A 117,695-nucleotide genomic window follows, 5' to 3' on the forward strand; every position below is an offset into this window, starting at 1 on the left:
TAAGAAGCGCCGCTCGCAGCGGGTCCCGGAACCCGCTCCAGCCCGACTAAGCTCGCCGGTTCGCCCGCCTGCTTCACCGGCTTCTCCTGAATCACTTCCTGATGCTCAGCGCCCGCAGTCTGCCGCCGCTTCATCAGAGGAAGTCGGTTCCGAGGCCGCGTCGGGGGAAAAGGATTCCTGCTCTCTGCTAGCTTCAGGCAGCGAGGACTGGGCGAGCTCTGAGGATCTCGCGCCTGCTGCCCGCAAGCCCACTACGAGAGCCAACATCGAGAGAGAGCTCATGCGAGTACTCGCGCTGGCCGCGGCGAGCCTCGGCCTCGAGTGGTCTGCACCGGAGCTCCCCTCTCGCACCCGGCTGGATGGTAGCTTCCTCCCTGGTGAGCGCACTTCTCCGGATTCAAAGCCCGCTCCTTTTCTTCCTGAGCTGCATGAAGAAGTTGCGAAGGCCTGGAACGCGCCCTTCTCTGCGCGAACGCGCTCGTCTGTGTCACCAGCATTTTCCTCCCTGGATAATGCGAAAGACCGAGGCTACCTTTCACTTCCGCCGGTGGAACAGGCGATAGCAACCCACCTTTGCCCGCCCTCTGCTGGACGGCGGACTAAACCGGTGTTGCCTTCAAAAGCCTGCCGCATGACGTCCACGCTGCTCGCGCGAATTTTCTCCGCCGCTGGGCAGGCCGCGTCAGCGCTGCACACCATGGCTACACTACAGATATTTCAGGGTGATCTCCTCCGTAAGTTGGACGAGATGGGACCTGAGGCTATCTGCATCGCGGATTTGAGGAGCGCTTCAGATCTAACACTCCGCGCTACCAAGTCTGCTGCACAAGCCATGGGAAAGTGTATGGCTTCCGCCACTGTTGCTGAGAGGCATCTATGGCTGACGCTCACGGAGATGGCTGATTCCGAGCGCAACGCGTTTCTCGACGCCCCGCTGTCTTCCGCTGGCCTTTTCGGTTCTTCTCTCTCCGAGTTCGTGGAGAGATTTACTGAAGCCCAGAAAGCGTCTCAAGCCTTCAAGCACTTCCTCCCGAAGCGCTCCGGTTCTGCAGCGAGTCGTGGAAAACAGACTCAGCGGAGCTCTCAGCCTCAGCCCCCGCCTTCGGCCGCATCCTCACAGCAGCGACAGCAGCGCAGCTCCAGGCCCCGCTCTCGCTCTAACAGCCAACGCCCCGCTCCGCGCGGGCCGCGATCGAGGATTGTGGTGAAGCCGGAAGCCCCGAAGAAGTCCTAGCACGCCTAGGAAAGCGCAGGTGTGTGAGTCCCGCTGCGGCCGGTCTCTCATCCAAGCGCGCCGCTGTTTCAGTCCCAAGACTTGCGACTGTTCCAGCGTTTTCTGCAAGATGCAAGCCCGCTCAGCCGCCCGCTTGCCTGCACACAAAAGCCGTTTTTACGGCTACCCAGATATATCCCGAAAAGAGTGTATTTTCTGGTGTCCCGGCCACGGCCGATGGTGCTATAAGTGTAGTGTCGATGCCCACTCCTCAGTGCCCATCTCTACACACAAGCACAGCCCTACACTTAGGGCTCGCGCACATAAAATCGACTCAGGTCGATTGCGCTTCCAACATAGTGAAAGTGCCCGCACAAACACTATGTCTCACACACCACAGGCTCTCTGTAAAAACGAGACCTGTGCGCGCTCGCTCTGCTCAGTCAGACAGCGCGCCCAAAGCAGTGAATGTGCCCGCTTCCCACCCACATTTACTCGCAAACATGAGTCCCACGGGACCCGCTCAGCCCTCCCTCACTCAGTCAAGCGCTGTAGTAAGGTCGAGGACGAGCGCTCTGCCCGCTGTAATAAGCGCGCCCCCCGCCTCGAATGCCACAGGCATAATGCCTACGTTAGTGCCCCCCGAAGCGCCTCTGTCACACGGCGAACAGAGCGCGCTTCGCATCCAGCCCTTAGCCAGCCATGCAGAAGCATGGGCAGTGCTTCCAGGGGTTTCGGACTGGGTGCTAGGCATTATAAAGAGAGGCTTCTCGCTACAGTTTTGTCGACGCCCTCCCCGCTTCACAGCGCGCGTCCAAACTACGGTGGTTTCAGAAGTAGCACACCTACTTCGCGCCGAAATATCAAAACTGATAAGCAAAGGGGCGATAGAGCGTGTTCCCCGAGCTCAAAGCGAAGGGGGACTATACAGCAGATACTTTCTAGTCCCCAAAAAGGACGGAGGTATCAGACCCATTCTGGATCTAAGACGGCTAAACAGAGTATTAGTGAAACGCAGTTTCAAAATGCTCACGACCAGCAAAATTCTCGCGCATGTTCGCCGAGAAGACTGGTTCATGTCGATAGATCTGAAGGACGCGTATTTTCAAATACAGATAGCGTCACATCACAGGCGATACTTGAGATTCGCCTTCGAGGGTCAGACATACCAGTATACAGTCCTGCCCTTCGGCTTGTCCCTGGCACCTCGTACATTTACGAAATGCATGGACGCAGCGCTCGCTCCCCTCAGACTCAGAGGCATGCGAGTGCTGAACTATTTGGACGACTGGTTGATCCTAGCTCAATCACGATCTCAGCTCGTGGAGCACAGAACCATTTTACTCGATCACCTCGAGAATCTTGGTATCACGGTCAATTGGGCGAAGAGTTCACTGAACCCCAGTCAAACGATTTCGTTTCTGGGTATTGTTCTGGACTCGCAGTCTATGACGGCGCGGCTGTCACCACAGCGCGTGCTGCACATTCAGCGCGCGGCGAAGTTTTTCCGCCGCGGCGTTTTCACCCCGCTCAGGAAGTTTCAAAGGATGCTGGGTCTCATGGCCTCAGCATCATCAGTTCTCCAGCTGGGCTTGCTCCGCATGCGCCCGCTGCAGTTCTGGTTGAAAGCGCGAGTGCCGCGCGGAGCGTGGGTGTCCGGCCGGTTACGCCTCAAGGTCAATCAAAGCTGTGTGACAGCACTGATACCTTGGTTGGCGGAAGGCTGGTACCAATCAGGTGTAAGCCTGGGGACTTCCTCGAGAGTGAGGATGGTGTCGACAGACGCATCCACCTCGGGATGGGGAGCGCTGCTCGAGGGCAGACCGTTCTTCGGCCTGTGGTCGGAACGAGAAAAGCTCCAACACATCAACTGCCTGGAAATGCTGGCAGTGCACAACGCGCTGACGCGTTTTTGTCCCCATATCAAGGACCAACACGTCGTAGTCCGTTCGGACAACACGGCCGTGGTGTCCTATATAAATCGCCAGGGCGGTCTGAAATCCACATCCCTGTACAGGCTGGCGAAACGCCTCCTAATATGGGCTCAGCACAATTTGCGCTCGCTGAGGGCAGTGCACGTGCCTGGGCTCCAGAATGTGGGCCCAGACAGACTGTCCAGGAACAACATTCCCCTGGGCGAATGGTCTCTACACCCACAAACAGTCCGGCTGCTGTGGGAGAGATTCGGCAGAGCGGAGGTCGACCTATTCGCGTCCCGCGAAAACGCTCATTGCCCCGTGTTCTTTTCCAAGAACGACAGCGCGCTGTCCCAGATGTGGCCGCGCTGCCCGCTATACGCTTTCCCCCCCGTCTCCCTCCTGCCACAGGTGTTAGAGCGGGTCAGGGAAACAGAATGCCCAGTGCTGCTTGTAGCACCGTTCTGGAAGAACCAAGCATGGTTTCCAGTCCTGATGCAGCTAGCAGACTTCGCTCCATGGCCAGTGCCATTGAGGAGAGATCTCCTCTCGCAGGCCGGGGGCTCGATTTGGCACCCACACCCGGAGCTGTGGTCCCTTCATGTGTGGGCGCTCAACGGATATCCGTTGACCTCGCAGAGGGAGTAATAAATACCATCACTCAGGCCAGAGCGCCGTCGACTCGGCGGCTTTATGCCTCAAAGTGGTCGGTTTTCTCCGGCTGGTGTACAGCTCGGAGCCTATCACCTCTCGATTGTGAGGTGACGGAGGTTCTCTCCTTCCTACAGGAGCTGTTGGGTAAGGGTAGATCCCCTTCCACGCTCAAAGTTTACGTGGCGGCTATTACAGCGTTCTCCGGATCGACGCTGGGTCAGTCACTAGGAAGGAACGATTTAGTCATCCGCTTCCTCAGGGGAGCTAGGAGGCTGAATCCACCCAGACCTCCTTCAGTTCCTATGTGGGACCTTTCTACAGTCTTGGCGGCCATGAAAGATGCCCCTTTCGAGCCTGTCCAATCTATTAGCCTCAAACATTTGTCTTTCAAAACAGTGTTTTTGATGGCTCTCGCTTCGGTGAAGCGCATAGGCGACCTGCACGCGCTCTCCGTGAGCCCAGCGTGCTTAGAGTTTGGACCTAATGACTCTAAAGTCATACTCAAACCTAAGCATGGCTATGTGCCAAAGTCCCTCAACACGCCGTTTCGGGCTCAGGTTATCTCCCTGTCTGCCCTGCCGGGGTCAAGTGAGGAAGGGGACTCAAGTTTTCTTTGCCCTGTTAGGGCTTTAAGAGCTTACGTTTCCCGCTCCGCTGTCTTCAGACAGACTGAGCAGCTCTTTGTCTCGTTCAGTGGACGTTCCAAGGGAATGGCTGTTTCGAAACAGAGCTTATCCAGATGGATAGTTGACGCCATAGCGCTGGCTTATACTGTCAAGGGCATTCAGTGCCCGTTGGGAGTCAGAGCGCACTCCACGAGGGGCGTTGCCTCCTCGTGGGCTTGGTCTAGCGGGATTTCCTTACAGGATATATGTACGGCGGCAGGCTGGGCCTCGCCGTCTACATTTATCAGGTTTTACAACCTAGAAGTTCCCGCCTTGCAGGCTAAGCTACTATCGGTGTAATAGATTCAGCTGTCTAACTAGAACACTGAAATCGCATGCGCAACGCGCTACCGACTGTCTTATGGGCAGAATTGTGTAAGACCCACATTTCCCACATTCAGTTCAGGTTCCCCACCCTGTCTATGTGATGTCATATTCGCGTCTGCTGGCGCGACCATATAAGGACGGAGGGAATCCCCCTCTTGTCTCTAGACTCTCTCTGTGAGGTCATGTTTACGTCTGCGGACGTTACAGTTTAGGGAATTAAGGTCCCCCATCCCTTATTCCCGGATTCTTTGTGAGTCTATCTGGTGATTATGCACTGTACATCTGGCTTAGCTTCCAGTGATCGGTGTTTTTATCCCAGCACGCACGGCGTTTTACAAGGGGTTCCCGTAGCGTTTTGATAAAAACGCAGTACGAGAGGACTCTCGTAAGAGAACGTACTCGGTTACTAACGTAACCTCGGTTCTCTCTAGAAGAGGGAACGAGTACTGCGTTCTCTGCCGTGCGTACGGTTCACTCTGGTTCGCTTCGGCTATGAAAATCAAGTGAATCAGCCTTTTCGAGCTCCTTTTATAGAGGTTAGCCACACCCGTCTCGGCGGGAAATGGCAAGGAGGGCGCGAAGCGCCCTCATTGGCCTGACGTCATCTCAGGCCTCGCTCGATAGGCTTATGCAGTTGCCGCAGAGCAGCCAATGAGCGAGCAAGCCGTCTCGCCACAGCTGACTACTGCTGCAACGCGCTTTACATGTATGAAAATTAAGGATAATTTTTTGCTTCAGTATTTCGTGAAAAGAGACTTTTCCCGTAGCGTTTTGATAAAAACGCAGTACTCGTTCCCTCTTCTAGAGAGAACCGAGGTTACGTTAGTAACCGAGTACGTTTTTTATGGAATGCTACCTCAGAGTTAAAAAAAAGGGGTAATTGGAAGGTTTGAATTTTAAAAGAAAAACATTTAGGAGATATAAAGTCAAGTTAGATGTGAAGTTGCAATTGGGAGAAAAAGCATCACAATTACAGTAAGACAGATGAAGACACAATTAGGAAAAATTGCATTGCAATTACGAGATGTGAAGTCGCAAATGGCAGAAAAGTCACAGTAATAAAAAAAATGAAGCCGTAGATAAAAAATGTGAAAAAATAGCCCATTCCATAGTTATTGATTGTTCAAGCAATGCAAAAATATCATTTACATTTTCTCGCTATATGTGCTTGATATACAATTTTTTCAATTATCACTGACTATTATAAATGATAAACTTGAGTATGAATATATGTCAACAGTAATGTTGAAGAAGTGTATTTGCCTTGGTATTTTAAGAATCATGTCTATTCCAAAGCACTTTTCACTTGCACAGTACAAACATCCTGGAAACAAATATAGTCACATCACATGGCATGTGAAGTGAGATGCCAAAAAGCTAATGAGTTATCTATTCACATTGTTTCTATCACTGCTGACTTCAGGATATGGAAATTAATCTGAGCATAACTTTGTGCAGCATTTGCTTGCAGATTCAAGCTACATTGAAGTGAAGCAGAATGGAAGTTTCACAGTTTCAACTCCTTCCTCTGGCCTATGACATGCTTCCTGCAGGGAAATTCTTCACCTTAACCTTTAAAAATTGAGAACAGTTGTAAAGTGCAAAGCATGTTTCACAGTATTACAAAAGGACAACTGTCATACATAGCCATAGAAGACTAATAGCATTAGATTATCTTTCAGGTATTCATTAAAATTATCTGATTTTATTATATTTAATATCTTATTTATTATAAAGGTCTCACATTTGAGTAACACCACAGAGCACAGCATGTGAAATAATGTTTCTTGTAATGCAGTGCCAGTATATGTGGTTTATTTTATACAATGACTGTTCAGCTGAAAAGTGCATCTACATCCGTATGATATTATGGCCTATATATTGATATTTTATTTAGAAATGGTACTGTTTTTTTGTGTGCTTTTTTTAATTCTGCAGATTGTCTCTAATGTGAAATACTTTGTATTGTATTGTAATTGCATGTGCCAAGTTTTGATGGCCAGACCTGTTTACATAGGAGGGATATATGAATGAATGAATTCAAATATAAAAGATTGTATGGATGCAAAATCATGGTAGATATACCAAACTCCAATTTCTCAGTGTCTGCAAATGCTTAAAATGCAATTATTTAAACACTATTTGGAAAGGTGCTAAAGCAGATTCAGTCTACTAATGTGCCTCATTTTGTAGCAAAATCATCTTGTAACTGTTGAATTCTGGGACAACATGCTAATTATAGAATAATTTAATCTTCCATAATGTCTTGTATTACATTATATTGTTTGTATTAGAAGATGTGTGCAAGTGCTTAGGTGTTGTTTTATAACTTCACTGCCAAAAGGTGTTTTATACCCAAATTCTTCTAATGCACATGATCCATGCACAAAAGAATATTATTGTGTATTGAACCAATAAATGTATAATTGAATGAAAATAACAGTTGAAGAGTTTTTTTTTACTCAATGCAATGGAAACCGATTTCACAATCATTGCTAAGGCTCCATGACATTTATCTTCTAGTTGAAATGCAGCAAAAGCAGAATAGAATGTAACAACAATAAATTTATTTTCTTTTGCATTATAACAATATCATACCATTCAATACAGCAGTCAGAATCAGGCCGATGATAAATTGTCTGAAAACATTTGCGTGATGTTCTTTATAATATCTGGGTGGGTGTCTACAAGCACATACAGTTTTAGAGATGGCACGATTATATTTAGATTATACTATCTGAAGTTACATCCATTTCCTCCTCAGTTGTTAACATAGGCATTACAATTAGTTCTGTTAACCATTGTCAACTCTGAAACCTCAACACTGCACAAACAAAAGATTAACAATGATGGCAATTCAGTATTAAGACTTTCAGTCGAAGTAAACCTGTAAACATCTTGAGTATTACAGGTTGTTTTGCAAAAACAATAAAAAACTAAATCCAAACTGATTTAGTATGAGACCTCAGATGTTACATGTTTACAAGTACAAAATAATAATGAGTTTGATTTTGAGAGATGTCGGTTCCGTCTTCCTTACATATTTTTCATCTGAGCCATCAGCTCCTCTAAACTCTGTTCTGTTTCCTCCACAGTCTCCCCTGATTCTCCATCCTGGCAAAGAGAAAGAACACATGGAAAATTGCATGTAAACAATAGTAAATAGAGACAAAGTCTGCATTTATTTGATCAAAAATAGAGTAAAAACAGTAATATTGTGAATAAGATTACAATTTAAAAGAACAATTCTCTATCTTAATATAACTTAAAATGTAATTTATTCCTGTGATGCAAAGCTGAATTTTCAGCATCATTACTCCAGTCATTAGTGTCACATGACCCTTCAGAAATCATTCTAATAAGCTGATTTGCTGCTCAAGAAACATTTCTTATTATTATCAATGATGAAAACAGTTGTGCTGCTTAATATTTTTGTGGAAACCATGAATACATAGATCAATTTAATGCATCTTTGCTGATTTTTTTAAATGTACTGACTCAGCTTTCAAACATTAGTATAATTGTTTGTTAGGTAATTGCATGTTATGTTTTCTTAGGATATTTGAGGCATTATTGATCTGGCCTAAAACATTATTTGCATTTATCTTAATTCATTTTTTAGTTGGTTTTTTTTTTTATGCAGGAAAAATCCTGAAAAACAAAAGAGTTATTATATTTCAGTGGGTCGTACTTTCTTAGGTATGGTGTAGGCTACATGAATGCCCTCTGGTAGATCTGGTACCGGTCCTGATGCGTCCTGAAGCTCCGCCTCTGACACCTCTGATGCCAACTCAATGCCTGTCAGAAAACATATTGGTTCAAGATTAATAACGTTAACGCATTCCTGTTTTATGATTGAGTAATCTTTTGTGTTTTGCGTGTTGTGTGTGATGCCAACCCCATTCATTGTCCTCATGCACCACTTCCTCTTCTTCCTCTACCACTTCCTGCTTTGGCCGTTCTGCTTCTTTTCTCTGGAAAATAAGCAATGAATAACCAATGATAGACTGCTGATATTGATATTTTACTGGTTTTTGCCCCAGTATGCATTTATTTACATTACTTGCATAGAAACAGTCACGTTAATATTTTGGAACTGTGTAACTACTCAGCAGTCAGAATCAGGCCAATGATAAGTTGTCAGAAATTTTTAAATAAAATTTTACATACAAATTAATGAACACCCTTGAAGTTCAAAAATAAAGAATTCAATGATGTTGTGGTTTAATAATATTTATTTATTAATCAATAAATCACACATTGACGACTATCAAGGTGCAAAAATAAGGTGAGAATACACTACATTACTTTTAAAATCTGAACAGATTTGACAACACTAGGCATCATACACTTGCCAACTTTGTAAATAGTTACAGAGGAAAAACTGGGCATCATACACTAAACGACTGAGGATCATACACTACTAGACTTTCACGTCGGTTCAGAACACAAACATGTGGCTTGTTGCTAGGGGATGCGTCACAAATGAAAACGTGTTCTAAAATCAGCTCTATCAAACATGTTTGATATCGTCCGACTGGATGGAATCATAGTCTGAAGTTAGAAAAAAAAAAAAATCAGGAGTATGTGGACATCATACACTACGCGATTTTCTATTAAATCTGTCAACTCAAATCTGCAGACTGGCTCTGACTTTCAGCAACTAGCGTCAACAAACATTTGTAGAAGTGTCACCTTGTACTCTTCCTGTTGTCGTCTGCAGTGCGCGTCATCACACTGTGGGTTGGCCTTCATTGCCATGCTTGGGAAGAAATCCTGCATGGCATTATAGCCCAGGTAATAACTCACTGTCCCAAACCCCAACAGATACCTACAATACAAACAATGTCATTCCAGGCCTTGTGTTTTAAAGTCCTTTGGAACCGTACTGACAGGACAGGACCTCTAAGGACTTGAAACGACCATGGGCTAAAGGGTTTGGCTGGGTAGTTTGCATGGTTCATTTAACCCCTGCTAGGACAAAAAATGGCTATATTTTGCCATCTAATGGCATTTATGTGATACTACAGCATTTACTACACATGAAGTAATGGCAATAACTAGTAACTAAACTGAAATAGGTTACACCAGTTAGGCCTGTGCTAATCAGTGTAATTAAGAATTTTTTTGTTTAAAATGGATGTTTATTGAACCTTTTTCGATAATGAAAATAGATTTTTTTTTTTGTACGTTTGCATGTTTATTCAGTATCATATTTGATACATCATGCATTTATGGCTCATTTAGTATGATATCAAAGAATATTGAGCTCACACAAACTGACCAAAAATAAGCAATTTAGTGGAGTTGCTGATATTTATATGGCCAAAAATTAAGATGAAATTCTGATTGAAATTCTCATTTAAATCAATGAGATCTTTATAACAGTACATCAGACTACTTAATATAAAATGTCACTATTATCTCCTAATAATCTTAGTAAGATGATATTTAAATGCTTAGTTATATATGATTAAAGCCTTGTAATTTTTATTGTGAGGGGCAAAATATATAATGTAATGCAATACAATGATGATTGAGAGATGCACAAATAAACATTCCTCAAAAGTCTAAGGTATCATATTTGATACATTTTTAAATGATTTATGGATAATCAAGTAAACCTAAGTTGCTTCAGTCCGGTAAATGTTCATCTTGAAATATTATCAATGTAAAAGTCCTTCTTTCTTTTTACTTTCACAGCAACAAGACATGTTACATTTACATGCTGAGAAGTATAAACTATTAATCAGACGACAGAGTGTGTAGCAGATTGTGTAAGTTTTGATCATGTTGATTAATTGAGAGACCTTAGAAACTTAAGGTCACACTTTAGATTAGGGTCCAATTGTCACTATTAACTACGAATTTTGCCTCAAACTCCTAATTACTGCTTTTTAATAGTTAGTAAGGTAGTTGTTAAGTTTAGGTATTGGGTAGGATCAAGGGATGTAGAATATGGTCATGCAGAATAAGGTATTAATATGTGTTTTTTTGAGTACTAATAAACAGCCAATATCCTAGTTTTATGCATGCTAATGAGCGACTAGTTATTAGTAAGAATTGAACCCTAAACTAAAGTGTTACCAAAATTGCATATCAAATTTAATACAGTAGGTTTTATAGGGTTCAAATCAGTGTGGTTAGGCCTGTACTGAATCTTAGGATTGTGATGGGGTCTTACTTCAAGACATTCTGCACAAGGAGCCCGGCGACCACTCCCATAGTGGTGGGCAGGCTGGCGGCACACACCCCGTCCTTCTTCAACGTCTTCTCATCGATATTTGCAGCCACGACGAGGGGAGGTGCACACTGACACACAGACAGAACTGCATCAGACCACTGTTAACTTTCCCACCCATTTGATTTGACAGAATTAACCAATGTTTAGAGGGTACAACCATACAGTATGAGATGGTTTTTAAGATCATTCACTCATGATTCAATTCATATTCAAGGCACATAGGGCCAGATTTATGAAACAGGGCAAATTAGCATGAGAGCGCAATCCCATAAAAGTGCAGATGGTAAGTTCTGCTGGTGATTTACTGACAATGAACACGTTAAAGAACAGACACAGGCAGATAATTTACATAATGACAATTCAGTCTATCAAGAGCAGCATAGGGTCGCAAACAAGCAGAGAAGATGATAATATGGAGTGTATGATCTACTCACAACACAGGAGCAAAGGGTTAGTTCATCCAGAAATGAAAATTCTGTCTTTATTACTCACCCTAATGTCGTTCCAAACCTGTGAGACTTTCATTCATCTTTGGAACACAAATGAATATCTTTTTAATGAAATCTGAGAGCTTTCTGTCCCTCTATTGACAGCTACGCAACTACCACTTTGAAGCTTCAAAAGTTCATAAAGAGATCGTAAAACTAATCCATATGAATTGAGCAGTTTAGTCCAAATTTTCAGAAGAGACTCAATCGCTTTATCTGATGAACAGATTTAATTTAGGATTTTATTCACATTTAAACATTGATCAGCGAACATAAACAGAAGCTCAACCGAACCTACATAATGTGCGAGAATGAACCTCATTGGATCTTGCAGAAGCTCAAACATGCTGCATAAGACATGCAAATGAACCTCATTGGGTCTTGAGGAAGCTTAAACGTGCTGCATAACACGAGAATGAACCTCATTGGTTCTTGCACAAGCTCAAACGTGCTGCGTAACACGAGAATGAACCTCATTGGTTCTTGCTGAAGCTCAAACGTGCTGCGTAACACGAGAATGAACCTCATTGGTTCTTGCACAAGCTCAAACGTGCTGCGTAACACGAGAATGAACCTCATTGGTTCTTGCTGAAGCTCAAACGTGCTGCAAAACACATGAGAATGAACCTCATTGGTTCTGGAGGAAGCTTAAACATGCTGCAATAACACATGAGAATGAACCTCACTGGTTCTGGAGGAAGCTTAAACGTGCTGCATAACACATGAGAATAAACCTTGTTGGTTCTTGCACAAGCTCAAACGTGCTGCGTAACACGAGAATGAACCTCATTGGTTCTTGCACAAGCTCAAACGTGCTGCGTAACACGAGAATGAACCTCATTGGTTCTTGCTGAAGCTCAAACGTGCTGCGTAACACGAGAATGAACCTCATTGGTTCTTGCAGAAGCTCAAACGTGCTGCGTAACACTAGAATGAACCTCATTGGTTCTTGCAGAAGCTCAAACGTGCTGCAATAACACATGAGAATGAACCTCACTGGTTCTTGAGGAAGCTCAAACGTGCTGCGTAACAGACGAGAATGAACCTAACTTGTTCTTGAGGAAGATCAAATGTGCTGCGTAACACATGAGAATGAGCCTCATTGGTTCTTGAGGAAGCTCAAACGTGCTGCGTAACACATGAGAATGAACCTCACTGGTTCTTGAGGAAGCTCAAACGTGCTGCGTAACACATGCGAATGAACCTCACTGGTTCTTGAGGAAGCTCAAACGTGCTGCGTAACACGAGAATGAACCTCATTGGTTCTTGCAGAAGCTCAAACGTGCTGCGTAACACATGCGAATGAACCTCACTGGTTCTTGAGGAAGCTCAAACGTGCTGTGTAACACGAGAATGAACCTCACTGGTTCTTGAGGAAGCTCAAACGTGCTGCGTAACACGAGAATGAACCTCACTGGTTCTTGAGGAAGCTCAAACGTGCTGCGTAACACGAGAATGAACCTCACTGGTTCTTGAGGAAGCTCAAACGTGCTGCGTAACACGAGAATGAACCTCATTGGTTCTTGCAGAAGCTCAAACGTGCTGCGTAACACATGCGAATGAACCTCATTGGTTCTTGAGGAAGCTCAAACGTGCTGTGTAACACGAGAATGAACCTCACTGGTTCTTGAGGAAGCTCAAACGTGCTGTGTAACACGAGAATGAACCTCACTGGTTCTTGAGGAAGCTCAGACGTGCTGCGTAACACGAGAATGAACCTCATTGGTTCTTGAGGAAGCTCAAACGTGCTGTGTAACACATGCGAATGAACCTCATTGGTTCTTGAGGAAGCTCAAACGTGCTGCATAACACATGCGAATGAACCTCACTGGTTCTTGAGGAAGCTCAAACGTGCTGTGTAACACGAGAATGAACCTCACTGGTTCTTGCAGAAGCTCAAACGTGCTGCGTAACACATGCGAATGAACCTCACTGGTTCTTGAGAAAGCTTAAACGTGCTGCATAACACATGAGAATGAACCTCACTGGTTCTTGAGGAAGCTCAAACGTGCTGCGTAACACATGCGAATGAACCTCACTGGTTCTTGAGGAAGCTCAAACGTGCTGTGTAACACGAGAATGAACCTCATTGGTTCTTGAGGAAGCTCAAACGTGCTGCATAACACATGCGAATGAACCTCATTGGTTCTTGAGGAAGCTCAAACGTGCTGTGTAACACGAGAATGAACCTCATTGGTTCTTGAGGAAGCTCAAACGTGCTGCATAACACATGAGATTGAGCCTCATTGGTTCTTGAGGAAGATCAAACGTGCTGCGTAACACAAGAATGAACCTCACTGGTTCTTGAGGAAGCTCAAACGTGCTGCAAAACACATGAGAATGAGCCTCATTGGTTCTTGCAGAAGCTCAAACGTGCTGCATAACACATGAGAATGAAACTCATTGGCTCTTGAGAAAGCTTAAACGTGCTGCATAACACATGAGAATGAACCTCATTGGTTCTTGCAGAAGCTCAAACGTGCTGCTTAACACGAGAATGAACCTCACTGGTTCTTGAGGAAGCTCAAACGTGCTGTGTAACACAAGAATGAACCTCACTGGTTCTTGCTGAAGCTCAAACGTGCTGCGTAACACGAGAATGAACCTCATTGGTTCTTGCTGAAGCTCAAACGTGCTGCGTAACACGAGAATGAACCTCACTGGTTCTTGAGAAAGCTTAAACGTGCTGCGCAACACAAGAATGAACCTCATTGGTTCTTGCAGAAGCTCAAACGTGCTGCTTAACACGAGAATGAACCTCACTGGTTCTCGCACGTCAAGCGAACCTGCTTGAGCTTTCATTTACCATATCTGATGTGTGAGTTGATGAATGTTTATATGTCAATAAAAACCTAAATTCAATCTGTTCATCATATAAATGATGATCATATAAAATCATGTCTTAATTTTACAGTACCTTTATGAACTTTTTGTAGCGTCAAAGTTTCAGTTGCGTAGCTGTTTATGGGGGGACAGAAACATCTTCATTTGTGTTTCAAAGATGAACAAAAGTCTTATGGGTTTGGAATGTAATTAACGGTGAGAGTAATTAATGACAGAATATTAATTTTTGGATGAACTATTCCTTTAAGACAAAAATAATGGTGCAAATAGTTTTTTAACACCAAGAGGGTTTGCGCTGATGCAAGCTGTTAGTAAATCTGGCCCATTATTTGTTATTTTGGGTGTGAGTGTTTGTCATACAGCAAAACAAGCCGTTTCTCCAGGGATAATGAGCTGGATGTGTCCAGAAACTGCGTTCTCACTGACGCCTGACTCCATCCAGGTCTGACCCAACTCATTACATGCCTATGAGAGAGAAGCAAACTTAATTGCTGATCATTTGTAGTGTAGTGTAATTGCTGATTTGTAGTGACTAAATGGCACAAAAAAGTATAAAAAAGATATAAACAACAAATAGCTTTCGATAGCTAAACGTAGTTTAATGCAAAGAACTCACTGTGTTAATGACCATCCGAGCCTCAAAGTTATCAACACAACTGAGGACCAAATCTACAGGCTTCCCCTCCTCAAGTCCTCCGTGACTGAAAACACAACACCAAGACTATTACAACCAAATCGAAATGAGGGAGAAAACTTTGAGGCAGTAAAAAAAAAATCACCTAATGCGTTCCATGAAATGCGTGAAGTTGTCCATTGTGGTGATGTTGTAATTGTGGGTCTCAAAAGCAACATCTGGATTAATGTTCCTGTACAGGAAAACACAGCATTATAATGAGAAATAAAATACATTAAAATGTTGGCAAATTCATCAATGAGCCCTCAAATCATAACTTCCAACTTCCAATTCATACAATAACTTTATAGTTGAGGTAGATTTTCATTAATAATAAAATAATACTGTGTGTGTGTGTGTGTGTGTGTGTGTGTGTGTGTGTGTGTGTGTGTGTGTTATTTTTTAGGGGATAAATTTAAACCTGACAAAACCTCCCAAAACCACATAATTAAATAAATAAAGTTTGTTTTTTTTCTATTAGGGTGTAGGATATAGTATTTGTAACTAACTGTAAATAAAAACAAATTTATTCCTGTGATGGTAAAGCTGAATTTATCATCATCATTACTCTAGTCTTCAGTGTCACATGATCCTTCAGAAATCTTTCTAATATCCTGATTTAGTATTCAAGAAACATGTCTTGTTATTATCAATGTTGAAAACAGTTATTTATTATTTATTAATATTTTTGTGGAAATAGTGATGCATTTTGAAATAGAAATGTATATATGAAAATGTATATATATAAGATGGGCAATATATATATTAAATGACATTCAATGCAGTGTACTGTGAATGTGTTTATGTGTAGCTTAAAGGGATAGTTCACCCAAAAATTAATTATTGAAGAAAATATTTTGAAGAATGTTGGTAAAGAAAGAAACTCAAACAGGTTTGGAACAAATTAAAGGAGTAGTTCACTTCAAATGAAAATTACCCCATGATTTACTCACCCTGAAGCCATCCTAGGTGTATATGACTTTCTTCTTTCAGACGAATACAATCTGAGTTATTAAAAAATATCCTGGCTCTTCCAGGTTTTATAATGGCAGTGGATTGATTGCAACCAACAAATTAAAGCTCAAAAACGTGCATCCATCCATCACAAACGAACTTCACACAGCTCCGGGTGGTTAATAAAGGCCTTGTGAAGCAAAATTATGAGTTTGTGTAAGAAAAATATTCATATTTAAAACTTTATAAAGTAAAATAACTAGCTTCTGGCCAAACGAACATACGGATTCCACTTAAGTGTAAAGCGCAACTTATGCAAGTAATGCAACTGTTGTATTACATATTTATTAAATGTTTAATTTAGTTTTTCCACTGCAATAGTATATAAACTGATAAAGTTTATTGACTGATTTATTGAGTCTCCAGCAAGAGTCTCCTTTTCTGCCAGAGCTGTTTTCTCTATTGTGTTTTAAATGAGTCAGATCACTTGATTCTCACCTTTCGGAGCCCAGACGTTGAATCGTTAGGTTGATTGACTTTCACCTTTTGTCTTTAATGGCTCTGGGATGGCTCTTGGAATTGGAGTTCCTGGCCAGTATCAGCATGTGAATAGTTATATTGATTCAGTTGGACTCAGAGTAGGGTGTGTTCCTACTTCATTTGCATGCTTTGTTCAGAGTCTCCACCTCTATGTAATCCCTCCCCCTTGGAATGTATATAACTACAATGCATACTGTATTAGAGTTAGATCATGTTGGAAGTACTGCAGCCACGTACAGCGGAGTTCTCAATAAAGAATAACTTCCGTTGAACGTGATCCCAACTGTCTCCTGGTCTCTGCTTCGATGAAAGAAAACTTTACAACACAACGTACTGCTGATATTTACGCTACGCCATGACGCACTACGCTACTTCTGACGTCATAAACTGCGTAAGTTGCGCATTAGGGGCAAGTAGACTGCGTTTGGCCGGAAGCTAGAATTTTACTTTGTAACGTGTTAAATATGAATATTGTCATATCGCTTTGCTTCAGAAGGCCTTTATTAACCCCCCGGAGCCGTGTGAAGTTCTTTATGATGGATGGATGCACGTTTTTGAGCTTCAGTCTGATGGTTGCAATCCACTGCCATTATAAAACTTGGAAGAGCCAGGATATTTTTTAATATAACTCCGATTGTATTCATCTGAAAAAAGAAAGTCATATACAACTAGGATGGCTTGATGGTGAGTAAATCATGGGGAAATTTTCATTTTAAAGTGAACTCTCCCTTTAAGATAAATTACCCCTTTTACCTAAGAGTGTGTTCTGCAGCCTGAACTTTACTGAGTCCTGCCTGATGTGGCTGGAAGAAGAGGCGGTTCATGTTGGCCAGCTCCACCTTATCATAGTCAAACAGCAGCAACTGCAGGGGAAGAAATCACAGACACAGCAGAAAGAGGCATGACAGTCTGTTACTGCAGAGCCGAGGCATGTCTCCAGGGGTTATGCTATTGGCTTCCCTCCTGTGTTCCACACTAAAACACCACAGGAACACAAGGCTTGAGAGGAATGCACCATTTTTAATTGAACAACATTAGGGGTGCACCACGCTACAGACTGGCCAATCAGTGCATCTCTACATTTGATTCATGCCTCCTAATGTCACATGACACTACATATATTCGACCTAAATATTGAGGAATGATGATAAAGGTGCTTTACCTTACCAATGCCACATCTGGTGAGCATTTCTGCAGTGACACTCCCCACCCCTCCAACTCCCACTACTGCCACACTATACGAGCGGATTCTCTGAGAATGACAGCAGGTGAATAGTTGTCATCTGAACAAGAAGTCAACACTATAAAAGTCTCATAAAAGAATAAATACGCATGTTTACCTCATAGTCTTGCACTATGCCCATCCTTTTGAGTGCCATTAGACGACTGTAAGACATTTAATGAATGTGAAAATTGCACCGGTATAAGCCTTCCATCCATATGTCAGTCAATAAACACAGCAGGATCAAAATGCTCACCTGTATGGATTTGAGTCTACGACTTCAGCGCTCATTTTATCAATTTTTGGTCTGAGATGATGTTCAGCATCACTTTGCTTCTGTTTGGATTTAATGAGTTCATTTTCTAACTCACGGATTCGCAGCCTCAGTTCCTCGACGGTGGTCATTTCTTCTGTAAAGACCCTCTATTCCAATAAACACGGGTTGATGTGATCCGGTGAGAGCACAAAGCACAGAAACGATTAAAATCACTACTTAATGTACACGTCTGCACTGTTAGAAATCAGCTGGAGAAGAGTGTCTCTCGATATTGAGTCCGGAGTGAAACGCAAAGTTCACAGGAACGGAAGTTCCACCAGTTAATGATTCCCGCGAATCGGTTCGTCTGAACAGATCTTTTAAATAAACTAGTTCAGAAACATGCGTGGGATAATGTACGCCACATTTAAACTCATAGGGCTGTTTATTTCGTTTAGTTCGATACTTTTTTTCCCAGTTAAGTGGAGACATAAGTCACAAATATATTGTCATTTGGAAACCTAAATATAATGTACATTTAACAATTGCATTTTTGAGCCGTCTCAATCAATTCATTAAAAAGATCCGATTAAGAAGAACAACTCTTACAAATCGGACGTCGTAACTATGGTAACAGGAGTCTCGCGAGCGAGAAAAAAGGCTGTTCTTTGTATTTAGGAAATGATTGCAGGTTTCTTCCAACTATATAGAGTAAAACGAACTTGATTTTAAAAAAGTTATCTCATTGATTTCTGATATTACGAACCTCCAGTCCGTTGGGTGGCGGTCATACATTTTAATATTTCTCCTGTCCATACCAAAGAAACAGAAGTGAAGCGGAAGTTGTTTTCAGAGCTAGTGGCGCGAATGACTGGAATACGGCTTTCTCTGAATGAAATACACAGATTAGTTCATCATTTATTCAGTTGTCTTATACAATAGTTATTTTTATGGGTGCAGTTGCAGAAATGATAATAAAAAATTAAGTTGAAATGAGATTAAAGTCTTTTATAAATTAGTTTTAATCCTCTGCTCTGTCTCGCGGTAAGTCTTCGTTTGTTATTATAAGTGTTTGTTTTATTTTAATAACTTAATACTGTGCGATAGTATGACTCGGTTTGATTTGTCTTGTTTGGCCATATGTATTATGAGATTATCAAAACAACCTGCCATGAGAAGCTGATTGTTCATTGTTATTATCATAAGTAACATCTGTTTTTTGTTTGATTTTGGTATTGATTTCCTATTTAACTTGTTACATTACAGACTAGCAGATGTTTACATGTGTCTTGATGACAGTACATTTGTTTTCCTTCCACCTAATTTAGATTATATGCCACCATGTCAAAAGGCAACAGGGATGTATATATTGTGAAATTTGTTGAGCGCAATGGACAGAAGACTGATCTGGCTCTACAGGCCTACAAGGTGATAAATGTGAAATTCTTCTTAATAGCTATCATTAAATAACCCCCGGAGTTGTTATAACGTATAGCCTAGACCTTTTGTTCATACGGTCATATGCTTGTCTTCAGGCAATAGTGGAACTTCAGTCAGAGAAGTACGTGCAGACGGTGGACGAGGAAGCCGCACTAGAGCTGGACCACAATGACAAATCCCTGTTTGTGTTCAGTGATTTCACCAGCAATTCCTTTGACCACTGCAGGAGGGTGAGGATTCACTTTCAACAGTGCACAGAATCTGCTTTTTGCAGTGTATTTTTAATTGCCTGAATTTCAGTGCATCACTAATCTCTGTATTGACAAAGATGCTTAGAATGATGTAGAGCTTCAGTTGTAATACCTGAACTCTTGTGTTCTGTTCGTTTATGCTTCCCTAATTGTCCCGGTATTATTATAAATGTTGATGGTCTTCTAAAACTCTGAATGTTTTTTGATTTTTGCAGCTGGGATGCAGGATCGTGAGTCCTCTGGTAGTGTTGTTCTGTCTGCAGAAGCAGAGATGTGTGCCCAAAGCAGAGCAGCCTGTGTACAACATGGCAATGGCTGATATCACTATCTCCTGCACCAATCTCGACAAAGAGGCACGGGTACGGAGAAAATATTTATGATTGATGCTAAAATGTTATTATTATTTGTCCACCTTTGCTTACATTAGCTGTAAACTGGGATTGAAATGGCGATACACTTATATGTGCAGTTCTGCAGACAAATAAGCGGCGTTTTTGTTGTTCTTGTAGAGTGAAGTGATGGATCTTGTCCAGCTGATGGGTGGACGGGTTTACCGTGATCTCAACGTGTCTGTTACTCACCTGGTGGCAGGTGAAGTGGGAAGTAAGAAATACCTGGTGGCCGCAAGCCTCGGGAAGCCCATACTATTGCCCAGCTGGGTGAAAGCATGCTGGGAAAAGTCTCAGGATAGGTAACTCATTAACTTCTACACGGTCAAATTAGTTATTTAAAGTCACTATGAAATCAACATTGATAATTGTTATGTTTTTATCAGAGGATTGCAGTGTTTTTTTTTATTTATTTTTTATAAATGATGTATCCATGCAATTTTTTTTTTTTTTATTCACATGCCCCCGTAATCTTTAATAAAACTATCTCCTCACAAAATTCCCCCTAGCATTGACAGCTCTTCTCTGATGAATGTGTACCAGGCAAGAGCCAGACAATAAGCAAATCCAATCAATTCTCAATGTTCAAAATCAAGTACCTCCTTGTTTGATAAAATGTTTAAAAATGGATATGTTAGAATTTGGAAGAAAATACGATCACAATTTTCATTTCATGCTGACTTGTGATAGTCTAATATAATATAAAAAATATAAAATATAGCCGAGTGAAACAGCTTCTCGAACAAGAAAAAATGTAGGACGGACTTGGTCCATCGGAAATTGATTGGACCGTTGATGTTTGCTATTGCTGCATTTTCATGTGAGTGACAGGTTGTCCTGCCCTCCCGACATTAGAGGAAATATTCAAGTTATTTTGATTAAAGATTACGAGGGCACATGCATTTTTATAATTTATAATAAATACAATATTCCAATTAAAAAAATTTGAATTGGCAATTTTGATTTCATGGGATAGTTTTTTAAAGGGATAGTTCACCCAAAAATGAAAATTCTGTCATCATTTACTCGCCCTCAAGTTGTTCCAAACCTTTATGAATTTCTTTCTTCTGTTGAACACGAAATAAGATATTTTAAAGAAAATGGGTAACCAAACAGTTCATGGACACCATTGACTCCCCCCCCCCCCCCCCCAGTGTTTTCCATCACTCTGAGCTGAATACAGAAGACTATCGGTGTCCAGTTCTGAAAGGCTGTACAGTGTGTGTGACGGGACTCTCTACTGTGGAGCGTAAAGAGGTTCAGAGGTTGTGCAGTCAGAATGGAGGAAGCTACACGGGGCAGCTCAAGATGAATGAATGCACTCACCTCATTGTCAATGAACCCACAGGTGACCCCATAATCTCTGACCCCATCACATTGTTTTGGGTTACAGTCTTAGCATGTACTTCACTTCAATTTGTGTGTTGCATTTCAGGTCAGAAATATGAATTTGCTCGTAAATGGAACGTATACTGTGTGTCCCTGCACTGGCTGTTTGACAGCATCGAGAAGGGCTTCTGTCAGGATGAGAGCAGGTATGCCATGGAGCGTGGAGAGAAGAAGAGAACTGAGGAGAAGGCCGGCAGACCCAACACTTCCACTCCTACAGGAGCCAGCAGGAGCAAAGAGGGTGCGGAGTAAAACACTTTACTTATGGTTTAAGAATTTTATTTTATTATGGGGGGGATAATTTATATTTATGTTCAGCAAGGATGCATTAAATTGATCAAAAGTGACAATAAAGACATTAAATTACAAAATATTTTTATTTTAAATAAATGCTGTTCTTTTGAACTTTATTCATCAAAGAATCCTGAAAAAAAGTATCACGGTTTCCACAAAAATATGAAAGCAGCACAACCGTTTTCAACATTGATAATAATAAGAAATGTTTAAGACTGAAGACTGGAGAAATGATGCTGAAAATTCAGCTTTGACATCACAGGAATAAATTACTTTTTAAAATATATTCAAAATAGGAAACTATTATGTGTAAATGTAATATTATTTCGCAAATTATTGTTTTAACTATATTTTTATCAAATAAATGCAGCCTTGTTGAGCATAAGAGACTTCTTTCAAAACCATTAAAAAGATCTTACAGACCCTGAACTTTTGAAAGCTAGTATGTAAGTTGACAATGGTTATAATTTTTTTTTATTTCATAAAACACAAAAACATCACCTGAATAAATCAATTTTCTTACTAATTCCTATGTCATTCATTTTGATTAATTGAATTTACTTTGTAATTTTTTTTGTGCAGAAGGTCCCTCACTTCTGGGATTGAGTCATATATCCAATACCAGCATGAATGTAAATGAAACGGCCCTCACCACTGCAGGAATCAGCCACTTAGAGACTCCTGATCCGGTCGACTCATTTGACATCACTGTCTGTCGAGTAGATGACCTGTTGGATGGCTGTAAAGTTAGTTTTACTCAAATATGAGTGTTTCCTGTATTTTTATATGTCACACATTTAGGACATTGTTTAGATTAAAAATCTAAATTAAATTATTTTGCGTTTCTGTGAATTTAAATGTTGAATCTGAAATTTAAAAGCAAAACATTTCTTCCTGTAGTTGTACCTGTGTGGACTTTCCGGAAAGAAACTGGAGAAACTGAGGCGGATGGTGAACTCTGCTGGAGGTCTGCGCTTTAACCAGCCCAGTCAGGAGCTCACGCACATAGTGATGGGAGAACCAGACCAGAGGGTCAAAGTCTTCCTTGACAAAGCCACTCACAGGTCAGTCAAAATCTAAGTTGGGGTACAATTAGGCATTGTTTTATTTTATCTAGTTTTTAATTGCTTTATAGGTTTTTATAGGCCCACCTAACAAAGTTTAGGGTCCAGGACAGGTTGCTATAAAGGACCCAATATACTTCAAGCGAAATCGAAGAATGACCTGGTGTGACTTAGTTTTAAAAAATCAGGCCAAAACTAGTTTGTTTGGAGTTCGAAACCGCTATCCAAAGAGAATTTCTGGAAAAGTTTACCATGGCTGGTAAACGCCTTCAAACCACCTTTGGTCTGTGGTGATTACGTAATAGTTAGGTAGGTGCGCATGGGTGTATATAGCTGAAAAGCTATTTCGAACTTCTTTTTGCATCTACTTCGCCGTGAGTGTATTGGGGCCTTTATGAGGACTTTGGAGGGAGAACTAGTTGTTGAATATGCAAGTTTCATAGCACATGTCGTTCAGATTGACTCTTTCTATCTTCCTAAATTGCCGTCCTTAGCCAGAATAAGGTGCAATTTAAGGATTTCAAATATGGTTCTCAGAGATATTCTTCTCCATAGACCCCATATAGTGACTGTGCAGTGGCTGCTGGACAGTTTCTCCCATGGTACTCTGCTCCCAGAGGATGGCTACTTCCACCCCTCCTTCCTGCCCCCTGCCCCAGCCGCTGTTGATATGCCTGCTGCTCAGAAAGCTGCTCCCCGTGCCTCCAGACCCTCTGTAGCTCCCCCTCCTGCCCCTAGTCCAGCCCGTCAAGCCAGAGCAGAAGAAGACCTGCTCTCGCAGTACATGGAGACTGACCAGACTGTTGGTGAGTTGATAAATGTTTCATTCCTCCTCTGTCTACTCCTGTCTGTCTTCCTCATTCTTCCCTGACTGTCTTTAATGTAGTGGAGCTGCCTCAGGCCACTAATAGTACCAGGAGTCGGCAGAGCGTTTTGCTTCCAGAGCCTCCAGCTGCAGGGAAGGACTCAACCTTGGTCGAAACCTCAGAGGGTGGCCTGTTTTCAGGGAAGCGCTTCATCTTAGTTGGTTTTGGAGCTGAGGCTGAAGCCCAGCTCTCAGAACTAGTCATGGAAAACGCTGGGAAGATTTTGATGGGCCGCTCGAGAGCAGTGGCTCATTACGCCATCGTGCCACTGCTGGGCTGTGACGTGGAGGCCACAGTAGATGAGGTCGTAACAGATACCTGGCTGGTAAGAAAAACACAGTTTATGCACAGACAGACAAGATATCTTTTGTAATTTTTGTCATTCTCTACTACTGACCTGTTTGTGTTCAGGCCATGTGTTTGGAGCAGCAGTGTGTGTTGCCGTTAGCCTCTCATCCTCTGTTCACTCCAGTGACAGTGAGAGAGGGCTTCTCTCCTCTCAAAGACTCTGTGCTGTCCGTCAGTCAGTTTACTGGAGCTGAGAGAGACTCTCTCATTCAGCTCGCCAAACACCTGGGAGCAAGGTGAGACCTTTTCACTGCTCACTGAGATCTTCTGCTCACCTTCAAGGCAGTTTCAAGTTCATAACAAAACTTCACAAGCCTGAAGTACACACAACTTCCTTCATTGTGAGATGGACATGGTCATTAATTCAGTTAAGGATTCATCATACTAATTAAAATTGACAACATTTTGAATCATTTTAATTATCAAACTACACTGAAATGTAGGGCTGAACCATTAATCGAAAAAAAAAAATGTCAGAATCGCAAAATGGCTAGGTGCGATTATCAAATTGTAAAGCCTGTGATTTGATTTAAAAAAATGTGTAGCAAGTTTAAGAGGGGAGCATGGCATTGTGTTCATTTACAGGTGAGCAGCTCATCACCTGTGTTTTCAGTGTCACAGAGCTCCTCTGTTTGCAGTAAATGCAATCAGCGCTCTGAGTTTGGGTTGCTTATAACCTGCGTTTAACAGCGCAGTGTGTGCCATCCGTTTCACCAGATTTGCACTGAGCAGCGTTTATAAACCTGCTACCAATAGAAAAGAAGCTTTAAAGAGATAGTTCACCCAAAATAGTTAACAATTTCATGTTCAGGGAACAGGGAGCTTGGATGTCAAACATAACTTTAATCATAAAAATGAACAACAAAACGAAAGGAGCGGCACCAGCGGCCAACTGGCATATAGGCAATAATAATACAGCAAAGTAAAATGTCCCAGGCTCTCGGCACCGCCCTGCTTCATACCACAGTAACGTTAATAAAACTTTTAATGCATTAGCTCACCCATGAACATGATTTCTGTCATGAGTCCTGTCGGATTACTGTCCATTGGCTGTGGAGGTGAAGACAACAACTCCCATGATTCCACATTCATTCACGGCATCAAGCTACGCCTTTGTTATTGTTTTGGGGAAAAAAACGACCTCTAGAGGCAAAACTTGCATACTGTGCCTTTAATGTTTGAAACGTTGTAATTTTTCATTTGTACTTTGTTACATTTCTTAAATACTCAAGTTTTTGTTATTTTACAGTGAAAATTGTATTATTACAAACGTAATATTTCTTCTTCTTTTGTGTGTGTGTGTGTGTGTGTGTGTGTGTGTGTGTGTGTGTGTGTGTGAGACTGTTTGGCCAAATTGTGCTACACTACGAAAAAGCTATTTTTTTAGCATTCAGAATTATAACCAGAATTGCTGAATTCCTTACAATTCTCAGATATAATCTAATGTTTTCTTATTTCTCTCCCCTACACTTGTATTGTCCAGTGTTCAGGATTACTTTGTGCGGACCGCTAATCAAAGGAAGGGAATGCTTGCCAGCACTCATCTGGTACTCCAGACACCTGAGGGCACCAAGTACCAGGCAGCCCAGAAATGGGGTCTCCCTGCAGTCACGATCCGCTGGGTTTTGGAGTCTGCCAGAACAGGGAAGCGTGCCGATGAGGGGCGATACCTAGTTTCCCTGCCACCCTCTCCAGGTTAGTTAGAGGAAGAATCATATCTGATGATCTCAAGTGTTTTTCAGCAATTATATGTTGTTAGTATATTTGTGAGGTCTCTTTAATAAACATTTTGTGATTGATTTCCCTTTTTTTTATTGAATATAGTCAGATAAAGAACGAAAGATCCGCACTTGCTTGTGTTTTCTTAATGAATTATTAGTTTTTAATCATGCAACAAAGCACATATAGATCAAGATCAAATGTTTTGGCAATCAACCTTCTTCAGTAAATCATACAATGTTACTGTCCACAATAATCTTTAAAAGAGTGCGAGTCCAATGATCACCAGGTGGAGACTCTCATCACAGGTGCTTCTCATCCCAAGAGTTTACAACCTAAATCAACAAATCACAATTAAATGAATCCAAACAAACAAGTCAACACTAAAAAACAACCACCCAAAACATTAGCAAAACGTTCAACATACACAACAACATACACAAAATATTCTAATTAAAGAAAACAAGATAGGTCAAAGTCTTCATTAAGACCTAGAGGAGGCATGCTGTTTAATCGATACATTGAGTAAGCTTCTCGTTGTAAGTTGTGTTTTTTGTGTGTGTGTTTTGTTACTGTTTCAATACATATACAAGTTAAATCCTTAATTTCATGATAATGGTTGTGAAAATGTCTAGCAATTGGCAAATTAACATCACATCTCCTAATCGCAGATTTATATTCACTAATACGGATTTTTAATGGACGAATAGTTTTTCCAATGTAAATTAGTGTACAAGGGCATTTTAAAATGTAAATCACATTCGATGTGGCGCAAGCAATTATTAACGATTTTATAAAAAATGTTACTAGAATGTGCGTCAATAAACTGCTTGGTTTTAATTATTGATGAACAGGCTGCACAATTTCTAAACAACCTCTTAGCCTACGTTCAGACTGCAGGTAAATGGCTCAAATCTGATTTTTTTTTTTTCCCTCACATGTGACTGATGTTCTGTTTTTGTCATGGCCGTGTGAACAGCACAGACCACATGGAATCCGATCTTTTCGATTCCGATTTGTGGCACTTCCATATGTGGTACTAAATCCGATACAGGTCAGATGTATTGCAGTGCGACCTCAGTCTGAACAATCATAACGGAATTCATGCGACTTTTACATATCTCTAGGTCAACATTCTTCACAATTCTGCGCTCATGGGAGTCGCTTCAAAGATTTTACATATCCAAAGTTATCAAGACAGTTGCGAAAGGTAGTCAGTGGAAGAACAGTAATCTGTCAGAACCCAGAAGTATTCTAGTGACAGTTCTATATACAAGCAAAACAGAGGGGTTGTATCATAAATGTTTAAAACCTTTTTAAAACCTCCTTTTTCACATCCTCTGTTTTTTTCTATAGCCTGCACTTAAATTTGCTGGTTTCTTATCACACAATAAATAAACAATAGATCACACAATAAATAAACTCGTAATCACTTACTTTTAATGTCCTTTATGTTTAGTTCCATATGAAAGTGTGCTACGTGACTTCTTTTGTGCATGTGCAAGACCATGATGTGTTCGCACTGGAATCTGATATTGGCCACATTTAAAACAACAATGTGAACAGTTGTAGAAAAATATCGGAACTGAGCACTAAGACTCGCTTTTATAACCTTCTGAATGTATTTTATTCATGTTTTTTTATAACTAGCCTTCAGAATGTAGCCATATAAATGTATAATGCTATAATATCAATAGTCTTATTGATATATATATATCTCAGATTTTACCAATCTAATGTTACTGGATCTTTTATGAATGAATAAAGGAAAATCTTTAAAAATATTCCCTAAAGAGGGATTGGTTGAAAGAATATTCCAATTTTTTTTTTTTTTTTTGATGCCCTTAATTAGATAAGACTGTTTATTAAAAATGAACAGTCATTTGACCGAAAATGATTTCCTCTGTTTTATGTGAACTTGATTAAGTCATTGTTACCTATTTTTAATTATTTAGCCTGATTGTACGCTGATTGAAACGGTTGAGTGCAGTGATTTTATCTTTTTTGATGTGAAAATAGTCAGATTCATCAATTTCTATACATTAAATTAAGAAATGTCATACACCATCATGAAATGGTCACTTAAACATTATATTATTACTTTCCTCTTTGTGATTTCCCATAGAGAGAAGTGAAGACAGTTTTGTTGGAGCATCTCAGAAAGACCCGCCTCCTCTGCGCCTCCTGCAACGCTCCCCAGAGTTACCCCTACTGGGCCCACAAAACAGCGCTGCCATCACCCCTCTGGACACGACTCGCTTTCAGAGCCGCACTGTCCGTTCAGCAGTCAGGAAGTTGAGAGAAGGAGAGGAGGAGCAGGCGGAGGTGTCAACCCCAGGACAAGAGGATGCCAAAGGAGCCCTGCAAAAAGACTCCTCCCTCCAACTAGACACTCCCTCTCGCTTCCTGAGCAGAGACCGACTCTTCGGACCCTCATTTAACACTAAGGTCAGCTGGAATTTCAAGTTCAGAAAATATATTTTGCTTTGTTTAGGGTTAAAATGTTGTTAATAATCTGATATGGAAAGGTACAATGGCTAAACCAGCCTGCTTGATTATAACGGTCAAAGAGGAGTGGATGATTAAATAAAACTAAATGACAATTGTAATGTGTTTGTACGTCTGTGTTGCAGGATGTGTTTGACCATTTGCAGACTCCTGGTAATAACCCACATCAAGGTCAGGGGGCGGAGACTCCTCTGTCAGAGGTCATCGAGAGGAACCTTAACGCTGCAGTTGCCAACAGTAACCGCAGTCATGTCACAAACCTCGCAGCCATGACTGCCAGTCCACAACTGGTAAAAGAGCCTGAACCTGAGGTACACACTCATACTGACATATTCACTCGCTACGTTTATCTGAATACAGGTATTTACAGGTATGTGTGTTCTGCAGGTGGAGCAGAAAACTGCAGCTCCTCTCAGGGGGGTGGTGGTGTGTGTGAGCAAGAAATTAAGCAAGAAACAGAGTGAGCTCAATGCAGTGGCCGCCTCTCTCGGTGCAGACTTTAGGTATGTAACAAATCGAAATATCTAACTCTCAGTGAATCAAATTAACATTACATGCATCTAAAACAGTGCCAGCTGAGATGTTGGTAAGGCATATTTTAGGGTGAAGGGGTGGAGTCTAATGCCATGCTGTCTGTTTTAGGTGGTCGTGTGACGACTCTGTCACTCATTTCATTTACCAGGGGAAAGTTGGAGACAACAGTAAAGAATACAGAGCTGTCAAAGAGAGAGGACTGCATATAGTGTCACAACACTGGCTACAGGCTGTACGTACATGCAGATACTTCTAAATGCATATTGCGCAAAACAAAGTGTCTATAAATACATTAAGGATGCACCAATAATACAATTCTAGCCGATACTGATGACTAGATAATAATTTTTATGTTATGGCTGAAAAAACTAGTGTCAAAACATTATATTGTACAGTATGAAAAGTGCAGTTTCATTTTGAGATCTGCTAAAGATTACAATTAAAGGAGAACTCCGGTCAATTTTAACATTGAGCTAATTTTTTTGTACATTTGGAGTGCTGTCAATACAGAGAACAACGACAAAAATCGGTGTTGCCTACACCGTGTTATCCTCTTTTTAAAATTTGCACCCTGTTGACTTCAATGGGGCAAGTTTTAAACCTGCTTTTAGCCTCTTAACATCCTTGATGTGTCATTACAAGTGCACAGGTCATGTGAGTGATTCCTTCGGAGTGAACGCGGGTCAATCTGACTGCAGTAGATGTGAAAGATATGAATAAAAATGATGTTTATTCAGCCAGCGCACATACCTGTATTTACATCCTGTTTTCGGTCGAAGTCCATAGTAATCGATTGTCGAGTTCACGCGCATTGGTTTAGTACCTATGATCATGCGCGTGAACTCGACAATCGATTACTATGGACTTCGACCGAAAACAGGATGTAAATACAGGTATGTGCGCTGGCTGAATAAACATCATTTTTATTCATATCTTTCACATCTACTGCAGTCAGATTGACCCGCGTTCACTCCGAAGGAATCACTCAAATGGCTGGGCACTTGTAATGACACATCAAGGATGTTAAGAGGCTAAAAGCAGGTTTAAAACTTGCCCCATTGAAGTCAACAGGGTGCAAATTTTAAAAAGAGGATAACACGGTGTAGGCAACACCGATTTTTGTCGTTGTTCTCTGTATTGACAGCACTCCAAATGTACAAAAAAATGAGCTCAATGTTAAAATTGACCGGAGTTCTCCTTTAAAGGAGTCATAACCTGCAATTTTCACTTTTCCACGAGAATCAATGTATGTTATGATTGCCTAACGATTATACACTGGCCGGGAAGCCGATATTTAAAAGTGAAGCGTTTGTTTACCTCAGGGTAAATAAACCAGCGCGCGTGCACGCGCACTCAAATACGAGATTTTGATTTCAGCCCCGTCTTGACGTCATGACGGGGCAGGATATACCATATATGGACACCGCAAACCTATGCCGCGGGAAGCCCGCCCCTCTCCCCCTCATATTCAGTTCAGTCGAGAAAGATGGAGAAACAAGTACACACCTGAGTTGCTCTGTGGTTGACTGCCACAAACAACATGTAAATGTGTTTTCTCTACCAAAAACGGACCAAACTATCAGGGACCAGTGGATGAAATTTATTTTTAATGACGCTGTCCCAACAACCCTTTCAACTGGCTTATCGTTAAGAGTCTGCGCTAAACATTTCACACAGGAATCATACACAAATTTGGGGCAATATCAGGCGAAGTTGGCCTCGAAGCTCTGTTTGGAAAAAGGTGCAATTCCAACCATCAGAGACTTGCCTGAAATTGAAACGGTAAGACTGAGTTTTTATTGCTCTACTGTGTGTAACAAACAGCAGCTAACTGCTAATGCGGCTATTGTATGCTAGCGGGAGTATTAGCTTCGAGGTAAACATGGGGAATGGCTGCTAACGTTACTTTGCAAACAACAAATGACTGAGAACATCATGAATTTGGCTATTGTATATTGCCGGTCGCGGCCAGGGGTGCGTTTCCCGAAAGCATCGTTGGCCAACTATGGTCGCAAGTTCATCGCAATGTCCATTGAACTCTATTGGTAACGACGGAACTTGCGACCATAGTTGGCCAACGATGCTTTCGGGAAACGCACCCCTGGTCGGGTTCATTCATAACTTGCGCCATGATGTCATTTTGGAATGATATGCTAAAGCGTTACCTGCGTTGTCAACCCCCCTCCTTCCTGCCACCAATCAACGCGCCCCTCATTTGCATTATTAAAATGACCGTCCACGACAGCCAAAATATCGCATCAGATCTCGCGAGACAATAATGCCTTCAGAAATAAGGGTCTGAGGAGCTCTGTGTTTATTTTTTTTCCACTTTTCTTTTTTAGAAGGGCCTGAAAGACTATAATACAGCAGTAGGTATCCAAGGTAATACTAGGTTATGACCAGTGTTGTGTGTAACGCGTTACAAAGTAACGCGTTACAGTAACGTAACTACTTTTTCGGGTAAAAAGTAGTGTAACGCGTTACTACTAAAAATTTGGTAACGAAACGTAGTTCCTTTTTCAATTCGGCGCAACGTTACTTTTCCCATGGATATATTTGACAGCGACACTGCCTCAGCTGCGCGCTTGAGAGAAGAGAACTGTTGAGAACTGAAGAAAACGATTTAGTTTCATATTTATGTTTAAATTAAATAAAATAACAATTTTGTTTGGAGACATGATTTTGACCACTTTATTAAGTTCGTTTTTGTAGAAAACCTGTATTTAAAGTGAATTTCGTTTTGTATTAATTGTATCTTAATTTTAATCAATGTTTTATCAATCAATTGCCTGAATTTAATAAGTAAATTAAAGAAAACTATTTAGTTTCATATTTATGTTTAAATAAAATAAATAAATAAATAATTTAATCTATGTTGATTATATGAAAAGTGAAAAGCATAAGTAAGATCATAATTTTGTGCAATATATCGGGAGATAAATGGAGTGGGCAGACATGATTTAGACCACTTTATTAAGTTTGTTTTTGTAGAAAGACTTTCTTTAAAACGAATTTCGTTGTGTATTAATTGTATCTTAATTTTAATCAATGTTTTACCAACCAATTAATAGCCTGAATTTAATAAATAAGTAAATATGGCATGCAAAATAATCATGACGGCACCAGCGCGTGATCTGGAGCTCGTCTCCATACTGTAAATGAACCGAAACTCAGATAAGCTATACTTGTCTCACAGACCTGAGAAATATATAGAAAGCTTGAATATGTGTAGGCCTACTTTTAAACAAAATATATTTTTTTCTCTCAAAATCTCTTTTTTTTCTCCTACTCCCTTAGAGTGAGTCGTATGTCTGAAAACTAAGCTTATGTCTTCTATATCATTTTGTCCTATGCTATCAAGACGCGATTCGCACCGGTGTTAAAGAGCAGGAGCGCTTTATTTGCTGTTGCCGAAATTTAAAGTTCGGTGGATAGGGGGAGCGGAGCGGAGAGAAGTGGTGCGGGCGCGCTGCTCATCGCGGAGTGTCGCACTCTACCCCATGATGCAGAGCCGGCTGAGAATAAAAGTTGCCGCACACAGCAGCGCCAATGAGAAGGACTTTTTTTCTTTCGAAATTGATACTATTTTTTATAATAAAGAGCACAAAATAATTACCTGTTATGTCCTCCATTGTATAACTTTATGTCTACATATTTAGGAACAGATATTGGGTTCTGCCCAAAGTCAAGCAACATAAAAGTAACGTAATAGTAACGAGTAACGTAAAAAGTTACTTTCCAAATGGGGTAACTAAGTAAAGTAACGGATTACTTTTTTAAAAAGTAACGAGTAACGACCAAACACTACTTTTTAAAAGTAACTTCCCCAACACTGGTTATGACTCCTTTAAGTGTTATGAAACTAGTATTGTGTTTAAAGACTTTGAGTGTTGATGATGGCAAAGATAATCAAAATGTGAAAATTGGGGAAATGAGCATACATGACACAAAGGACAAACAAAATGCATAAATCTAGTTTATTTTGGTTTCTTACCAAAAAGGCTAGACTAGTGGTAGTATCTAGCTTTAATAACATGATCACTTATGGTGCGCAATATGACCAAAATCTTAAAGCAAACCACAGCAAAACGAATACTTCCCTAATACGTTAAAAGTTCTTAAGAAATCAGTCAGTATTAAAATAAGAACAAAGAAACAAATGCCAATTTAACAAATAAACACAACATAAAGATACAGATACAAACAGTGCTTTTTTTCCTGTTGTTGTGTGATTAACATTAATGGCACAGACAGCAGCGGGTATATTAGGTTGTTTTCACTTAGATATATACTCCAAGACGGACATTTTCACATAATTGTGTGTATTTGACCGCTCAAGCGAATAAGCCTAGAAAGAGAACACAAGCGGTACTTGCGTGCTGACAGGCGGCAAGCTCACGCACAGAAAGCCACAGCCAGTCTGACATTGGTCAGTATGTCAGTACTGAATTGAGTTCTCTTCTGTGGTATACAGCGCTTTCAATAACTCTTTTTAGTAAAACATATAATTTGGTCATTCATTCATGATTTTTAATCGCTTCGCTCAGTCCTTGGCACTTAGTGAGACGGCTGGTGAAAAAAATTTGCTTTCACTGTTTCACACTGACATAATGTGCATGGCATCTTTATCCTTGTGAAAATGGGGATAATTGAATTAGATAATTATTATTAATTAATTTTTGCAATTATTTTCCTGTGAAATGGCGAATTATCTAGGATCGCATACACATTTTTTGACATTTTGTTGATTTTGCATTTTATTCAGCAATTGTGGAATTTGCGCAAATCTGGAGTGACTAAAGCATTGTGAAAAGTTTGAGATTTCATTAAATTCATTGCTCATCCTATTTTCAGTGTGCAGATGAGCAGAAGCATGTGTCGGAGTCGCTCTACCCTTTCACATTCAACCCCAAAATGAGTCTTACTATGAGTCAGATGGCAGATTGCACTCAGAGGTCACCTCCCCCTACCACCCCCCGCACCAGACTCAGGGCGTTCACTGAGAGTGAGGAGACCGGGGTGAGGGATTAATAACTGCATTACCATACTCTTCAATCCACGCATATTATTAAGCTTATCAAGCATTTTTTTTTATTAAAACATTTTTTTTTTCAAGCTTGGCCCTAATGATGACATAACAGACATCTCGACTCCTCAGAGAGTCAGTGTGGGAGAGCCTGAGAAAGATCAAACCCTCAGCAATGAGAGAAAAAGTGAGTCATCTTTAAAGATGTGTCTGATTTATGTGTTAGCTCTATCAGTTTTGTCTCAATTCACAGCTTTTTTTCTCTCCTTTTTTCTTATCCCTCCCTTAGATATTACAGAAGCGCTGGAGATGAGAGAGAATCTTCAAAGGCAGCTTCAGGAGATCATGTCTGCCACTAAACTGACCAGCGGTCGCCGAGGCTCCTCGCGGTTGGCCAGAACAGGCTCAGGGGGGCAGGGCTCACCCCACACCCCGGACAGCCTGGGGCGAATGGGTAGACGGAGCCGGAATTTAGAGGCCATACGGTATAAAAGCAAGACTACCCTGAGTACTCTCTCTGATCCCATCGGTGTCTCAAAGCTTGTAGCTTCTAAGAGAATACAGCAGAGTTTTCAGTTGATCACTTGGGAATGTAGACACAGGACATGTTCTTGCTACTGTTTTTTGCTGCATCCTGTTCACCTGCATCAGATGCTGGTCATCAGCAAGGCTCTTTAGATTGCATGTTATAAGATTGTGTTTTGGCAGGATGTCACGTCAAGTGGATGTGGACCTGAACACAGAGCCATCTCAGAGTGAGCAGATCGTGTGGGATGATCCCACAGCACGAGAGGAGAGGGCTAAACTGGCCGATAACCTGCAGTGGCCTGGAAGCCCCTCCCAGCACTCCGAACCTCTAGCCCTCATCCCGCTGCCCCCCTCTGACCACACGGCCAATGGCAGGGACTCCATGACTGACTCTGAACTGGTGGAAATGGGTATGCAAGGTTTTGCATTTGAAAAAAGTGTTCAAAAGTTAGAAGTTGGTAAGATTTTTTTATGTTTTTGAAGTCTCTTATGTTCACCAAGGCTGAATTTATTTGATAAAAATATTGTGAAATATTACAATTTAAAACAACTGTCTATTTTAATATATTTTAAAATGTAAATTATTCCTGTGATGCAAAGCTGAATTTCCAGCATCATTACTCCAGTTTGCAGTGTCACTTGATCCTTCAGCAATCATTCTAATATGCTGATTTGGTAGAAAGAAACATTTTCATATTATTATCAGTGTTGAAAACGGTTATACTCCTTAATATTTTGTGGAAATCATGATGCGTTTTTTCAGGATACTTTGATGAATAGAAGGTTCAAAAGAGCAGCATTTATTAGAAATACAAATCTTTTGTAACATTATTAATGTCTTTACTGTCACTTTTGATGAATTGAATGTGTCCTTGCTGATAACCAGTATTATTATTTTTTTAAACATACTGACATACCGTTTTGAACGGTAGAGTGTGTGAGGAAGTGAAAGTACAATACAAATGTTCTGAATGATTCAACTCTTCTGACCCTTTCTAGCCGCATTTGAAGTCATTGATGCGCAACTGAGGCCAAAGGTGACCCCGCCTCGAGTCGTCACGCTACAAAACCCTGAAACACCTGAAGCTCCTAGCATTGCTTTCCCCATTTCTAAAACTGCAGCCGATCCCCTTCCACCGGTACACATACACCTATCCATGGACAGCAGTTCTAATTATTTTTATTTAAATCTGATCTAACTGAATCTGTTCTCAACAGATTGAAGATGAGGACGAGGCGAAGAAGGATCCTCCACGATTCCTGCTGTCTTCATTGAATCCACAGGAACGCATTGACTACAGCCATCTCATTGAGGAGCTAGGTCAGTACACAATATCACTTAGTGTTTCCTGTTTTTTCCACTGGGTGACTTCATATTGTCTCTCAGTGTACCTCACTGCATTGTATTTAATTTAGGGATGTGTAAACAACCATTTTAAATCTTCTAGTCAGCCTGCTTATCTTAGGGTGCTTTCACACTGGCAGTTTAGTTCAAAACGGGGCACGGTTCACATGAAAAAAATGTTGTGGGAGAGCTATCATGGGTACCGAACCCGAGACTACCTGTAAGGAGGTGTTCTGAGCTCGGTTGCACTGGAGCTGTGTCGTGATTCGCGTGGATGTTAAAGTGACTCGGGCGCTCACCTGTGCATGCATTTTGGCCAATGACGATGTCATTAGTTCAAAAAAGGGGATTACAGTGATGATGATTTACTTTGGAAATGAGCAAAAGTGAGTTTGCAGTGCACATAGTGAGTGCAATCGGAGCGGCTGATGAATGGCTCGCAATCCATTGTAGTAATTAATAAAAAAACACAATATATTGACCCATGTCCTGCTTTCTATCACACGCAGTGCACATTTGTGATGATGTAAGATGAATGCAAATGCACCAGGGTTTGATAGAATCAAGTTGAGTGTGAAACTTGACCAATGCTGTGGGGGGAGCTGGGAACAATCGGACTTGGACTGTAGCAAACATGCCCAGTGTGAAAGCCCCCTTAGGGACCCTCAAAACAAGTCACCTTTATTTATATAGCGCTTTATACAATACATATTGTTTCAAAGCAGCTTTACAGTGACAAACAGGAAAATAATGATTCAGTGGTGCAGAACAGAAGCAGCTCTAAACAGACAATAGTAAACATCAATTATGGAATGAGTTCAATTCATCTATAAAGCAGCTCTGGAGAAAACAGTGATGTCATCATTCAGCTCAGTTTAGTTCTCATCCCAATAGTGTTAGTGCATTCAAGTCAATAATATTGTTGAATATTACCCTCTGTATAATCGTGCTGTTGTCAGGTTCCGATCAGACCTTGTCTTTGGGAGCTTTTAAACTATGTGTGGCAGAGCATAATGGAATGGGACCGAACGCAGGGGTGATGTTTTTAAAGTTTGACAGCTTTTATCCAGTAAATGAATGCATTGAACATTTATGTTACAGAATATTTCTATTTCAAATAAATGCTACTCTTTTGAACTTTATATTCATCAAATGGTCAAAATTCCGAACAAAGATTGTTTCACAGTTTCCACAAAATGAATAAGCAGAACAACTGTTTTCAACATTGTTAAAAAAAAAAAAAAAATCTTCTTGAACACATTAGATCAGCATATTAGACTGATTTCTGAAGGATCATGTGACTCAAGACTGGAGTAATGATGCTGAAAATTCAGTTTTGCCATCACAGGAATAAATTACATTTTAAAATAAAATAAAATAGAAAACGGTTATTTTAAATTATAATAATATTTCACAATATTACTGTTTTACTGTATTATAAATGCAGTCTTGGTGAGCATATGAGGTGTTAGGGGTTAACAGTTTAGGACCCAAGGACCAGATGTTTGAAAGAAGACCCGGAGTCAGAATTATAAAAAATTGAAGAAAAGTTTTACTGAAGATAGTTTGCAGTTTCATCAGCAGAAGTCAGCTTCAAGACTCACACAGGAGTTCGTAGGCCGCCCCGTTTACAGTTACAAAGATCACAGCAGTTATACCATTTCCAAGGTCTAAGCTACGTCATTGCTCACAGGCTGAATGATTCTGATTGGCTAAGAAATTGATAAACATAGTAATTTTCCACACATATACAGATAGACAGAAGCATATCTCCATAGATTATGCCGCTGACACTCGGACCCTGAAGTTAGGCACGTCGTGACCTTCCAGGTCGGGGATTTGGGTTGCTGGGTGCCAGCATGTCCCGAACAACAACTCAGTCAATCTCCAACAATGCCAGTGGTTCCTTAACCTGTAAGCAAGAAGACTAACACACACACCGACACACATCTTTTCCAAGGTTGGATTTGGCCAGGCTCTAACTATAAACAGGAGTCTCGTCTCAAAACATCAAGATAACAAGTTCTTTCTCTCAGGATAGGACACTTTAGTCTAAATGGAAAATATAGGCTTTAACTGACAAATGGTCCCTTAAACTATAGACTTCAATGCCCCCTATGTGTTTTAACATGTTGAAGACCTTTCTCAAACACAAAACCAGTCCCTATTTCATTTCTGGAAGCCGGGATAAATAGGCAAGCACTGTTACTGCATTCAGATATCAAATACTGACATTAAAGAGTACATGAAAATAACATTTCAGTTATCACACTGGTAACTTCTATAACAAAGTAAAATCTCCAGAGAAATCATTCAACTCATTTGATATTTAGAAGTAAAAATATTGATTAATACCTTGATTATAATCACTCATTACATATACATTGAAGCAGCGGTGGATTCCAATCCACCCCCATCAGAGGCGTCTGTTTACAAAACATGATTACTATGGCTTTTTTATATATTAAAAAAGCAAAAAACAACCTCCCGACTAGTTGGTTGTTGGACAAATCAGTTGTTGTATCCTATCCCTAATTGAATTTCTGTTATTTGATGCGTCTTGTATGTGTTTCATGTGCAGGTGGTGTTGTGCTGGAGAAGCAGAGTTTTGACCCCAGCTGCACTCACGTGGTTGTGGGTTATCCTCTGCGCAATGAGAAGTATCTGGCCGCCATGGCAGCGGGCAAGTGGATCCTTCACCGCTCATACCTGGAGGCCTGCCGTGCAGAAGGACACTTCATAAAGGTGTGTGTCTGCGTTTGTGTTCCCCGTCTTTCACTCATGATCTCAGATGATGTTCATGTCCTGTGTGTGTCTGTGTGTGTGTTAGGAGGAGCAGTATGAGTGGGGCAGCAGCTCTATACTGGACGCTCTGCCGTCCATCAACTCTCAGCAGAAGAGACTGGCACTGGCAGCCATGCGATGGAGGAAGACGCTACATGGCGGCTCAAACAAGGAGGTACACTTATATACATGTGTATGGATGAACCTCAAGTGCATGGTGCAGTGCCTGATGCTGTTGATGTGCAGGGAGCTTTTGGCGGCTGGACTGTAATGCTGAATATTGACCATGCCAGAGATGCTGGATTCAGGCGGCTGCTGCAGTCTGGGGGAGCCAAGGTCTGTTGTCTTTTGTCAAATTGTCTCTTGATTCCAGATTTCAAATATTGGTTTTCGTTGCTATTTCCCCCCTCTGTATTGTTTCTTTGTCCTGTGTTAACCCTCTTTATTTTCTGTATAGGTGTTACCAGACCCTTCTCCCTCGCTGTTTCAAGAGACCACACACCTGTTTGTGGATTTTAGTCGGTTAAAACCGGGTGATGTCAGAGTGGACATCAGTGAGGCTGCAGCTCAAGGGGTCAAATGCCTAAAACCAGAGTATATTGCTGATTACCTCATGCAGGTGAGAGGATGATTTTTATTTTATTTTTATTAAGCCTCTTAATAAATAAGTTGTGTAATTATCAATTTAATTATGAAATAATAATCATGATAAAAATATTGATTACACTTTATTTTAAGGTGTCATTGTTACTGAGTAATTATATATTTAAGTACTGAGTAATATTAAGCAACTACATGTACTTACTATAGGGTTAGGATAGGATTAGGGTTTGGTTGAGGGTTAGTTGCATGTAATTGTGCATAATTTACTGTTATTACTATGGTAACACATGTAACAAGGACACTGTAAAATAAAGTGTTACCAGATAGTTTACCCAAAAATTATTATTTTGTCATCATTTACTCAACCTCAAGTTCCAAGTATGTTTCTTTCTTCTGTTGAACACAAAATATATTTTAAAGAATGTTGCTAACCAGAAAGTTGACAGCACCCATTGACATCTATAGTATTTTTTTCCTACTGTGGAAGTTAATGGATGCCATCTACTGTTTGGTTAGCAACATTCTTCAAAATACAGTTCTTTTGTGTTCAACAGAAGAAAGAAGCTCCTTTTATTTTACAGTAATATTATTTTTATATCTATTATAATATTACAATTACCAAATTAAAACAAACAAAATAAGAAATGACTATTGTAGCATTTCACAAAAATCTGTAAAAAAAAAAAAAAAAAAGTTACTTTTATTTTGCAGTACAACTGTAGAATTTCAATACTAATATATATCACTGTCTTCATTTTCAGAAGTTAAACCACTGAGCTTCTCTTTAGTTTCAAGTTTGTGAAGACTGTTGGCCCATGTTGCCTTCACAAATGTATATTATAAGTGACCCAAACTCGGGCATGAGCGATTTCGGTTTTATTTCGATTAATCATGCAGCCCTATTACACCTGACATTTAATGTACCAGAAGCAATAATGTGGAAATTTTATCACAGTAATTGCTTCTTCTGTTCAGCTCTGAAATGGTCTTTGAGGCAACAAGTTGTATTGATTTAATAACTTTGCCCTTTTAATGTTTTTTTTGTTTTGTTTTTTTCAGGAGCCATCTCCTTCAATGGAGGCTTACTATCTTCCTGGTGCAGCTGCAGATGATCTAGAGAAGGTTCAAGATACATCTTCACGCAAACGGAAAGCATCCGGCGACATATCCACATTGAAGAAGAGTCGTGTGAGATGAAACGGTCCTATTTCATGCTCAAACGTAATGTGTATTTAATATGTATTTAATTCATTTTACATTGTAAGAATAAGAATTTGTCTGTTGTGTCAATAAAAAATAAAATCATAATGTAATGGGTTTTTTTTTTTAAAGATTTCACCAGAAATCCAATTTTAACAGAATTTCATTTCATTTTTTGTTTTATGCTAGACATCTGTGGGCTGACTCTGATGTACTACCACTTTCTGCCCTGCAGAGGGAGCAATCTTCACATAATTTGACTTATTGATAATTTTAGCCATATATGTTGTGCCTATTACATAAAAATGTTTACACACCCTCAAATGCATGGACTAGTACTATATAAATATAGTTAGAAAGTTGCCAATTATCTGGCAGCCAAAAATATATATACAGGTTGACTAATTGGACAGTAAGAAAATTAAAATGCTGTATGTTTTCAAATCACTATGATGTCTCATATAATACAGTCTGTTGCATGTAATTCTGTTTTAAAAGTGATTTGTAATCAGTTTATCACTTATGTTCAGTGAATCCCATGATTATCTGTAATTACATTAGTAATTACATTTACTCACGATGTTGCTTACAGTTCGTGTTTGACCCCTGGTGTAACGCTTTCTTACGAAAGACTTAGGGAATCTTCTGTGTCCACGGCAACCGTTCTGTTACTAATGGCAACAAGTGCATTGTTGTTTTGTTTTTTTAATGCTGCTGTCATAGAACCAATTCATATAGTTATTTCTTGGTCAGATACTTATTACTTTATTGATCTTTCAGTTATCTTCCCATAGTAACAATAGTGTTAATAATATATATATATATTTTTTAATAACAAAAAAAATTTAACCAACCATTTTTAGTGCCACTTCTTCACATTAAGCTCATTTTAATGTGTTTGAACCCACTACTAGTCTTTTTACCCTGTAAGTAATAGATTACTTATTATTTTTTTACATTGAAGTTTGTGTGGAATCTCATGCTGTCTGTCAAAAAACACATTCACTTAATGCCATAACTGGATTTGCTTGAGAAGTCTGGTGGCCTATATGGGCATGTAAATGATTTACCCTGGTCATGGCTAAGCCTGCCACCAGCCGATTACTGAGACCGGGGGGGTTTAACCACAGTCTCAAAGCCATCGGATTACGAAGTTGGATCCCCCATTTGTCACAGAGGGTGGTGATAGGGTAGGGGGAAGGCGAAAGGGCTGTTCTGAACACATATCTGCTATCACCTTTTATGTCACTGCACTGCACATGTTTCTGCCTTTGTGTTTCTTGCTTCAGTCCTGAATGAGTAATTAAATGTGCAGTAAATTACTTCTTTCTTTCTTTTTTTTCCCGCCCAAGCTCTGTAACTGCTGGTGCAGATAAGACCTCTTTGCTCCTTACCTGTCTACATGACTGATTTTGGGACTAGAGCCTCTATCTGATAGCAATGCCATTTTGCTGTGGTAATAAGAGGAAAGGTAGCATGTTGTGAGGCCTATGACCAGTGCAGGCCATGGAAAATGGCCATATTTCCGTAAGATATGAAAAGGGATTATGCCATTGAAGTGGAACAGAATGTCCCTTTGTTCCTGTCTAAAATCAGGACACAGTTGTCTATTGTTGCTCAAGACAATGTAAAAAAACAAAACAAAAAAAAAACACTTTACGCTTGCAATACAAGGGCAAATAGGAAAGGGAGTTTACAGAATTTAGTTTAAGAAAAAGAAAACTTTTTTTTTTTTTTACTGTTTACATAGTTGTGACGGAAAGGTCGATTCATTGGGTCAATCGGTTCATTTGAACGGTTTGGAACCAGTTGAAACCAAACCGTTGAAACCCCGATTCAGTGATTCATTTACTTATGTTTCCTGACATTGTGGCATGACACGCATTGCTGTTTATTTTATTTTTTTATTTTTTTCTATTAGGTTTATTAATAAGGTTGTGTGTATTGTAATTCCATGTAACAATTCAGTTTTATGCAGCCATGAATGAGCTCATAAAATATCAAGTCGATGTAGCCTGGCCTAATTGGCATTTACATTTAAACATTACTGCCTTTCGTTTACATCTGTTAACAGAAAAGAAAAGAAAAACTGTTTTTAGCATGTTTTAATAATATTTAATAAAAAGCTGATATTCATCGAATAGGAAGTGTCTAATGATTCTTGGTTCGACAAGTCTTCCTCGAGAAACCGCTCGGACGATTCCCTTCGATTTATGAACCTATCGAACACGATACGCTATTATTATAGATCTATATTGTAGAGCCCAAAGCTGTCAATGATATAGTTGTCTATTTTACTATTTCACTGACATCTGTCGGGTAGTAAGGACATTTTATGCGTTGTATAAATCCATTGATATCACGCAGGGCAGCCTCCCAGACAGCAGTGTCGGCCCAGATCCGGGCCACATCTGGGAGTCTGGAATCCACATGTAGCCTACCAGATGTGGACCGGATCTTGCCCAACACTGTTTCTGTCTGGTTGTTCACCTATTTGAATTTTCTTTCCCTATTTATACGTTTCTCTTAGATACTAATTTCTAAAAGGCTACATATCTATTCTGTTCCTATTTCTATTCCCTGATTTGTATTTAAGTTGGTGTGGTCCTCAGGGCGGACCGGTCATCCTATAGCAGGTTAGCCCAATTCAAGTTAAACCACTGGAGAAAGAATAACCCTCTCAGCCCAGTTTCCCAAATGCCCGCTTGCTGGTGCAGCAATATGTGCTCATTGTTATTCTGTGGCCGTATACAGTCTACGGAACAGTTTTAGAGCCGGGGTGACCGACACGCACCATCATTATAGTCTGAGATCGCTCAACCTCCACCTGCTGCTTGGTTTCTGATGACCAGTCTATGATCTAAGCAAGCTATCCTATGTTTTTGGGGAGGTGGGCGGTGTTGGACTGGATTCAGATATCTGCTGGATGGAGGCAGGAGAGGGGCTGACCGATCCGCTCATGTGACAGTCTGATACCGTGCGGGAAGCATGTGCGCGTTGCGCGTTTCACTTGGACCGGTGACGCGGAGGCTTTGATGAGCCGGTTCGGCTGGAAGGAGGAGGTTTCGGACTAGTTTCCATATAGGTAGACATAAACTCCTTATTCGTTATTCACTGCTGTCATTGCATGTATTTTCTTTGCGTACATTATGACAACGTTACGCATTGGTACTCGATTTTGGGAATATTGCATTTATTTATTTATTTGATGATGATGATGATTTCTGGGTTCTCCTCATTCGGCTTTAGGCTACACTCCCATGAAAGATGTTGTTAATGTTCTTGGTTGGTTAACTGACGTGATTTCTAGAGTCATAGGGATGAAAATCATACGGAATCGATTCTGGTTCCCTCCATGAACGATTCTTTCGTATTTTGGAGGTAGAAATATGTGGGGGGAAAGCAAATGGAAATCTTATAGGATTTTTGACATCAGTAGTGTCTAATGATGGAATAATTTAAGATTTCAACATAAAATCGGTATTGATTAGTTAGTTTATTGCAAAAGGTGCGTTTACAAAAAACAAACAAACAAAAAATAACTTTTTATTTTAATGCAATTCTTTAAAATAGGCCCTAACGATTATTTAAATAAAATACTAAACAAATTTCATTTTATAATAACAAAACTCAAAATGTGTAGCCTACAAGCCTACACGTTAACCAAAAGTTTCTCACAAATTTCACCCAAAAATGTTGTCATCACGACACTTCTCAAGTTGTTTCTTTCTTCTGTTGAACAAAAAAAGAAGATAGGCTATTTTCAAGAATGTTGGTAGGCTTCTACAGTTGACTAGAAATTAATGTCTGGTTACTGACATTCTTTAAAATATCTTCTTTTAATTTAAACAGACAAGAGAAACTTGTATAGGTTTGGAACAACATGAAGGTGAGTAAATGATGACAAAATTTTATTTTAATTTTTTTGGGGTGGGTAAGCTATCCTTTTAAGTAGGCTAGGCTTCAGTTCTCCGACGGATTCATAAATGTAATTTCTTTACTGAAAAGAACCGGCTCATAAGAGGTATTCATTCCGAATCATTCGAATTGGACTATTACTTTTTTCAAGACACTAAAAAGTTCCGACTCAAGAGATTCATTCATTTGAAATTCGGACTACACTAGTGGCGCTGTGCTGTAGCGGTGATGTGCTGAACAGAAGTGTAGGAAACACTGTCAGACTATTTTAGTTCGGTTTTCTGTCCGTAAAATGGACCCGAACGTCACGAGAATCATTTTGTTCCGTTAATTTCTAAATAGAACTGAACAACAATCGAACCTTAGTCATAGAGTAACGGCTTGCTAATCATAGTCTACGTATCTCTCTCTCTCTCTCTCTCTCTCTCTCTCTCTCTCTCTCTCTCTCGACACACACACTCACACACACACACTGGGGGTATCAGCCTTTATTTGTGAGCTGCCGCTGAAGGAGAGTTAGGGAAGCTTTACGGTATCACCACCCGTGAAAGATCATTGTGTGTTTCATAGTCAGGAGGATTCTGAGGATATAACGCAGACAAACATGTTATTCTACAGGCGTATTTGATCGTTTTTCATCATATTCTTATAAGGTAAGAGACATCAGAGCTTTTCTCACCCTTCCTCTGGAACATTTGCCTTAGTAACTCACATGGGTGCACCTGCTCATAGATTGTGATAGATGTAGAGATAAATGGTCCCTTAATGACAAACTTAATGTATTGTTTGGATAAATTACCAAAGGAAGCAAGCATTCATTCTCCACCATTCATTTAATCAACATATATATCGGATATGCTTATCACTTCAGCCATTTTGCTATCAGTCAAACATCTTCATTTCAGCATCCTCTTCTTTCTTTGTTTCATTTTGTTGGCAAGCAAAAGTCCATTTTGGAATCTCAAGTGGTTTAGGAACATAACTTGTATTAAATGTATTCATTTGATAGATGCTTTTATCCTAAATAATTTAGATTTAAGATAGAGTATAAATCTTATGGGTAGGCCTACTATTTGTTTTCTCCCTGGGAATTCAACCTATGACCTCGGGGCATTGACTACGTAGTACAGGAACGTCTGTAGAAAGGCTAAAGAACAGAGTGAATGTTTCCTTTACCCTGGGGCTCATTCATTAATATTCAGTTCTAAATAATGAGGCAACTCTCTTAAAGCTTGAGGCCGTTAGAAGGGGTCCTCTCCATAAAGATGCTCCATTTGTGTGTGTGTGTGTGTGTGTGTGTGTTGCCGGTCCCACAGAACAGTAAATGTTTAGAAGTGCAGGGTCATTAAAAGTTAGTCGCCAGAGAGCATTGTGAAAGGAATGTTAGTCAAAGTCCTTAACAGAACACCCCCAACTATATGCTTTGTTCTCCGGGACAATACCTCGCTGGTTTGTCCAATAGGGAGGTAGAGCGAGGGAGTCGGGTCTTGGGTCAAGTGGCAAGACACTGACATATGTAGCTGACAACTTGTTCAGGAAGGGTCACCTGATACGAGGCTGCAAAGCAGTGAGTGTTTCGTGAAAAGTGGAGGAGGAACTTTGATTCATTGGGGGCAAAGGACATCACCCTTTCCCCTCCGTTGGTTAACTTGCTTCACGGCAGCATCATTATCTGTGTTCATTTTTCTCTAAACATGGCATTCTTTAAAAATGACCTAAGTGTCTGTAAAAAATATTATTTTATTTAGTTTGCATGGAAAAAAATACTTTTTCCCCCCTTTTGTCTGATGAAATCCATAACTTTCTTGATTTTTGAATTGTACTTAATAATATTATTACTTAAATTCATTAATTTTATTTTATAGATTGGATATCTCTAATATATTATATTGCATTACATAATATATTATTCTTATTACATTACAGTTCAAAAGTTTGGGGTCAGTAAGATTTTATTTTTTTAAAGAAATCACTTTTATTCAGCAAGAATGCATGAAATTGATTAACAATGACAGTGAAGGCATTTATAATATTACAAAAGATTTTATGTCAAATAAATGCTGTTCTTTTGAAGTTTCTATTCATCAAAGAATCATAGTTTCCACAAAAACTTTTTTCAACATTGATAACATTTCTCCCAATTTCTTATTATCAATATTTCTTATTGATAATAATAAGAAATGTTTCTTGAGCGGCAAATCATCATATTAGAATGATTTCTGAAGGATCACGTGACGCTGAAGACTGAAGTAATGGCTGCTGAAAATTCAGATTTGCATCACAGGAATAAATTAGATTTCAAAATTGTCACATTTTTTTTAAAAAAAGTCACAATATTATATTTCTGTTTTTACTGTATTTTTTATTAAATAACTGCAGCCTTTGTGAGCATAAGCTACTTTTTTGAAAAATATTTTTCAAAAATACTTACCAATTTCAAACTTTTGAACGGTAAATTATAATATATTTGTTTAAATAGATTTAAATATTATATATTTGTATATTTTTCAAAGTAGCCATTTTAATCTCTTGTTTTTGGCTGTGATTATGGATGATCCTTCATTGTCCTCGTGAATCGAGGTCATTTCAGAGTGACAGTAACCAGACCAGGACAACAACGTATCAACTGTCCTGTGGTGTCACCTCTGGCCACGCCAAACATCACTCATGTGTCAATGTGACGCATATCATCATAGCAACCAGGCTTCCTGCAATCTTATAGAGTTACAGAATAGGAAAACATCCCATATCAATTAAAAACAATCAACATCTGGAAAAAATTCAGGGTCAAGCAGGAAGCCTTACAATCTTATCAGAGACTATACAGAAAGAAAGGCCAATGCTTCCATTCTGTTTTCTCTCCGTCTTTCAACCATTTCCAGTCTCAATTAAAATCCCATATGACCCAGGAGAGAATGGTACAGCCTGCTATGGAATGTGTCTCATGCCTAAATACTCTAGATCTTGAGGACAGTGAATGAACTCCGCACTTCCATGCTCATAAAAGCCAGTAGACAGGAAAAACCCGACACACGGACGCAACGGAAGAAAAACAACGTGTTCTTTTCCTGAAGACTGACATGCACTCCTTTAAATGCCATCCTACATTAGCAGTTTCAGAAATGAGTTTCTTCTAAGGATATTTCTGAGCTTCAGTAAATGAGGTTATACAGGGGCAGTTGAGATGTCGCTCACTGTCTGATAGGACATTTCCTCCCATTTCCTGTAAGACACTGATGATTCTATCAGCCTGAGTTCCTTCCCATATAGAAATTCGGTTTCGGTCAGTCGAGCTGAACATTATCAGGAATAACAAACAGAAGGAGACAGAAAAGTTCAGGTTTTTTTTTTTTAAGTTCACCCAAAATGTAAAATTCTGTTATCATTTCAGTATACTTTTTAAAAGATTATGTAAATAATATACTTTTAAAGAAAATACTTAAGAGCTAACTGAATGTATTGTTTTCGACACTTCATCATTGCATGTTAATTGAGATTAAATGAGAATGTATTATGATTTAAATGAAATACAATTAGCTGACGATTAAATTAAATATGATTAGTGTTTTTGACACACTTACTGTAAGTAGGTCTTAACCCCTTAACGCCCACTGTCGCGAATTTGCAACAAACCCCTTCCATTCAGACTGCAGGCGAGATAGCGTGTGTTTTCCCCCAATGCCTGTTTGTGCACATTCGATACATACCTAGGAACATTTTGCACGCACTGGTTTATCGTAGGAGCGGTCGGAGTGGGAACTACATCCGGTTCACCGAAGCTAATATTTTGTTTTGCAAAATCCGCATATCAAGTGCGCAAATGTGGAGAAATTTCGAGATGGTCCTCAATGCAGAGCATAAAATCCGGGGGGAGGAGTTGGATAAAATCCAACTCCTCCCACCTTACATACCTAAACCTACCAATCTCCACCCCCTGATCCCTAAACCCACCCCTAAACCTACCCATCTCCACCCCTAAACCTACCAATCTCCACCCCTTATATAAGATCCGACTCCTCCCCTCGGATCTTGTGTACTGCATTGAGGTGCTACTGGAAATTTCCCAAAATGAGTTAAGTTGTGCTAAGATAAAAATATGTACCAGCTTATTGATTGCTTTTATAGCTATGTTATTCATATAGACTTCATGTGACGAATATTTTTTACGTACTTTGTAGATTTCTGTTTGTAGCAAATTTGCGACATTGGTCCATAACGGCTGGATTGGGCTAATGGCTACATATTATAATAATGCTGTATTTAGATGGTTTCAGCCAAAACATTTTATTTATTTTTTTTCACAAAAAATAGCATGTTAGGATATAACACTATAAGAATATATAATGTATGCACTGGAGAAACAAGGAAAGAGTTAAACAGAGTGTAACATGGAATGTATAAAAACTACTGTCAATGTTAGGGAGTAGGAGAGTGTTTTGTTTCTTGCTGTTGTCAAGATTCATTAATTTGTCAAAGTTTATAAGTATAACGTTTATAAGTTCTAACAACTTTGTGCCATGAATAAAATCTACATTCCTGAGATGGGAAAATGTGTTTTATTAATTTTTCCATTTTGTAAAAAATTACCCTAAATGCCCACTGTCGCAAATTTGCAACATACCAAAATTTCTATTTATTTGTTGTGCAAAAGTGAAATTGATAATCTCAACATTATTTACCATCTACTTAAAGTCAAAAACACACAGAATTTTTTTTTATATATACAGAGTACATTTTATACTGCCAAATGTACTGACAAGCATTTATGGTAAACTAAAATATACATAAATATCATTTCTATTGATAAATTGATAAAATTACAGATTTGTAATGATGATGTTGCACTTTAATACATTTTAATATTAACTTTAAATATGATATTGAATAACAGACTACAGTTAAAATGATAATAAAGTACTTTATATGTTCTTTAGTATGTTAACAACAAATCAAAATAAGTTTGTTTCTTGAAGTATGACAAAAGATTATTAAAACATTCATTTAAAATGTACTTTAAAGTAAAACTTTTATTTTTACATAACAAAGTGAACTTTTTAAAGTGATGAATTCATCTTTAAGTACACTTAAGTGGCCTTTTATTTCATTAATATAATATATTGTATTATATATTATATGCAAGAGCTTAAAAAAAAAAATTACACTACAAGTGCACATTCAACTTTCACATTCAAGTGTTTATTCACCCTCATGTCTTCCGAGTTGTAGTTCTGTATAACTTCTTTTGTGGAACAGAAAAGAAAACGTCTCGGTTACGTATGTAACCCTCGTTCCCTGAGTAGGGAACGGAGACGTTACGTCAGTGACTGACGAAATTGAGGGTTTCGCTTAGAAGCCTCCAATTTCGTCCAATTTCGTCAGTCACTGACGTAACTCGTACGAAAGGGAATGTTAGAATGTCCAAGCAGCTCTTTCCTTATAACGAAAGTAAATGTTAACCAAGTCTGCAAGCAATATTTTTAGTGAATAACGATTTAAATTTCAGTCTGTTTCTCAGACAAAGTTTCACAAGACTTTAAATACAGCACACATGTAAAATGGGCTACTTTTATCAGCTTTTGGTCCTTTTTGGAGCTTGGAAGCCATGGCTCCCATCTACTTTCATCATAAAGAAGAGCAGCTTGGACATTCTGCTAAACTTATGACTTTGTGTTCCACAGAAGAAAGAAAGTCATAAAGATTTGAAACAATATGAGGGTGAGTAAAGGATGTCAAAACTTATATTTCTGGGTAAACAATTAATTGAACCTAATTTGTGATAGTGTCTTGAACCGCTGTGCACCTTTAGCATCTCGGGTGAGTTTGATACACTGAAATATTGAACACACTGTTTACCATGCACAAAGTAGCGCCTGCCCTGTCTACTTGAATTTCTTGATGCACCGACATAGCAGGTGTCTTGAATTACCCAAAGGGCAATGCTGATAGTGACAACAGGTCTTCCCATGTCCCTGTTGCAAGGAAGGGCAGCGGGCGACAGGACAGCCATTACAACGATTAGAGAGTGCGCTAGGGATGGATGAGGAAGATAAGAGGGAAAGAGAGATGAGGGGAGGACTGATGGAGCGTGAAGTGTGTGTAGGGGGAATTCCTGGAATTCCATGACCGCCACCACTCTTCCTGATCCCGATAAGACACACATCCGCGCACACACTCAGACATTTTCACGTTTGTAATTCTACTAAGATGCCGAAGAAGCCGACCCTATAGAATGCACTGGATTGGCTCTTTTATACAGTCTTGTAGCTTCTGTGTGGCTTCATTGCAAGGGTTTTATCAGTTGATGGCTTCAGGCTGTCAGAGTGAGTTTCTTGGCTTGCCTCTGATCAAAGGTCTTCAGCTTTATTTGGCACTGCTGCTTATTCCAGACCGAACAGTCACTTCAAACAAGGATTTCATAATATAATAATGAGCATGGATGGTGGTTCTATTCATCAGGATGAAATGTACTCAATGCAATAATGTTTGTAGCGGTTCCAAAAAGTATTTGGGCGCATAAAATGTACGAATTTCAACTAAATATCAAACCAAGGGGACTTTGCTTTAAAGAAATATAGCACAGACACACTTTTCAAGCAAAACATTTAGTGACACTTTATTTTAAGATGACAGAGTTACATGTCACATGTAGTTATGCAAGTTGCAAGTTATGCAAATTTACAAGCAAATAACCCTAACCCTATAGTAAGTACATGTAGTTAAGTAATATTACTCAGTTCATAATTGTGTAATTACACTGTAACAACATCACCTTAAAATAAAGTGTAACCCAACATTTAACAAAATATGTGTTTTGTTTGTTTTGTTCAAAATGGAGATTAAATGGATCTGGTTGTTAGTAGAACAATGTGAACTTGAGGGCATCTCATTTTATAAATCCACTAAAATTCAGTGTCAACAAACTCTAATGCTATTTGCTATTTGACATTTTTGCTATTTTGTATCTAATGCAACAACATTCATACATTTTTAATTGTGACTTGGCTGCCCAAAATGTCTAAATACCTTTTTTCGAGCCACTAAATAAAGATAGCTGCAAAATGATCATTTCCAATGTCTAATTCAAATGCATTAATAAATATAGTCATATGGAACAGTGTCTGGAACATTTTCAGCATGCTTTTTGGCATTATAGTGAATGCATTTTTTATGACCTGGCTATGATATGCAGTCTTGAGGATGTTCAGCGTAGACTACTTGACAAAATCCACCCTGAAGGGTTTCTTAAGTCTTGATCCCCAGGATTGGCTCTGTTGAATTTTCTTGCACCCTCACCTAATTTAAGATGATAAAATCCCTCTTAAGGAGATGTAATGCTCTGAAGGAGAGTTCAGTTCACTTATGAAACCTTTAGATTCTCCCCTAATATATCATACAACACATGCTCCTTAAACATCTCCTTCAAAGTGCTGAAATATGAATTCATTAAACATTAAACTTCATAAAACCCATTAAACTCAAATGTAATGTGCATTTTAATAGCAACAAATGAAACCAGACAAATTGATTGATTTTTAAATCTTAAAAGAGAATAATCAAAAGATATAGACGGTTAGAGAGAAACGCACAACTCTTTACCCAGAATCCTTTAGCGTTTTAGCTATGTGGGCCAGATGAACAATGCTAATAGGATTTACTTTGACTGGATGGAGGGGCGACGGGCGAGAGAGATTGGGAAGGGGGGAAGGCATCCCGCCTTTACCCCCTGTTGCGTACTAGCCCACCCAGAGCAGTCATGTGATGCTGGCAGGTGTCTGGCACTGACTAGACCATTAGTGACCAAACCCAGCAACTTCCACCCAAGCTGCAGGATTATATATGGACTTAATGATAAACAGGTCCCCTTGCTAACAAGCCACCTTTGAAATTGCAATTGCCTTGCTTAGAAATTGTCTTGTTGCTACTGAGCTTGACGAAACCTCAATGTTGTCATAGTCAGCCTGGCAATAACAGCAAGAAATAGGCCTTATTTAGAGCAGCGCCATGACAGCTATGAAAGCGAGGCTGTGAGGGATAGACTTGTGTTTTCAATGGCATCCACTGTAAAAAGCTGTAGAAAGCTACTAGATCACTTTTAAGTTTCCACAGCTCATATTGTCTGGGGATTTTGTCTACTGAAATTTCTCGTAAAGATATTTTTGCAGCATTTCGTCTGCAGAACTATCCAAAAACACACATTAAATAACAGAACAACCCACTGAGATGTATGTCTATCCCTCACAGCCTCGCTTTCATTCACGATAAAAATCAAAGATGGCGCTGCTGTGAATAAGGTCTATTGGTTGTTTTGCCGATTTTGGTTATTTGTAATGGTTGCGAAGATTTCTTGTGAAGTACATCAGTGATGTTCACTAAAATGTTTTTTTCTTCATGGCTGAATCTCACAAAATGTCCAAGCCATATTTCGCTCCAAAATCAAAAGAAATAAATATAAATGAAATACTTAATAAATTAATAAATTGTTTTTATATGAAGAAAATTGTGCAATATGACATTATTTTCAAGCACATATCCCCCTAAAAAAAATATGACCATGACGTATAATGTTCATTTTTTCTTTTTTCTTTTGATTTTTGGAATTGATTTAGGACACAGCCATTTGATTTATTCTTGAGCACCAGTCTTGTTTAGTTCCATAAAATGCGATTGCATAAAAACATTTTTTTCCTTTTAAAAATAATGTTTTGTACCAAAAGCGAAATCCTTAAAACCCAAAATGATATGTGGGCCCCTTCCCTGGGGAGTATAATAGAACCTTTTTCATTTTGAGTTGATTATGTCATTTTCAGCTGTGAGCTCCTTTTGTGATACAGAGTGCCTTGGATATGTTCTTACTGTTAGGACTCCACCTACACTTCACAAATGATATTTTAATCATATTCCCTGCTGAGGTTTTAGCAAAGAATCATTCCTTTCAATACAGTAATACAGTTAAGTCATTATAAATGACTAAAATGGCGTAAAAAAACAGTCTCTTTACATTCTTTAAACAGATCCTCTCTTAAGAGCTTTGTATTAAGACTTTATCAACTCTAACTTGATCACTAACTTAAGCCTATTAAGACAAGATGTCATTAAATTGGACGCGCACATTAAGTACTTTAAGAAAATGACAAACTCCATCTCTGCGAATTATGCTTCCTCCAAATAACAAGCTTCATAGATCATATTAGACTTTTTGATCATTTTGTCTTGTTAAACCTAGAGTTTAATGTCAAAGACGGAAAAGCTAATAGTCGTGATGTACCTCTGATTAAATGAATCTCATCTGTCGAGCAGTGGGGGGTTTGCTTATACAGACATGCTCTGCTACATCAAGCCAGCTTAATGTGATCTTATGTGTTATTATGTCAGTGTTTAAAGGGGTGGTTGATTATGATTTCACTTTTTTAACTTTAGTTAGTGTGTAGTGTTGCTGTTTGAGCATAAACAACATCTGCAAAGTTACGACGCTCAAAGTTCAAAGCAAAGGGAGATATTATCTTTTAAAGAAATCGCTTTTTAAGGACTACAACAAACGGCTGGTAACACGATTTATAGATTGTCAAGACAGAATATGCTAATCATTGACTAGAAGATAACTACACATAAGCTACATAAATTCATCATCTAACCATTCAGAGATGTTGTCTACTTGTTGTCACTTCTTCTTGAGTCTCTTCATCATTGTCTGACTCCGGTTTGAACATAAAAGGCTAAAAGGTTTTCAGTGCATGTCTGTGTGAGGTAAAAGGACACAAGCTGTTGAAGCTCCGCCCTCTGTGCCGGAAGCAGTGGCTCATTTGCATTTAAAGGGACAGAGACAAAAACGGTGTCTTTTTGCTCACCCTCAAAAAGTGACAACTTTAACATGCTATAAAAAAACATCTGTGGGGTATTTTGAGCTAAAACTTCACATACACACTCTGGGGACATCAGACTTATTTTACATCTTGTGAAAAGGGGATTATACCACCCCTTTAATTAGTCTCGTAGAGTGAGATATATATATTTAACGATCAGCATCAAATGTAAATATGTCAAGTGACCAAGCGCAGTTTGTTTTCTTTTTACGTGATATTTAAGGGTGATTAAATTAGAAATCAGATTGGAGGTAGTGATTTCAGCCCTTTTTGTGTGCATCATGCATCTGACCGTTAGGGAACCCGTCTGAGACAGCTGTTTAACATAAGCTGTCGTGAAATGAATTTATGTCGGACATGGACATGAACATCTTGATCTTGTGAATGTTTGTTTTATCTAGCAGACAGGAAGGAAAAGACAAGAGACTGAATCCTGCTAAGGTGTCAGGTAAATAGTCTGGACAAGGTTCAAATTACAGGTCATCACAGGTCTCCTTTCAAGCTGTCTTCCTGCTTTTGTGTTTTTAAATCTCTTTTCTTTGTGCCACAAAGGCTTTGTCTTTTTAAACAATCTTTCCTAGGTAGAGTAATCAATAAGCCCTTATATTAAGGGTGAAGGGTCAGATCTTTCTGACATTTGCCAAATACCATAACGAAGTCTAAATTTGTTTTTGTGCTGCCTGGTGCATTTTAATTACGTTTAAGCCTTTCAGAATGTAACATCAGGTATGGTGACCTCAATTAATGTTTCTCTTATATAATAAATCACATGCAATTTTTGTTTAATAGTACATGACCTATAAAACTCATATCCAGACACACTCATTTTAGTAAAGGCGTTGTTTTTATTCGAACAGTCTACAATAAATCTGTGGTTTTGTCTCAGTGCAGGTATTTTTGTCTTGAGATTTAGTTTTGACACCTTTAGGTTTGTGTCTCAAAATCTCGTATAGTGCAGTAACACTGCAGACTGTGATTTATTCCCTATCTGACTCCTGCAGTAAATGAGAGCTTGCTGGAGATAAAAGCTTTATGTTTTATGCCGGTGTGCTTGTGTGTTTTTTTTTTTTTAGTTTGTGCAAAGAGAAGATCTAATCAATTCATACAACCTCTCTGACTTGTGGCTTATTTTTTAGTCATGTCAAAAGCATATGTCGTTGTTGTTTATGTCTGAGATCTAAGTGAAGGCTCTGTTTTGTGTGCTCATCCACTATTATTCTTCTATTCTTGTCATAAGTGGTGCTTGCCAAGACATCACTATTACTTTTGCGCATACTATGGGTTTACTCCTCAATATAAAATTTGAATGTGTTACTCATTCTGCTCCAAATGAGTATAAGACATGAATAATACTTCACATTGTGCAGCTTTATTTTATTTTGAATTTTATTTAGGAGGGGTGCAGGGCTTGACATCAACTTTTTTTGCTCACCAGCCACTGTGGCTAGTGGTTTTCCAAAGTTACTAGATGCTATTATCTCATAATTTGGCAGCAGGTATATTAGGCCGATGTCACTTTAAGACCCGACGCACGGATATAGTGTTACACACGCGTTTTCTTTCTCAACTGTTTACGTTCACTCAAAACATAACCGACTGTTTACTTGAATATACCGAGCATTTTTTTGTGTGTGTGTATTTTACTGTTTAAGTGCAATAAGCAGTCAAAAAGATTTAGTACTGAGAGGCTGCTTTATGTGGGCTCACTTTGGGTGTGAGCACAAAATCTGCGAGAATGAGTAAAACAATGGACAGCACGCGCAATGCCGAAATTCAAGCCATTTAACCAACAATATTCATCCGGCCAAATGAAACGAGTGAGTGAGGGGAGGCGGGTTTGTGTGTCACTCGCTGTCAGAGAGAGATGAAAGAGCGAGAAAGCACAGCTGGTATTGTGTATCTATTCTGTGGAAAATTAGTATTGGAAGCGTTTCAGATATTTCAGTATCGAAATATCGATATTTTTGACAACACTACATTGCATTTAGTTTATTATTTCAGATGCATTTTTAAAAGACTACAAGTGAAAACTGTAAATATTATATATAAAATTCAATAGTGACTGCGTTACACGCCACTGCTGAAATGAACCCGCATTTGGTGGATGTCAAGCCTTGAGGGGTGTGTAATTATAGTCTTTTTTGAATGATTGAATGGCTAAACATGCTAAAACCCACTCAGAACACCTTAGCAACACTCTAGCACCCACAATACCTTGGTACTTCCGTTTTATGCTGGCTTTAATAAGTGTCTTGCGCAATGGCACCATGGTGATAGTTGATGAATCAACACTTGAAAGGATTTGAACCTACAACATTTCAGTAACGAGCCCAGATTTTTGCTAGGTTACACAACCCTGTTTTCCCTCTAAAAGCTGTTCTATTTTGACAACTTTTACTCTATAACATTTTTCTTTTTTTCTTTGCTTGTTCTCTTTTCCTTTCTTCTCACAGTTTTTTATTCCATTTGTGAGTATGCAGGTCCATGATTATGGGTGTATGCATCTAAGAAAGCCTTCTATTTATCGGATGCGGTAAACCCGGCTGGTAATGTGAGATGACATTAATATTGAATAAGATAGAAAGAGGAACGTCAGGTGAGAAAATGAATTTCCATATCCAGGGCTGCTGACTATAATAAATAACACTTCCACACCGGAATTGGGAAACTGTGTACATTCATGTGTGAGCAGATCTGTCTGTACTAACTGCATCACCATGGATACAGTGAAACACTTATGATGTGCTTTAAACAGTGCTGGATTTTCAGTGGTTTGAAATACAGCTGTTTCGATTCAGTACACACATGGATTTTGTCACAGAGTGATACATCAAAATCTGGAGGTATGACATACAGTGACATAGATGACTGCATTCATATGTGCTAAATTATTTGTCACCTACAGTGATGTCTCATTGTAAAGCTTTGGTTGGGAAGACACATCGATTCACACTGATTCATGACAGGCACACAAATCTCTCATGTTTTTTTCACCGTTTCACGACCTTAAACAAGTATGCAACTAATGATTTCTGAGCCTTTGGCTCCATGTTCAAAGATCCTGTTTGAAATGCCTTTGAAAATGCCATATAAATATGAGTTTAGGCTACATTTCTCTTGTTACGTTCCCATCAGTTCATACATTTCAAGATGTCAGGCGTTTTGGAGCTCAGCCTGTGCTAATGCCTCAGCTCTTCTGAACTGTGAGTACCCGAAAGAAAAGAGATGACTTAGCATTTCCTTTTGGTTTGGGAAGAGTCATAAAACAGCTTAAAACATTTGCAGAATTTGCCTTGTCAGTGCCAAGCCACTGCAGATAAGGGACTATCAATAAGAGCCACAAACTGCTGAATCGATGTTTATTTTAGGTGAAATTGAGATATTTGTTGCTAAATGTGCTGAATTTGATTGTAAAGACATTTTCGATTCAAGTTTGCATTTAGTTATTGAGCTCTGTGTCTCTATCTCTCAAAGCCATTTCTGTATTTGTCCGTGATAAAGTTCTCAACAACTTTAGCTAGTCAAATAAATGTCAATTTAAGGCTGGATTTTTTTTATAAACTTTAAAAGTCTAAAATGTCTTACATTTTAATTCCTGTAGCTGCACAAGTAACTGAAAAAGAAGAAGGAAAATGTATATGAGACTTAAGAAAAGAATGACAAAAAATGAACATGGCTGGCCATGACTGTTTGGAACTTACTTGAAAATGAAGCAAGACTACGGGTAGATATACTGAGCAATTGGATGGGATGTGATACATCGGTTATAAAAGACAGACAGAGAGAAGAGAAGTGAGGTGCCTACAAATTCAGTACCAGTCTGGAGTGAGGACGGGCTCTCTTGGGTAAAGCTTTTGACATTTAACTAGACCAGCCATAAACAGAGCAGAGCAAAGCCATTGACATTCATTCTGTCTGGCTGGAGTTTTTTCTCTGGCTGATTTCATTCTGCTTGTACTTTTTGCCTACTCTTACTGAGTACTGTGAATTCGGACATACTTCTTTTGTCACATGATTTTTTTTTTCACCTATTGCATAAGTAGTATGCAATTTCAGATGCAGCCTTAATTTCCAAACTGCCTCTATGTATAACAACTAGATAAAACTAAACAAGCTGTTAGCGCTACTGACTAGACATTTCATTTTGAAAGTGTTGTGAAACATGCAAGACGCAATGTAATGTAATTTGGCAGAAATGTTGCCAAAGGCACATTTTTCCAGTGAGCCAGGGTTGGTTTTATATATTTTATAAATGTACATGTTTATACATATTTGTTTTTATTACACAGCTCTCTGGAATACTTGATTCTGATTGGTCTATCGCAGCATTTTGAAGTTAAGTATTTTGTATAATGGCCAATTAAACCATTGTCACACCAGACTTTAATTTCTTTTTGCGGGCTTTTTTATTACATTACTTTTATATATGTAACACTTTATTGTGATGGTCCCTTTTGAACATTCTGTTGACTATAAGTAACTTTGCAACTACATGTCAACTAACTCTCATTAGAGTATTAGTAGATGGTCTGCTTAATATCTGATAACTCTTTATTGTGATGCTCCCCCAACAGACATTCTACTGACTATAAGTAACTTGGCAACTACAAGTCAACTTATTCTAACCCTACCAGTCTACTAATACTCTACTAACACTCTAATGAGCGTTAGTAGACATGTAGGGTCAACGTTACTTACTGTATAGTCAACAACAGAATATGTTAAAAGGACCATCAAAATAAAGTGAAACCTCTCTCTCTCTCTCTCTCTCTCTCTCTCTCTCTCTCTCTCTCTCTCTCTCTCTCTCTCTATATATATATATATATATATATATATATATATATATATATATACATATACACTACGGGGCCATTGAATGCTTGAATCTGATTGGTTGATTGGTTCCAGGCAGGTCTAGGCCGCATTACATGTCCATATCACTTCGCCAAATGATTGCTGTTATTTCAAAGGTCCTTTACAGTCTACAACAGCAAAATAACCAAAACCCACATCAACAATGACCAAGCAAATAAATATAGTAAACAATAATATAAAAACAACAAATTATTTCCATGTTTTTTGTGACAAAATTACGTTTTATTGTGTACAGAAAGCACATACTCTTTCTCCCGCTCTCTCTCCCACTCAAACGCACACACATACAGTACAGACACACACTCACACAGAAACGTGTGTATATAGAGTCAAATAATTCAGGCAATTATAATAGCCAACTATCTCATGAGGCTATTAAGTGTCTTTATCCTGATGCTGCATTGTTGATGTTATAATAATCCCTGTGGCTTCAGCACTGTTAGTATCTTTGGTTAGCTATTCATAAACAGTGAATTTATGGTGTGATCACACATGAGCTAAAGCTACGTTAGCATTAGCTCTGCCACTGTTTACCTATTCATTAATTCAGCTGTGACTGATGAGGGCTTGCCAGAGCCCTCCATCTTTTGTGTAATTAAACGTCTGTCTTCGTTGAAGCATGTATGAATACACATGGAAATACATAAACATAGCACCTCCCCCACCATACATTTTGGCTATAGAGCATCCCCGGTGACCGGCTAGCATCGAATAATTAACGGCCTGAGCGGTCGTGTTGATTGCTTCATTATTCGTGCGGTAAGCATCTGGTGGAGGTGCCAGATTGATGTGGTGGATTTGACATTAATCTACGCTAAAGCTGTTTAATAACAGCAGTCGGGACTGAAGACACAAATCAGAGCCCACACAGTCTTTAAAGTGTTGCTTTGTTTTAGGACCCAGATGTGATGTCATAATGAGGGTGTGGGCCCTGGGTTTTAATTGTTGTTGGGTGTTTTTGCATTATTTAGCCAAATTACAAAGGATTATAGGATCATTAAGGGTTCACTTTGGGATTTTAAGGGATGACAGACACTATGCTCATGATTTATGTTTTGTTAAGATTGGCAATTTGTGTTATGTTGGGGTTAATGTTGTTAACCAGCAAGGATTGCAACAAACAAAACTGAAAGTTGTTCTTTTGAAAAGAGTGCACTGACTGAACCTTTATCTGTTAATTAGAATCCCTGAGCTGCAGCTCTGAGGAAGTTTCAGTTAATTACTGAATCTGTTTTTTAATTTAACTTCATTTGACTTCAATTTTGAAATGAACTAATTTGCTTTGCATTCAACAACGTCTTCTGCTGTTGGAACCTCAATTTAATGTAGTTGAGAAATGTCTCACTACTTCTTTGCAGTCAATCACAAACCATTCCTTCTGGCTATTGTTAAAATATTCTCATTCACGTTAATCATTGCAGAATATAATATTTGTGGGGGAAACACATGGACTGCCTGATAGACGTGTTGGGTTTGGTCTTTAGACATCACAATTTAATAATATAACATTCAAAAGTTTGGGGGCAGTAGGATTAACTAAACTTTTATATTAATATTTTATTATTCAGAAAGATTAATTAAATTGATAAAAAGTGGCAGTATGTAACAAAATATTTATATTTCAAATGTTGTTCTTTTGGATTTTCTATTCATCAAATAATCTCGAAAAAAGTAGGCCTATTACACTTTCCACAGAAATATTAAGCAGCACAACTGTTTTCAACAGTGATAATAATAAGAAATGTTTCTTGAGCACCAAATTAGCATATTAAAATGATTTCTAAAGGATCATGTGACAATGAAGACTGGAATAATGATGCAGCTTTGCCATCACAGGAATAAATAAATAGTAAAATATTAAATGTTTCAAAAAGGAGCTATTTTAAATTGTAATAATATTTCACAATATTTATGTTTTAATGTATTTTCGATCAAATCCTTTAAAAATACTGTGCACAAATTATCCTTTAGATCACCAGCTTTTCTCATTTATGTCTGACCCTCAAAAATGATTTAAACCCCTTTCTAAATACTCTGTTATAGCCGACTAAATAACACAAAGAACAGTTGCAAAGCTGAAACTCCACACGGATCCGACCTTAGCTTTAATCATCCCTCTAACAACAACTATTCATAAACTTCTCTTTGACAGAAGCAGAGTTATCAGTCTCTATACACATACACTCAGTAATAAGCACTGATATGAATCACATGTGCCCTTTTATTACGTCTCGCAGGAGTAAATTTTACCCCAACCCTAGAGGACCTGATTCAGCAGCTGCTGTGGCTGTAGTGTCCAGTGCTGTTATCTAATAAAGTTGCCCAGCCAGCTCTACATTGAAATGTCATGGCCATAATGTATCTTCAACTGTTTGTACAGGGAAAGGTCATGACTAGCGTCAAGGACAGTGACACGCACTCATATATTGCGATGTTTTACAGTATTGAATTTTGCTTTGGGTTACATTAAGATAGAATTATAGATGATAGAGCAAAATGCATTTGGTTTTCTAATCTTTCGACTGCTTTCTCCTCTACAGTACTCTTTTACCTTTCTCTATCCTGTTTGTTTTATCGATCTTCAGTGGTTATTCCTCAGTTCCCCCCTTTCTTTTTCTGCACATTTTTCTGCAGCTGCGTCCTTCGTCTCCTTAGCGTAGGGTGTTAGGAAGCCCCTCACAATGCACGAAATACACCACAACACATCCTTCCTTCTGCAGCCTCCGTTCCTGCCATTGTCAGCGTGTCAAGAGTGTGCGTCAAGAGGTAAAATTAGCAAGCTGTAATGATTGCGGCCTTTCCTGCGATACACTCGCTTGGACCTTCTCCGCCTGTTCTTGAGTGATACTGTTGCTCTGAAGATTCAGGAGAAGTACTTGTTGGCAAATTGGGTAACACTTTATTTTACAGTGGCATTGTTATACATTTTCCAGTAATAACAGTAAATGACGCATTGGGAGCCCTGACCCTTTAATAAGTGCATATTTTGAGTTAGTATTACTTATTTGTGTAATTACATTGTAATTACTATATTTTTTTGTAATACAATTTTTGTAAAAACAATAATACTTTAAAACTCTTTATAACTTCTCTCTTCATGAGATTAGTAGCAATGACTGATTTGTGGATTGCTTTTTTGAGGGTACGTTTACAGTTTCGAAAAATTCTTTCCTTTGTTCGCGTATAGACGACACCAGTGTCAAAAAACGATCCCCGTTCACACAGATCCGTGAAAATGATTAAAAACGCTGTATTATGTTGCCAGGCCAGTAGTTGGCAATGTCACTTTGTAAAGAAACATTGCACGTCTATAGACTGAGCGCGTAATACGCATAACGTCACAGTTTTCGCAAATTCGCATTTTTGTAACGATAACATAACGATAACGATAACGCAAAACGATAACATTATGGTTTTCAAAAACTTGCACTTTGAATCCCATTTTCAAAAGTTTGAGGCCCCCAAAATGTCGTTGTCTTGTAAATAATTGGCCAAAAACGCATAGAATTTTTCTGTTTTCAGTTGAAAATGGTGTTGTGTAAATGCCCCCTGAGTTTGATTTTTGTCACAACTGGGAATTAAAAGTCAAAAAAAATAGTTTTATGATACTTTTATAGTGCCTTTGTGCCCTTTATGAGGCTGGACATCTTCAATCCCCATTCGTTGAAATTTCGTGGACTAGAGCAACCTGTTCAACATTCAAAATGTCTTCTTTTATAGAAAGAACATTGTTTAGGTTTGGAATTTGAGAGCGAGTAAATGATGACAAAATTGTATTTTGTGTGGACTATTTCTTTGAGATCTTTTATGTTTTGTATTTATAATGGATTAAAAACCAATCAGCAAACTTACTTGGATCAGTAGAAGTTTTCTTTACAAATTCTTTTCATTCTTTCTTGTCATGTTACCTCACGATTGGTGGCCTCTTCACAGCTCGGGTGAATTATTTTTCTCCAATTCTTTACATATAATGGAAACATTAGTATTAATGTACACAAAATTAAAGCATCCACTGATGTAAAAACCTGGCATGGGTACAGTAAACTATTAAAAACTTTTAAGCCTCAACAACATATTAAATACACACATTTATTTGAATGTAATTTTATTAAAGCTGATAATATTGTATTTCTTGTTCTTAAATAGTTTGAAAATGTGAAATAATGTAGCAATGACACATTTTTCTTTTATCGAAACAACAACAACAAAAAACACATGTACATTTGTATTTGAACTAACTTTGTATATAGTATGTATATGAGTAGTATGAAGGAAATTCGGACATACTATATCCGCCATGTTTTTACTGTCACGTGACCTACCAGCATCAGTTGCATTGCGTCACTTCCATTCATAAATCCTCTCCCTTTGGCCTCATGGGATTGTAAAGTATCCATCGAATGCACACTTCAGAATCTCGCCGGAAGTAGTAGGTCATCCGGGTACTTTTCGCCTACTGTTTTTCGAATACTATGAATTCGGACACTACTCTGTTGGCATACTGTTTTTTCACATACTATGTAGTAGAGAAGTATTCGATTTCGGACACAGCGATGGATCCATTTTGCCATTATGAACGTTGCCATAAAAACCAATGATGAGAATGTGAATAGTTCTTCCCTTAATTATAATTCAGACAAGTTGAGACACATTATTTGGTGTCTCTTATTTGCAGAGCGCTAGCTGATTGTATTTATTTATTAATTCTTTTGTGTTTTTACAGTATAAAGTGGGCCATTTTTATTTAATCTAACATACAATTATGTTTCAGCTGATATTCTGTTTTTGTTCCATGGCTAAAGAGATTATGTAAGTAAAAATTGGATAAAGATTATATGAAGTCATTAGTAAAAGAAGCCAAATTATAAAACACAGCTTATTTCAGGAAAGGAAATAGTATCTCTCACTGGGTTGGAAACCAATGATGGACATAGAAATTTAGTTGTCAGTGTTCAAATGATTCCTTCTTAATTGTTCTCATCCAGAAACAGACACATTTTTTTCTTCCCTTCAGTTTCTTTAATAGTCCGAAATCGGCTCCTGGACTAACATATTTCATCCCGCTGGGGACAAGATATCATTGATAATCTGCTGCATATATTTATATGCCCTGAGAGCAACACCAAATGCTTTCAGTTTTTCTATTTATGGCTCATTATCATAAAATGTGAATCATTCATAAGAGGGGGTAAACTCGCATAATCAGATTCACCCTTGGGATTTTAACCCTTTAAATGTCTGTTATTGGGGTGGGCTTGTAAACGGCAACGGATCATTAAGGGTTTATTGCAATCTGTAGGACCAATTAACCTTTTTTTGACAGAGGACAGCAATACAAGACACATGCTTTCCCTGGAGACATTTATGATCAGACATTTGTCTAGTAAACAGTAATGTTCAGCCAAATGTTGAATTGCTCACTTTAGCTTTTCCACAAGACTAAAAATCTATGTATTTCATTTTATACATAATCAGGTAAAATATGTGGATTTAATTAAAGGGTGCTAATTGCAATTGCTCAAGTGGACCATTTTGCAAATTAAAATAATTTTTTGAGTGGTCTGGTTCATGTAAATCTCGCCACCACAAGGGATAGTTGCCAGGTTGTTTCTATGTGGTTGATAAGGTGTTCTGAGTGGGTCTTAACAAATTAAGTTGTTGCTAGTGTGTTCTGGGTGGTTTCTAGGGTGTTATGGGTGGTTTGAAGGTGGTTGCTAGTAGGGGTTGAACGACTTCAGATTTTAAGTCGACATTTATGTGATTGAAGTCGAGTCAACTTAGACTAGTCTCTGATGATGTCATTAATGAACAAATAAGCCTGAACCTCGAGCTGAGACTCGAACGCGGGTTGCCTTGTGCACGGCTATGGCATATGACAGGGCTGCCCACATATTTCTCCTGCATAACAGCTTATTTTTATCAGTTCTTTAACTTCTTTTGTCTTTGGGTTGTTAAACTTCTCATGTATTTCTGCTTGTTCTAAATCAGATACAGATAAAGTAGCACAGTAAAGATTAAATTTATATGAATGCATTAGTGATAGAGCGATTGCATGTGAATTAATTGTACCTGCGTCTCTTTAAAAATAGTGAAGCTATGGGTTTTAGTTACTAAGAAATAAATGCTAGAACTTTTCAGTTTCTAAGCTATTTTATTGATAAATCACAGGACAGTGTTGACAATACATTTCTGCGCTACTGAATGTTTCTATGTGCGCGCGATCTCCATGTGATATGCAAGCTACTGTCTGTATGTGTGTGCGTTACAATGCAGCAGCGCATTAGTTTAGAACGGCGATTAACTTATGTGTACAATAAGCTGTTCAAAACGCGCATTTACCCAATGAGCATCCAAATGGTATAATCAAACATATCTTGTGGAGAGCTCTCGAGGTATACATTTATTTGTAATTTTAACTGTTGAAAACTGAGTGTAAAAGTGGACTTCACAGATTTATTATCCTGTTGCGCCCTCTATAGGCCATGAACAGCGACTAGTCAATGTCAGGCTTAAAGGGATAGTTCGCCCATTTAAGACATGAAGTTGTATGCAATCCTTACCAGCACTATAGTGCATACACACTGACCCACTCTGTGGTCACCTCCCTGGTCAGAGTTCTGGCCGCTGGAAGTTTTTCAAGAAAGTAGTCCCGTTTAGTTTCCGGGGCCTCAAAACTGTGCGTTTTTACGTGAAAAAATTATATGCGTTTCAAAGCTTGATTAATTTACATCACAAAAAACACTCCAGACAAAATTCATACCTCAGTTTTTAATCGGCACTATTTTCTTTCCATTTCTATCAATCCGCGCTGCTGTCAACGTCAACAGTGCGCACGTTCCGATCAGCTGTTGATAGCGCGACTCGCTGACAACATGTCTGACTACGAAACTTCTGATGATGAAACCAATTTTAGCACAATGTCAGACGGAACAGATGATGATTTAAGTAATTTTAGCACAACGCCAAAGGGATACCTTTATGAACCGGAGTATACCGATGCCGAACTTCAGCAGATGGAGATAGAACGGGAAGAGAGAGAGCGAGAGGACAGAGATGAAGTTGTCCAAGTTGATGCTGGGCCCACAGCTGTAGCAAGAGCCAGGATGAACGACAAATGGTGGTGCACTTGTTCAAATTGTCAAGTTATGCCAACAGCTATTGCTGCCACGAATGGGAACTCATGCCACAGATGCAAAACCTATCGATTGACGAGGAGGCCAACTGCATTACAGGTCTGTCTGCATTACATCCAAATAGTTTTCTCAGCAAATTGTACCTATATCCCTATATACTGTTTTTATATTAGACCTCTTTTCACGTGATTTCCACTGGAGTCTAAACATCAGCTTGTTTACCGTACAGTTTAGACATGGGATCATAAAGTTAGTAAATAGAGCTTACCCGTGGTACTGGTACAGCAAAACTCTTTAAAATCTTTTTTTTTTTTTTTCTCCTTGGTTGGGGATGTAATCGTCTTAGCTGAAGTGAGCACTGCACACACGAAAATCCTTGATTCTGGATATTTTAGCTCCCGCAGAGTAGCCGATGGCAACCAGCCAAAGCTGTCTCATATTAGCTATATCCGAAACAGGAAAACGATGGAATCTGAACAGTGATCCCGGCACATTCTTGTGGTGACAACCTGGGAATTTACAAGTTCGCACCATTGTTAATTTTCTACTTTTTACGTCGTTGTCATTCGATTGTGTAAACACTATGGAACAGCTGATTGGAACGTGCGCACTGTTGACGTTGACAGCAGCGCGGATTGATAGAAATGGAAAGAAAATAGTGCCGATTAAAAACTGAGGTATGAATTTTGTCTGTTTTTTGTGATGTAAATTAATCAAGCTTTGAAACGCATATAATTTTTTCACGTAAAAACGCACAGTTTTGAGGCCCCGGAAACTAAACGGGACTACTTTCTTGAAAAACTTCCAGCGGCCAGAACTCTGACCAGGGAGGTGACCACAGAGTGGGTCAGTGTGTATGCACTATAGTGCTGGTAAGGATTGCATACAACTTCATGTCTTAATGGGCGAACTAACCCTTTAAAGCGTCATGGCAAAGCATTAAAGTCGACTAGTCTGTGAAACCCCTCGTTGCTAGGGTGTTCTGGGTGGTTTCTTGGTGTTTTTGGTTTCTAGGTACTTGCGAGGGTGTTTCCTGTGTTTTCTAGGTGGTTGTTACAGGGTATTCTGGGTTGTTTCTAGGTGGTTGTTAGGGTATTATCGGTTGTTGTTTGCATGTTCTGGTTGGTTACTAGGTGGTTACATGATGTTCTGGGTTGTTTCTAGGTGGTTGTTAGGGTATTATCGGTTGTTTTTTGCGTGTTCTGGTTGGTTACTAGGTGGTTACATGATGTTCTGGGTGGTTTCTAGGTAGTTGTTATAGGGTATTTTCGGTTGTTGCTAGGGTGTTTTGGGTGGTTTCTAGGTGGTTGCTCAGGTGTTAACTGGCCCAAGTCAAACTAATATTTCCTATTCTGTTCTTAGACATGGCTTGGATCTACAGGGTCTAAAGCGTATTTGAAGCTTTAATATTAGATCTTTTTAATGATGTATAGTTTGTCAAGGTAATTACATTACATGTAACTGTAACTTTGAGCTAAATAAACAAAGAACGCTTCAGTGTGTCGGCATCCTCGTGAAGGTTAACAGGTTAAGCAAGAACCCTTACTTTGATTTCACAGTAAATGATGTAAATGAACACCTCTTTTCATTAAGCTGGATGATTTGAGGTATCACTCAAGTCCCTGTCACAAGCATAGGACATAAGTCATGTGGTGAAGTTTAATATTTCGTGTCAGGGATTTGAAAACCCCAACTGTGCAGTAGAAAGAGGAGGGCTTACCATGGTAAATCTTAATAAACCAAAAAATGCTAACTAAACATGCCTGGCATTGTGTTTGTGTATATTTGACTATCTGGCAGGTAGAAGTGAGCTCAGAGGGATGTTTCTCTGTGTTGCTGTGTTGCTTGCTGCGACGTGGGAGGACTAATATGTTGACAGCTCCCCTGCTGTTAGCTTCAGAGTGCTGTGTCAGGCCACCACATCAGACATCACCACGCTGTTTATCTCCATTTACCCAGAATGCCATGGAACCTAGCTTCTGTGTGTATCTGGGGCTGCGAGTACATCTGCTTTGGTCTAACAGCCAATTGTGACAGAGCTCAGGCCAGATGCTGAACTATTATTGGATGAACCTCCTTGCTGAATTGTGCCTCACACTTCTAGGGACGCTGGTGCTGATTTTCAATTTGGATTTAGTTCTGTGTTTGCTCAGCTCAATTAGACGGTGTAATTGTAAAATGTATCCGTACAACACAAGGAATGGCATATGCAAAGTATGTGTTTTTGTTTGTGATAGAAATACCTCCAGTTCTTTAATGTTGTCTCTGACCTTCGGTGTGAATCACAATTAAAACCGCGGCTGTCAATTTAACACATGCATTTAGTGTGATTCATAAGTCCTAGTTGAAACCAAAGAGCTATGAAAGTTGTTTAAGACAGTCAATCAGTCGGTAGACAGAAAAACAATAAATGCCGTCTAGCAGTGCCAATTCCCATTGGGATCCTGTGATAGACAGAGGAAAAAGTGGGCAAAGTGTGACAGCCGTCTTTGTTGTGAAAGGATGTCTGCACTGAATTTCAGTCTGCAAGAAAGTCTTAGTTAATCCAATCTACTGTACCAACTCAGTAGACCATCAAGAGTATCTGTATCAAAGTTCATTTGTGCCTATAGTTTTGACAGTGTTGTTCATATTGACTCATGATTATTAGTATTAATACGTATATATTGTTTTGCACAAATCGTTTAAAATCTAACGTTAGATTCTTTTGAGATCACAACCTTCATGATGGTCTCAGAGGGAATATCTTATGTTATGTTTAATTCCAGGATCATCATTATAGTGTAGGTTGTTTGTCATTTATTACTTTTGGGTCTTCTTCATTCTTCAGAGAAGGTATAAAGCTGAGGATTTTGATTATTTTGATAAAAGGCAACAGCAATTCAAGAGGGAGTGGTAGATAAGCACTACAAAAACATCATGTTGAAAGTGAGAAAGTTTTTAAAAAACTGTTTTGAGAAGCTTTGAGAGCGCACATAAAGTCCCAAGAGGCGATTTATGGATGCTCAATTCAGCAGATATCAACAAAATATGCCTCAGGCATCAGGCCAGAGTGCAACATTTATTTTAGCAAAAAAATACTTATAAAGCCCAAAATGGATATATATTCAGCCACCAATGTCAAATGCAAACAAGACAATGATCCTAGCAGAGCACTATTGAACATGTGCTGATTTAACAAACACCACAAACAGGTCAAAGGCCCTCATTAGTGTTAGTGAGCTTTAGTTACAGTACTCAATAATCAATGTGACGCATTAGTTAAGCATGCCATTCAGGGCCAGAACTAGCAGATATACGGTGGCCAAGAGAGCTCAACAGGTTGCAACTGAAGAAAACACATGCAAATAGAAAAAGCCCGCAAATTAATAAAACATCTTTATCAGTTTCACAACACATGTGTGCTCCAAATTCTCACAACACAACCAAGTACAGAAACGCGCTGCAAAAGTTCACAACACAACCAAATATAGAACCCAAATATTGGAACCCCAATAAGTGACGAACCCGGCTGGGACATGCTTACAGCTCAAAGTCTACTTTATTTTATTTTTTTTATTTTTTTTGCAAAACATATAGAGATGACATGTTTATGACATACAACTTTGTGTACAATATACAAAATGTATTACCAATATGTTCATTGTCATCAGAATATTAATGAGAGAAGAACAATGAGCTGAAAACTAAAACTAAATAAATAAATAAGATAGAGAAAAAGAACATGAGGGAAAGATGTTAATCTATACATCAGTTACATTGTACAAAGGTTGTCATGTTATGTTTAAATATGTTTCATAAGAAATGTTAGGTAATGCATGGTCCAAAGATGAGATGGCAAGTTTTAAAGTTGAGACACTCACACACAGATATATAACGCATATTTAAAAAACTTTTTTGTATAAAATGTATATTTATTTTGGACAGTTATGTTAACAGCTAAGATATTTCTGGTAATAACAGCTATTCAGTTGATGGACACCGTGCTGCGTTGTCATGGGAACATCCTAGGTGAAAATAATGAGGAAATTACGTTGTTTTTCTTTGCTCCCTTCATCAAGTGCGTTCCAAACGGTGCCATGCTCACTCCAAATTCCCCACTTCAAGGGCTCTGCCGTCTGCCCTTCGAAGGGAGTAGGGCATAGGGATGCTCACGAGCAATAAGCATGTCCCAGCCGGGTTCGTCTCTTATTGGGGTCACCTGGAAACGTTTCCATTGTGGTCTGTGCTATTTGAAGCGCGTTTCTGTATTTGGTTGTGTTATGAACTTTTGCAGCGCGTTTCTGTATTTGGTTGTGTTGTGAGTATTTGTTGCACACATGAGTTGTGAAACTGATGATGTTTTCTTAATTTGCGGGTGTTTTTCTATTTGCATGTGTTTTCTTCAGTTGCAGCGCGTTGAGCTCTCTCGGCCACCGTACAGATACATTTGTGTAGAGTTAAAAAAGAACAAAGACATTTGCTTTTCTGTTCCAACCCCTTCTTTCTTACCAAAAAATTCCTAAAAGCACAAGATGTGCTAATACCGGTAGTAATGAAGGCCTTCTTGGATGAGTTCTTGGATCAACATATTTTGAATAAAATTCAGTCCTAACCGTATTCCTACCCCTAAACCTAAGCCTATCCGTATCTTTTCCCTAAAATCAGATGGAAGTGATAGGTGAATAACACTGATGTTGAAGCACTTAACACTGGTTGTAAGTCTAAACCAGGGTTCACCAATCTCGGTCCTGGAGGGCCGCTGTCCTGCAGAGTTTAGCTCCAACCCCAATTAAACACACCTGAACCAGCTAATCAAGGTCTCACTAGGCATACTGGAAACTTTCAAACAGGTGTGTTGGAGCTGGTTGGAGCTAAACTCTGCAGGACAGCGGCCCTCCAGGACCGAGACTGGTGAACCCTGGTTTAGACTTTACAGAAACTGTAAACTTGTCCCTCAAATCTGATTGATTGATTGATTGGAATATTGTTCCAGGATCAACAATGATATGTATCCAGGAACATGAATGTATGTTCTATGTAGGCGTTTTAAGGGCGAGTTGTAAGGGTAGCGCCGCGGGGGAGTACTGGCCCGACAGTGGAAACGCAGCTTGATTTTGGCCTTGCGGCTCGAAGTACGAGGCTATTGGCCCCACCCGGCACATTGTTAGCCCTGGTGCACACTGGCCAAACAGTGGAAAACAGGGTGATGTGTGTACATCTGGGGTATGCTAAAGCTGTAATCTGCTGATTGGTCAGTTTGAATATCTTACATTTGGGTTTTAGTCACATGGTCAAGCAAGGTATAAAAGAAGATTATAACTATTGCTCTGGCTCTGTTTCTTTGCCTGTCCTTCTTAGGGGTGTTTTACTCTTTTTCTCTATCTGAGCTCTGCCTTCTCCCTTTCCTTTCTCTACACTTTCTACATTCTCTCTCTCTCTCTCTCTCTCTCTCTCTCTCTCTCTCTCTCTCTCTCTCTCTCTCTCTCTCTCTCTCTCTCTCTCTCTCTCTCTCTCTCTCTCTCTCTCTCTACCACTGTAGGGAAACCACCCTTACAGTATAGTAGAATAATAGTAGAATACATAACATGTTGAAACACTTTTTTGATAGAACACTGGCTAATTTCCTTGTCTTGGATTGTAGCTTCTGGGCTTGGGATGCATTTGTTCTGTTTAAATGTGGTCATAAACATACTACAAATAGGAATTGATCTATTGAGTTCTCTGCACCCAAAACACTGACCACAGATCGATCTCAGTAGAGCTAAACAAGACAGAATCTACACAGCCTTATGGATTTCTTAGTTTATATCTTGATCTTTTACACGTTCTGGTCTTAACTATATTCTTTTACCTAGAAGAAGATGTGATTTCTCAGAGGTTGCTCATGAAGTTCTCAGATAAGTTATAGAAGCAAAAAAGACTATATAGAGCTATACAATTATTGTACAGCATAACATTGACGATTTGGTCTTGGAAAATTTGATAAGAAATGTATGACTTAAATTAACTTCTGATTGCATACTTTGATATCGTAGCAAATCTAAGCACTTTTTGTAACATTGTAGAGATCTCAGAACCTCTATATGAGACACGTGAGCTTACTAGGGTTTGAGAAACACAAGCTGGTGACAAAAATGTTGCTCTCCATTTTATTGTTTAGGAGAAACTGAAATATTAAAGGGATAGTTCACTTTGAAATTAAATTTTGGTATGTTTTAGCTTACCTGAAGGGCATCCAAGATGTAGGTGTCTTTTTTTCCGCAGTAGTTTCAATTTTGATATTTTTAGGTCAAACCGTTCTTGTCTCTCAGTCATTTGATGCAGGTCTATGGACACTGTCTCAAAGAGCATGCACAGAGTCCAAATTAAAACAATTCCCCATCGTTCAAATTAAACAATTCCCCATCGTAAGTACACAATGATGGCCTAAGACACGAAACGAGCAGTTTGTGTGAGAAAACAAACAGTATTTATATCGTTTTTACCTCTTACAACACAACCACATCCAAGTGATCTGAGGGCGCGAGCGCATCCTGCTGTGAGTCGTGTGCGCAGACTGGTGCATAGATAGATACACTAGATACATGATATGACTGTCAGACAAGAACGGTTTGACCTAAAAATATCAAAATTGAAACTACTGCGGAAAAAAAGACACCTACATCTTGGATGCCCTTCTGGTAAGCTAAAACATACCAAAATTTAATTTCAAAGTGAACTATCCCTTTAAAGGGCTCTCATTTGTGATGTTTCTTTCCTTTGAGTACTTTCTCTTTTCAGCATACTAATTAGTATTTGAATAGTTGCATCTTGGGTATTTAAATGAGATTCTGCAAGTTTTGACACAGAGGACTGGAAAACAGCTCTGCATTGTAAACGATTTTCCTCTGTCCCACTTGGGGTGGTTGGTTCATCTTTCCAAAGCATCCCTTTATCTTATCTTCCTTTATTGTACTTGTTTATTTTTAATGTGCCCATGGGCTCTTTAGAGGCTTCTATAAGAAACCCCTTTTGCGATTAAAGTGGATCATGAATAACACCACTGTTAGCCACACTAGATTTTACAAGAAGTCTCTCATATGATCCAAAGGGACTTTCCATACAGTATGTATTTATTGGTGGTATTTTTATATAGTAATTCAAGTATTATGCCTAGAAGGATGATAAATGGATGGTGCAAAATCTTTTGGTAGTGTAACACATTCAGATGACTATTTAATCTTTTTCTTTCTTAAAGGGACAGTTCACTAAAAAAATTAAATATTCTGTCATCATTTACTCACCCTCATGTTGCTCCAAACCCATAAGGCTTTTGTTCACCTTCGAAAGGCAAATCAAGATATTTGAATGAAAGCTGAAAAATTTCTGTCCCTCCTTTGACAGTCCACACAACTACCAATTTGTCATTTCAAAAAGTTAATGAAGAGATCGTAAAACTAATCCATATGAATAGAGCGATTTTGTCCAAAAATCGGTATAGTCAGAAATCTCTCAGATTTCATTACAAATATCTTAATTTGTGTTTCGAAGATTAATGAAATTCTTACGGGTTTGGAACAACATGAGGGTGAGTAATTCAGTTTTTTTGTCATTTTTGGGTGAACTATCCCCTTAAGGTGCAGTCACATTAGCAAAATTTCAACTGAATTTTGTGGGCAAAAAGGTCTATTGTCTAATTTCAGTTGCACTGAGATGTCACTTTCAAACCATGCAGCTTTCTGTTGGTCAACACAGTGAATTTGCATGACCAACTTTAACCTGTTAAAATTTGCATTGGGGAAATCCATCGCCCTCACATGACAACCCTGTTCATGTGGATTCCTATTGAAATGACTGGATTTCGGCTGTGAAAATTTGAATAACAGTACATTTGACTGCACTTTTAGCCATGAATAATGAGCCTGAAAAGCATGTCTGTGCCCAGTTATGGTGATAATCTGTGCACCCTCTATACTGTACACGCATTACACACAAGCATAGTCCTATATGCATGGCCGCTCATGACGAAAGAGGGAGGAAGTATGTAGTTTCCCCTCATTTATTGTACCTTTACTCCTACATTACTCCAGACTACTAGACCCTTTACCTATGATCTCAATTGAGGAATGCAGAATGTGTCCGTATGTTTGTATTTTAATCTTCGTTGTTTCCCGTCGGTCCTGCTTTATGGTTTTTGCCCAGCACTGAGCCAAAAGAAACTACGGTCTCTGAAATTAATTTGATGGTCACTTGGTGGCACTTGGTAGTTTTGTGACTTGTTTCTTTTAATCAGATAATAAAATAATTGATATTGACAATTGATATAAATATATATAAACTACATTTATTAATGTTAAATTAAAAACTAAATAAAATAATGTATAATAGTATATAAATAAATATATAAAACAAATATAAAAATATTTGGTTCTTGTTCTTAAAGGTTAGACTGTACATGAATTGCTCCAAGATAATTAATATTTAAAAAAAAAAAAATCAAATTGGCACTCAACATTAAAAAAAAAAAAAAGATATAAAATTGTATCGTCGACCAATATAGGTTTGTCAATGGCTCATATCTAAAGAGCAGGGTGGCTGATATAATATAGAAATTTATATGATAAAATTTAATGATAGAAAATTATGCACTTGTTGTTGTTTTTTCATCTAAGATTGTTTCGAAATCTACAGTAAGATTGGATCCTGGATTTCCTTTCCTACAGTTACAGCAACTTGTGCAGCAAGATAATGCGAAATGTCAGTCCAAAGTTAACATATGCTAGAAGAGGTTTAGATGTTGTATGTGATAGGTGGCACATGAGAATTCACCAAATTGCTGTCTTAATATCCAGACTCAGTTTCACAGTTGCCCTGTCAGATATAGCCACTCACCAGCTCATCTTGTAAAAGGCTATGTAGAGTAGGTGACAGTCTGTCAGTGTGTATCCTCTCACACTGTCAGCCTCTCACTGAATCTGTTTATGGCTACATCCACCGAGTCTCTCTACTGCTCACACCATACTCCATTACAGCTGGAGTGTAAAAAATCCCAACAAATGCTACTGTAAATGAAATAAGTTTGTTCAAAGACTATAGATATAGAAAGACGGTTCACTTCTTATGAATGGGAGAAACTGCAATGCGCAATATGGTGAAATACATCCCGCCTTCTAAATAAAAGAGCCAATCTCTGATCGGTAAAGTCACTGCAGCTGTCGTTAGAAGCTCTGGTTCCGATAAAAACCTACGACTCGCTTAGGACTGGAAATGCGTATTGGCTGGTCTAGCTTAAAAAAAAAAAAAAAAGCTTTTTTAACACTATTTGACTATAAGAAAGAACATTTATGGGGCAGTTCATGTCAAATTTTGATGCTGATTTGAAATATGTTATTTAATTTTGAGTTTGGCAGTTTTTGAGATTTCAGGATTGCCCCATTCAGATAGATAGGACTTGGGCTTGGATGGCCGAAACAGCTGCTCGGAGGCGTTGCAAATATGGCCGCCGAGTGAACAGACATTTCTTGAAAGGGACTTTGGTTTGTTCAATGTGTGTCTGTGTAGAATGGCACATGTAGTTATGTACCTTAAAGTTGTTACGTACTGGAAGTAACAACAGATCTTTTCTTCTATATTGTGACGTAGCCTTTGAGTGTAACGGATTATCAGAAAAGATAAATGTATCCATCATTGCACTCAAAAGTGAATACAAGCTTGCAGTTTAAATAAACAATATGTTAACAGAGAGAAGTCTGTTTCACTGGAAGATTGAGTTGACGTTTTAATAAAAATATATATATAAAGATGAATTTAATTTAATTAACACAAGCATAACAGTTTCTGCAATTAAATGAATGGGTTCTGCCATTCTGCAATCAAATGTTATGTCAAATAAATATTATAGATTAAAGTAATCCACTGTACACTCAGTAATCTGGTTAATCTGTATGGATTGGGAATCATTTTCTCAAAGACCAAGTAATGTTAATTTTGAATACAGTCCACCGTAAATATGACATAAATATAACATAAACAAGGATTTAAAGTTGCTCGCTTGTGCGTGTCCAGTGACAGCTGAACTCTCAAATCCGTATCCAATTCACTCGGCTCGGATCCTTCGCATGGATGAACCGTCACACACAGAATACACATTTTATAAAGGCTATGCACACAACAAGAACTAACAGCTGGATTTGCAGAAGTTTACTACACTTGATCTTAGCCAAAAGGCCGAGAAGCGATGGATTTGCAGAAGTTTGCAAGATTTTAGGCATTTAATGTTTCTTAAGGCCAATTCACACCACACAGACAAACACCAACAAACAAGTTGGCCTTTGGATTTAGAATTTTATGAAAAATAACTCATGTTCACACTGCCCCCAACAAACACTGACAAACGCTGATTGAACATGTTCATTCGGGTGAAAACAAACACCAACCAACGCCAACAGACGCCGAAAGGGGTAACACACTGATCTGACAAAACCCAACAAATGTGTTTGTTGGCATATCTGTCTGTGCAGTGTGAATTGGCCTTTAGATATTCAAAGGCTTGTTTAAAATGCAGATTTGCTGAATGCATACAATATTAATGAAGTATAGCATGTGCCTTTCAATTATTAGTCAAAACTTTTAAACAAAGAATTAATGATGGGAAATGGGAGTTCACGTGTGTCTGCGCTGGGTTCTCAGCATTGTCAAAATAAAAGTCCGACCAACATCACTGAGGAGAAAAACTTGTTAGCCAATGGCGATAATTAAAAATGCCAAATATTGACAGATAATATTGGCCTTGGTGATATATCGGTTTTGTAATATAATATATTATGGTTATGTAATTATGCATAATTTACAGTTATAATTACATGTAACACGTGTAACAAGGACACCTGTAACAAAGTGTTACCGAATTTTCTATTAAACATTTTTTATTTGACTCTATTCTTTATGTAAGTGTAGTATATTTTGAGTGAATGTTTCGCCATTGGAAACTCATTCGACCCATTTCCCTCTTAGTGAAGCGTCTGAGCTGATTCACCCACACATTATCAAACCCACGAGTTCTCTGAGAATCAATGACTTTTGTGTTAATCTTTGATGGCACATCCATCATCTACACACACACTCATTCATACACCTACACATGTACCTTTTTATGTGCCATGCATCGTGACACACAGCTCAAACCCTCCATTTCTGAGCAGTTTCTAATGCCTCCGTTCTAATGCCTTGAATTTTAGATGCAAATTATTTACCCAAGAGCTCTCATCTTGCTAATAATAGCGGATTCAATATTCCTGACCTAGGCTAGATGGTTAGTTGTTTACATTTGTCGAGCAACAGAGTTGATGTCTGAACACAGCTATGTGTAGATTGCTAAGATGTCCGTTTTAGTTTTAGGGACGCACCAATATAAAAATTTTGGGTGATACTGATACATGTTATGGACGACAATTATTCTATTATTCTTTATAAATTTGTCTAAATTAATGAATAATAGCACGCTAAATACTCAAATGAATCATTCAAATGGCATCACAACATAATGTACAGTATAAAAATTTATTTTAATTTAAAGACATTTCATTTTTGTTATTTTGTTCTACAAGATTAACCTTGAGCATACAATTAAATATCAAATACTGGGCTGATAAATATATATATATATATATATATATATATATATATATATATATATATATTGACAGATAATTGATAAGGTACCGATAATTTGTGCATCTCTATAATTTTACTGTTATAAGTTTGTTTTGAACTGTTTAAAGTATCATAACATAAAGCTGTTTGCGCCAGTAGAGAATTTTTTTAATTTGTAAAATATTTACTTCACTAAATTATTCAAAAGCTAAAAATCCTTATTTAAATAATATATCAAACTTGTTTATTAAAACATTTTTAAATACATTTTCTTTTAATAAAAACCCTCACAATGATCAAAGACCTTCATGAGCATTTAAAAAAATGAAGTTTTGCAAGCTACGATAATATGATAAATACTTTTTTTCAGTTAAATCTCTGGCAAAAACAACTATTGCAATATATTGTGATATAAAATGATTCATTTAGTAATACAGCTTGATTGAAAGTTTGTTTTTCAAAAGTGAACTGACATTGCTAAGACAACATCTTTTACGATTCATTTAGCGCTTAATCGCTGAGCTAAATGCGCTGTTGTGCTGTGTGTCTTATGAAGGGACATCATTTTAAGAGGCCCTTTGGCTTTTTTGGTGTTAGAGACTCTGACGGGTTTTGTCGCCTTCCTCGTGGGAGACGTGAAAGGCATGCTGGGAAGGTAATGCACTTTTAATGGGCTGGTGCAGAGCCCTGCAGCTGTGACGGCCCATGTCTGATTGATTACACGTCTCTCGGGGGCCGGCGGAGTGACGCAGCAGCTGCAATTCATCGCTGAACAACCAGTCGTGATTCAGCAGAACCCCGCACTGGTATCCAGGCAGTGCTGCTCATAGGGGAGGTGTTATTGTCTAGCCTTGTGATTCATTTTTACATAGATTAATTTTTAATCTCGGGACATGGATAGGAACATGGCGCTTTTATTGAATCAGGTAGTGAATACTGATGATGATTTTCTGATCATTTGTGGTTTCGTACCTGATTCTCATGAAACATCAAATCCTGTGGAGACAATCGGATGTGAATATATACTGTATTTATTACTGTATGTGATCAAATAAATGCTGCCTTGGTGAGCCTTTTTTTAATTAAGAAATCGTATTGACCCCTTTTGTTTTGAATGGTATGTATATATTATTCTGTTTTTGCACTAAAACAGCCATTTTTCTGTTTAATTACCATTTACCACTTGTTGGCTGCTTTTGTATATTTAATTGTTCATGCTCATTTCCACTATTTTTACATTTAAATGATCTTTGCCAACACTCATTTAATGTTAATTTGTACTAATAATTCAAAATGCTAAACGTAACATTGTGCAAATTTAAAAATGAATGTCCATTTTTCATTCTTCACATTGAGGTGTTCTAAAAAGTGTTTTTTTTATATGAACCTATCATATCTGTGTCATGGGTTGGTTCCACACAAGCAAGTTGAGGATTTATTTGCAGCAGTCTTTATTAAACTAATATGGGACCGTTTACACAACACCGTTTTTCAACTAAAACCGGAAAACTTTTTATGCATTTTGGCCGTTTATTTACACAACAGCTGCGTTTTGAGGCCCTGAAAACGCAAGTTTTTGAAAACTACTGTTATCGTCTGTGCGTAAACTACAGAGAAACTGTGAAGTCATGCATATTACGTTTCTTTACAAAGTGACATTGCCAACTACTGGCCTGGCAGCATAATACAGTGTTTTTAATCATTTTTGCGCATCTGAGTGAACACACGTACATCTGCAAGATGTCTGTTTACTAACATCTGATAGACGTCTTTAAGATGTAAGTTTTACATACATTCTAAATTATAAACATCTTAAAGACATTTTCTAAACTTCTATCTGACTGGAAACGTCCTTTAGACGTATTGCAGATGAGCAAACAATCTATATTAGTATAATATTAGTAAACACGCACATCGAATAGACGTCTATGAGATGTACATGTGCTATCAGGGCGGGGATTTGATAATGTTGCCGTCCGTACGTGAAAAACGCAAAGGAAAAACGCTTCTGTTTTTAGTACATTGTTGTCATGTAAACGTACCCTCAATTAAACAAAAGCAAAAAACTCTGAGGGAACAAAACAAACAGGAAAAGGTGAAACTAAAATTCCATAAAACATAATACACACTGACAATCTTCCAATACTTTAATATCAGTGAAACTATATATATATATATATATATATATATATATATATATATATATATATAATTATAATATAATTATTTTATTTTATTTATTTATTTTTACGGAAAAAAAGAGTATGAAAAGATCAAGTAAAATCATTTTCATTCATAATATGAGCCTTTGAAAGAATATGAAGATTTTGCCTCCTTTTTAATTATCTCACTCCTTATTTTAAATATGGATATTTTCCTTACACGAACGCATCGCTTCACTTCAGAAGGCCTTTATTAACCCCCGCAGAGCCGTGTCGAGCGCTATAATCATGAATAGATGCACTTTGATGGACTTCCAAAGACATACACCCATTCACTGCCATTATAAAGCTTGGAAGAGCCAGGACATTTTTTTTATATAACTCCGATTGTATTCGTATGAAAGAAGAATGTCACATACACCTAGGATGGCTTCAGGGTGAGTAAATCATGGGATAATTTTCATTTTTGGGTGAACTATAACTTTGACACACAGGAAGACATCTTGACAATGCCAGACATCTGTCTGGATATAAGAGAGGTCACTGCTGTGTTATCAGTGAGACTGGGGCTTGTGTTGTATTCCACATGCTTTTGCTACCATGATGAGACTCAAACACACAAAAACAGAAAACACATGTGTAGCAGCTAATCAGTGCTGCATGCTAATCACCATCAGAGAAACAAACATCAAAACTAACACACCAAAGGACTAATTCTCCCTCGTCAGACCTGCTTCTAAACCTCTTTGAATACATTAAACCCCATTCCCAAACTTTTAACTCCTTCCTTTTAAAAGTATCGGATTTAACAGAATGTTTTTAATCAGATTTTGCTCAGTTCGATTAGCTAGAAGCATTAGCATTCACATACTTGGGTAAAGTAGGCTGTGCTAAACTGGTATATTTAGCCTTTATACACTATTTCAATTAAGTTTCAAACAGGTTCTAATATAAATCTTTTCTTTAACAGACAAAAAAAAAAAAAGAAAAAAAAGAATTTGGTAGTGCATATAATATGCAAATAGCATTTTCATGAGCTCAGGATAAATAAAACTGGATTGCTGCTCTTTCTTCTCTTAAAGTAGCAACACATGTCAAACAATCTTATCTTAGACTTACAAGACCTTGTTAGCTTCTGCAGAAGCCCAGAGGAAATTATGTCATGTAATACATAGTGAATGTGAGAGTGGCCCAGGTTTAATTGGATTAATGAGTCCTTGTAAACGAATTAGTGAGTGAGTGCAGTCAATATTCAAAGTCAATCACCTTGACTATAGTGAACAAGATACCATGAGAGACTCACTCTGACCTCACAGAGAACAAGCACATAATTGAGTTTGCAAATGCTCTCATGACTTCATGTACTGTGTTGTGTAAATTAGTCAACATGAAATCATACTTGGCCCTCTTTATTTTCTCAATTATGTCATACACACATTTCACTGGTGCATGTTATTATAAAGAAAATGATTTATTGGAAATGTAATAACTTTTTTGCCCCTAAAACAACTTTGCTTTTTTTACTGTTGCAAAGGCAAGGAAATATAATATTACCTTCTTTCAACTACCAAAAGATCATTACCATCTAATTTTCCAGATTCAATTAAATCAACATCGATAAGGATTAATTATGTGTAGTGAATGCTGTATCATATCAATCTATAGCATTTGGCAGATACTTATAGCCAAAGCGACTTACATTGCATTGAAGGTACACGTTTCATCAGTCCTGGTAATCGAACATGTATATGACGTTGGTTTGACTCGTGCTCTATTGTTCTACTGCTCTACTGGTGTCGGGTTATATTGATGCCATAAGTTGGCAATGGCATGAAGCGATGAATTTTTGTTACTAATTTTTTTGTTTCGATTAATTAATGCACGGAATATTCCAGTTTTACCTCGCCACATTGAGTTATGAAAATAAGCTTACTTATGTTCAAGTGTTCGTGTTTCCAATAAGTTGGGGTTTTAGTTAGTTAATTGATGCTACAAAAACGGGGTGTAACATCATGATTGTGTTTGTGATTGAGTCTACGAGAGCGGGAGTACGGCCTGGATCTTGATGCCACGGCTCCATCTCAGGATCACTGTTGCCCAGATTCAGACTTCGAATGATGTAATCATTTCTGGGATATTTTGGCTTCATTTTTCATTAGCGGCTATTTCTATGAGCCACTCTACGTAAGCTGTCCGCCATATTGGAACGGTCAAATATAAAAGTGCAAATCATGTTTTAAAATGTAATAGAGGAGAGCAGGGCACAACCTAACACCTTTTGACTTTCTCAGTTTGTGTAAATTCACTTGGGGTTCAGTGAATAAATTTTTTCCCACAATCATTTTCCACATCTAGTACAATTATGTGGTTTTGTTTCATTCATGTGGGGTACAAGACCAACTAAAATATTTTTGTCAATAAAATACAATTATTAACTTCTTCATATAAAATAATGGCATTTTTTAATAACCCGACTGTCTTCTGGTTAGATCAGCATTAAAGAACTATCTCAACTGTTAAATAGCAGATATAAGATTAAAATAATATCAGATTTTTCTAGTTTTTAATAAACACAAAAAACAGAGATGAAAAATTAACTAAAGAAATAAAATTTTGCTATAGTTAAATAAACGTTCAATGATATCTTCCAAAGATTTTTTAATTTTGGCGCAACTATTTCTCTATATAGTGTTGATATGACAACTAGTAAATTCTGTTAAGTTTTGTCATGCTGGCATGTGTGGAAAGTTTTAAACCATGTGTGTTACAACTACCCCAGCATTAGTTTGTGTCCCGCTCACCATTATTTTTGCAGCAAATGCGGTTTCACAAACCTCTATTTAAGCTTCAAAACTGATGAGTTACCCTGAAGCAAACGTGACAATTTCTCCGCCTTTGGGAGTCTAACTGTGAAATACAGACAAACATAAAGGCAAAAGCTTTCTTAATCCTGTCGGGAGCGATCTGAGAGGATCCATTGACAGCTTTTATTTCACGACACCATCTCAGCTGACCTTGGCTCATCTCAAAGCCCTTGTCCTTCCAGACAGACAATTTAGAGGTGCTGTCTCAAAACTGACCCGGGACGTCTGCAAACCGTCATCATTAACGTAAACCAAACATCGCCTTGGGAAAGCAAGGGCTATTTTTTCAGTCTGTTGGCTCAAGGGCTTAAAGCACGCGTGGCTAATATCTCCATGTCAAGTTTGATTTTCTCTGTATTGTTCTCACAGTTGTGACGAGATTTGAATATCATTTTCAGTTCAGGTTGCCATGGTGACTGAAGCAGGGTCTCTGTATGTGCCAGTTGCCATGCAGTGGTTTGTTAGAAAAGAAGTACAAATGCCACTGCATGCTGTCTAACAGCGAGTTGTACCTCCTATTTTCAGGCTTTACTCGTTTTGTGGCCTCACAATTTGTCTTGTACTTGTAGTTTTTACTCTATTGACCTCGCCTCTGTTGTCTGAGAAAATGTGCTTGCGTCTGTTTCCCTCCTGGCGCAGGTGGGCATGACTCACTTCCTACTATCTTCCTACACAAACTCAAACACACGGTTGCTTTTACTGAATGTGTCGTGAATCACAGACATTCTCACAGGTGCCGTGATGACGTTGCAGTGACTACTGCACACACACATAAAAGCGGTGTGTTCATTGACTGAGACATCATGATCTGTATTGATTGAGAAGTCAGAAAGCTCAGCGGTTGAATTTTCTCGACTGGCTGTGTTGAACAATAATGAGATGAAGATTACGGGAACAGGTTTATAACCTCTCGCCTGTTGAACAGGCTGCAGACATAATGAACCAAATGGAAATTATTTGCAAAAAATATTCATTAACCGATTGTCGAAATCAAGTCTTATAATAGATAATAATTGAATTACATTGAGAAGTGAGGCAGTTTGATATGATAAATAATAAGAGCTGGTGGTGAGCTGATCGTTCAGGTAAGATTATGTAATAAATGTGTGTGTGTGTGTGTGTGTGTGTGTGAGAGAGAGAGAGAGAGAGAGAGAGAGAGATTGTAATGCTCTTTTCCATCATTTGATCATAATTTGATGAATAACTGCTGCCATGATCTGTAGAAAATGTACACAAATATGTCTCATAAATAAAATTCAGTTTAGTGCCAGCTTTCCAGCACTAATAGCAGTTTTTTGGTGTGTGTGAATAAGGCATATTCTTTAAAGACCATATAAAGGGATAGTTCACCCAAAAATGAAAATTCTGTAATCATTTTCTCACCCTGTATGAATTTTTGGTAGCACTTTATTTTACAGTTCCTCATGTACATACTATGTACTTATTAATAGTTATTACAATAACTGGGTAATAACTAGGTAGTAACCCTGAATCTACACCTAAACTTAACCTTAACCCATGTTTTTACCTTATATTAACCAGTACTTTCTTAGGTAAGAACACTGTAAGTACATGTAAGTGCACATTCTGTAAAATAAAGTGCATCTGAATTTTTCTTCTTCTGCTGAACACAAAAGATATTGTCAATGTCGGAAGAGAAACAGTTGATGAGCCCTGTTGACTTCTATAGTATGGAGAAAAAAAATCCTATGGAAGTCAATGGGGCCCATCAACTGATTGGTTACCCACATTCTTCAGAATATCTTCTTTTGTATTCAAAAGAAGAAAGAAATTCATACATGTTTGGAACAACTTGAGTGTGAGTAAATGATGACAGAATTTTCATTTTTGTTGAACTATCCCTTTAAGTATATTCTTAAGCTTATATTTTTCCATAATAAATAGGCTACTCACAGGACAGTCCAAGTATGCTAAAGCACATCGTTATTTTAACACACAGAAAGGTGTCAACTGTTTAATGAATTCATCCCTTTTGCTATGATGTGTTTTGTTTACAAAAATAATTGAATTTTTTTTTTTTTCAAAAAAAAAACTTTTATCTTTTAATCTTTTAAAATCCTCTATTTGAGCCTTGTATTAGGCAGAAGTGTTGTATTAGAGCTGTTTTACTTAGCTGCTCACTTTGTGATATAAATTTTGATTTACTCTAGCCTTCAAAATCAGTGCTGTCTGGTTAAATAGCATTGATCAAAAGCTATTTAGATGTGGTTTGGTTTCTACTTGAGAAAAGGCTGGATTTGATCCCATGCTTATGAAAGACAGACAGCTCTTAATGAAAAGATTATGAAAAGGGATCAATGATGCGCTGTATCATGGTCAATGTGGTTGTGTTGGCGAGACGTTTAGATTAGCATGTGATTCAGACTTCCTCTCGCCCAAGGGGGCTTAAATCTCATTTCAGATACTTTATCGACTCAATTCTTGTGCGATGGGATGAGGTTCAGTCGCAGTACCCCAAGGACAAGATGAGAGAGTGACAATTTTGACACCTTGACAATCACACACACAAAAGCACACACACACATTCATAGGCGCTTATCTCTTGAGAGAAAATGTGTCCGTGTCCATTTGCATTTAGTACTGTGACAGTTTCCTGACACTGAAAGTGTCGGCTCATGTCAAATGCCTGAACAATGGGGAATAACTCTGGAATTTTAATGACAGGTCAAATAAATTTCAGCTTGTGCTAGTTATTATTTTCAGAGCTAAACCATTTATGCTATTTTGTCTTTCATTGGTTGGACAAACAGATACTCAGCTCTTTTGGGCTGGTTGCATCACATGTAATAATTACAACCCTTTTTAATGATAGCAAAGTTCATTATGTTCTTTAAGTTCATTAAAAGTTCAGGAATGCACTGACATGATAATAAGATTATGATTAATTCCCGTCTATCCTTTGTCCTGCAGAGAACCATGAGCACTGTGGAGGAGGAGCCGGACCACATGATACCATGAAGAGAAGCCTGCAGGTCCTGCCCCACCAGCTGCTGAGTAAGTCTCGCGTTAATAAAGCCTTTTAATACTGATAAGCCATTTATAGTGTTTTTAAAAACTATGTTCCTTCATGGTGGTTGATAAAGGACCCTAATGTCCTTGTATGTGGAATACTCATGTATTCATGTACACATGTAAATCTAGAATTAATTGCAAAATATATTTATTGACATTTTGTGCAGAGACAACAACTTGTATATAAAAATGAGGTAAACCACAGTTCAGTATTGTGAACCAAAATCGAATCGTATCATCTCCAGACCGTGCCGAGTAAAAGTTATGGATTTTGTGTCGATAGACGAAATTGTTTTTGTATACCGCATCAGCAAATTTGAGGCATGATGCCAAAATTGGGAGTTTCTCTCACTCCCAACCCCCATTTCCTCCACCCCTAGCACCCCAAGGACAACTACCCAACAAATACAAGTGCAAATAACCATAAAAACAATACTATATATAAATATAACTGCAAGCAGCAATTATCGGGGCCACGCGCAAGAAGACGATAAGAGATGGCAACATGGCTGGGAGTGTCAGACCAAAAAATCATATATACAGTAACTAAGATGATTTAATGGTTTATCACTTTCGACCAATAGGTGGTGCAGTTACGAAATCGATGTGATGTGGTCAGAGTGAAGTGACAATGACATTGCAGATATAAAGCCTGAATAGTCATTTTGGCATCATGCCTCAAATTTGCTGATGCGGTATACAAAAACAATTTCGTCTATCGACACAAAATCCATAACTTTTACTCGGCACGGTCTGGAGATGATACGATTCGATTTTGGTGAAAATCGGAGGAACGGTCTAGGAGAAATTCGAAAAAAATAGGTTTTAAAAGAAAATAAAGATGGCGGACAGGAAGTTTGGCTGACTATGGCAAAATTGGTATCTATGTTTTCGGCATAACCCAAGGAATCTATTAAGACAAGTTTCATTACAAGAGGCAAATTAAAAAAAAATAATAATAATTCAAAAGTTATTAGCATTTTTGGAAACTTAATTATAACTTTTGACCAAAAGGTGACTGGTGGCATATACTGAGTTTCGTAACGTTACTGCAATGCATTTGTTAAGTATAGCCTTTTACATCACAATACTTCATTGAAGTCAATGGCAATTTCATGTTTTGTTCTATTATAGCGCCAACAAGTGGCACAATCCCACTCTTTTTTTATGTGTCTTCAGAGTGAGCCCATACATGTGTGTATCAAATTTGGTGAAAATACTCATTTTGTTTTGGAGTTATAGACATTTATATGCATAAACACATAAAAAATGACCCACACCTGACTTTGTTTGAATTTTCTTGCCACTTACTATTAATATTTTGACATTTGGGCAGTAACGTTTGACCAACGACCTATGTTTCCAAACTTCTGACGGTGGTTTCGTCTCGATCAGTTTAACGATTTAGAAGATATTGGCAAATGTTTTTTAAGCACAAAATCACAACGCTACACAAACCGTAAGGCAAAACCTAGCATGTTTGGTATTGTTGGACTCCCAGAGTTATAAGCATTTGAAATTTTTATTTTACCACTAGGTGGCGCTGGTTCGAAACTTCTCAGGCTCCTTCAGGGCATCATACTGATGACCCATACCGAGTTTCGTAACGATACGTTTATGCGTTCATAAAATACAGCATTTTGGTACAAAATTCAAAATGGTCGACATGGAAAAATTGGATATCAGTCGACTCAGCATGACGCCCTAAATCTAACGAGACCACTTTTATGATTTTTTGGACAAATCGTTCAGAAGTTATAATCAAAAAAAGCCATTTATCGTATCTCTGGAACAGTAGGTGGCGCTGCGCCGAAACGCAGCATGTCGCCTCAGGTCATGCTTGTGATGACATGTACCAAGTTTGGTCTAAATACGATAAAGCGTGGCGGAGATACAGCCTTAATTCTGTTTTTTTACAGCGCTACGTAAAATTAGTTTGCGCAGTATTCGAGAACGGTTTGACAAATCAACTTGAATTGCAAAACATTTTGTCGGCATGGTCTGAAGAAGATCTGGTTCAATTTTCGTGAAAATCAGAGCAACCGTCTAGGAGTTCGAAACAGTAGTTTTTTCAGAGAATTCAAAACGTCAAACATGCATTCAAATCATCTTGAGCCAAGTAATCAGAGGAAACAAGATTTTGTTTCTAGCCTTTATGGTTCAAAAGTTATTAGCATAAACATGAGTGAAACTTTGGACAGTTGGTGGCGCTAGAGAGATTGAGTTAGAGACTCCAAATTTGCTATGGTGACTGTCCTCTATCAGTGTGCCAAATTTCATAACTTTCCCACAAGCGATACGGAAGAAGAATAAGAACGCCAACAATTTCAAGAGTTGCCTACGCAGTTTCAGTGCTTGGCCCCTAATACTGTAAGTATAATATAATAGTAAATAATACAATAAATGTCTGAGAGAGAAAAAAAGTTAATCCTCTTCTGCATTTTCAAGTGACAGATTAATGGTATCAATATAATTTAACAAAGGCTAACATGTTTTATGAAGGGTTTTAGAGATCCTTTTAAAGAGAAACTGATTTGTTCCAGCTTTAAACACAAGAGAATTTCTTTTATCCATATGAAGCAGGGGATGCATGTTTCCACTTAAAGAGAATAAGCCTCCTGGTCAATAGTGTGGTGAAAGCAACAACCTCTTGTATGTATGAGGCCAAATTAGGCTTAAAAGGAATTTCAAACTAAGCTGTAGAAGGGTTTGAAGTTACTAATAGATTATAGTTTTTTTTTTTTTCAAAAGTGTCAAATGTTTCGAACCAAATCTCTCTAAGTATGATTGGCTGAGTACTGTCCACATCTATTCTGTCTGAGTATATTTTGGCTAGTCTGGCATTGGTTTATAATTGTATACTTCTAACATTACTTAATTTTTTAACACAGTATAAATGAGTACCGGTATTTATACATGAGTGGTCTTTATCATTTAAATCTTGCTAATTAAACCATTTTAAAATCCCATCAGCACATCCCATCTATGTTATCTTAGTCTGTTATTTTGGCTCTTGACTCAGAACACTACTGAAATATTAGTATTGGAGACACGCGCTGGCTGAGATCCAACACAAAAGTGTGAAATGTATCAGGAACATGAGGTTGTACAGAGAAGACTTTCTCTGTGTAGAACAACTTTAAAAAGAGATTTCATCACAAAAAATTCTGTTAGACTCCATGCTCACAAAAATCCAACATGAGCGTTAACAAAAGGTCTGATATCAGTCAAAAAGTTTCAATGAAACATACTTTTCAGGCTCCGGTGTGTTTTAGCCATTCGTTCAAAGTGATCTCAATAGAGTTTGTCTAGGGAAAACGTGTTTTCAGTGCTTGGAGTGTTTGAATTCAGAGTGTTTCTGAGTCTGATCTGAGACTGACCACGGTGGTTCTGGTGCTCTGCAGGTGGGCTTTGAAATCTCCATATATGTGAACTGTTTAGTAATCGTACATCTGCACAGACGCCAAATTATACAGTAAATGTTTTGGCAGCATCTAAAACATGAGCATGTTGAATATGAAGAACTTTAGAAACATACAAATGATTGGAATAATTTTAGATTACCGGTAACATAATAATAGTATTGAATAAATTATTCAATAGATTATTGTCAAAACTATAACATTTAAAGCATTTGCCTAATTTAACATGCTCTCTCTCTCTCTCTCTCTCTCTCTCTCTATATATATATATATATTTTTTTTTTTACACACACACACACACACACAAAGTTCTGTCATGAAACTCTAGATAGCACAGGCTGATAGGTCCTTAATTCAATCTGCTTGCAATCACATCATTCTCTATAGGGCACAGCTGATTGGTTCCTGCCGTATCAGTAGCCAATGAGCTCGCTGCTCAACCTTCAAATACTTGGTCAGCATTTGCTAGTTATATAACGAGTACAGTTCATGAGTCATAGTTAGTGTTGAAACTAAATAGTAGGGTACAACGGGGTTAAAGGCTCTGCAGGGTAAAAGGTGCCTTTGATTTTATTTTCCTCTAAATGACACAAAAACTTGCCACAGCACTTTCCAAAGCATCCACTTTTCAAGATGCACGTGGAAATTTGCCTGATCCTTGACGTGATCGCGGGCAGCAGCGCAAAGTTGATTCTGCGCTAATTTGATCTAATATTTGATGTTTTTAGTAGCAGATGAGAATCGCTTAAATTATTGAATATATTTTGAGACAAAGGTCTTCTTAATGTTTTTCAGTTTTGTTCAAGGTAATTAAACTAACAATTTTTCAATAACGGAAGAATATGTAAAAGTGTGTTTTTTTGGTGTAAAAGGCGCCCCTGCTGTCGAGGCTAAAGGTACAATAATTAACATGATAATACATATCTGGCTGTCTTTTCCATTTGTTGACATGACATGGTTAGACTCATATGATAAATATCATATATTAAGTTGGGTGTCCATCTTAGAGATAATCACCATATTTATAATGAAACCCTATTTAAAAATATGATATTAATCATATCATATACTAAAATATGATTTAATGTTACTACTGTAAATCTATTACGTTTTATTTTTTAATTATTATGGGATCTCATTCATAAGCCAGCTTCACCACCTCACACATTTATTAGATTTTTTAAACAAAATAACCCCCTTTTGTGATTTATTTTCACACAAAATCTGTTGCTCCATAAATGTTCAATACAAACATATATTTTTTTCTGCAATAATACACAATGGGAATAGTGAAAAGCAATTTTTTTCTTAAGGTGTGCCTTTAGCCCCATTGTGCCCTACTGATAACACACGCAATCTTCTTTGTCTCACTGTCAGTTTGTTTGTGTCTTCCGTGCCTATCTGTTCATCTGCACGCTCATCTGTAGGGATGGCACCATTTGTTTAAAGTAAACTAAATTTAGCGGATGGCTTTCTCATGCGGTTATGGCGGGATTGCTGTTCTCCCTGAAGATTGTGGGGCTATTCGAATAAAATGGCTTTTGCCAAATAACATCCTTAATTGGAATACAAAAGAAATGCTCCTTCAAAAGTCCCAAAGCACTGTTTCACTGCCTGGCCATTATTTCATTGTCACAACTATTTTGAACAGGAATAGCCCAGTGACATTACTTATGTGTTAGGAATTTCCTGTTTAAAATGTTTACTTCCTGTGCAGCCAAAATAAACTGTTAGTGCCCCTTTAAATGACAGACTTGATGTATTCGGTAAACAAATTGATTATTCCGTTGCCCAAAGCACCTCGTTCGTCCGCCCTCCTGATTGGATAAACATCCGAAAGTTCAGAGGCATTGCAGAGGACCAACGCAACTTAAATCACAAAACAGGAAGCCATTATCAGAGGGTGTTATGGTTCCCTCCTTATCTATGAGCTCACATCTGCACCACCCTGCCCCTCCCTCAACACAGGAAGTGCTCAAAGCGACCCACAATCCTCTGGGGTAACTATCCCTAGCTTTAAAAGACTGCCAACTCCCAAAGAGACACCAGTGGAATTTTATTTGTTGGTTGGATTCATTGTTTTGGTTTTGTTCACATTTATAGCTTTAAATAATCCTTTGTGCGACTGTCAAAGAGAGATTTTATTTAGATTTTATTTTCACTCTGTTAGCATGTCAACAGCTAAAATTTGGAACTATATTTTAGATCATTGTCTCTCTGTTTAAACCCGGTATTCCAGTAAAAACGTTGTGTGGTCTGATCACAAGTGTTCAAATGAGACATATTGCCGTTTACTGTACATCTGATATTGACTTGCATCTCTAATGTGTCTTCTGTCAAATATGGTAAAGCGTCAATATCAGTAAATCTTTTAAAATATCAGTTAATTTGGCAAGGCACGGTTCGTTCAGGATGTCAAATTTTGTGATACATAGTGGTATTTATGAATTCAAAACCTGGCAACAAAAACTGGCAAAATACCATTCAAAAGATTGGGGTTGGTAAGATTTAATTATTTCAATAAGTCTCTTAATATGTTCTCTTATTTTGTTCATCAAGGGTGCATTTGTTTGATCAAAAATACAGTAAAAAAAAAAAAATTACATTTTTGTGGAAACTGTGATAAAAAATTTTCACGATTCTTTGATGAATACAAAAGAACAAATCCTTTTTTACTGTTACTTTTGATCAATTAAAAAAGAATCTTAACGAGCCCATTTTTTAACAGTGTATTTTAAAACTGTATTTTGTTGTACATTATATATTTAAGGTGCAGAGAAAAAAAGTTATTACTCTTCCCAGATACAGATGTTAACACCAGGTGTAAACGTGTCTCAGAAGGTTTCTGCATCTTATTCTGTTACTTCTTAGACTTTTATCTCAAGGTTAAAGGCGTAAGCTGCTTCAGAATACTAATTTCAGCTGGTTTCCCAGACCAATTAATGTGACAGAGATTAAACGCCATTTATAAAAGAGCGAGGGGGTCATGTGAGGATATAAAGGTTCATTACCAAAAGAACAGTGTTTACATCTGTTCTTTTGGGAAACCGCCAGACTTGCTAGTTATTGAGTGTCTCTGCAAAGCACTGTGCTAATCAATGCTTTGGCTAAACACCTAGAATAGGCCTTCTCCCTGCACCTTCATTTTGCATTTTCTGCTTGACTCAGTGCCTGGTTTATCACTGTGAACCAGTGTGGTTCTCGCTACAGGGAAGCTTGTTCAATTTTCCACTGGGTGCTCATCATGTAGAGTGGACATGTCGCCGTGTGTGCACCTAGCAAAGCATTAATGCTGATGTGTGTGATTGTGTCCTATTTTCGGATGTTCCTTAGATTGGAATGGTTCTTGTGTGCAATCGTGAACTAGAAATCATTTAAAGCTTCTGCCACACATGCAGATTTTCCTTATTCTCTGTGTACTATCGAGCATCACACTGCTGTGTTAGGCACTGCAAAAGATGAGCAAAGAGTGCTTCAGTAGGATTGATTCCCTTTGCCATCCTGACGGACTTCCACAAATCTGAACTCCACCAAGAGATTTGTGTATATCCTGGTTTGACTGACTTTTGGAAGCTTATTTGTGACCCTGGATCACAAAACCAGTCTTATGTTGCACGGGTATATTTGTGGCAATAGCCAACAAAACATTGTATGGGTCAAAATTATAGATTTTTCTTTTATGCCAAAAATCATTAGGATATTAAGTAAAAATCATGTTCCATGAAGATATTTTGTAAATTTCCCACCTTAAATATATAAAATATTTATTTTTGTGAATGGATGCAGCACTATCGCCAATAGAAATGGACAACTTTAAAGGCGATTTCTCAATATTTAGATTTTTCTGTACCCGCAGATTCCAGATTTTCAACTAATTGTATCTCGGCCAAATACGGTCCTATCCTAACAAACCATACATCAATGGAAAGATTATGTATTCAGCTTTCAGATGATGTATAAATCTCAATTTAAAAAAAAATACCCATAAGACTGGTTTTGTGGTCCAGGGTCACATTTTTGGAATTTTATACACAAATACACAAAAATCTAATATTTAATAATGTATTTTGGTTACACTTTATTTCGATGGCCAACTTTAGACACCACTAAAGTTAAAGTAACTTTACATGCAACTACATGTCAACTAACTCTCATTAGAGTATTAGTAGACTGTTAGCAAACTGTTAGGGTTTGGGTTTGTAGAATAAGTTGACATGTATCAACCCGGATTGCTCCCGAACCCGAACATAAACAGATTTGCTGACTGATTTGGCCGCTGCTCCATTACTTTCATAAATTTATGTAGGACTACTTATTTATTATTACTTTATATTATTGCCTGCCTGATGGAAACAACTTATTTCTGGGTTCGGCTTTCAATTGTAACCAGTTGAGTGGAAAAATAAATGTGATAGCTTGATAAAAATTAAATCGATAGCCTAATAAATGATGAATTCACTAGTGTCGTCTTCAACGCTATTTACCTCATCTCTGATGAATGGCTTCTGCCCGGAAAAAAAGAAAAGCTCTGCATGAACACACAGTAAGTGTCTTTTCCTGATGGATCTCATAAGTGAGGTTACAAACATTTGTTCCTTTTCTAAATGCGTTTCTCAAAAAATGCACTTAACACGAATGCGCAAGTAACTCATCTAGGGGTGTAACAATATATCGTGTCACAATATATCGCAATACAAAAATGCAACAATATTTATCGTGGATAGTGACAAATTATGTATTGTGTATAGTTCACCTAAAATAAAAATTACTGTGTGAGTCTGAGTTTTAGTGTCAGTACTACATTAAACTACTATATATAATGTTAAATATATTGTATAATAATGCAATGGGGGAATATTTGTGGGTCCTGATAATGCCAAATGTCTTATGTTACCAGTAAAATGCGGCCTACATTATTTTAAATATATTTAGTCAGTGAAAGAGTGAAAGCATATTTGTCTAAAATAATTCTGTTTTCAGCTTCAGAATCATCAATATTTATATTCTGGTCACCATTGTCCTGTGCATTTGGTTACCAGCACAAGTCAAAGCCTATTCATTTACACCCACAATGTAATATCAAATTTAGCATTTTAATCAACAGTACATTTTTTGTTAACATTTTATCATGTTTTGGAGTATCGCAATAATATCGTATCGTGATATGTATTGAATCGTGACATGAGGGTATCGTTACACCCCTACACTCATCACTATTACGTCCTATAACTTTTGTCGTAATGTTATTTGCCTGATGATTAGAGATGACATAATTATTTTTCAAATATTCACGGTAATTATCGAAATAATTAAATATTATTAGTTTAAAAGAATTCGGGTCTTCTCGGGTCCATTCGGAAAAAGCACATTTATTTAAAATTACCTGAGACCCAAGGCCACTAATAATCGAACCCGACCCGTGTCTTTCGGATCCAAGTGGACCGATGTGTCAGTCAACACTGTTCAGCCTCACACTGCAGATGCCACCTTGGCTCGTTGTCTCCGGAGGTGAGGTTAGTGTGTAATATTGAATGATGGATGGGAAGATAAGCTGTAAACCCATACAATCTGTCGAGGCCATTTGAGATCTCCTGCAGCTCTAATGTGAGAGACTTGCAGACAGTTCAAGGATCACAGTGTGCAGGATGGTTCTTTCATGTGATTTATTAATGTCTGTGTATGACATTAGGAATGTCACAGACTACATAAACATTCCAAAGACTTTTAATTTCAGTTCATTTCCCCCTTTCCGTGACCTTGCTCACATACGCTTGTAGCATGTCAGATGGAAATGATCATCAAGATTGTGGTTCAGGGTCACTGGAGCAATGCATACTAATGCCTAACTGGCTTTTGACCCGGCACTTAGGGTTAAACCGCCGCTCACTGGCGCTTAATCATAGTATAAATATCACCAAGGTTTTTTTTATTTACTTTTTCAAGATTGTTCACAAATATACCATGGGCTGTCAAGCTTGAAATGACAAGAAATTGCCATAAAGTACCATAAAAGAAGTCCAAATGAGATTTAAGATGCTGAAGTTCTTACAATTTTGACACATGCTGTACAACTTGAATATGCATATATTTTCAGTAAATAATGACTTAAATTATAATCATGTGGTATGCACTCTTTTGTTGCATGAGTACATTTCATAAATCTTCTTTACTATTTTTTAAGAAAGTTCCAAAATATAAAAGACCTGAAACAAAAACTGTGATAAACTTCTGTGTCAGAAAAAGTCTCCAGCACCCATCCATCTGTGAACGTTATATTTTAAATCAGCAGATGGCAGCGCGTGTAATTTTGTAATGAAAGTAATTTTTTAGCAGAGAAACAGAGGAAGCAATTATTGCAAGGTTAATCATTCCATGTGCAAGCTCTAGCTTGTCAAACTAATTTATCTACTGAACAATAACAAAGAACTTTTGCATATGCCTTTTCCATTATATTCTACGTTTTATTCGGGTTCCCAGCCGTTTTGTGGAGTTCTAGTGTCTTGTCACTCTCTTTTGATTCACACCTCTCCTCTCTTTACAGCACCATTCACTCTGTTACATAATGAATGTTTTTGCTGGACTTTTCATCAATTTGGTTTTCCAATTTGCTTTCATTGCAAACACCTCTCCTGTTTCTGTGTGAAAGAGGAGGTCATACCTTTCTGTCTGCGTTAGACATGTACTCTATCAGCATAGTGCTGTTGCTCTGGCTAATTACACATCTCTGACCATGACATTGCATGTACACACACACATATGCTGTATGTGACATTGATTAATACACGCACACACACACCCCTTCATTCTGTGAATGGGAACTTCTTTCTAGGCTAGGCTCATTTGACTTGTTAAGGCTAATTTCATTTTATGCATCGTAAATGCACACAATTCAATATATATATATATATTTATTTATTTTTTACATGATTTGATGTGATTTTAGATCATGAAATAATAAAAATTATGTCAAATTATTGGTAGTGATGGAAGTGTCACCAAAAGGACAATTTTTCTAAAAATGTATCATATAATTTTTTTTTTTACAATACAAAAATGAAATGGTGTATGATTATTTGAGTCTTTGTTCAGATTATTATAGTTTACATGTAATAATTCATATTTTAGGATGGAAAGTCAGAGACAAGGGTAAAACAATAAAATATATCTACCATTCAAAATTTGGTGTCAGAACATTTTTTAAAGAAATAAATAAATTGTTTTGAACTTTATTCTCATCAGAGAATCCTGGGGGAAATGCATCACAGTTTCCACAAAAAAAAACTTTGGTAATAATAAGAAATGTTTTTTTGAGAACCAAATCAGAATATTAGTGTCAGGTAGTCAGTCATTTGCTCGTTTAGTTGAATTATAATGGACTTTTAGTTTGCTTCTCATTATTTCCTGTTGTCTTTGTTCATGTTTCCCGCCATCGTTAGTTACTATGGCAATTCATCTGATCATCACACCTGTTAGTCTTTTAGTTTGTTATCAGTGTGTATTTAAGTTCCTTGTTTCTTTGCCATGATTGTCTGTTATTTGTTTGTGTATGACATGCTGTTTTGTTACTTGTGGATTATCTGCGTTTGTTTGATTAAATACTTTTATTTTTTAGTTCATCTTCATCTGATCTTCTTCTGTGGACCTTATTCACTGCGATTGTGACAATTAGAATGATTTCTGAAGGATCATGTGACACTGAAGACTGGAGTAATGATGCTGAAAATTAAACTTTGCCGCCACAGAGACAAATTAAAATTTTCAATGTATTAAAATAGAAACCAGTTCTTTTGAATTGTTATAATATTTCACAATATTACTGCATTTTTTCATTAAAATAAAGGCAACCTTAGTGAACATAAGAGACTTCTTTCAAAAACTTTTTTTTTTAAAAAACATTACCACCCTAAAATCTGGTATAGTTTTAATAAAAATCAAGCACCTGGGCATTAAAAGTGCCTGTAGTTGATTTAACACCCACATGCCTCTTATGGTCCAGTGCTCATCTTGCAAAGTATCCAGTGTGTGTTTTCGCCCAGTGCTGTGATTGTATTATGTGTTGTCCTCCTCTGCCTCCCCCTCACTATTACACCGTGAGTCAGAGAAGTGTAAGAGTGTATGTGAGCATAAATGTCACTTGAGAGTGAGTCATTCATTGATGGATGGTAGATAACCTTGGTAATGCCAGTGTTTTTAAAAGAAAAAAATAATGATATTTATCTTGCCTTCTTTATAACTTCCATTCATTCACACGTACAACCACACACATACAGTATGCCACTCGTGGATTAACGTGATTTGTTAAATTGGACATGTTCCTGGATCATCCTTTGTTGTTTCTGGAACAACATCTCAATTAAACAATCATACTCCTAATCTGAGACTCAGACAGACCACCCACAGTCTGTTCACTGATGGTCCTACACGCAGAAAATGCAAAAACAGCCTGAAATAATCAAAATGACTATTGATAAAGTGACAATCTCACGTTATCACCTTAGTAGTACCAAATCTTTTAAAGATACTCATTACATTTGAATGGACAAACATTCTACACAATTCCATAATTTTCTGTACATCCTAGTATATATGTTAGTATGCATTTTCCATGTGGCAGTTAGAAGGAAGTAAAGGTACTTATGCACTATTCTATGCCATTTTGTAGTATAAAGTGTGAGTAGTGTGTTCACAATAAAAGTTCCAAAAAGAAAAATACTTCAAATACCTGGATGATGTACTTAATTAACCAAAAAATCTGGTGTGGAAAAGTGTGGAATGTTGGGCACTTCATGCATAGTATGCTATTATATATTATCCTGTACTGTATATGCATACTATATGGCAGAAATAGTAAGATTAAATCAAGACAAGTCAAGTCACCTTCATTTATATAGCGCATTTTACAATACAGATTGTTTCAAAGCAGTTTTATAGCGATAACAACAAAGATTGTTTTGGCTGTACAGCAGATTAGCATGCTAGCACAGACTAGATTAGCATGCTAGAATGCTTGTATTTTGTCTTTAATGATGTGATCTCAGAGTTTGTTGGCTTCTGATTTTCTCATTTGCTAATCTTTGATATAAAACATCATTCATATCAACAGAACACAATCCAGAGGGAACAGACAAGCCATCAAAATACCAAGATAAAAACTCAGTCCAAACTGAGTAATCACTGATTTTTTTTTATGCTAACAGACTTGAAAACCATTTCCAAACTTTAAAAAAAAAATGAATTATAAATTATAAAACATGACTTGGTTAATAGGACAGCGGTGTGTTTACATGGAACCAGGGAGCTCATGATCAGATGATTTCAGTGGCTGTGTGAACCTTCAGATCCACGGCTTGTTAAACGCTCTGGGATGTGTGCAGAGCGGAGCGAGCTTGAGAGCTTGTGCCTGATCTAAACGCGCCACTTTGTTGTGAAATAAGCAGTGATTCATGTTTTATTTACAGGGTGATGTTTTATTAATGCTGCATTGGATTGGAATGGCTGAATGGGAGATGTAATACCTTTTGATTCCAAAAAAAAAAAAGGACACGGCAAATACCTTCAATTCTAATGTACTGCATGTGGTAGTGAACTTTGAAATCAGCATGGTCATGTTGTCATCATAGCCATGTCGTTTTCTAGCATGGGCATGCTTGTGTTTGATATGGTAATTATGAGTTAGCATTAGCACTTGAAAGAGAAACTGTCTGTTTATCTCTCTTCTTCACTGCTTGTTCAGCAAGGGCAGCTTGTGATTGGTAGGAAACTCCTGATTCACTAAACATTTACACAATCAACTTGCTGTCTTGTTGTTGATCAATGCAACAGGGTAATTGTAGAAAAGAAGTTTGTTATTCATGATAGTCACTAGTGAAGGGTTTGGGACTGTGTTTGTTTTGTGTTGCATTCAGCCAATCAGTAGTGTCATGATGTAATTTTCCTTTACATCATGCTTTGGTCGGGTCATTAAGCTTTGTTCTGATTATTGAATAAAAACAGAGTCTTAAAAGGGTTCTTTGTGTATAGCATGAAACACATATCTTATAAAGAATGTCAATTTTAGACACCTACAGGTCAACAATGACGATTGCTCAGTAGCTGGTGTTGAACTAACTCAGACTCAGATGTCTTCTTGATATTGTTTGTGATGTTGTTCTCTCATCTCTCACTGCCTTCCATCTTCTAAGAGCTGAATCTTGGTTTCTATAGCAACTAAAATAGCATGCAGATGAAACAATGTCCTTACTCTGATCATCAGGTGTCATCTATGTTTTTAAGTATGGAGTGGTGACATAAAACACCATTTTGAACCATAAAGCAGGGTCCCGCCCTTTTGTGGTGATGTCATCAAGACACTTAGTAACCATACCAGCATTCAGACTGTTCAAAACTGTTCCTTGACTCATCTCTGAATGGGCCTGTAAGAACCTCATTGTGGACTAATAATGCTTGAACTAAATGTTTCCTTAGTGCAGTGAGATTTGATATTTGCATAAAAGATTTTTGTCTAAATTCCTCTTACTGTCTGTTTTCCTTTCTCAGGTGTCCTACTGATTCTGTTTGTGCCAGTTGGGCTGGTGTTCTCTGCAGAAGAGCTTCACCCCAGCCAAACCCTTCGGGACCTTTTCTCCATGTCAACGAGGACAAGAACCCTCTCCACCCTCTCACTGGGGCCCTTGAGCTTGCAGGAGGGCTCCAGCACTGGGAATCTGCACAACCAGGCACTGGCCTCTCTAGAAGCCACCCGTAGACCCACTACTGTCAACCCATTCCAGACACCGAAGACCACTGTACCTTCTGCCATAGTTCAGACATCAATAGTAGGGGTCCATCCAGTTGATCCCAGGGATCAGGAGCCACCTCATATCCCTATTTCAAAAGCAGAAGCGCCCCAAATGACCTCTGGAAGTATGTTCAATAGAACCCCTAGAACCCAAGAGCAGAACTTTAGCACTAATACCGATAAGCCGAGTACAATCAGTAGAAAGCCAGTGAACCGGTTTGAGCCCTCAGGTTTGGACCATAGGAATCAGAAAAGTGCTATTGCATTGGACAGTGGAAACCAAACCACAAATTCTGGCTCGGGTCATTCTTTTTTCTCAGGGACTCAAAGTGATGTGACCCCTCAACATCAGTCATCACCATTCTATTCACCCTTAAAAACCCACAAAGGGCAGAATGCGGACAAGTCGGCTCCACATCACACCATTACATCGCGCGACGTGTCTTCAACAGAGAATCCCACTTCAGCACAAACTGACATCCAGTCTCCTTCTCCAGCTCTAGCCCCATCTTCCAACCACATTACCACATCCAATCCCACTTCTTTAGGAGAGAGTAGAAGCTCTATGGAAGTCCAAGGTGGTAGGGATGGAACCACCAACATGACCAATGATTCTCTTGTCTCCCTGACTAATGTCACAGACGTTATCAACAGCACTGGAGCCTCATTGCCTGCAGCGAATGATCCGGACACATCAGAGGCACCCTCCACAGCTAGCGGGAGCTTCATGAACAGGCAGGTCCCAGCCACCACACAAGGCCCATGGGGGTCTGGAAACCAGTCGGGCCCTGCGTTGGATCCTCCTCACAAAGAGTACACCATCTGCCTGGAAAAAATGGACATTGTGTGGTTGGTTCTTGCCATTAGCGTGCCTGTCTCCTCATGCTGTGAGTAACCAATATCACACTTCCTCCAGCTTTGAAAACTTGTGCTTTCTGTCATCATTTTTTGACAGGAACTTTTCCAAAGAAGCAGGATAACATAATATTCCCTTTGTGGCTTGGTATTTTTTGCTTACAACTTTTCTGAAACACATCATACAAAGTGGTCTAAAAGCTAAAATAGAGTTAGATATAGAATTTGAATCTTTTAATTCATGTCTTCTTCTCTTCAGCCGTGCTACTTACCGTATGCTGTATGAGGAAAAAGAAGAAGTCATCTACTCAGGAGAACAACTTGAGCTACTGGAATGATGCCATCACCATGGATTACTTCACCCGCCATGCTGTGGAGCTCCCACGCGAGATACAATCACTAGAGACTGAGGTACTGATTGCCACTGCTTTTTGTGCTTAAAGCTGTGATGTAACGGAAGTAGCAACAGATCTTTTCTTCCGTATTGTGATGAAAAAAGAACTTAACTGGCACAAGCAACTGTAGAGAAGTCATTGTTTCAGTGGAAGATCACGTTATGATATTTTAAAGGTGCTCTAAGCGATGTCACGCGTTTTTTAGGCCGAAACATTTTTTGTCACATACAGCAAACATCTCCTCATTATCCGTTAGCTGCCTGTCCCCTGAACACACTGTAAAAAAGGCAGTCTCTGTAGACAGAGCCCAGGCTCCACAAACGGCAACAAAAACGAACTGGCCCAGCCTGGAGCCTGGGTCGAGCTAGCCTCCGTTTTGTTTGACAATACTTAGAACGTCAACAAGAAGTGACATCACTCAACATCGCTTAGAGCACCTTTAAGTTAAAATTACAAGGGTCAAATTTTTCCGTTTTCGTTGTCAATCGTTTATAATAAGACCAATAATATGCAATCGGAATATAGAAGTAAATTTCCATTTCTTGCTGACTTCAAAGATGCAATTATGACATGGAAGCATATCTTAAAGCTACACTGTGTGATATTTTCCCCCATCTAGCGGTGAAATTGTATATGACTACCCAGTGAATATTAGTTTCTGTTCCTTTCAATTTCGAGGGCGTTTTAACTCCTACGGTGGCCGTATTATTCCAAGATTAACATGGCTTCCAGTTCGACTTCATCCAATTGCGCCTTTAAAACTATCACCTGTGATCCGTCGCAGCACAGATTTATGTTACAAGGTAAACAATACTTTTTCACCATTGACGCGAGGAAAAGTAACGCAAGTTATACTAGAGGTCGTTCTGGCGTTATGCACAACCATGCTATGGTTAGACAAGCAACTATAAAACTTTGAATTTACACAAATAGGCTGAATTACCTGTCGAGAAGAAAGCAGGCAACTTCGGCGTCCGTTTTAAAATCTTTGCTCCTCATGAGCTCTTTCCATCTGGGAAAAGTTACTCCAGTATTGACTTTAGTCTTGCTGATTTGCCTGTCGCGTTGACGTTTTAATTCTCTCTTTCGCTTCCTTGGCGACTCTGCTACATGTCCTCGAAAATAGGCGTGATCCTCCATCAGCAATCTTTCAAATCTGCCGGCAGTCGCGAGTAATCTCCCCCTCGCATTCGTCTCTGTGTCACTGAGTGTAAAGCGCGAAAGGCGAAGCTTGAATTTACAGGTATGTCCCTCTTTGGCTAATGTAGTTTCAAGATGGAGGGGCAACATGGCGACCAGCATTCGAACCCCTCACCCGTATGTACTTTCAATGGCAGATTATAAACTTACGAGAATACTTTATTACTTGAAAGAAGTAAATATACATTAATGAACACATATATTTTTGAAAGAACTAAGTGTTTTTTGCTAAGAATCAACTAAAAAAGTTACACAGTGTAGCTTTAAATCTTAACTGCTCTTCTGCTACACACTCAAAAGTATGTACTTTTTTCACAGAGTACATACTTTAGTGCATAGTATATAAGCAGGTGAATTGGAACGCAGCACAACTAATTGGGTGAGTTCCTTGGGCTCTAAGCCCTAGAATGTTTCTTACATGTCTAGCGGTTAATACATGTGCTCTGACATACTGAGCTGTGGTGCTCGTGTGGTTGATTTTGGTTCAATTCCTGCTCGCAACATTTCATGATCCTGTCCCCCCCTTTTTTAGCCATCATTTGGCTTCTGCGTTTTGAGCGAATCAATCAGGTGAAACAATGATTCAATGGCCCATTCATAAAGAGAACCATTTACTTAATTCCTGAATGAATCAGCCGTTTGAACGAATCGAATGAATGAATGACTCAATTACTTACTTATTTAGACAGTTAACGCCACCTACTGGTAGGTTGGTTGTTAAACAAACTGCTTTGGTCTGTAAATGTGTATATATATATGAAACATTTTATGTTGAATCGAATAAAATATTTCATTTTCTATAGCTACTTTTTGTGATGTCTATTTGATGCTTTTCTCATTTAGCACAATACATACTTTAAATTATCTTTTTTTGCTGGCGTATCATTATGAAATGAACAGTAATCATTGCAATCAAGACAATGTGTCCTTGAAAAACTCATTTAATGGTAACTGAGAGTGTTTTAACAGGATTTCCCATTCATGTTACATATCGCCACCTGGTGTCCAGTGACCATATTTCTAATTTAAAAAACTCACTAGTTTACAGTTGTTGTTTTTTCCCTGAACCTTTTGTCGGATTGTTACCATCCCTTCATTGACATTTTCCATTTCAACCTCTCCATGCTTCTTGTTTTCCACCTTTTCATTCCTGCTTGCTGGCATTTTCTGACAGGAATGTGATGATGATGGTGATGATGATGATGATGATGAATCATGTTTTGGATGCCGGTGACCCAGGTGTTCATATCTTCCTTTACCCCTCTTAGAGAACCAACAGAGACATCCACTCCCTTCCTTTATTCCTTTGTCCTCAGTATTCCACTATATCAGTGTTTTTTAGTTGACTATTGTATCTTATGCTATTCACAATTTTTCATAATCCCTCAGTTTAGATCAGGGGTGTCCAAACTCACTGTCCTGCAGAGTTTAGCTCTAGCCTGCCTCAACACACCTACCTGGAAGTTTCTAGAATGCCTAGTAAGACCTTGATTATCTGGTTCAGGTGTGTTTAATTGGGGTTGGAGCTAAACTCTGGAGGACAGTGGCCCTCCAGGAGCAGGATTGGACATCCCTGGTTTAGATAGATAGATAGATTTGAGAATAGTTGGATGGATGTTTTCATTTTGATGTCTGAATAAGAATTCCCAATATGTGTGACCAAATACGAATGAATGACGAAATACATCGTCTTAGAATCTAGAGCCTCATAATAAGTTGTCTTTTCCCACAGGTGCAATTTAACCTGCTTCTTCCTTCATTTCCTCCCATTATTTCACACACGCCGTCTCCATGGCAATAGAGCTCAATCACTACACCATAGAAATGCACATTTGTGTCTATAAGAAGTAAAGAACATAGATCCTAAGAAGAATACCTGTTCCTTTCACCTTAACTGCATTTAGCTTTGTAGCAGCTGCTCTTAAGTGATTAGCTTTTTAGTTAGCCTGAAAGCAAGTGCTAATGTTGTTCTTTGTGTTTCAGGATCAGGAGACGTGTCTGCCCCCTAATGGTGACTACAGCGACAGCGGCGTGGTTCTGGTTAACCCCTTTTGCCAAGAGACTCTCTTTATCAACAGAGACAAGGCTTCTGATATCTAAACACACTATATTAAAAGGAGACAGAATCCCTGAGGATTTTCCAGTCTCTTTTCTTTGCTTGCATTTTTTTAAGAGTATATATAAATAACTATATACATATATGTGGTGAACCTTCAAAGACTGCGGTTTATATATGAAACTGGTTTCAAGGAGCTGAAAGAATATTACAAAAAAGAACAAATGTTATTTACTATGAGGGGGAGCCCTTGCATATTTTTCTGATGTGGATTTTCTACCAATGCTTCATTGTGATAAGGGTTTTTATGTCTTTTTTGAATAAAAACAGTAAGTGTTGTTGCTCATATGTTCCAGTGGCTTTGGTTGTGCAGAGTGCTGAGAAACATGCCGCGTGGTGTAAGGATGCTTGTGTGACGTTACCCAAAATACTTAATATGATTACTTAAAAAAAGCCTGCCGCACTTGAATTCCGTATGTAAGGGGATGCAGGGGTAAAGGGCGTTGATTCTGGAACGGTTCTGGGATGGGTCCAGTGGGTACTGCAGCAATCCTCGCTTCCCTCACGGAGGAACTAGAGGTGATTGCCTGTTTGCATTTGATGGATGCCGAATCATGACTTTCTGAGATGTTTGTCCCCAGTTGAGTCACCAGCCAAAAGACAAAACGACTATTGTCCCATTCCTTAGATGTCTGAGATGTTTTCATGAGTGTTTATGTCTTGTTGCATGCATCTGAGGTGTATGTGCGTCTTTAGACTATATAAAACAGGATTTTGTTTCTATCAAGATTTCGTTACACCCTAAAATTCACGTCGACAGTTGCACAAGCAAGTAGAAAAAATGATTAAATGCCAATGAAATGTCTCATATAAAGGCCTTTGTATGGTAATATTACTGTGCACCACATTTGACATCATATCTGTTCATATTGTAAGTGTTTGTGTTCAACTTAGCAGGGCTAAGCATTATACTGTATAACCGTAGTGGAAATGCATTTTTTTAATAAACCCATTTGTTTATTTGCTATATCATGCTCTGATGAAAATGGCACTACTATTGCTTCACAGGTTGGCGCTCTGTTTAACAATATATATATTGTTAGAAGACACATTTTTCTTAGTGAAGGGTGAATGAGTGTGTTTGTTCTGTCTGTCTATCTCTGTCCCTTGTGTGAACATTGACGAGAATAAATGAGACCAAAATGAATTCCTTATATTTCTCTTTGATTCTCAGTGCTTACTGCTCTATTGTACAGTATTATTTTTTTTTTAGATGAATGTCAATGATGTCACTGGATGTAATAGAGTGTAATTGTTAGATATAAAGACATGCAGAGAAACTATTTTATTTTGTACTTTCTTTGAACATGTGCCACTGAGGTTGGTAACATGTTTTAAGACCATATCATCATCTTTTCTCAATACATATCTAATTTTTTTGCTGTGTGCTTAGCAGATTTTTATATATATATATATATATATATTGTTTAAATGTATTTTTTTTCCCCGTTGTTTCCGTCCTTTTTGTGTGCTGGCATGAGTTTTAAATATGTAAGCAGAGGTAGCGATAACTGCTCAGCTGACAAGAAAAAACTGCTCTCACATATTATGAATCATGTCTAATCTTTTGTAGCACATAAACTGTACTTTTTACTGCTGAGCGATACAAATAAAAAGGCTTTTAAAGCTGCTTCAGTTTGTTGCTGATTTTTATCTATATTGGGGTTTTGTATCAGTTAAAAGTGTCAATATTTAAAGCAAAATCTGTTAAGAAAGCAAAGTGGAGCACAATGCCAATGTTTCCCCCCTGATTTAAATGGGTTACATGGTTTCTGGAATTTTCCCTGTTCACACTATATGCTGAATGGAGCTTTTCTATTCACAAGCTGTTCGGTGTGTCACAACTGGGACGTTCACTGGATCACCTATTCATTCACGGTCTCTCAAAAGGCGACAGATGTTTGTAGGCCTTTTATAAACCCTCTCGATCACATGCTAGAATGCAGTTAGGTGTTATAGTCTTTGTTTTGCAAATTCTGGATTGAGTTATTTGAGAAATGTACCTAATGTAAAAAAAAATACAAATATATTAGGCCTATATGCAGCTTTATGCTGTCTGTGTGTTCCATCTGAAAAAAAAAAAAAAAGAATCCAGTTCAAGAGGGATGCTTAAAGGAGAACTCCGGTCAATTTTAACATTGAGCTCATTTTTTTGTACATTTGGAGTGCTGTCAATACAGAGAACAACGACAAAAATCGGTGTTGCCTACACCGTGTTATCCTCTTTTTAAAATTCGCACCCTGTTGACTTCAATGGGGCAAGTTTTAAACCTGCTTTTAGCCTCTTAACATCCTTGATGTGTCATTACAAGTGCCCAGCCATGTGAGTGATTCCTTCAGAGTGAACGCGGGTCAATCTGACTGCAGTAGATGTGAAAGATATTAATAAAAATGATGTTTATTCAGCCAGCGCACATACCTGTATTTACATCCTGTTTTCGGTCGAAGTCCATAGTAATCGATTGTCGAGTTCACGCGCATGATCATAGGTACTAAACCAATGTGCGTGAACTCGACAATCGATTACTATGGACTTTGACTGAAAACAGGATGTAAATACAGGTATGAGCGCTGGCTAAATAAATATCATTTTTATTCATATCTTTTACATCTACTGCAGTCAGATTCACCCGTGTTCACTCTGAAGGAATCACTCACATGACCTGTGCACTTGTAATGACACATCAAGGATGTTAAGAGGCTAAAAGCAGGTTTAAAACTTGCCCCATTGAAGTCAACAGGGTGCAAATTTTAAAAAGAGGATAGCATGGTGTAGGCAACACCGATTTTTGTCGTTGTTCTCTGTATTGACAGCACTCCAAATGTACAAAAAAATGAGCTCAATGTTAAAATTGACCGGAGTTCTCCTTTAAAGGCACAATATGTAAGACTTTTGCATTAAAATATCCTAAAGTTTCTGCATCAGAAAAGCTGCCCTTGATATCCCATAATCCTATGCGTTCCATCTGGTGACAGTTGAGCTAGACAAAGCAAGATGGCGTCTGAAAGGTTGCTGGTCAGTTTGTGACTTCTGATAGTTACTGTACTACTACTGAAGTTATTGGGTAACACTTTACAATAAGGTTCATTAGTTAACATTAGTTACAGTTTTTCTCGATTGCTTAAACACTATAACCAGGCTTTTGAACTAAAATTTCAAAACCATAACGCCATTTATCAAAAAGCACACCCATTTCACTAAACTATAAACACTATTGCCTGTTTTGACACATGAGTCAGATTTGTTGAACTGTCACTGCAAAACTCTACACACAAATCCCTTCATTTCTCATTGCTTAGACCATGTTGTCATTTAGAAAGCACTAGCACTCAATACTGTTCACTCAAGTCAGCACAGCTTCAGCTCAGTTAGCACACAATTACCCAAGTGGAAACACTAAGATCAAAATTTAACACACATCAATCAGAACCTTCAATAGATATATAAAAGGGCCCAAATCAGTTTATTGTGTTTTGGAACAATGGATCCAGAAAGACATGAAGGAAGAGGGATAAGAATGAGGAGGAGGAAGGGCAAGGACAAGAAGACAAGCAGTCTCAGATGAAATTCAAGCCACTCTAGTTGCCCATGTCTTTATCAATTGTATGACTATGAGGGAGGCTGGGCTACGAGTAAGGCCAAATTTGAGTCGCTTTACCGTCGCCTCGAGAACCTTCAAGGAGGAGTGGTGGCAAACAAAATTCTATCACTGAATAAGAGACAAACATTTCCAATAATCTTTGATGAGGTTTATTTTCTTGCAAGAAAAGGCCAGCAGTCGTACAGTCTGTGTGGCTGCAGAGTGTGACAGTGAAGGGAGGGCTTCCTTTCTCCTTTATAGTCTTGACTCCCAGAATGTTATCTTTCTAGGTATTTCAACCATATGTGGAACATTCTTAGACGTGTCCATCATATTGTATCCTTGAGTGGAGGCCCTCCTGTTACGTCCCAACACTCTTTACCATTCGAATTCCATATTAGAATATGGTTTGTGTGTGTTCTTTTACTGTCATATGTTGGTCACACACATCTTACTGTAAGTAAATCTAAAAAAAAAATTAGAGGAGAGAGTAAAAAAAAAGTTAAAAAAAGAGTAAAACAGGAAAAACACCACAAGCAACATAGCTTACCAGTTTTGGAAATGTTGTTTTGAATTTATTGCACCAGTGTGTTAGACTATGTTGTAGTGTGTGTGATTTTGAGGGCTTGTGTGTCCTGTCTGAGGGCAAAGTTTGGTTTTTCAGCAAGAGTGAATGGTTTTGAGTGTAGAGCTTCATTTTGACCTGAAAATAGGATGTTTGGGGAATTGGGTGAGACGTTATGGATTTGTGTTCATAGTTTTGAGAATACGAGGCAGAGTTTCAAGAAATGTGTTTAAGCAATCGAGAAAAACTGTAATACAGTTTTTCTCAATTGCTAAAACACTAAAACCCATTGGCTGAACAAAGTTCTCAGTTGCCTGAACTCATTTAGCTAATTGTGCAGTCTGTTGTCAATACCTTAAACCATTTCACATGGTAAAACACAATTTGCAGATCTCACTTAGACTTTTCAGCAGAACTCTAAACACATTCTCATTCTCAGAACACATTCTGCACTCTAATGCACATGCCATCCATACTGGTAAACACAAGTGGCAACAATTAAATATACAGTTTTTTTTATTCGCTTTGGTACTATTTTCACAAGTAAGGTGTACATTTTCAAAACTCTTAGTACAAAAATCCAAACTGATCACACTTGTAACACAGCTAGTCATTCTTTCAAAACCTGATGTAATGCTTTCATTCAGTTGCACGTGTTTTCAGTCCACATAATCATTGTTTCAAACACAAGATTATTGTAATATGTAATGAGAACATTTGGTTTAATCACAGAAACACAACAGTATGATCTTCTTTCAATTTAGTACTTTTAACAATCAGCTCATTCAACAGCAAACAATGCAAGATATATGTTTCAAATCACCGTTGTTGCTGAATTACAGTTTTTTACGATTGCTATGACAGATTTTTCAATACATTTAACAATTTTCCAAAACTCTTAACACAGTTAGCACTACATCCGCCTGTGTAAGCTATACTATTAACACATTTCTTGTTGCTTTAACACAAAATGCATACAATTAACACAAATTTAAAATGCTTGAACTTCTTTTACACACAAGCTCAAACAAGAACAAAACAATGGATTTTTACTGCCAAATTTACCAATGCTTTAACACTGTATGTCAGAACAGATAACACCATGTTCTAAACCTAACCTTACAGGCTAAAGTCAAGGTAAACAGCTGTTTATATTGTGAACTGAAACACAAATATATCCCCTGTATTTTATTCTATTCTTACTGAGAAACAGCTGATTGAATTATGCAAATAATTAGAAGATGACTCTTTTTTTTATTCTGGTGCTTTTTCTGTTCGTATATTTTGTATTTTCACATTATTCCATTGCTAGTGAGAAACAGCTGATTGAAGTTATGCAAATATGGGACAATGTGGCATTCCACCATTCCACCATTCCCGTCTATAGTCACAGCCTGGTTTGACGCCCATCAGAGGATGATGTCCATTTTCCTTGCCCCTTACTTCCCTTTCCTCAACCCCATTGAGGAGTTTTCTCAGCCTGGAGATGAAAGGTTTTTGACCATAGTCCACAGGACCAAATGTCCCTCCTGTATGCAAAAGATGCTGCATACCAAGACATCACAGCTGAACACTGCCAGGGGTGGATAAGGCATGTTACTGTAAAAGATTCTTCCCAAGATGCCTTGCCAGGGAAGATATCAGGTGTGATGTGGATGAGAACGTGGAAAAATGCAGAAGACTGGGCAGATTAGAAGATGGCCTTTTCTGTTTGTATATTTTGTATTTTCACATACAGTAATACTGTAAATGGCAGCTATATTGCATATTTTTGTTATCTTGCAGAAATGTCCTGTTGCAAATAAAGCCGTTACTGCAGCAATTCTGTCTCTGTCTTATTTTTTCATAAACCATACATTCCATAAAGCTACTCTAAGAAGGGTCATTTATTTTGTTGTATTGAATTTCTGCTGCAAAAAAACAACAACAAAATGCATTTACATTACAAACAAAACAAAAATGTAGAGAGACTTCAAAATAAACTGCAGTGCAAAACACAATCTATGATCAATATAATATCTATAGATATAATAGATAGTATAATATATCTATAGAATAATATGTCTGTTGTATAAGGGCATACCTGACACATATAAAATAATGCAGTTTCTGTAATTCCATCTGATGTTAGTGTTTTTTATGACATTGTGCTATGATTGACTAAATGTTCCTGGTGTAAGAGAACATGTGTTAATGTTTTGGGAGACATGGTGTATTGTGTTAGTGTATTATTGTATTTTGAAAATTAGTTTTGCAGTTTATAATGTGTGATTTTGAGCATGAAATTAACCGTTTTGCCAATTGTGTGTTTTAGGTGTGTTGGTGCGTTAAGAGTTTAGGAAACTTGTTAAATGTATTGAAAAATCTGTCATAGCGATTGTAAAAAACTGTAATTACAGTACAGTTTTTTTTTATTCGCTTTGGTACTATTTTCACAAGTAAGGTGTACATTTTCAAAACTCTTAGTACAAAAATCCAAACTCATCACACTTGTAACACAGCTAGTCATTCTTTCAAAACCTGATGTAATGCTTTCATTCAGTTGCACGTGTTTTCAGTCCACATAATCATTGTTTCAAACACAAGATTATTGTAATATGTAATGAGAACATTTGGTTTAATCACAGAAACACAACAGTGTGATCTTCTTTCCAGTTAGTACTTTTAACAATCAGCTCATTCAACAGCAAACAATGCAAGATACATGTTTCAAATCACCGTTGTTGCTGAAATAATTACAGTAATACAGGCTATGCCACATTAGAAAATACACGTGCATAACCTAACTTATGTAATTGAATCCATAATGTTTGTAATAGTATCTATCCAGTGTGTTATCAAAAGGTGTGATGAAGCACAGCCATGATGTTCTGTGCTAGAACAGAGTTTGCTGACAATGAATACAGTAAATGATTTTGACTATTTGACTGAATATACTGTAGTGGACCTTTAAAGATGAAGGTTGAGTTACAGTAATGTAACTACCATGTCTCTACCATGTTTACAGTATCACATGGCATACATACTGTAATGTAAAATACTGTATTTGATGCCGTCTGTCTCCCTTACTGATGCATCTCTGATCAATCTGATGTTTTACAGTCATTGACGGTTTCCTCTCCCTTATACTCTATTCTGCTTTACAGTATTTTCACAAATGGCAAATTTCTCTGTATCTTTCTCTCTCTCACACACACACACACACACATGCATGTTCACACACTTTGAAAATCATGGAGGTTGGTTATTTTATAAACATGTATTTATTGAATTTTAACGGTTTACAAAAAACATATAACAGTCAAACTATAAAAGAATCCGCTCCCCCCACCCCCCCAAAAAAACAAAAAAAAACACAACACTAGGTAACGACATTATATAATCATACACAGCTTAGGAGGTATCAACAGTTAGGGACATATTGCCTTCAAGTTTCCTCGACTTCACAGTTCTCCAAGAATGCAAGGAAGGGATTCCAAATCTCTCTGAATTCGGCTGATTTCTTTTTCACTGTGTATGTTAACTTTTCAAGGATAAGGCATGTTGATAGTTCTTTCAGCCAGCGACCAACAGAAGGGCTCTTGACATCTTTCCAGCAGAGAGAAATCAAGCGTCTAGCTTGTACTAGACATAAGTCTATAATTTTCTTCTCTTCGCGGTTTAACATACAGTCCTTTGGATACAAATTAAGAATGCAAAGTGCAGGATCGTCAGGCACTGGATTTAAGGTCATCTTAGAAATACACTTTATAACTTCATTCCAGAACTTACGTATCTCTGAACAGTCCCACAGACAATGAAATAAGGTGCCCTTTTCGGCATTACATTTAACACAGATATCAGGAATATTAGGATTCATCTTATTCAGTCTTTCAGGAGTAACATAAGTCCTCATAATCCAATTATATTGAATCAGTTTAAGATGGGTATTTATTGTTAAAAGTTGTGCTCTAGAGCACACCTCTATCCAGTCCTCCTCTGAGATATCTGTTTTTAAGTCATTCATCCATTGAGTTTTCTTATGCTCAGTAGAGTCTTTATGGTTTTTCACCAGGATGTTATAAAGTAAAGATATCTGACCCTTGCCAGTACAATTATTCACAGCTAGGTTTTCTAACATGGACAAGCGGGGTTGTATATAGGAATGTGTCTGTGCATAAACAAAACTCCTTAACTGTAAATATTTAAATAAGTGCGTCCGAGGTATATTATATTCATTTCTAAGTTCCTCAAATGAAGCTAGTTTACTATCCTTATATAGATCCATTACTTTACAGATGCCCATTGTTGCCCACATTTTAAAACCTTGGTCTTGTTTCCCAGGAGAAAAGTTATCATTCCCCCATATTGGTGAAAAGCCTGAAAACAAAGTAGATTCACCAAGAAATGACTGTACATTGTGCCAGACATTAATTGTGTTTCTCACAAAGGGGTTATCAGTGAGCCGCTTCAGTTTTTTAACCGATGCAGAGTATAAATAAGTGTCAAGTCGCTGGCCTTTAGTGCAGATACTTTCAATTTGCACCCATGGTAAGTAAGGTTCAGGTGAAAACCAGTACATTGCAGCTCTAATTTGAGCAGCCCAAAAGTACCATTGTAAATTAGGTAATTGTAACCCTCCTCTCTCATAAGGTAGGTAAAGAAGTGACAGTCTCAACCTTGACCTCCTGTTATTCCAAATAAACTTAGTAAATAATTGCTTCATTTTGGAGAAGAACTGTGGCGGCGGGGGTAAAGGAATGGATTGAAATAGGTATAAAAACTTTGGCAATATATTCATCTTGATTATATTTATACGCCCTAAAAGTGAGATTGGCATTGATGACCAGCTATTCATGGATTCATTTACTGTAGAAATCATAGGATCATAGTTACAGAATATTAAATCTTTAATGGATGGGGTGATTGTGATACCGAGATATTTACAGTATTTCACAATTGCTAAGACACATTTCTTGAAACCTTCACCCATATTCTCAAAACTTTAAACACAAAACCCAGTCTTTAAACTACATTCACAAAACCCCTGACTCTTCTGGCAAAATCAAACACTTGCCTCAAAACCATTTGATCTGTGCTCAAAATCAAACTATGCTTTCAAAACATAAACACAGCCAGTCGATATATAACCACTCATCAGCATTCATTAGACACTACATCAAAAAATTGAGAACACAGCGTCCAGGGCATGTAGTTACAGAGAAAAAAATGTTTATTGCATATAGAAAATAATTTTGCCATAAATAAAAGTAAATAATTCACAACTCAGTACAGCAAATATATTGCATACTGTAAGTACTGCAAGTAATACAGTATTGAATGTCTGTATTTTCAGTATAAAGTAAGCCCAAAGAAGAAAGACAACTCTAAATGAAAAGCGTATAACACAAAATATTGTGCAATTTGCAAAATCAAAGTCAAGGAGAGCCTCTTGCTAATGGGAGAACAAAGGAGTCCTTCCACCCTCATTTGGTAGTCTTGTAATTCTACAAAAGGGAAAATGCTCTTACAAATGTATACATACAGTAACAATAGTAATGGACATCACATTCATATGTAAAATGTATTGTAAATCTTTTTTTCTTTTTTCCCCAGTCCCCTGACAAACTGATGTACTGTATCAAATGTATACAGTAAACTTTCAGTCCCACAAATTAGAAAAACAATACATTTACCTGTTCTCTTCTCTGAATGTCCTGATTATGGTGGCCACAGAGAATCTGCTCAGATTGGGTTGTACTCTTTGTCCTGCTTCCCTCATTGTCATTCCATGAACAAGAACATGGTCTTCCTCCTCGTCCACCACCTCTTACACCAACTCTTCCTCCTCTGCCTCTCACACTGTTTCCATCCATTGTTGGAATCAACATTCAACGTACCTGGGCCAACTGTGTACTCTGAACTGGCTTATATTCTAGACAACTCTTTTGATCACATCATTAGAAACAAGTGTGAACAATTTTGAGTTGTTGTGTGTAAACGATGACAGCGGTGTTGTAGTTGTGTTTAACTTTTGCCACATGTATTTACCATTTTGCAACACAGTGCAAAATGTGTTTTAGTGAGTGAGAATGTGTTTAGAGTTTTGCAAAAAGAGTGGATGAGATTTGCAAACAGTGTCTTAACTACCTGAACTTGTTTAAGGTTTTGCCTACAGAGTGACTGATTCGACAAATGGGTTTAGGCCACTGAGCACTGGGTTCAGAGAATGGGGTTTAGTGTTTTAGCAATTGTGAAATACTGTAAATCCATTTACCGCATTGTTGAAAGGGTGTTTTATCACCGGGTTTATTCGCTCCCGCTTATTCAGGATGGAGGTTGGTTATTATCTATAAATCACTTATGTAAAAATAATTCATTACATTTGGTTTTCCATATCAGAAATTGCAAACTAGTTCTATAGAAACTGTTTTTAGAATCAATATCTATAGAAATCTATAGGTGTACCAAATGATTCATTGATTAACCATTAAGATCAGTTGGATTAAATAATAGACACATGTATTAAACTGAACAAGAAGAGATGCAAATCAAAAGTTTGATAATAAGAGCATTATGAAAGGCAGTTACTGTGAATGAAACATTTATGTAGACGAAACACTTATTTTGTGTTGTGAAAAGGATACTTTGTGATTTTGTGTATTGTGCTAACACAATTGAAAACATAATGAAATGTTTGAAAAAAAGTGCACTTTTGATGATCTGTTGTGATATTAGCACCAAGAGTTTGGAAAATGTACACCTAACTTGTGAAAATAGTACCAAAGCGAATAAAAAAAACTGTAAATAGAGAACACACGTCATTGAGTGAACACAACCACTCAACATTGATTTAACCCGTTTCAAATGATGCCCAGAGACAAGAAGAAGCACACTGATCACGTTTACTCCTTTAATTTTTGTCCCTTTTAGCATTGTATACTGTAGTACAGTGCATTGTAGGCTGTATACTGTATGAACAAATTGTATGGCCCTGAACATTGTGCTTTCCATTTGTTTACAGTACTGACTGCTCAATAGATTTTGACTGGTTGCAGGTTCATATCAACAAAGAACAAGAATTACAGTATCACAGATACAAAGGACAAGTTTGTGAGATGCAGGGTACAGTACTGTAAAAATAGGGGTACAAGGAGGAGGAAGAATAAAAAAAGCTACTATAGAACATGTTTTCGTTCATCAAAAGACAATGACGGAAAAATATGAAATTTGTTTTGAGATTTAAAGTTTACTTCTCCGTGAGAACTATATGTTTGTTTTTTTGTTTTTTACTTTTCTTTTTATTTCCTTTTATCAAGTGCAGTCATACAGTATGTCACAAATGAACTTTTTGATGGTACAGTCACGGGTAAGTCTACAAACAGAATAGCAGTCCATAGATATCTTTCGAGAACTATATGTTTTGAACAATGTGTTTTCTATTTTTTGGTGTATTGTTTACTGACTGCTTGATAGTGTATATCATTTTGATCACTTTGTTTATGATTTGAGAGCAGTGTTTGATTTTGAACACAGGTAAAACTGTTTTGAGGCGAAAGTTTCATTTTGCAAGAGGAGTCCGAGGTTTTGTAAATAGTGCTTGAAGATGAGGTTTTGTGTTTTCAGAAAAAGGAGCAAGGTTTCAGAAATTGTGTTTTAGCAATTGAGAAAAACTGTAGCTAACGTGAACTAACATTGAGCAATATTTGTTACTGTATTAGTTCATCTTTGTTAATTTTAGTTAATAAAAATACAGCTGTTCATTGTTTGTTCATGTTAGTTCACAGTGCATTAACTAATGTTAACAAATAACCTTTGATTTTAGTAATGTATATTAGTACATGTTGAAATTAACATTAACAAAGATTAATGAATGCTGTAGAATTATTGTTCATTCTTAGTTCATGTTAACTAAGCTAGTTAACTAATGAACCTAAGTGTTACCAATATTTGTTTAGTTTCCACCAACTCTCACTCTATTTTGCTGTAGACATTAAACTGTTACACTGACTCAGAAGTCTGTTTAAAATCAGTTTCGTGAGGTACCATTATGCGCAAACGCTGCCTGTAGAGTCATTGACTATAAGGCAGCGAGACAACAAGTCAGCTGCCTAAGTTTAGCATATTTCCCTAGAAGGCGAAAAAGAGTATGTGACAAAAGTAGTATGTCTGAATTCACAGTACTCATAAAACAGTAGGCAAAAAATACCCGGATGACCTACTACTACAACCCCAAATCAGAAAAAGTTGGGACACTGTACAAATTGTGAATAAAAACAGAATGCAATGATGTGGAAGTTTCAAATTTCAATATTTTATTCAAAATACAACATAGATGACATATCAAATGTTTAAACTGAGAAAAAGTATCATTTTAAGGGAAAAATAAGTTGATTTTAAATTTCATGGCATCAACACATCTCAAACAAGTAATATAAACTCGGTGAGTGTTTTAGCGCAATTTTCTCACCTCATGGGATCACAACACTTAGAGATAGTAAATCTTTTCCTGGATTTTTTTTGTGTGTTCCCGAGATTAGACCTTCCTTAACATAATGCCGAAAACCCGAAGTCTCTAGGTGGTCTGGTTGAGGAGTAGATAGAAGTGCAAGATTGGTGCGCACAGACGCACAGAACAGAAATCATGAGTTAACAAGCGCAATTTTGTCCGGTGGAAAATTGCGCTAAAAAGTTGGGACAAGGCCATGTTTACCACTGTGTGGCATCCCCTCTTCTTTTTATAACAGTCAAATGCCTGGGGACTGAGGAGACAAGTTGCTCAAGTTTAGGAATAGGAATGTTGTCCCATTCTTGTCTAATACAGGCTTCTAGTTGCTCAACTGTCTTAGGTCTTCTTTGTTGCATCTTCCTCTTTATGATGCACCAAATCAGGCTGGCCATTTCAGTACCCGGATCCTTCTTCTACGCAGCCATGATATTGTAATTGATGCAGTATATGGTCTGGCATTGTCATGTTGGAAAATGCAAGGTCTTCCCTGAAAGAGACGACGTCTGGATGGGAGCATATGTTGTTCTAGAACTTGGATATACCTTTCAGCATTG

At 38.1% G+C, this 117,695-nt stretch overlaps 3 protein-coding genes across 5 annotated transcripts; 2 read left to right on the forward strand and 1 right to left on the reverse strand.

Annotated features, from left to right (window-relative positions):
* Positions 1–7,554: 7,554 nt before the first annotated feature.
* uba5 (ubiquitin-like modifier activating enzyme 5) lies at positions 7,555–18,323 on the reverse strand. The gene is made up of 12 exons (XM_079863807.1): positions 17,997–18,323; positions 17,859–17,904; positions 17,681–17,770; positions 17,272–17,381; positions 15,131–15,217; positions 14,968–15,052; positions 14,712–14,816; positions 10,960–11,087; positions 9,471–9,606; positions 8,674–8,749; positions 8,467–8,573; positions 7,555–7,889 (listed from the first exon to the last, which is right to left on the reverse strand). Exons 1-12 carry the CDS (start codon positions 18,143–18,145, stop codon positions 7,812–7,814), a joined length of 1,197 nt encoding a protein of 398 aa, XP_079719933.1. The 5' UTR covers positions 18,146–18,323; the 3' UTR covers positions 7,555–7,811.
* Positions 18,324–18,829: 506 nt separating this feature from the next.
* topbp1 (DNA topoisomerase II binding protein 1) lies at positions 18,830–40,605 on the forward strand. Of its 2 annotated transcripts, XM_079863257.1 has the most exons (29): positions 18,848–19,040; positions 19,325–19,424; positions 19,532–19,666; positions 19,903–20,046; positions 20,197–20,378; positions 21,231–21,424; positions 21,512–21,706; positions 22,342–22,505; positions 22,660–22,823; positions 23,379–23,629; positions 23,710–24,014; positions 24,101–24,273; positions 25,521–25,732; positions 27,882–28,204; positions 28,390–28,575; positions 28,652–28,767; positions 28,907–29,030; positions 33,653–33,817; positions 33,915–34,011; positions 34,114–34,309; positions 34,533–34,762; positions 35,352–35,491; positions 35,571–35,673; positions 38,279–38,442; positions 38,528–38,656; positions 38,728–38,817; positions 38,939–39,100; positions 40,144–40,305; positions 40,474–40,605. In XM_079863257.1, exons 2-28 carry the CDS (start codon positions 19,338–19,340, stop codon positions 40,279–40,281), a joined length of 4,569 nt encoding a protein of 1,522 aa, XP_079719383.1. In that variant the 5' UTR covers positions 18,848–19,040; positions 19,325–19,337; the 3' UTR covers positions 40,282–40,305; positions 40,474–40,605. The 2 variants fall into 2 exon arrangements, with proteins under 2 accessions (XP_079719382.1, XP_079719383.1); XM_079863256.1 differs by lacking the exon at positions 40,474–40,605 and having other exon boundaries at positions 18,830–19,040; positions 40,144–40,372.
* A 2,575-nt stretch (positions 40,606–43,180) lies between these two features.
* tmem108 (transmembrane protein 108) lies at positions 43,181–105,784 on the forward strand. 2 transcript variants are annotated; one of them, XM_079863138.1, is made up of 5 exons: positions 43,181–43,369; positions 85,641–85,724; positions 99,701–100,828; positions 101,056–101,207; positions 104,375–105,784. In XM_079863138.1, the coding sequence occupies exons 2-5, from the start codon at positions 85,685–85,687 to the stop codon at positions 104,489–104,491; spliced, it is 1,437 nt and encodes a 478-aa protein (XP_079719264.1). In that variant the 5' UTR covers positions 43,181–43,369; positions 85,641–85,684; the 3' UTR covers positions 104,492–105,784. The 2 variants fall into 2 exon arrangements, with proteins under 2 accessions (XP_079719264.1, XP_079719263.1); XM_079863137.1 differs by lacking the exon at positions 43,181–43,369 and adding an exon at positions 44,427–44,855.
* The last annotated feature ends 11,911 nt before the right edge of the window (positions 105,785–117,695 follow it).

This window comes from Squalius cephalus (genome assembly GCF_949319135.1).
Source record: "Squalius cephalus genome assembly, chromosome: 25".
Classification (NCBI taxonomy): Eukaryota; Metazoa; Chordata; class Actinopteri; order Cypriniformes; family Leuciscidae; genus Squalius; species Squalius cephalus.

Excerpts from the sequence above, each read along its gene's own strand:
- uba5 (XM_079863807.1), bottom strand. The coding sequence starts at position 18,145 with ATGACCACCGTCGAGGAACTGAGGCTGCGAATCCGTGAGTTAGAAAAT. Across the intron at positions 17,905-17,996 it reads GTAGACTCAAATCCATACAG|TCGTCTAATGGCACTCAAAA; the intron begins GTGAGCATTTTG and ends AATGTCTTACAG. Across the intron at positions 17,771-17,858 it reads GCATAGTGCAAGACTATGAG|AGAATCCGCTCGTATAGTGT; the intron begins GTAAACATGCGT and ends TGTCATTCTCAG.
- topbp1 (XM_079863256.1), top strand. The coding sequence starts at position 19,338 with ATGTCAAAAGGCAACAGGGATGTATATATTGTGAAATTTGTTGAGCGC. Across the intron at positions 21,425-21,511 it reads CATTGTCAATGAACCCACAG|GTCAGAAATATGAATTTGCT; the intron begins GTGACCCCATAA and ends GTTGCATTTCAG. Across the intron at positions 34,012-34,113 it reads CCTCAGCAATGAGAGAAAAA|ATATTACAGAAGCGCTGGAG; the intron begins GTGAGTCATCTT and ends TCCCTCCCTTAG.
- tmem108 (XM_079863138.1), top strand. The coding sequence starts at position 85,685 with ATGAAGAGAAGCCTGCAGGTCCTGCCCCACCAGCTGCTGA. Across the intron at positions 85,725-99,700 it reads CCTGCCCCACCAGCTGCTGA|GTGTCCTACTGATTCTGTTT; the intron begins GTAAGTCTCGCG and ends TTCCTTTCTCAG. Across the intron at positions 101,208-104,374 it reads TACAATCACTAGAGACTGAG|GATCAGGAGACGTGTCTGCC; the intron begins GTACTGATTGCC and ends TTTGTGTTTCAG.